The sequence below is a fragment of the Aquila chrysaetos genome, chromosome 4 (genome assembly GCF_900496995.4).
Source record: "Aquila chrysaetos chrysaetos chromosome 4, bAquChr1.4, whole genome shotgun sequence".
NCBI classification, from domain to species: Eukaryota; Metazoa; Chordata; class Aves; order Accipitriformes; family Accipitridae; genus Aquila; species Aquila chrysaetos.
The window spans coordinates 27,803,341-27,919,288 of record NC_044007.1 but is presented as its reverse complement, the minus strand read 5'-3'; the positions used below and the strand labels follow the sequence as shown (position 1 = coordinate 27,919,288).

General features: G+C 40.6%; 2 protein-coding genes across 3 annotated transcripts; one reads left to right on the top strand and one right to left on the bottom strand.

Moving 5' to 3' along the window:
- The first annotated feature begins 14,224 nt into the window (after positions 1–14,224).
- On the top strand, positions 14,225–92,687 carry NECAB1 (N-terminal EF-hand calcium binding protein 1). 2 transcript variants are annotated; one of them, XM_030012500.2, is made up of 13 exons: positions 14,225–14,312; positions 19,507–19,531; positions 31,867–31,975; positions 49,275–49,300; positions 51,687–51,784; positions 73,513–73,649; positions 76,073–76,185; positions 79,331–79,407; positions 84,307–84,360; positions 85,915–86,027; positions 88,172–88,249; positions 89,279–89,370; positions 92,312–92,687. In XM_030012500.2, the coding sequence occupies exons 1-13, from the start codon at positions 14,271–14,273 to the stop codon at positions 92,338–92,340; spliced, it is 993 nt and encodes a 330-aa protein (XP_029868360.1). In that variant the 5' UTR covers positions 14,225–14,270; the 3' UTR covers positions 92,341–92,687. The 2 variants fall into 2 exon arrangements, with proteins under 2 accessions (XP_029868360.1, XP_029868359.1); XM_030012499.1 differs by having other exon boundaries at positions 14,255–14,312; positions 88,148–88,249.
- A 2,948-nt stretch (positions 92,688–95,635) lies between these two features.
- C4H8orf88 (chromosome 4 C8orf88 homolog) lies at positions 95,636–109,235 on the bottom strand (the record flags this gene model as incomplete). Its single annotated transcript, XM_030012417.2, has 5 exons — positions 95,636–95,773; positions 100,330–100,436; positions 104,027–104,111; positions 108,252–108,322; positions 109,151–109,235. Coding segments are annotated over 5 exons (387 nt in total), but the record flags the coding sequence as incomplete, so codon positions are not given.
- Positions 109,236–115,948: the final 6,713 nt, after the last annotated feature.

Here is a 115,948-nt window from a genome sequence, read left to right as displayed (position 1 = left end):
CATAAGATCTGGTCACAGCCTCTCTGGCAAGCCCAGGGTCTGAATCTTCTGCAGATGCATCTTTGCTCTTACTTTAGATAGTCCAGAGTTAGCAGAGGAGTTATTCCCAGGCTCCCACGGACAGTGGTGATGTTCTTTCTTTTACCAAGGGCTGCTTTAGTGGCTTAAAAATGTCTTAGATATAATTTGCTTCCTTTTCAATGAGATCCATCTGCTAAGTACTTATGTTTACTGTTCAACTGCCTGTACATTCCTCATTGTTGACAACATAAAGCAAGAAGGATGGTAAATCTTTGCTGTTAATTAAGGCTATGCTGAGAGTTTAGGACTCTGCCATAAATGGACATTTTATTGCCACATGCAAGAACCAAGGAGCACAGCACAGACCATTTTAGTGTGAGCTACAAAATGTGAAAGAATAGTTTATGTCAGCCAGCTATCCTTAAATTCAGTGTAGATGTTCCTCTGGTACATGCCACCACCCTGGCAGACTCCTGTTTTCCACATACATCTGCTGAGCAGGTAGGCAGGATGGTCAGGACCAGGATGGTCATACAATGCTTTGCACGGTGTGAAGCAAGGTTTGTGGGAAGGAAGCTGGCATGGGGATAACACGACTGCAGAGGCAGCTGAAGGGAGAGACTCCTCTGGTCCAAGGCCCTGGGGCTATGAGGATCTTGTCTGTTATAGATAGAAGAGACATCAGCTGGGATCCTGTGAATGTTTAAAAAAAATAATAAAAGGGCAAAAATACAGCTGGCATACATCTCCATAAACTTTCTCATCCATGCAAGGGTTTCAGACATTAAATCCCCTCTCAGTCAAGAAACTGGAATTGTCTAAGAATATTCACATTGACAAATCAAGTGCTGAGTAAAGACAGATGGGGAAAGGATTAAATCTGGCACTTTTGTAATTTTTTGTGCATTGTATCGATCACAGACTTTCTTTTTATATTCACCAGAAGTAAAGCTCCCTCCTTGTAATCTTTTCTGATCATTCAGTCACTTTCTACCTTGAGAAACAGAATCAGGAGCCAACAGCTTTGAGTTATTAAAGATGATCCAGTTAAACACACAGTGCTACTAAGGAGAGAGGAGGATCCAACAGACTGTGCCAGCTTCTGCAAACAGTGCACATGCTTGTCTTCATACAGCCAACAAGGAGAGTGCACTCTGTGTAAGCACTTGCCCTGCTTTAATTTGTGGTTTGTAGAAATTCATAGCCCATTAGTAGGTATCTTAGGTCATCATCCTATTAACTGCTTTCATGGTTTAATCAAATACATGACAAATACTACTAACCCTTGTTAACTCCCAAATTCTTATCCGTGAGGAAGGCTTAGTGTGGGCAACGCTCTTTATGCAGATGGAGTTTGTACGTGTATGCGTTTTATTTCTGCTGCTCTCCTTTAACCTGTTTATATCCTTTCAGTTGTAGAAATTTAAATGCAAAACGGAGGAAAAGAAAAGAATATAAGATGGGAACCAGATGTGACTGGTAAACCTCTTTCCATGCACCACAGCTTTCTGAAGACTAAACAAAATTGCTGAATGTCATACAGAGGGGAATAGGAGACTAGATTTGCACAACTTTAAAGCTCGTTTTAATGACTTGGTAGGTAGGATTCAGAATTTCTAAAGTGTTCACTTTCAGAAACACACTGGGAATGACAAAGCCAACAGAACAAAGAACTAATGTTGTTCAAACCACCTTCATGCTGTTTCATCAGATTACAATTCTGATTTTTATTTAAATATAATAAGCTCCAAATGAGTTAAAATTAACATAGGCACCATGTTTATACTTCAAAATATAAATTAGAGATTTACAAACTCTGTTTTCTAAAAAGTTAACATAAATTTCCTGTTCCTTTTACAGTTTAAGGGAGAGTGATCTGAGTGTTTGTGAATGCCATTTTAATGTTTTACAACTTTTGTCAAATGCATTATTCACAAGCATGTTTGATGATTTACTTGTTTAGTTCTGAGCAAACACTTTAATGTGGAAAGTTGGAAAGGTTATTCAAATATTATTATTCTATTCAACCAATTCTGGCTGAGAGCCAGAACGTGGCATGTTTGCTGAAAAAGTGCTCTTCTAGCACTTTAATTAGGAGAGACTGGAGAAAATTCCCTAAAGCTTTTGGCTAGACAGTATTAGGCTGCAGTGTAAAAAAATAAAATCTAAATTAAAGGAGGAGCACTTCTCTCATGGCAGATTAGAGTTCAAACGGGAGACCAGAACATGCCTGCAGCCTGGGTCATTTTGCTCAAAAGGTGAAAACTTTGGGGTTTGTATGCTTTTTGCAGCAAAACTGCAACAGATGAGAAAAGAAAAATAACAGATCTCTGAGAGTTAAGGCAGGAGTAGACTATTTAAAATAAAAATCTGAGAGTCACATGCTATTCAGGGGCTCGAGAGCGGGGCCCATTCATTGGAGGCAGAGCATCTGCTTCTGTGGCTGGAGGACAGCCCGTGGCTGTGCCCAAGCAGCCCAGCTGGAGCATGGAGAGCCCTAGTTCTAGACCTTTGGCATGTTATATTTCTGTCCTGAGTTCTCCAGTGCCATCTGCGGCAGATGCGAGCGCAGCATTTCCTAAGGATGTAGGCTGTGTTATACCTGATCTGTAGGTTAATGGAATTCAGCAAGCCCAGCTGTTAATCTCCCACTTTTCAGGAACATGGTATGTATATTTATACTCACATTGATACTCATGAAGGTATAAGCAAATGTGAAGGGAACAAAAGGAAACCATTAAAGTAGAAATAAAAATGAGACTTGTGGGAACTCTGATTTCTAATTAGAAACACTGTACATCTATTAAAATTTTAGCTCACAGAGATTAATAGAAAATGAGATCAAAGGCAGCATGTGTTTACCAATGGTAGATCGTGCCAGACCAAGCTTCTTTGATGTGCTAAGAGAACTGAATAGGAAATGCAGATCTCATCTATCTGAACTTCAGGAAAACATTTAATGTGCTGCCACTTAGGACCATATCTGTTAGATGAATGATAAAGGAACTCATAAAAGAACTATAAAAGCATATGAGGTTTGGAACAGGGCAGATGACCATCTGATTCTGTTGAAAGAAAAATGACTATGCTGGAGGGAAGTTAGTAGTAGAGATCCTTGTGGATTTGTGGCGGGTTTAGTCATCTTCTGTAACAGTACTTATACTGTTCCTCCTCCCCCAACCCCATAGGTTCCTAAGGGGTTTTTTTACCAGATGTTCCAGGGCTGCTCAGCAAACGAATGCGACACTGCCCTGGACCCTGAGCTGCGTCACTCGGCTGGTGGGACCCTGTGTTGCAAGCCCCTTCCCTTCCTCCTGGGGAAATCCTCACCTGGACTGCAAGCGTTTGCTCCAGGGAGGGCTTCAGTACCCAGCAAGAACAGAGATGGTGATGCCTCCCACTCTTCTTGAGCATGGACACTTTCAGAAGAGTTCCACAGGGCCACACAAACACCACAAAACCTTCAGGACTCAAGTCCAATTGATAGCACTGCCAGGTCATCTTTCAACTGGTAAAGAAAATAGTTTCCTGTGTTGGGTGGAAGCAAATAATGAACACAGAAAGATAGCTTTCATTCATAACCTTAATATGTTATTTTTAACTGAAATTGAAGTTGTGACAAAGCAGAAGTCTGCAATATCATTCAGGAGGACCTTAGGGCATGGAGTCACAGCATTGTGATAAGCTTCCATCAATATGTTGTAAGACCATGCCCTTTGGACCTACGATGAGATTTGTGTCACAGACTGGGAGTTCATCATTTGGGGAGATGATGGACCAGGCATTTATTTTCAGAGAAGCAAACGTACCTAGAAAGTGTTGTCTGAGCTACTTCTAGCAAAGAGGAGGAAACCTATAATGACATTTGCCTTGTGAGCTCTTTCTGGAAGATGGCATAAACCCCTTGTCCCTTGCTTTGAAAAAGAGAAGCAAACATGAACCAGTGCAGAGAAGGCAGGCATGATGAGGGAACTGACAGCTTCTCTTAATGAGAGAAACACTAAGGAGTTTAACTTAGTCTAGCAAAATAAAGGCTGAATGAAGAAGCCATTATTCTCTGTAAAGATATCAAGACCAAACCTCAGGGAAGGAAAAGGACTTTTTAGCTCACACAGCAAGACATGGGAATAAAATACCCATGAATATGTTTAGGCTGGAAAATAGGAAAAAAAACCCCAAAACCTATCAGGGAGCAAGCTTGTCTCCCAGTAGAAGCAAAGAAAAGCATACGCAATTTTAGGACAGCAGCTAATCAGCATATGGAAGGGCCACCTTGAACACTGCCATCCTGCAGCAGGAAAAAGAAACCATAAGAAGCCATAAGGCATTTTTAATTTGCAGCTGGACATACAGAAGCCCAAGGAATACCAAACTGCATGGCAGTAAGTAAAACTACTTCTTCTCTTAATGGGAGAGACTGCTTTCTAAGCACAGTTTATTAACGCTGGGATTAAAAGGCCAGTCCTACATCAGAACAAGCAGTTTCTTTGCTCTGGAGTTATAAGTGAAACTGGAATCAAATCTATCTAGCCCATGTAGACCAATCTGCTGCTGCTCCTAAAAAGAAGGAACAAAAAGAATAGCGACAAGAAGAGCAACAAGCCCACCATAAGTAACTTCAACAAACGTTCAGATCCACAGCTGAAGGTGAACTCCAATAGCAGAGGGTTGGTTATAAATCCTCTGCTTTGGAAAAAAACACAGGACATTATAGAAAAGCTTACTTACACTTTTGCTATGAATTATTGAGAGTCCAGGTAGGACAGAAGAGAAGGCTCTGGGGCGACCTTATAGCAGCCTTCCAGTAGTTAAAGGGGGCCTGCAGGAAAGATGGGGAGGGACTCTTTATCAGGGGGTGTAGTGATAGGATGAAGGGTAGCAGTTTTAAACTGAAGAAGGGTAGATTTAGATTAGGTATTAGGAAGCAGTTCTTCACTGCGAGGGTGGTGAGGCACTGGAACAGGTTGCCCAGAGAGGTTGTAGCTGGCCCATCCCTGGAAGTGTTCAAGGCCAGGTTGGATGGGGCTTTGAGCAACCTGGTCTAGTGGAAGGTGTCCCTGCCCATGGCACAGGACGTGGAACTAGATGATCTTTAAGGTCCCTTCCAACCCAAACCATTCTATGATTCTATGATTCTATGACATGCGTGCATTTTGAAGGTGAAAAGACCTCTGGATATTACCACAATGACAGCCCTTGCTCTCCCTGCCCGCCAAGCCATGAGCCTGCAGACCTCAAACTTTGGTTTGGGCGTGTATCCGTCTGTGTAGCATCCTCTGCTTAACAGAGTGGTTGGACCATTGCTTAGGGGGGTGCCATTTGATTCGTGCTGCCTTGGCTGTGGCTCATGACAAGTTGTTACCCTTCTGATTAAGTTCCAAGCTACAAAACTTTACCAGCTTTGTGCAGACCACAAGATGGCACAGCTGTAGTAGCTATATGGAACTGGATAAAGCAGGCTGGCATGAACAGATTAAAAATAAAAATTAACATAGTATTTAATATCAATTAGAGATGGGGGGAGTAAAAAGTACCCTATTCTGGTGAAAAAGCTCTTACTTCTAATTGAAGGGCAGTGTTCTCTGAGCCTATAAACAACAGACAATGCCGAAATCTTATTTTCAATAATCAACTCTTTTATATTTACAAAAAAATAACATTTCAGAGCAGAAAGCACGTTTGAACAAGGAAACCAGTTTTGTCTGAAATGTAATAGAATCCTGTGACTTTAGATTCTTTTCAGTCGAATGTTACAATGATTATGGAATAGCTTTTTAGTGATCTAATTTTTTAAGCTGGAAAATTCTTTAATACCAACAAACTCTCTCTATCCTACAGACAATACCATTTGCAACCACTTTCAATTTTTGAATAGCGAAAGAGTTTGAGAACAATCCCTAATTAGATGTCAGATACCAATGACCTTTTGAAAATAGTCTTTTTATGATACAATCCACAAGGCAATGAATGCACTCTATGAGACGATAATGTTAGCAATATGGATTTATGGGATTCAGATTCACTGCTAAAAATGACCCAGAAAATAATATGGAAATTTAACCCAATCATTACGCTGACAGCATATCACAAGGACTTCAACAGTATACATTTATTGTCTGCAGGATGTTTGATTTTATTATCCCCTAACTACTGAGGAGATGATTTGAGGTAAAGAGAAGTAGACATATATTGAGGACTAAGAGGTGGAATTTCATTATGTTTATGTTGTGGGGGGGTTTAACAAAGATTATGTGATTTGTATCGTTCACCAGTGAGTTCTGCCATTTGGCCTGCAGCTGTTCAGCATCTAGCATAACAGGGTGATAATCCATGATTAAGATTTCTAGGACTGTCTGCAATAAAAATATTAACTTCTTATCCATTTATGTACTGCCATATTTGTCAATAATTGTCACAAATGCCAGGGATTTGGAGAGGTCCCATTATGGCAGAATAATCAAAATCTAAATATAAACTCATCTAAATACTGATATATGTCCATCAGGAATATCTATATCTAGTCATCTAATCTATATCCGAAGTGGAGGAAAATAATAACTTTATTAGTCATGTCCTTTTGTAGTAAATCAGAATTCCTGATTAGCATCCAAATGAAAAACTGGCCTTTCCAAATGTGCTACATTTCATCCAGGCAAACTGTTCTCTGACTTGGACAGTGAGGAGATTCACAAAAGCCTGCATTTTTTTAAATGAGATCTGAAACTTTAATTAGCAAGTTTTTCATTTGGGTTGACAGTCTTCCTTATTTTAACTGGGAAATGCCTGTGACTGTTCTTGTTATGCCTGGTATAATATTTATAAGGAATGTCCTAGTAAGTAAGAATTTAAGTCACTGACATTCACTAATAATCATGGATCTGATTTTCAAAACAACCTGAGGGATTTGAATACTTAATGTTCTTCCCCCTCTAATTCTTCCCATGCTTCTGTCGTTATCATCCACTGCAGTATTGTACCTACTTCAGGGCTCAATGCTCCAAACACAGAATGCAGTTCCAGGAAGCCCATAATGATGTGGGAGGCTGAGCCTTCAGATAAAAATCTTTCCCAGGGAAGGAATGCACACTTAGAGCTCTGCAGGAAAAGAAAAAAAAGGGAAAGGAGAAGGAAAAGGAAAAGGAGAAAAGGAGAAGGGGAAAAGGAGAGGGGGAAAAGGAAAAGGAAAAGGGAAAGGAAAAGGAAAAGGAAGAGAAAGGATAGAAGAATTCCTGATTCCTACAGCTCCCACACTAGCTGAAATGAAAGGAGTCAATGTCTTATCTCATACTGTTAGATCCTCTACTCACACCAGCAGCATTGCTTCAGGGGGCTCCTCACAGCTCAACAGACTGACACCAAAGAATACAATTATTCTTTTCTTATATTAATATAACTCAGCACAGAAACAGACCAAAAAAGTATAAACTGTCTGTTTATTTTTTAACTGAGGGTAATAAAGAGTCTTTAAAATTTCACAGAGGGGATACATATCCCATGTAGAAAACTCAGTCTTGCAATTCCCATTAATTTTAATGTGATTTGTACAATCAATCCCTGAATGCTAAAAACGCCTCTCACAGTGAAACACACACAATGTCGCTGTTGTTTTATTGCATCCTTTGAAGATTAAGTTTGTGTATTTTGGCCTTCATAGAGAATACACACCCTAAAGTCTTGTTTACAGTTCCCTGTTAGTATTGCAGTGAGTGACCACTTTTTAAGATCATATCCATATCTGCAGAATTTTGTTTTCCTGCCCCTATTTGTATAGTTATATGCACTGATGAGGTCCCCCCTGAGCCTTCTCTTCTCCAAGCTGAACAGTCCCAGCTCTCCCAGCCTCTCTAGGCCAGCTGGAGGCCAGTCACTAGTGGTGCACCACAGGGGCTGATACTGGGACCAGTACTACATAACATCTTCATTAATGACAAGGATGATGGGACAGGGTGCACTCTCAGCAAGTTTGCAGATAATTCGTGGATCCAGGGGCTCCTAGGCACACCAGTGCTACTAAATTATTTGTCTAGGACCCTACAGAAACTCTGCGATATGGCCAGGAATTTAACCTGATTGTCTTGGGGTTGTGCTAGCATCAGGGCGTTGAACCAGCCTTCACAGGCCTGGCTGCTGGATAATGACAGCATTAGTGGGATGCGTGTGTCCAAATCACTTACTGCTATTCTCAGTCTCAAATCCCATCTGTAAGTAGAACTTCTCTGGGAATATTTTATGGAGAATTTCTCCAAAGCAGCACAATATTCAGAAGCAGGCCAGAACTTTGACATTCATTACTGGAAATTATCTCAATGTCTAGTACAGAGTTGCATTCGGATAGCCATTTCTCCGAAGTTTCACTCTGTTTGGATTAAAGGGTTGGTTCTGCCATTTAGCAGAACTGATTTTTTATTTCAAGTAGACACCTATCAATTCTATTAATTATTGACCTATTAATTGTATTAATTATTGTTAAAAATCAATAACAGAGAAAATCACATCCTAATTCCCGCCCTCCTTTTTTTGCATTTTGTTGCATTATTCTCCTTAGCCTAGGACTGAACATGATAACAGCTGGGCAGCAAACAGAGTGCTTGTCACCGAATGCTCTGGCAATATAAAGCTGCTAGAGATATTTTTGAAATAAGATGGTTCCATATCTGCTTTTTCTGCAAGAATTCAGTCCCGTCCCCCCCAATCCTCTGAAAGCAAAAGAGAGTATCAGCTGCAGTTGTAACAGTATGATCACAAACATTGGTCAAAAAGACTTTGATGAGCCCTTGGCTTTCCTTCAGGTGAGGAGTACCAGGAGATGTGCCACCAGGCTGTAAGCATTGCCCATCTCAGGGAGAGGGGGTTGCCCGCAGATTCTGAGCTGTCAGCGTGGCTGTAAGTGATGAAATCACTGAACAGGAATAAGCCAGGTGGCTGTTTCTGACAGCAGAATGTCAACAACTGCCAGGGGTTTTCAAACTGAAAAGCAAAGAAAAGAGCTGGCATCGTCATATCAGGTACTACTTCATGGGAGATGTGTACCTTAGGAGCAGTGGCAGCCTCGGAAGGGTAGAGAGAAAATTCTTCATTTCACAAAATCCTTGGAATAAGACAGTTTTTCTTAAAAAAATTTCACATTTTCTCACATCCAGCTATAGAAATGAATTTGAGATATTCTTCTCAGATACACGATCTTGTTATTGGATTCATGTAATTAAATCCCTATTGCATATAAAGGATGATGGCCTGCACCTAGAAAAATATTTGGGCACCTAAAGCAGACCTTAGGCACTGAAGCTTTGCCAAAGTCCAAAACCATGACTCCATGTCATAGGTCACAGACACTCTCCCAGATTGCTGTGCTGTCTATTATATGTATATATGCGCTTACTTCTGGCCCAGTTGTGAGGCAGAACGCCTTTGGCATTTTTCTCAGTGGCAGTTCTCAAATACTTCTTAATTCAAAACATGTTACTCATAGGTTGGCATTGGTGGGAGGGTACATAGGCACAGAACAAGAAACAGTAATTATTTACACACCCCAACAAGCCTCAAGCACTTCAATAAATTAACCAGGCTCCTAAAATTACTCTGTAGTCAATGGCTTCTTCAGAGGCAAGATAGACCTGGACCCTTAAGACTGGACTTAACCCTTTGGTGGAGCTTCTCTCCCTTCTTCAGCTGTATGGAAAACTGTCCTCCCAGGTTTGACAAATAATTAGCAAGTAAAGCTTTACTATACAAATAACCTTACGATCCCCCCTTCTGAAGGGGAAAGGAGCTGGAGTGTATAGACTGTTCAGGACCATTGCTTATATCTGAGTCTGACAGGTACTGTGAACTGGACATCTTTGGGTTTGGATTAAATATGAAATTATTTTTAGCCACAGACTAACAATAGCAGTTGCCTTCTACATTTTTTCTGGGAATGTTGCAAATACAAAGAATGAAAGTGCATCTTTTTTACTGTGCTGTCATGTTGTTATGCTTCTGAGACTCTGTCATGTTTCGATCTTTTCCTTTGTTCCTTTTCTTAGACCCTATAAGTAAATATTTGACTTAGCCATCCAGCCACACAGCAGGCTTTTTCTCAACATGAGCCATAGTCTCTGCTGGATGCCCCATTACAGTCATTTTTATTACACTGGTTGCTTCCAAAATGCTCCTGCAGGGCTGGTCGTAAACAGAATGTGCATAGGAGAGTCTATGCGGTATATTAATTATCATCACACATCTTATGCATTTCACATGTCCCTAAAAAGTTGTTCTAAATTACCAAATTGTTACCAAATTGTCTGGATCTATGTGAAAGAGGATGTAAAAAAAATGTGTGTTACATCTTGCAAGGAACAACTCATATTCCATGTAGAGCGATGTGCATCTAGTTTACTTAGGCACTTCTAATGCACTGCTGTGCATTACTGACCCAGAACTGTTCCATCTTTACTATGTTTATCTTTATAATGATACTTTTCTATCCCAGGAGTATTACATGTCCGCTACAGACAGAAAGGGGGGCCAGTAAAGAGAGACTGAGGTTCATAGCTGCTGGTCTAAAGCCTGCCTTAGAAGCCAGGAGACCCAAGGCTTGGCATTTCCCACTGGCTGGGAAGAGTCTGTCAAAGGCACTGAATTATTAAGAAAAATTAGGCTTGGGAACCTACACGAAAACTGGATTGTATGAGTAGGTCTTCAGTGATTTTCCCAAACATTTATAGGAAAAGCACACAAATAAACAAAAAGAATAAAATAATGTCCTAGTGCAAGCTGTGTGGTTTCCTTCTGCAGAAGGTCTTACCAAGACAGAAGCCAGTACGTCCCTGAATTCCTCATCTATAATCATGGCTTTACATTACATTTCTTTTCCTGGTGATTTAGGTAAGAGCTCCAATACACACAGACTGCATCCAGGTTCACCTGCTGATGTACATCCCGCATCCCAGTTGTCTACACTGGATTGCCATTGGAGCGCGCTGTGGCTCCAGTCCAGCCTGTGTCTGGGTTTCCCTTCCACCAAAGAGTGGGTAGAGGGAAAGGAGGAGTGCTGGAAGGGCGTGGGAGCAGACTCAGGTCTTGCCCGAGGAGGGATCAGGATGAGGATAAAGTGAGCTCCCAAAGCTGGGGACTTTGAGGTGATTTTCATCTGATGACCCAGACGTAGCCACACACTCTCTGTGTAGGTAGTTGACCCAACATTTTTCCAGGCACACCATCACTCCTTTTGGGATCTAGTACATCTATCCTTGCTGTCACTGGCACAGATACCATATGGAAGGGGACTCCCTTTTCCATCCTTACAATCCCATTCGTGGAAACACAGAGCTGTAAAGATACTGGCTCCTCACTTGGGTCAGATCAGTCCATGTGCAAGAGACAAGGTGATGGAAAAGGTAGGTGGCCTCTGGCATCCTCTGTTACTGCTTATATAACAAGCCATGGCCACACACATACCAACTCTGAAATTTCTCTGTTTTTACAGCTTATGATCAAGAAAAGTCACGAGGGACCTCTCACAGGCGGCACCATTTGAGTAATCAAACCAGAGGCTGGTTTGGGGTTGGCCTACACAGCACCAGACCAGGTGGTCAAACCATGACAAAACAACATGAAGGGAGACATCGTATTATGCTAACTCAACTCTTTAGATAGGTACCAGTCAACTCCTGTGGTGCAAAAAGGGCGATAAAGCAGATCCATTTCCTTAGCCAAGGGCAAACAGTACTTTTCGCTACCGACCCATGGGGTACCCGGGCACGCAAGCTGTTCTTCTGCTGGAAAGGTTATATTTTGACATAAGCATTATATAGTGTTTTTCCTGTCATTTAGAGGCAATACACATAGCTAACCACCATGGAGTGATTTAGAAACTTGATTAGATGGTTAGGCAGCTTGCAAAAGGAAGCTTTGCTATCTATCTCAGCATCAATGGCTCTTGTTGCACAGCCCACTGCATGGTAAGTGTAAGGTACCTCTTGCTGCCAGTTTCATTTGTTTGTTTTTCCCAGATAAAAGGGCAAAATACCTGCTGACCACTTCATTTCACATAAGCAAAGATGTTGGTACAGTAGGCTGGTTTCTAAATAAAAGTTTAATGATTTGACACACGGCAGGAGAAAGAGCAGGCCCTTTTAGGTTTTAACTTCATCCGCGCATGAAAAAAATTATTTCTTGTAATAGATTATGAGCAGCAGGGGTCTGTGGCTGCAGAAGTGAGAGTATCACTGGGTGCTGACCTCTGCTAACCTCACCTGGGTATTTCAGGAAGCCATCGTCGCCCCATTAAGGCAGCAAGTACCATAGCTGTACTGCCACATCACAGGGAGCCAAGTCTTCTGCGCCTCACAGCCTCTTGCTCAGAGACAGAGGGAAATCATTGAATGAATAGGGAAGCTGGTACAATTCAGAGCTTTCATCCTGCTTGTGTTGTTAAAATTGAGATATTACTTCAGGTAATTTTAAAGTGGTATAAAAAAGTATCACCAGTAAGTTATGCATATACTCTACTCACAGATATGTTTGCTCACCTGAACTGGAAAACTAAAGTCTCTAAAAATGATTACTCAAACAGTACTTTCACATTTCTACATCATACAAAGGTGATTTGCAGATAAGTTTTTTAATAATGGAAATAATGCTTCCTAATATAATAAAAGGCCTATGAGTTATTTTTGCTCCTTATATTTTAATTTTTGCCCTAAAAATATCAGGATTACGCAATTTTTTTCCTACTGTCGTTAAGGAAGATTTCTGTAAACAAACTTAAAATATTCACAGTGAATGTTAAGACTAATCAAAGGGGAAAGATACGGTTCTTCAACAAAAGTCTTTTCATTCCAACACAGTCAATAAAGTTAAATATGTGTATTATTCTTCTTGTTGTTGTTATAACAGTTATCAAAAATAAGCCCCTCTACGGTCTGAAGAAGCGTTTCCTTATCTCCACTCACCCTCCTGGCTCTTGAGACAACCTTTGGACTTTTTTTCTTCTTTTCTCTCTCTGGAAAGAAATACATTCCCATACTTCCATCATACAAATCAGATTAAATAAAAGCCTTTCAGTATTATTAAAAAGCCAAAATAGCCTGAGATGATTTTTCCATCTCTTTTTCAAGCCATATTTAGGAAGTGAGATAAAAATTTCTCACTCTGTGAAATGCCTTGTCTTTTCCTTTTGGACAGTTCTCTCTCAGGTTTTCTTTTGAAACGTGGAAAGGGAGGTGGAAGCAGCAGGAAGACCCATGCACAGCAAGTCACGCCACGGCTGAGGCTTTTCATACGTGAAGGTGTTCTAAAGCAAAAACTTCACTCTAACATTTGTTATGAAGCATAACACCCTCTACAATAATATATAATAATGTAATACATAGTGTATAATATTATTGTAATATCTAACGTATAACTGCAAAGCCATCTGCTGGCGGTGCGTGGTGGGAGAGCAAAGACAAAGCCCCGTTACATGACGTCCGTGTAATAACCTCTTGGCTTGTGTCCGAAATAACACGGGGGGGGGGGGGGAGTTTCCCTCAGAACTGCTCTCCCCCTCACACCGGCATCCTCCTCCTCAGCTGCCCCCACCCCGCAGAGCCGGCTCCCGCCCCATCCCGCAGCTCCCCGCTTGCTCCCCTCCAGAAACACCAGCACGCCCAGGCCCCCACAGCCCCTGATTTTTGGCCAGGCCACTCCGAGGGGTATATTATATTTAAGGACCTTATTTTTCAGCCCGGGTGCTTTCGCAGAGCGCAGCTTATGGTGCGGTCCGCCATCAGCCGTGGGAAAGCGCTCCCGCGGCCCACCGCCCCGCCGCGCTGCTGGGGCGTCAGAGCGCGTTCAGTTCGGTCCGGGGTCTTGCGGCGTGCCAGACAGCTCTCCCCGCGGTGCCCGCGTTGAAGGGGAGAGCAGCCGAGACGATGACGAAAACTTGACCTGACGAAGACAGACTGCGAGAACCGAGTTTCTTCCGTGGAGAGAAGGCAAGCCGAGCCACGAGCACCCTCGAACGATGATGCAACAGGGCGGCTGCGGAGCGGGATGGGACAAAGCCCTCCCGCTACCCGCCGGCGTGAGGAGCACCCCGAGCAGCCCCCGCTCCGGCCGATTTGGGGCCGGTTCTCCAGCGACAGGCGAGGCGGAGCCTGCGGCTCGGCCCCCCCGGCAAGGCAACCATCGCCGGGGCCGGGGGGGAGGTCCGCTCCGGTCCGCCCCGCCCCGGCCCCCCCGGCCCCGCCGCCGCTGCGGGCGGTGTCGGCGGCTGCGGCGGGCGGATGGCGGCGGAGCTGGGAGCGGGGCTGCGCATCTTCCGCGATGTGAGTACGCCGCATCCTTGAGGCGAACCCCCTCCCTCCAGCACAGGCAGCAACTGCAAGTGGGGGGGGGGGGGGGGGGAACGAACGTCTTTTTTTTCTTTCTTGCCTTTTTCCCTTGCCTTTTTTTTGTTTTTCCCCCTCCTTTTTTATTTTTTCTTTTTTTTTTAAATTTCTTTTTTTTTTCCCTTTTATTTCTTTTTTTCTTTTTTTTCTTTTTTTTTTTCTTCTGGAGCCGTGATTTCCTCCCTGGGGTGGAAGGGGGTGAAGCCCAGCAAGGCTGTGGGTCTTTCCCTTTCCCTTTTCCTTCCCCTTCCCCTTTCCTATTTTTTAAAATGTTTTTACTGTTTAAAATGTTAATGAGGGGAATGAGTTTGCATCCAATGGCGTGCATGTGTGAGGAGAGCGGGTTAGCGGCTGGGGGTGGTTTGGAGAGGTGCTGGGTGAAAACGCTGTCACTTTTCAAAACACATTGCTTGGGTTTTTTTGTTTTTTTGGTTTTTTTCCCCTGGGCATTTCACTGAACAGTTTCTCACCCTGCAAAAGTTTTTTTTCCAGAACTGTGCAGGCTCCCTCCCATCCCATTAGACCCTGATGGATTGGAGGTGCCCAGGGTTGATGCGCAGAGCAACCCTGAGCCCCTCAGCCCCTTGAGGGGGAGCCCAGCGAGGTGCCTGCCTGGGCACCTGGCCATCCTACCCTGCAGGGGGGCTGTGCTAGACCATCCCCAAGGGCACAGCATCTCACAAGATGCAGCTGTAAAGTTTTCTGTCTAAACTTGCCCAGCACAGAGCATTTCTTTTGTCCAAGGCAAGACCGGATAAACGGCAAACTCCCACCCAAAGATCTCCAAAGTATCCCCTGCCCTTGATGAGACCTACAAATCTTCAGACCAACTCTGCTACCAACTCTGATCTACTTCAGACCAAATCTTACACCAGGGTTAGTCCACAATATCAGCTGGAAATGACACGTTCTGTATTAAAGGACCCTTTACCTAGATGTTTTCTGTAATGTGCCCACATTAACTTCCCCAAGCTTTTCCCCAAATTGTTTCAAGCAGCCCTCATCTGCTCATCTCCTGATTTCTCTAGTCTCCATGAGAAACCATTTAAATTAGACTCTTGGTGGACTTTTATTATTTCCATTCAAGTGTATAATGAAAATGCAGCTTTTTTGTCTTATAAATAGCACTTGTAAGAGAAACAAGAGAATTACAGGCATACATCACAAAGACAGAAGAGAAACCTAAGTTGCCAGGAAAGAGTTAAAAAGCATTAAATAGAGCCAACTCCCCAGTTTGACTCAGCACACTGGGTTAGGAAACTGCACATGGTCAGAATATCTGATAAACTGAAACCTTCCAATTTCACCCAAAGTAAAATATTAATTCAAATGAAAATTATTTGTTTAATTTTTAGCAATTTCTTAAACCAGTGTCAGATTCATATTTATAGAAAAGCTCATGCCTTTCACAAAACTGGTGAAGAGGAGGGAGGGGGGGGGCTGCTGCTGTACTTCTGCTCTTACATCTGGAGGAAAACCTTAAATTCAAACCTAGTCTCTGCCTGCTTCAAAGCAGGGACTGGACCCTGGGTGCCCTTCAACCTGTGAGAGTACACTCATGTCATAGATATTTGGTGGGGTGCAGCTCTGTGATTACCCCTCAGTGAAGTACCTCCACCGCTATAAACACTTAACTGCATATTAGACCAGGCAGCAAGAGACTGGCTGCAAGGCTGCACAGAAAGGGCAGGCACTGAGGTCCCGGTCCCACTGTGGGATAGGCAGAGACCTAATGATGAAAGAGACCTGACTTCTAATGCAACCTCCTCCCTGGTTTTGTGTCAAAGTCCCTATCAAGTGTCCAAAGGATTTTAACATTTCCTTAAGGTGTTTTGGTTTTTTTTAAATTAAAATTAATTAATAAAAATAATAATTAATAAATTAAATACACACAAAACAATTAATTAAAATTAATTTAAAAATAAAAAAGAAAAATTACTTATGCAGAAACTTTTGCCACCCTTGACCCATATTTATGGGGCACTTCTAGTTGATTGAAACTCCACTACTACAGCTGTCCCTATACGTCCATAAGCCAAGCCTGAGCAGCCAGCGCTCTCGCTCACATAGATGTCTTGCACAAGGTGTGGGCTGCGTCACCTGCTGCGGCTGTAATACCCGTGTGGCTCTGCATGGGCCCTTGCTACTCATGGCACAAGTTACGAGTCATCTGTCAATATTGCTTGGGTCCGTGCTGGGCATATCTGTCACCTCGCTGCGGCACACCTTGCTCCGTCCCATCAGACATGGTTGCGCACATGCCCACAGCGTGCAGCTCGGCCCAGGCACCTGCAAGGCGAGGAGCGGGGTTTCAGCGCTAGCCCCTTTGGGATGCACCTGCTTGGCGGCACCCACTGTTCCCTTTTATCGGGTGTAACTGGGCAGAAGAAAGCCATTAGATCTCAGAGCATCGTGTTTCTCCACCCTCCCCAAATTTCACAAGTCTCTCCACTTCCAGCTGAAAATCTGCAAAAGCTTTCAGCACGCTGTCTTTGCCATCTGTTAACGTATAGTTACTAACTGCAGAGCAGCACCAAGCCCTACAGGCAGCATGGAGGTGGCCACGTACCTTGACAAGCAGACTGACTTTTCCTTCAGGTGACACAAAAAGGAAACAAGGCTGCTTGTCAATGAGATAGGAGAAAGACCAACAGCAGTTCCCCCCAAAATCCAGCCAAACCTGCCGGGAATCTAGGACTGTATTTTACCTGTTAAGGATTGTAGAAAGAGTTTTTATTTTATTCTAATAATGATTATAATGATCTTTCCTTTGCTCTGCAATTAGTCTTTAGTTCTCATTAGGAGAAAATTTCCAGTTTAAGAGTAAAAATTTTAAACTCCCAAACAGTCCAATGCTCATACTGAAAATTGGGTTGCAATATATGATTTGCTTGGATATATAGGTGTCATAGTTTAACCCCAGCCAGCAACTAAGTACCATGCAGCCGCTCACTGACTTCACCCCCCACCCAGTGGGATGGAGGAGAAAATTGGGAAAAGAAGTAAAACTCATGGGTTGAGATAAGAACGGTTTAATAGAACAGAAAAGAAGAAACTAATAATAATAATGATAACACTAATAAAATTACAACAGTAATAATAAAAGGATTGGAATATACAAATGATGCACAGTGCAATTCTCACCGCCCACTGACTGACGCCCAGTTGGTCCCTGAGCAGCGATCCCCCTGCCCCCACTCCCCCCAGTTTCTATACTACATGTGGTGTCACATGGTATGGAATACCCCTTTGGCCAGTTTGGGCCAGCTGCCCTGGCTGTGTCCCCTCCCAACTTCTTGTGCCCCTCCAGCCTTCTCGCTGGCTGGGCATCAGAAGTTGAAAAATCCTTGACTTTAGACTAAACATTACTTAGCAACAACTGAAAACATCAGTGTTATCAACATTCTTCTCATACCTAGTTCAAAAACATAGCACTGTACCAGCTACTAGGAAGACAATCAACTCTATCCCAGCTGAAACCAGGACAACAAGGATGGGACATGTCATCTTACTAAGTTTATTTCATACTTTATGTGCTGTAAATTTGGTCCAATGCAAAGTTCAGCTTAGAGACCATCAGTGAAGTCCTGGATGTGGGTCACAATTCTGTTAGGTCCCCACCAACCCTACCCTACAGAATACAGTCATGAAGATGCTCCAACAGAGCTTGGCACCTGGATCCTTGGGTTTCTCATTTGGTTGCACCTCTAGGAGCAAAGCAGTTATGGCACATGCTGGAGAAGCTGTTTAAACATTACTAGCAGTTTATCAAACCGGAGAACATTTTCATTGCTGTCAGCTCTCAAAATTATACTTGCTCATTTTGAAACTCTTCCCTTTACTGATATTCATGGCAGCAATAGAAACTATATTCGGAAGATTCGCTTTCTTCCCTTGCCTAAACTTCTTACAGCGTTGCCCAGACAACTCCCCATTGCGGTTCAGGCTGAAGTAGCGATGGGGACTACATTGGGAAACGTAGCAGGGTGACAATGGATGGCAATTGCACGTATCTGAAGTGTCACATGGTGACCCATGCCATGGCAAAACCACCTTGCCTGGAGAGCAAGGAGCAAAGAAAGTGGAGGAGACCCCTTCTGTTGTGTCCACTCCCTATCCCTGATCCCTTCTCCAAAGTGTGGACTAATGTGGTGGTACCTGCGGCGGGACTCCAGCAGGGACAGGCGGGCATGCCTGCGTGTCACCGGCAGTAAGACAGGGCCAGCGCACCTGCATACAGCCCCGGGTGGGCTGGTGCTGTGTCCCCTTGATGATGGCAGGGCTGGGCCTGGAAGGGTCTGCCACCTCTCCTCATGGGATGCAGCCCCCAGGACCATCTTCTCAGACTTTGCATGAGAGGTTACAGACTCTCGCCTACATATTTAAATAGCTCCTCCAGCAGGTGCCATTTACAGCAGGGAGAAAAGGCAGACCTGCACACTGTGAGGGTAAGCTGGGGTCACATACAGTTTTCCTGCAGAAGTATTGCAGGGAAGGATCTACAGCAGGCACCCTCGTGCTGCCCTTGCCTTCCCACCTTATAAACTTCTATCCTTTCCCTCTCCCCTTTCTTCTGTATCTCGTTTCTACTTGCTATCAGAGCAATCCTCAAATTTGCTCCCACACATCTGATCTCGCTGCCTCCCACACCCACTCTGATCCCTTCATGCCACCCGGCTCCTCTCCTGACTTATCCCTTTGCTTCCTCCGCCCACACAAACCCTGAGTCTTTCTCACCATCTCAGATGCTCAGCACATCCTCCCAGCTATTATCCTTGCTCTGCTGCTTTAAACCACTTCTCTCAATCCTGAATCCAGTATCATGGTAGCCATACGGTATCAGGTTTTGCACCTGAACATTATCCTTATAAGCCATGCACAAACTAGAAAATAAAGCTGGTTCTTATTATGGTCCTGGTTTTCTGTGCACACAGCACAGGAGGAGTTAAAGAAAGCAATACTCTTGAGGGAAGGATGGAGACACACTAAGGGCTTTTCAGTTTTATGCAGCCTTGTGAAAATATGGTGTAGAGCTGAAACTATAAATGCCCACTAAATACAGCATTGTGTGCTACTAACCCATACAAAAAAAAAAAAAAAGTGATTCTGTTCTCTCTCTCTTTTTGTTTAGATATTAAGAAGAGCAGACAAGAATGGTAAGACTGGTCACATGTCTTCCCCCCTCCCTTTGGAAAAAAAAATCCATAATTGATTCAGCACTTGAAGTCATGCTTTAAACATCCTAACAGGAAAACCAGCCATCCCTCATGTCATTTTATGTTTTCTACAGGTTCAATGCAATGTATTTTTTTATGCACTGATCCTCCCTACAGGTTCTTTAAAGGGCAGATCTTGTGCTTTCACAACGTGGCATGTTTGTCTGATTTGCACTTTGGGTACACGTGGGTGTTTTCTTAGTGACACTGTGTTCACAAGCGGGTTTGAAATACTTGTTAGTAGCTCCATCTTATTACTTTTTAAAAACACCATAGGCTAAATCCAGCAGACTTGTTTCCTACATTTTGCAGTTATGTATTGGTTTGTCATATCGGTAGGCAGAATAAAGCCTTGAATTCAACTCACATATTTATAACACAAAAGTCATGAGTTTTTATTATGTTCTTGATCGAAAGTTTTGCCCTCATGCTACTGACTGATTTTCCTTCCCTTATTTAAATTCAGTAACTTGGAGCATAGTACTGTAAGGCTTCACAAACGCTCCTATTTTGGCTGCAGCAGGGAAAGGTCCTTGCTGTAAGGACCACAAGTGTAACCACTGGAATTTTTTGCTGGTATATATAGTCATGGTCTTGAACCCAACTTTAACTCCTTTTTCCATCTTCAGAATTGCTGCACAATTTTGGACAAGTTACATTGTCAGGTTTGTGCCACATACCCCAGAAGAGAACTGAAGTCTCTACTACTTCCCTGCATTACACAGAGTGTGAGATTTGGTATGCTCGAGGCTATGAAGAGCTTCTGTAGCTTTGCAGTTACCATAACAGTATTTATACTTAACTCAGATAACCAGAGTTAGATCTTGCAGGACGAGAAGGAAATACAAGCTCACAATTATTTAGCACAGTAATACCAAAGTACAGGAAGAAGGGAGATGCAACTTCTTGCAGAAGCACAAGCCAAACTTTGGTCTTTTCCTGAAAGCATTTAAGAGTGTCAAACCCACAGCTCAGACAGGTTTAACCCTGACAAGTAATTCCCACTGAATCCTCAGAAAACAGGTATTGTGCAGGTTCGATAAAGTGTACTCTCTGGTATTTAAAGGCATCATGGATACTATTGGGAAAATCAGAGAGAATCACTTTCAAGGAAGAGCTGTTGGACAGTAAGGGGCTACCATACAGTTTGATGGTATAACTGAGTCTGTCAAATAACTGTTTATTGTTGCTGAGAGGGCAATCCCACCCTGACAGCCCACCTCCGGCTACATATTCTTGCCCCAGCTCATGTGCAGCAGCCGGCACTTCCCATAAAACCAAGGCAGGCTCCTTCAGAGAGCTCAGGGACCACAAAACCCATCACTGTGAGGGTTTTTTGTTAGTGTTTTTTTTTTATCTCCCTCAGTCAGCTTGCCAGTGGCTTGGAAGGGCAGTGATGGTGCAGGCTGAATCCCAAGGTGAGGGCTACGACGAGGAGGAGAAGGACCTTCCCCTTCAGTGGCACTTTTCCAGCTTAGCTGTGTGCCAACCACAGCCAAGCTCTACTGGCATCCCCCACAGACCTCCTTGCCATGTTTGGAATAGATGTGTATGTGTCTGCTGTGAAGACTGATGAGAGTCAGAGCGCGTGGTGCAGAGCAGCGGTTGTCATCCCCCCAGTGGGTCAAAAAGAGCCCCTGCAGCTTCATGTCCCTGCCCTGGACTTTGAGCTCATGCTCTGTCCCAGCTGTGGTGGATCCACAGCACTTCGGTGGTCAGGAAGACTTCTAGTCCTTTGTGGGGTTACCCCACAGTTTATTATTGACAGTTTGCTATTAAAATTGGGGAAACAGCTCACATGATCAGTGACAAACCTGCTTGTTCCAGAACAATGTGAAGCCATGTTGGTCCTAGAGACTTTGGTCACTGAAGTTCATACTTATATATGGATCCTTTACAACATCTTATTGGGAGAAAAGTGGCTAAGGTCAGCCACGGTAGTTCTATTAATTTAGGTCCATGAGCTTGAAATGGTTTCAGCTCTTATGTGCTTAATTGTGTTTGCTCAACCAGCAATTGCCCGTGGGACTTCCACTTTGCTAATCTAGCACTGCACAAGCTCATGCCACATTAATAAGGAGGAGATTTGTTTTAGGGCTGGGATGTTAAGTACCTTCTCAGAAAGTGAGCACTCATCTAAAATGCTTACACTGTTGTCAACACAGATTATTAGCTTTTGTTAATGACTCAGATAGTTACACTTTCAGTGTCACCTTTCTGTGTTGCAGAAAACCAAGGACTGGCTTACAGTAACAAATACTACATTACTGTCCATGACACACTCCTGTTAACCCATACACTTTTAATAGGACTCTCTCAGAGCTGCCGTATTCATTCTCTGTGAGATTAAAATATCCCCCAAAAATTTATCATCAAAAACCTTACTAGGTACTTGCTTGACAGCAAGAAAAAAATACATCCAAAAAAGTGGATCAAGCTGATATATAGCAGTATTATAGGAGATAGCATTCTTGCTATGAATTTAGGGACTGTGGGACTTCAGGTTAGCCTTCCACAAGGAAAGACAGCTATTCTTGCAAGACAATATAAAATAAGAGATCAAAAGAGCCAAGAAATCCTGCTGAATTGCTGTTACTCAAAAATACTCCAAGGATTTATGACAGCTGGGTTTAATTGAAAAACTCCTCTACCAAACAGTCATTACCCTATTTGAAAGAAGCTGTACAAATGTTGTTTCTTTTTGGGGTGGTGGCTTCTTTCTTTGCTAGCCCAGGTACATATATCATTCTGTTACCCTCCTGTTTCTAGAAATATCAGCTATGCACAGCTTTCACAAGAAGATCAGCTTCATAAACTCTTATCTATAGTTCTTATTTCATGGCTGAGCAGCTCTGCTCCGTATGGAGCAGTTCCACACTCCTCCCATAACTGAAAAGGTTGTGTGATTTTCTTAGAGGGAGAACAAGGCATAGGGAAGGAATATCTCATTTCTAAGAAATATATGGTTCATAATATTGACAAAAGCAACAGAAAACCCTGAGGGCAAAAAAGCAATTTCAAAAAGGTGAGATGTTGCACATTGACCTTTTTGGAAAGGAGAAGTTTCGGGTCTGCATGTCAAAATGAAGTTTTGGTCAGGTTTGCTTTACAAAACTCCATACATTCAAAGGGAAGCTAATTTGGAAAAAATCTAGCTAAAAGGAAGGTTCTTCATTTATTTCATTCCTTTTGCTATTTAAACCAAAATCAAACTCATTAGATTCCTCTCAAAAAATAGAATCTTGTCCCTAGCCAGCAGGGACAAGTAATACGGAAAATTGGAACTGCCAAATGCAGTCTTTCCTAATCAACATCATTTTTTACCTCCTTCATCTCACAGGCAACAGTGGTTGTTCCACACACATGTGACTGCAGCACCTATATGTGTTTATCCTCCTGCTTGTCTGCATGAGGTGTTTCTCTTACCTTCTGATATGCTGAGGGACATGAGGCACCCCATTAGACTTGCAGTGATTTGCAATTGAGTGAAACAATATCAGTTGTTGGTAAAGGTCACCCTAGGGCCTCTCCTGACCATGCAGCTTTGACATGTGCCCTATTAGTATAGCCTCATGCTATAATTCCCTCCTGTTAGCACAGGATCGGAAATTCAAATACAGACCATGTTGCAGAAATCCAATCACAAACAGTCTGACTGTCAAAATGGAGAAGAAAAAAAGCAATAATCTGCTGAGAATGCAACTCTTGATCTTGCAAGAGTAACAGTCTTCTTTCAGCTGTGGCAAGGTGCTTCAACACTGATGGTTCAACACTGACCAGAATTGGGGAGTACCACCAAATAACTGGAGAGCACCGCCCTGCCTTTGCCTGCATCATGGTGGGGGGTCATTTCTCTTCCCATCCTCCTGTGGGAGAAGAGGGCTGCTCTTCCCTTTCTACTTTATCATCTCCAGCTTTTTCTTGAGGGGAGCCTGGCTGCTTCAGGTCTATTCCCTTACGAAGGTGGAAATGAATGACTCTGAGCCCAGCGGCATGCTTGCCTGGCTGTGGGCTGCTGAGCACACATCCCAGCACAATAACCACCCTTTAAGGCGTGAGCTTCCTCTCCTGCCTTGACATGGCATGCCCTAGCATTTAAAACTCCCCTTAGGGAACATGGCATGCCTTGGCATTTAAAACTCCCTTCAGCACTTTTCAGTGTGGAAATGGCCATCCAGTTAAACCTGGAGGGAAGAGAGAGTGACCCCCAGCCACGTCCTCCAGAAGGAGAACCTCTGAGCTGTCTCTCTCTCGCCTCTACAAGTTTAGAACTGGTATTTGATTATGGCCTTGTTACAAAATTACAGCTTCTGCCCCCAAACCCTCAGATGAGCTCTAAGCAGGATTTAACTAAAAAGGGCAGCTCTAATGTGACAGGTTTAGAAAAGAAAGTCTATGTATAGATGCTGTCATTGATTTGCAAATACAAGTTAGTTGTTATGAAAAAGCACTGAGTATAAGCTATATCTCAAACATTCTTAAAGCTCCTAAGAGGAAGATATTTGAAAACACTGTAGGTAATATCTGCTATAGAAGCAGAGACTTTCCAAAGAAAAAAAAGCCTTAACTGTAAGGAGCACAGTAAACAGTATGCTGCTGCAGGCAGTCAGGAATGACTGCAACCAAATAAGGGGAAATTAAAAAATTGACTAAACAAAGCAAGACTAAACCTCCAGAGGTGGCCAAACCTGAATATCAAACACCCAGAACAGACCAGCAACAAAATACTATTAACGCCAGCGCATTTGTTTGGTTTCATTTTTTTCTCTGACATTTCAAACAAGCACTCACTGAAAGCTGCTGCCCCCCCCCCAAAAAAAAAAGTGGGTTTTATAATTTCATTGAACTAGAATCTGTAAAATGACAAATACAGTCAGATGAGACTAATCTTCTGTCATATGTCTTTGTTCAGCACCCCCTGATATCCATGATACAGAGCAGGGACATCACACTTTTAAATGTAGAATGCTAAAACTGTATAGCATGATAATACTAACAGTATCTTCTGTCTTGCCTTTAACGTAAGAAATTATATAGGAAAAGTACCCCAGTGCCTTCTGTAAAACACATGGCACTCCAGCAGTAGCAAAATTGTTGTTGATTCCAGTGGCCTGGGGATTTCAGACCAGCTCTAAAACCATGCACACATTAGCCCAATAAAAAGCTGCAGGTCATAAATAAAGGACTCTTTAAAATAAGGCAACAGAGTGCAGCAGTAGCATCCTATAGCTTCCACTGGTGTCAGTGTCCAAAGAGACTGATGCACAGAGCATACACATTTACATCACCTGACAAAATTTCCACAGAATAACCAAAAAGCCACCAAGCTGCACCTGTACGATGATCAAGAGGAAAACTCACAACGCTCACTCTGGAGTCAGTTTTGTAGAGATCAGAATAGGTGTTTTCATATTCATTATGTATTGACAGTGCCACCGCAGGACAAACATTGACTTTGCAGGTGAGTCTTCTACCAGCTGTGTCTGCTCATGTGTCTCCAGGTGAGCTCTGGCAGGGCGATAGTTGCCTCACTGCAGCAGTCCTCAGACGGTGACTTCTCAGTGGCTCTAGCTTGTAGCCCAGAGTGCTAATTTAAGCCATCCCAGAGGACTGAGTGACTATGCCTGGGAGAGGCAGGGGAAGCACTGCAGGAAGGGGATCTCCTGAATCACCCTAATGTGAAGCATCAGAGTTGGCCTGGAGGCTCTCTGAAGATCACCACTTATGGGATTAAACTTTTCTCCAAGAAAAGTTTTAGAGTTACACCAAAACAAAGCATGCCAAGTCCCCAATTTCAGCATTTTTTCCTTGGCCAGTATCTCCTAATCGGAGTCCACAATGTCTTGGCATCTCATGAGGTCTTCAGCTAGTCCATAGACTTGCCCCCAGCAGTGCTGCGCAGTGGCAGCTGCAGCAGGGTGTGGGCTCTCTGCTCTGTACACATCGACTGGCCAGATATGTCACAGTGTGACAGGGTGACCCAACTCTTTCTTCCTTGAGAAAAACAGCTATGCGCAGGAATCCCTTGGGGAAGTTCTATGCGCCATGATACGCAGAAGGGCCAGGTCTTAACATCAGTGGCCACATTGGAGCTATGCATGTACGGGATGACTTTACAGAACATATATTCTGAATGGGAGCCAGAGCACAGAAATTCTCTGAACTGCAGCATTGCTGATTTGAGCTCCCAAATTATTCAATCAGTACTGGTAAAATGAATTTGTAAGGCAAAACCTTTGTAGACCAGCCCCCAGGGACTCTCGCCACGCTGCTGTTTGCTTCCTGACCATCTGGATCCATTGCAGACACCACCCTGGCTCCTGTTTCAGAGCCCAGGCTCTGTCTGTGGTGGGATTCCCCATCCGACCTCCCTGGGTCCTTCAGGTGCTGCAGGGCTGGGCTCTACGCTCCAGATTCCAAACATTATTATTTCTATAAAGACAAAATTCCTACTTTTAAGCCTAAACCCACTCCCTGCTAGCCTAGTCCCCTTGGGACCATGTGGTTACATGTGCTAAGGTTTTCCAGCATAAAAGCTGGAATAATGGTTCAAAATCATTATTTCTGGTTATATCAATGCTCAATACAGATCAGAGTCAATGAAAGCTTAGTGCATTTGCCCAGAATCTTTAAAGCTTCAGCCTATGTCTGTGCTTTTTCTTATGCAACCCCTTATGCCTGGGACCTGGTGGATATTGTCAGCATACTCTTTGGCACGCTTAAATTTATTATTTTGGCAGCTCTTCCGTGGTCTGATTCCAGCTTATGTGCCGTATGCCAATAAATCCGTTTTTTTTCAACTTTTGCATCTGGTTCAGTCCATCCGTGTCTGTTGCTATGTGTATGTCCCCACTACCTCATTTTCTCTGTGTATAGGGCAATATCTTTTAGCACTCAAGTGCTCTGATCCAAACTTTTTACAGCAGGGATGGACTATCAGTGTCTTCCAGAAAGGCAAGTCACACAGCAGGTCCCCAGGAGCAGGTGAGCTGGGAGGAGGACCACGTTCATGCTGCCTTCCCACTGTGTTTGCTTTAGCCATGCAGGGGACTGTGGCCTGAGTGAGGCACTTTAAGGTTTTAAGTTCTTCAAAGGCAGACAGATTTCAAAAAGGCATAAAGGGGTGTCACAACTCCCACAAGGGATTTAGGAAGTCAGCTCCCACTGAGAACTGTGAGGGCCTGGATGGGCCTGTGGTTTTGGCCCTTGCCTTTCCCATGGCAGAAGCGACAGCTTCATTTTGAGCACTGTCATTTCCTAGTCCCTGTTGTACTTTCCTGGAGAATAAATACTTTCTGCTGCAGGGGATTTTTCCATTTATTGGTTTCACTTGTTTTTATCTCTTCTTCTTTTGCTAATTTTTGCTCTACAAGGACAGAAGACTGTTCTTGTAGAGCCCCAGATTCTAAATAACCTGACTGCCCTGGCAGTGTGCACGTTGCCAGTCTGGAGGCAGGCTGGGCACCATCTGGTCGGGCCGGGACAGAGCCATGGGCTCTGCTTTCCAAATCCCATCCCACCAGGGTGAACCCCAGGATGAGCTTTAGCCCAGTGGGGTTTTTCCCTGCAATTGCCATAAGCTCTTCCATGTGGCTCTTCCAATCGCCATAAGCCCCAGGGCTGCCATTCAGCCGTACGAGCTCCATCTGATGTGGCTCCTGCTATGGAAAGACTGCTTTGGTGGTCCTCTGTGGCACCCACAGGCATGTTTAACTGCTAGAAAAAGCTCACAGTCCTAACAAGAAGCCCGAAATAGGTGGGAGTGGAAGCTGTTTTGTTGCCCTCCAGCATTTGCTGGCATCTCTGCGAGACATCCTGCTCCTCTACATCACCGTAACTTCCTTCACTGGCTGCGGACTCACCATTTGCAATCATCTTCGGGCACGTAGACTCCAAATATATACGTGCCCTTGTCCATTATTTGCTTGGTGTATTTTCACTCACTGAAATCATCTTTCAGCTCAAAAAGAGAGTATGTGTATGGCTTTCCTTCATCAGATATGCTGTTGTCTACTGAAGTCATAAGCTATCTGAAATGCGTCCTGGAGATTACTAGTGTTTCTGGAATGAACTGGCTGGGGGATATCACTTGGGTTTTTAGACATAAAACCATCTATTCAATAGAGAGGTGAATTTTACTGAAATAAATGTAAGAATGCAATTGTAACCTGAAGGAAGGCTCCCCTAAAGCACCATGTAAATATATTTCTAAACTTGCACGTGCAACATGAGGAGATACATTTTGTTATTTATATTTTTGTCTGCCGGTCAGGAGTGTTTTGGCTCTAAGGAGGATGGGCAACTGTGCCCATTTTTGAAGAAACCCTGCTTTTGAAAGACATCAGAGAAGACACAGAAAAGTAAGCAAGGCTTGCAAAACAGCTTCTTTGAGATAACGTTGCCAAGGCAAATGCTGCTGAAGGTTGATTTGTCTGAGGGATGCATGGCTTCAGAGAAGTTTGTCTTTCATGAATCATCCATCCTCTGTCGCTTTGCCAGTGACAAGGATAGAAGCATCTATAATAGACGTTTCTGCTCAGCTGCTCCGAAGCACTTAAACCAGACAGTATTTATCTGGGTGCAGCGAGGTGTGCCCCAGGGAGGTGGTGCTGAGGATACGTAACACAGCCTTTAAACTAAAAGCCATTCGTGACACCTGAAAAAAAAACTGGCTAGGCAAACATGTCTTCAATCAAATGGCACAAGGAGCACTTTTTAGGGGTTGGGTCTGAGCTTCACCTGAGCACTGAGGAAGCGCAGGGGTGGCCTGGGCCACCAGTGGCTGAGTCCCTGGCTGCACTAGCAAAACAGCTACACTCATACAAAATCAGAGACGTGTCCTGGAGAATCAAAGCTTTTTTCAGTAAATGTAACTGTATGATGTCTGCAAGTAACCGAACAGGTACAAACCTGCTTGGGTTTTGCCAGCAACAAGTTCAGTGATGTGTCAGTCAATGTCAATAAAGTCCAAAGTGTTACTGAGAATAAATAGCAATGAAGCAAAAGGCAATGTCTGCTCTTGGATGATAAAATGTAAAGAAAATAGCTAAAGTGCCCAATCTGGCTGTTGACAGACCATTGATTTTCTGGATTGATGTAAAGCCAATGATCCTGAAGAACAGAGATAAACAGACAGATGTTTCAGGTTTTGTGTCACACCCAGACTGTTCTTTGAGTAAACTCATAATATGTTTATCTCAGGGAAGCTGTCAAAAATCACTAGTTTCTTGAGTATGTGTATAACTTATATGCAAATCACCCTTCCCAGCAAAGGCTAAAGCTGCAAAGGCAGTTTGATTAAACAATCACTTGTATCTGTACTAGCCAAAGGAAGCATAGCTGTGAAAAGAAGCCTGTTTCAACACACTTAATATTTGATATTCCTTCTCTGTAACCAGTGCCAAATGGCAGATGTATTTAGATTCTCAATTAGGTAATCATGCCAGCTCTGTCAAAGACAATTGCCTACCTTCAACACAGTATTGTGCCATCTTGGTTTTTAGCTCTTGTAGATCTTGACATTTTATTTTGATCATAACGATGATTATCTCCAGCTACAATCTGTCTTTTCATATTAAACATTTCAAAATGTTTTTGTTGAAGCAGACATTTAATTTGTACAATTTTGAAACCTCTTGATGATTACATATTTGAAGCCATATATTCAAGTCAAAGAAATTATGAGATAATAGCAAGTAAAAGAGTAAGGAAACCTCTCAGCTCTGCTCTTCAAATCTGCATGCCATAGTACAGCATGTAGTCACAGGATTCAGATACTGCCTTTATAATAGGTTCTTCACCACTATAAAATTAGGCCACAATATGTTGTAGATTAGTCTGGTGCTTAGGACAGCTTAGTCTTATCCTCTACAGTTGTTCAGTGCCCTATGAGCAATTCAGTATGTTACTGAAGGAAGAGAAAGACACATGTGAACTTAAACTTAGTGCTACCCAAAACAGAGTTATGAAGTGTTAGGCTTTGAAAATATTCTTTATGCTTCATGCAAAGGCTCAATCAGTTTAAATAAATTATTATTTAGCTACTGTTTAACCATTCAAACTTCTTCTAAATAAAAGCAAAAGGTGGATCTTCTTTCTTTGGCTTTTTTTTGCTGATTATCAGTCTTGCATTTAAAGCTTACTACACTAGTCAAAGAGGAACAAACTGCCCTGTTTTAAGGAAGTTACCGATTTTCCTCATCCTGACCCATGCACTTCTTCTGAAGTCATGCTTGTACAGCAAAGAAAAAAGGACTGTTGTTCTTCAGGACAGAAGCAAATAGCTGTTGCTGAGGGATCCGTGATGAAATCTCATGGACTTCTGTGGGGTCAGCTTTCCATTTACAAACTTCTTTCTTTCATTTTTTTAACATCCTGCTGACAAGCATTTGTTGGTTTCTCAGATCACCTTCTATACAATGTCATTTCAAAGCCCCATCCAGGCTCTAGGTCATTTCAGCATGCAGAATTATTTTATATATCTTCCTTTAATTGGTTCCTTCTCCTCAGCTTTGAATCATATACTCAGGAAAAAATCACTTGTGCTGACTGTCATATGCTGTTTAAATAGTCATTGTGATATGATTAGAGGCCAGAGTTAAAGTCTAACGCACCTTGCACCCCAGATTCCTGCTTTCCAAAACAGACAATAGCCTAAGTCTACCACTTCTGTCACTGCAGCCACAGCCACACTGGGGTGGGACAGGCTGTCCAAATTGTGGCACATTTTATCCATTTCTGATGTCACTAATAAAAAAAAAAAAAAAAAAGGCATGCAAAATCTGCAGTATAGCAACTTCTCTGGGGTTATCAGACATGCGTAAGTGAGGTGGGATACAAGTACAATCCTTTCTTCAATGAAATGCTCTAGTAGTTATTGGAATACCCTTTAGAAAGCATTGATGGTTGTGCAGAGTTCAATCTGACAAAAGAAGGATAGAGCCTCAATCTGAAGTGGTAACATCCTGAAAATACCAGATGAATTAATCTGTTTAATACATCTCATCTCAAGGATTTTCCCTCATGTAGTCAAGGAATTGCTATAATTAAAGCTAACTTAAGAAACAGGTGAAACAGACTCCACTAAATAATGTAGTAGCGATTGTAATAAGGACTTTCTCCTCTTGAATTAATGTACATTCCATTACTGTTCTTCTAAATGTTATCATATAGTACTTCCCCTTCCTCTGAGTCCCATTAGTCCTGCAGACACTTTCTAACTACATGGACATGTTATTGGTGATGATCAGGACCCATGTGGTGATGGTTGGTTTTGTCCCAAACAATGAGAACAGTGGACACTTAGGAAAAAAAGTCAACTTCTTCGTAGTTGGGCTTCATTGTATATTAAATGGTCAATTCAAACTCCACCTGAAAATCCATCTGCAGATTTTTACTGACCTCTGATATATGTCCAAACCAGTTTTCTCATACCTATATTTTGGTGTAATCTCCAGGTGAATTACATGCTGGCAAGTAGAAATTTATTGTTTTCTATGCTGACCAAGAATATGAGCTGAAATGCTTTCCAGTGGAAGAGGACACAAAGCTGGCTTCCTATTCCATGAAAGTCAATTTTTTTATATAATTTATTTAGTTAATTAGACACCAAGCATAGAGCTTTTTGAGAAAGATATGTTTTACGAAAAAAGAGAGAATCAAAATGCTGCAGACCAGTGCAGTGTATTGGTTAGTGTCCTTAGCTAGAGAGGAGAGCCAGGGTCAGATCCCTGCTGCTATTGAATTGTGCATGTGAGTCTCAGTCTCCCATATGGGAAGCACGGAGCAGAGGAAAGAAAGAAGAGGAAAAGGAAAGGGAAATAGCTCTAGATAGCTGAAGAAATTTTCATTGAACTAACATGTCCCACTCAGTCTCAGGAGGTCACTGATCTTCCATGCAGAGGCAAGGACACAGGCAGGGAGCAAGTAGGGGAAGCATGGGGCAGGATGGGGAGAAGCCACAGTTAGTGGGATCAGGGCAAAGACAGGACTCTATTGACATGTTTGTCAGTAGAGACTTACCAAAACTAAGCTATCTTTGCTTGAAGGATAAGAAGGAGGAAGAGTAACAGAGTTACCAGGCAAACTGAGAACTCTGATAAAACAGCTGATGCATTTAGCATCATGTTCTTTAGCTGTCTTGATCAAATATGTGAAGTTTCTACATTTCATCTGAAGTGCTAGAGGTTTTTAATAGTTTCCTCTTCTACTGCATGAAGTAAACAAGAAAAACCATAAATGAAACTAAGGCACTTTCCATTTCTTCATTGTTTCAGATGATGGAAAACTGTCCTTTGATGAATTCAAAGCTTACTTTGCTGACGGAGTTCTGAGTGGAGAAGAGCTGCATGAACTTTTTCACACCATTGATACACACAATACCGAGTAAGTACCCCCTTCTTACAAATACAGTCCTACCCTTTGTACCTCAGAACAGAAAAAAGATATCAGCCTGATTTTAGAAAACAAGTCTAAGAATGCTGCTTCAGGGAAGATAGGCTGTGTCATATGGCTCTAAACCATACAAGTGAAGTGTTTCTAAACCCTGTAGAAATACCTGCATGGTCCAATAAATGTGATTTGGGTACTGAGAACACAGGTTGGAAACTGGATGCCTTCTTTGTTCCCCACCCATGATAGTAAGAAAAAGGGGCTGTGGTCTCCTTCAAGCTTAAAGATGAGTTCCTCAATTCTTGATCACACTTTGCTGATTCATTACATGAGATGAATACTTGGACCGGATGTTGAGCAGGAAAAAAAAAAAAAAGAAGAAATCATATATAGTAAAGAGCAGAAAAAGCCATCCTGTCTGCTGCTGGCATGGTAATTGTGTTGGTGCTGTCACTTAGGCTGTTTGGATATCCCTATTATGGTTGGGCTTAACAAGGCCACAGGGAAATGAGCTGGTGGGAACTTCATGAAGTTCAACAAGGAGAGGTGCAAAGTCCTGCACCTGGGGAGGAACAACCCCATGTACCAATATATGCTGGGGGCCACCCATCTGGAAAGCAGTGTGGCAGAAAAGGACCTGGCATGGACACCAAGTTGAACATGAGGTAACTATATGCCCTTGCAGCAAAGGCGGCAAATGGTATTCTGGGTTGCATTAGACAAAGTATTGCCAGCAGGTCAAGGGAGGTGACCCTTCCCCTCTGCTCAGCACTGGTGCGGCCGCACCTGGAATGCTGGGTCCAGTTCTGGGCTCCTCAGTACAAGAGAGGCATGGACATGCTGGAGACAGTCCAATGAAGGGTGGCAAAGATGATTAAGTGACTGGTGCACCTCATGTAGGAGGAAAGGCTGAGAGAGCCGGGACTGTTTAGCCTGGAGAAGAGAAGGATCACGGGGACTTCATCAATGTATATAAATACCTCAAGGGAGGGTACAAGAGGAAAGAGCCAGGCTCTTTTCAGTGGTGCCCAGTGACAGGACCAGAGGCAATGGGCACAAACCCAAACACAGGAGGTTCCCTCTGAATATCAGGAAATACTTTTTACTGTGAGGGTGACCGAGCACTTGGCACAGGTTGCCCACAGAGGTTGTGGATTCTCATCCTTGGAGATATTCAAAAGCTGTCTGGACATGGTCCTGGGCAACTGGCTCTAGGTAGCCCAGCTTGAGGAGGGGGCTTGGGCCGGATGATCTCTAGAGGTCCCTTCCAACCTCATCCATCCTATGATATTACGACTGAAGAAGAGAATGAATTTCCTTTTTATTTGCTTTCTGGCCATCTGCAGTTATTCACAGCAGGTGTCCCATTTACTGTTAATTAGGAGGGTGTTACTAAGCTAGTGGTTTTTAAATCAGACTATTCCTGTGGTAGAGAAGGTCCTGAGGAGACGCCATTTATTGCTTTTGCTAAGAGGTTATGAAGACATCGTGTAGTAATCATGGTGTGGGTTATGATTCTGGTTACAAGGAGAAAGTACACTGTAAGTCAGTATTGCTTTTCTCAGCTGCATACAGTGGAGCAACAAGTATTAAGATGGTATCACAGCCCTGCCTCCTATGCTTACTGTAAGGAAATGTAGCAGAAGTGTAACAGGACCTTATCTCATCCAATTCCAAACTCCACTGTGTCTCTGGGTTTTTTACCTTCCACAGGGAAACAAAACTAACAGGCTGTGATTTTGTGATTCATCTGCTTCGTAAACATCCAGACACTAACTCATGGTGAGATATCAGTAGCCTTGCTCCTCAGACACATGAATTTGGCAATCACCTTAATACTTTAGGACTTGCACATTACCCCAGGTAGCTCCAGACAGGCCTTCCCCCTTGGCCAGCTCTTCCTGACAGTAACTCTCGTATGCCTTTTTCTCCTTTGGATGTCTGCGTCACAGCATCATGCCCTCCTTGTTCCCCTCTTTCTCAGCTTCTGCCAGCCCTCCTCTGCAAACACCCAATTGCCATGACAGTTGTGTATCACTAGCCCCAAATGCCAACCCCAGCCCAGGCCCATCGCCCTGGTGGCCTGTCAACGACCAGGCGTGATCCTGACCGTTGACATAACTACGCTTGCGGCAGAAGGCCTCGAAATCCATTTAAATATACAGTCTATATGCAGAACCAAATTTCTTTTCTGTCTTAAGAGCTTAGTTGCTTTTTTATAAACGTGTATGAAGTACTGTTCATGAGCAATACTGTCTGTGTGATCATATGGAGATATGAAATATCTACAGTTAGGAATCCTCTTCTAGATCTGTTCTCTGCAGTCCTAAAAGCATTCACATGGGCACATAATTCATATAAACAGAGGAATATATCCCCTAGGAGTAAATTACTGTATAAGTCTGTGGATTTGTTTTTTAGCTCTGATCTCACTTATGTTTCTGTAAATCAGGCATACCCTCCCCAGAATCATTAGATTTAAGACAGCACAAAAGAAGCATGGAATTGGACTCCTAATCCCAAGTCCATCCTAAAGCATCCAGTAAACCATCCTGTGCTGAAGATTCTTGGTGCTAGGATGCAACTAAGACAGAGAAACAGGTTTCCCAGATGTATCATTCTCCATAACAAACACCACAGGAGAACCAGCAATATAAACAGGTTATCTCTTATCATAAGAAAAGAGGAGAAGGCTGTCATTATTTCCCTAATTTCCCATATTTCCCTAATTTGTCAAAAGTACTTACATGCTATAAATTCAAAGCAGAAGGTTGCAGAAATACTGCTAAATAAATAGGTACTGTGTATGGAAGAAATAAGTGTAACGTTTTAATTTCCTCAGGTTTCTTAAAATCAGTGGCAAAGACTGAGAAACAAATATGATCTTCAGCAAAATACAATGCACGCAGTCTAACTAATCTTAGCAAAATGAATCACGTGCTTCTTAGAACACCCTGGGAATTTGCTTAGCAGATTAAGGGCCTTCACAGAAATTTTTAACCCAGAGTCAAAGACTCATTTCAGAGCCAAATACTCATTCATACAGCTTTGGACTTCCTCATGTGCACCACATAACTGCATGAGAGTTGTTTTATTTTACCATTGATTCCATTTGTCTGAATTTGTCAGGGAGCATCCTGATAAAGGCAAATGTCCTTGATGACTATGTAAGATTTCTAAGAAAAAAAGATAGATGTTCTACATCTATTTTTCCTTTCTTTTTATTTGTAAGCTTTTTTTTTTAATTTGCAAAATATTTTTATTTGTAATTTTTTTATTATTTGTAAACCTTTTTCTCTTTAGCAGAGAATATCTGGATCTGAAAAATATGTAGAAAAGTCAGAATAACATTACTTTTTTCCTCCTGGGAGATAGGCATACCTGAACAATAGGTGAAACTTTGCCGAATACTACAGTTAGTAGCTGAGAACAGGTAATGAAACTGGCACAGCACCCATCTGAGGGAGGGATCATTCTCACTGTCCAAGAAAAGCCTGGCAAAAAGCAGGGCACAAAAGTCACAGAGAACCGTGAGGGATCATATTTTTATGTATTTCAGGGAACTGAACAGGTGGAAGAGTAAGAAAACCTACTAAGTTACCTTTTCCAATCAGAAGAAAGGGGGCTTTCTATTGACTGGTTAACATTTGTTATAGAGTAGAACCTAGATATAGATAATAAGAAAACATGCTTAAAGCTTTGATTTAAAACAGCAACAAGAAGCTTTTTGAGTATGTTTTTTTCATGAAGTCTTTAACTGATAAAAGGCTTAGTCCCTGACTTTGCAGCTGAAAGGTATTCTACACTGCTTGATCTTTCTGTTTGACAGAGACAAATATATTTCAAAGGCTTTCCCTCAGCACCTTTGAAAGCTTTTGAGAACCCTGTCACCAGGCAGGCAGCAAGATGGAGCATGCCAAATATCAGATGGATATAGCAAAGAGAGACAACCTGGACAGTATAATATAAATTCCTCTTTTTTATAGTTTTCCAGCAAAAATCACATGAAGCAGATATAATAAGGAGGCAAAAACTTTACTCACTGGCATTTGCTGAAAAGGGCACATTATGTAAAATGTCTCAAATTAACTAGCTGGCTAAGAAAAGTAGCAAAATGTTCATTGAACCTTGGGAAGTTTTGTAGTGTAAGCATTAGGAGAATCATGTACATATCAAACAATCCCCAAACCACCTATTTTGTGATGTTTTCACTTGCAAATTACCTGAGGGAATGAAATGAAAATCGTGGTTTGTGCCTGTAATTCCCAAGTAGTTTATGGCTGGTTTTCAGTAGGGGAGGGTGAGAAAGTCCACTCAGCTGTGTATCTAGTAGGAGATTTGCACAGATTATTCTGTCTCTCTCATCCAGTTAAAACACAGACTCTGTCAAACTCAGGGAAAATCATTTATCTTCTCTCTGCTTCACTTCACTATTTACAAAATGCAGACTGTAGTTCCCCATCCCAGAAATATTTTTGTAAGCATTGAGATTATGCAGTGATTTACACTACACATAAATGCCTAGGACAGATGGCTAGGGAAGCATGTCATGATCCGCTAGATCATTTCTTGGAGTATCTCAAGACTTCATATCCAGCGTGTCACAAGAGCAGACTTTGGGTTGTTTCCACCTGCATTAAATCTTTTAGCTCTGCCAGCATTCAAATCCTCACTGTCTGTGCATGAGTCTTTGTACTTCAGAGCCTGAGGATAAAAAAGGAGAGGTGGCCTTGGGGTGATATCCATGGGCCGCAAGCTCAGGAAATCTGAATTCCCTTCTCAGCTCTGTTGCAGCATTCTTTCAAAAAAATATTCAAAGCATAAAAGACTTACACTGGCTTAACACTTTTAAGGGAACTAAATTAACCAGGTATTAAAAACCCCTGTTACACAGATCCTAATGTCAGTCTTGTTGAAGAGAGATTTAGAAGATTATTAACTTTTTAAAAGATCAAGCCAAGCTAATGTAACATACCTGTTACAAAGCAGATGGGCTATGGAAGACTGCTAAAATGAGCAATTACCATTTTCAATGTGACAGCAGGACAAATAATAGGGGGGTTAACTTCCCAGTAATTAAGGTTGTGTCTGCCTATGATCTCTGTGCCTTGCTATTTGGTGCAGACAGGTGTTATCTTTTTACAAAGTAAAAGAAGAGTCAGTTGGTACTGCAGTGACCATAATCACCAGGCAAAAAGATGAGTAAGAGTTAGTTACCACCACATAAAGTTTCCAAGAGATAGGTTGAATAGGAATTCATTATGCCAGGATGAATTTTTATTTATTTGTCTAGACCCTAAAGTACAGGTTATTCATTCAGGGTAGATCATTGCTTTTACTGAAAATTTGCATTAGCTGAGGATCTTTCTTCAGTACATCCTTTGGACATATATTTTGCAGTTTATGAATGTACTTAAGTGTACACTGGCTATTTTTTTCTTTCTATTTCATAAAATCTACATTACCTTTTTATAACATTTTAAATATTAAATAAACACCAGTAAAGACATGCCGTACAAATTGATTGCCTGATTTTTTTAACTTCCATTCCTTTTTCCTTTCGATACAGTCAGAAAGAAATGTATAAGTTAATATATACCAGGTACGACATAGATTAATAATGATGCTATCGCTATCTAGACAACCAAATTAGGTGAAGTAGTGTGTCCGTGCAAAAAATAAGTTATTTTTTCCCATATTTTAGTACTGCTACAATGTTTTACCTTTCTTGAAGGTGTTTTAATACAAAAATTGTATTTGTAAGAACTGGCAATCAAGAAGATAAATTGTAAAGAATTAAATTTGTGGTAGGGTCTTCCATCCACTGAACCATAAGCTAATATAATAATTAATTTATGGGCCAACTACTAGATACACAGAGTTACATAGAAGTTCCCCCCATGGGCAGACTAGCTGATACCTGTTCACAAGGCCTTAAAATAAGTTGGTTTTTTTTTAAAAAGCCTCCTGTGACCACAAACAAGAGGACACTGGACCAATGGGCCACTGTGGTGACCCAGTGAATGCCAGTCTCCTGTTTGTTAATGAAGGCAGGGAGATAATACCAAGAATTAATTCATACATTAAATTAATGTTAACGTTCTTCAGTAAAACAAGCAACTTCTGATTATTCAGAGATAGTGTGCTTCAAAAGCTACAAAAAGAGACAGTAGAATGCTTTGATTAGGCCATACAACTAGCGTTCCTGATGTGTAATTAGCACAAGGTGACTGCTTTAGGGGGGTACCAGTTAACTGTTCTTCCTTAAATGCAGTTTCCAGTATTGTCATTACTTCAGATTGAAGCTGAAAGCCAATTAGGCATTTGACTTCCACTGCAAGTCACTTCTATTTGTGCTTTCCAGGATCTCATGAAACCTTTGGGCAATCCCTATGCAATCACATACCATGAAATAGTATAACGAAGCTGTTACGGAAGGTCCCCACTCATATGCCCTCACTGTCAGTATAAGAAAAGGCTTTGCATTGGTCTGGGCTGTTACAGCCAGGTCTCTAGGTTCTGGTTTCCTAGCATGCGCTTAGCACTTGCATCTACTGCAAAGCAATGTTTTGTATTTACAGACCCTTAAAAAAAAGAAAGTATAAGCAAGAAATCGAGAGCAGTGATTATTAAAGACTTAAGCTTCAACCTAGAGTTGTACAATGATCCTTCTCCCCTTATTCATAATGGTTTCAGTGTTTTGCAGATAGCCCAGAAATAAGCACACTAAGCATTTGGGCAACATCTTAAGCTCTGTTGAAGGTATCAGGAGGCCAAGGTAGTTGCCGACAGTGTGTTGAGTAGGAGCCAAGCCACCACAGTACGAGTTAGACCAATGTGGGGGCATGGCTGTGAGCAGGGACGGAGCAAGAGGAAGAGCTTATCTTTGCCTCCTGAACTGACAAATATTTGACGTGACATCTATGTTATACATTTGTAATGTCACAGTTGGGAGCTTGTCAGTGCTTGTCCTGAGACCTCAAAAAAACTCAATGCACTCTACTTGAAAGCTGAATTAACCTCCTCAGAGTTTTGTGAGGGTGAAGGAAACCCAGTGGGGTTCCTCACCCCTCTCTCCCCCCACAACCTCAGCTCCAAGCTACACAGTGCTCAGTAAGGCTCTGCAGGGCTAATGGGAGCAATGGGAAGGGTGTTGGAGGCAAATGCAGGTGCTGCAAAGGCACCAAAAGTCTTTCCCATGGCTGACAAGGAGGGTGACAACACACAGCTCATGAAGAACGTGGTCTGCAAGTCATAGCTGAAGTAATTTTGAAGACGAAGACCCACATGCTCTGCTGTCTTGGAGCATCCTGGTTATTAACTCCTCTATGAAGTGAATGTGAAACACTCATTTTGGTTGCATAGCAATTTGTGCTATCATGGCACGAATGTAAATCAATACACACAGCTCAAGGCAAAGACTATCACGGTCTAATGCTCAAAGCCACCTGAAGATAGAAGTGAGCTGGTGATGTTAACTACAAGAAGCGTTTTATGTTTTCAAAAATTGCAGACTTTTACAAAGACAATACCTGAGAAGTTTAAGGCTGAGGAGTGGTGTTGCAACCTTAAGTTTCTTAACATATTCTCCTAAGAACTATTTTTAGGAGCAGATTGGAGCACAAGAGTATTTTATGGATTAAATAGGAAGAAGAATCATGGAATGTGACTGGCTTTGCTGACTTTCCACCTGAAAAATATTGAAGAATTTTTTGGTGTTATTTCCATTGCTATTTCATTTCTTGGCCCTTTGGAATCAGTATATCATAATGTACACACCAAATCCAAATCTGAAGATCTTCCTCCCATATTTGCATCTAATCAGGAACAAAAGTGATATTTTTATTGTAAACTTGATATTTTAAATACTTTAATAATGTGTGCATCATTCCTACTACCTAGTTTGTATCTTAACCTTTCTATGAGCTCTCATCTGGTTTCTATATCCAATGCGTGTGTACATTGAGTGCAGCTGCCTGGGGGTTGTAATATTGCTGAAGAAGCTATTTAAACTCCCAATTATCCCAACACAGAAAACCCTAACTTGTGGGATTACCATGCTCTAAACAATTAATAGATTGCATTACCTGGACTTCACATTTTACTGAATGCTGCAAGACAGTATTACAGCACAGTTCAGCTTCAGAGCAGCTAGCTCTGCAGGAATATAGCTGTTTTGTTTACATGTGTTATTGCCTGAATAATTGTAGTGAAAGTAGAGAAAAGTATCAGCAGCACAGGTCTTTATATACATGGAGAGAAGTATGCAGGAAAAGTTTGAAATTTGTGGCTTATGGGGCAAATGCTTTCACAGCTCATTTCCTTGGTAAATCTGCCCCTGTTTAATTTTAAAGTCAACTGTGACGAGCCTATATTTCAGCAGAGCAAGAATCCTTGACATGGTTAATGGTTTAGTGAATAGATTTTAGCAGTCATTGCAAATGTAAACCTCCCTTTTACTCTTATCCTTCTCCCTTCCCTCCCCTGAGTCATAACTTTCAGGGAAATTGTTTTTGCATAATGGCATCCTCAGGGAAAAGGTGTCAGAAGATAAAGAGAAGATTTGGCAAAGTTACAATCTAAGAGATATGCAGAGGATCTCAAGGAGATTCAGTCTGCAGCACTGCCAGAGAGATAGTGCGGTAAATGCTTCACTGATTACTGACTCATATGAGCCAGTGGGGAATCAGACTTGTTTTTCTCACTTTTCTCATTGGTAATATGAAGTCCTCAGCCAGGGCCTTAGTTACATGGTAGGAGGGATGCTAGAACTATGGAGGCAGACCTGGGGCACAGGCAACCTCCCAAAGGTAGGGAGGTCCAATTAAGCCTTTGCATGTGGCACGAGTTAAAGATAAACTATGCACAAGCCAGAGATAGGTTTGGTGAGGACCCGAGAGCCTCAGCCACCTGCAGCGCTGAGCTTGTGCTGGGTATTTGGGAGAGTCTGTCATGCTGCATGTACTGCACATGTAGGGCTGGGACTTGGCATTATGAAGACACATCTACACATCTAGACTTGCACGTGTATGTGTCAGCAGGGTGTTTAAGGCTCCCTCATAGTCAGTGAAGTCACTGACACCTGAGTAATTCTGCTCATATAGGCTTCAGCACTGTTGCCTAGGCATAAGGCATTTAAGATGCTCACACCTGACACATCAGCCCAAGGTGGACAGGATGACACAGGAGGTGTGGTTGGGACATGGGTGGTGGGAGAAATGCTGGAGCATCTGAAACAACACTAGATACCTGTGTTATATCCAATTACTCAGGCTTCTGTTAGCTGGTGTACTGAAAAAAACCCAAATTCATTGAATACACTGGGGCTCCTTTGCCTGGCAGGGGAGGTTGGACACCCAGCACACATATCGCTATCTACATTTAGGACTCAGCCCCAAAGTGAAGCCACCTCCCTCCCTCCCTCCTGCCCAGGTCTTCATTAGCAGAGGCCTAGTTCCTCCTTTGGGTCAAAAGAGAAATGCTGAGATCATCTGCCCATCCAAAAGGATGCAAATTTGATGTCTGAGAGCAAGAAGTTGGTTAGCATTATCCTTGCAATTGTGGGAACCATCTGACTGCATCAGCCTGCAGCCCAGTACTGTGCACTGAAACCAAAATGAAATGCATGTTACATGGGACCACAGTGCTTCCTTCAAGACTCTGGTTGTAAAGATAATAATGACAAATCCTCAGTAGTTTAATAGTAGTCTAAGGATAGTAATTATCTGTGCCTTGGATGGTTTTCTTTTCTTTCAGTTGGAAGGCATATTTTAGTCTCATGCTATTGCTGATTTATCATGGTTCAATACAAGCACACAGAAAAAAATAATGAACTTCTAAGTACAATGAGAAAAAAAAAAAGATTTACTAAAACCAGCATGAGATAGAGACAGGCTCTTTAATTAGGTGAACTGCAGGTGAGTGAAAAGTGCCTTTTTCTAAAAAGGAATTACTGAATGCAAAAAAAATTACAGGAGGAAAATAATCCATTGTTTTTTTACCTTTTTCTAAAACTACAACTTTTAGATTAAGTAAGAATTTCATAGAATCATGGAAAGGTTTGGGTTGGAAGGGACCTTAAAGATCATCTAGTTCCACCCCCCCTGCCATGGGCAGGGACACCTTCCACTAGACCAGGTTGCTCAAAGCCCCATCCAACCTGGCCTTGGACCCTTCCAGGGATGGGCCAGCCACAACCTCTCTGGGCAACCTGTTCCAGTGCCTCACCACCCTCACAGTGAAGAACTGCTTCCTACTACCTAATCTAAATCTACCCTCTTTCAGTTTAAAACTATTACCCCTTGTCCTATCTCTACACACCCTTGCAAACAGTCCCTCTCTGGCTTTCTTGTAGGCCCCCTTTAGGTACAGGAAGGCTGCTATAAGGTCTCCTCAGAGCCTTCTCTTCTCCAGGCTGAACAACCCCAACTCTCTCAGCCTTTCCTCATAGGAGAGGTGCTCCAGCCCTCTGATCATTTTTGTGGCCCTCCTCTGGACTTGCTCCAACAGGTCCATGTCTTTCTTATGTTGGAGGCCCCACAGCTGAACACAGTACTCCAGGTGGGGTCTCACAAGAGCAGAGCAGAGGGGCAGAATCACCTCCCTCAACCTGCTGGTCACACTTCTCTTGATGTAGCCCAGGATACCGTTGGCTTTCTGGGCTGCAGGCACACATTGCCAGGTCATGTCCAGCTTTTCATCCACCAGTACCCCCAAGCCCTTCTCCGCAGGGCTGCTCTCAATCAACTCATCACCCAGCCTGTATTTGTGCTTGGGATTGCCCCAACCCAGGTGCAGGACCTTGCACTTGGCCTTATTGAACTTCATGAGGTTCGCACAGGCCCATCTCTCACGCCTGTCAAGGTCCCTCTGGATGGCATCCCTTCCCTCCAGCGTGTTAAGCACACCATACAGCTTGGTGTCATCTGGGAAACTTGCTGAGGCTGCACTCAATCTCACTGCCCATGTTGCCCACAAAGATGTTAAACAGCGCCGGTCCCAACACCAACCCCTGAGGAACTCTGCTTATCACTGCCCTCTGCTTGGACATCGAGCCATTGACCACAAGTCTTTGAGTGCAACCATCCAGCCAATTCCTTACCCACCGAGTGGTCCATCCATCAAATCCATGTCTCTCCAATTTAGAGACAAGGATGTCCTGAAGGACAGTGTCAAATGCCTTGCACAAGTCCAGGTAGATGACATCAGTTTCCCTTCCCTTGTCCACTAACGCTGTAACCCTGTCGTAGAAGGCCATCAAATTTGTCAGGCATGATTTGTCCTTAGTGAAGCCATGTTGGCTGTCACCGGTCACCTCCTTATTTTCCATGTGCCTGAGCATAGTTTCCAGGAGGATCTGCTCCATGATCTGGCCAGGCATAGATGTGAGACTGACTGGCCTATAATTCCCCGGGTCTTCCTTTTTCTCCCCTTTTTAAAAAAAGGAGATGTTATGTTTTCCCTTTTCCAGTCAGTGGGAACTTCCCTGGACTGCCACATCTTCTCAAATATGATGGATTTCAGGCACATGGTGCAGCACTGACATCAGAAAGGTGTGTTTGCTACTATCTAAGAGATGTAATTGCAGCTATTGGCTTTAACTCTCAGACTTTTCAAGACAATAGCTACAGAAATCAGTTTGGAAATGAAGTACAGAGAAAAAGGCAAGATACTGGTCAGAATGAGCTGATTATAGTTTAGTATTTCATGACTGAACAAAACAAGTTCCCTGAGAATGACTTACACAGTCCTGATGCTAACAGATCCTCTGGTCAGACAGACAAGCTGCAAAGAGAGTTGCTTGGAAATTTTCCATGTGAATGATTATTTACAATGGGAAATTCAGCTTTCTGCAGAAAAAAAATGAGAATTGCTCACACTGGGAAAATCAAATGGTAATGAGTAGTTTCAATTGCATTGACCTAAATGGAGCTGACCTAGAATGTTTCATTTCAGTTCAATCCTTCAGAAGATAACATTGGTTTCCTAGCAGTGAGCTCATTGCTTAATGATAGGTGTAGTTTGAGGGCCTGGTCCCTTCCAGAATCTGAGTTTCCCAGAGAACCACAGCAGCTTTGGTATCTCTATCAACATGTGCATTTCCAAGGAGTTTAATTAGCCAAGATAAACATTTTATTTTGTGTAACAATAAATAATTTAATCTCAGTTTAAAAAAAAAAAAAAATTGGGGGACAAAACCAGAAGTTGAAACATTATCATCTTCTATGGGGTGAAAACTCAGAAATTTGTTCCTTGTGGCAAGAGACCCACCATGATGTTGCCTCTCATCTCCTTGTTGAGGTTGGTATCATTCAGACTCTGTTAAAAAATCATAGCTCTGCAGCCCTTGTGCAGTTGTCTACAGATTTTAGCATGCACTTTTAATAGTATTATTAAGACCCTTTTAGCAACACAGAGACTGTTATAGCTGGGTTGACTGAGGTGGCTAGCCAGCTGTGTTGTCATTGCATCCCTGTGAATCATTGCCTAATGCAAAGGACTAGGGTGGGGTTTTTTCAGATGAGTTGTCAGTCAGCCAAAAAACTTTTATTCTCTCCTGCAGTCCTGCCACACGCAGAGCAGTAAGTGATGATTCTGAAGTTATCACTTGGCCTGGAGCTAAGCACAAGCAAACTAGGCAATTATTTAGCACAGCTAAACGTGGGACGTTAAAACAGCTGTGACCCCACTGCCCATGTCAGAGCCCAGAAAGCCAAGCTGGCTGCTGCCTTTGAAAGGCCAGAGGGTGCACAGTCCAGCTAGCCCTGGGGTTGAAGAGCAGCAGTGTCCTTGGGGCAGTGGGAAGTTTGGTTCCCCAGGGGCCAGCCCCAGGAGCTCTGTCCCACTTTTGCCCCTTCCTCCTCTCCCTTTTCTGTGGCAAGAGGCCAATGTGGTGTCCCAACACCACATCCTACTGATGGCAAAAGGCAGTTTTGCCTCCACTGATAGGAAACCTTGAACAAACCTGAACAAAAAGGTCTTTGCTGTTGCAAAGGAGCTGTGAAGCAGAATATTCTTAAAATGGAAGTGCACACATAAGACTCCTGTGCACAACACCCTCTGTAGTGTTAAAGCACTTATGTCATTTTGCTGACCTGAAGTAGGTTGGTATGCAGGCTTTCTTGTTGCAAAGAGCTTACAGCTTTTTGGCTAAGATTGTCCATGGATGACTATTCAGTTGCCCTTGCACAGTCTAAGTAACTCTTAATTTCTTTCAGTCACAAATTATATGCTTCTACTTAACAATAGGAGATACCAGCCTCAAACTTCTGTCCTAGTTTCAGCTGGGATAGAGTTAACTGTCTTCCTAGTAGCTGGTACGGTGCTATGTTTTGAGTTCAGTATGAGAAGAATGTTGATAACACTGATGTTTTCAGTTGCTGCTAGTAGTGTTTAGACTAATGTCAAGGATTTTTCAGCTTCTCATGCCCAGCCAGCGAGAAAGCTGGAGGGGCACAAGAAGTTGGCACAGGACACAGCCAGGGCACCTGACCCAAACTGGCCAACAGGGTATTCCATACCATATGACGTCCCATCTAGTATAGGAACTGGGAAGTGGGGGCGGGGAATCGCCGCTGGGGGGACTAGCTGGGTGCCGGTCGGCAGGTGGTGAGCAATTGCACTGTGCATCATTTGTACATTCCAATCCTTTCATTATTGCTGTTGTCATTTTATTAGTGTTATCATTATCATTATCCGTTTCTTCTTTTCTGTTCTATTAAACTGTTCTTATCTCAACCCGTGGGTTTTGCTTCTTTTTCCCGATTTTCTCCCCCATCCCACTGGGTGGGGGGGGGAGTGAGTGAGCGGCTGCGTGGTGCTTAGTTGCTGGCTGGGGTTAAACCACGACAACTTCCCTCCCTAAAACCAAATTTAGCAGAGAGACATGAAGATGGGACCCAAAAAAAGAGTTGGTTCAAGCCTCTGAAATAAATCCATCTCAGATATCAGAATCAAGAGAGACCTGAAGAAGGAAGTGTTATCCTTCTCCAGCTATGATAGTCATGGCAATGAATTTCCTAAATTAAGTTAGTTCATAAAGTCTTTCCTATAGTATTGGATTCTTCAATATAATAACTGCTTTAGATGCTAGAGTCTATACTTCTTATATAATTAATTCCTGTACTGAAGAGATGTCATTGCCTCTTCTTGTGGTCCAGGGAAAATATGCAGATCTTCTGCTGGTACCTCTGACTAGAGGTACCTTTTGTGCCAGAGAATGGTATGTGTCAGGTCAATGGATGGGGCTGTGGATCAGTGGATTCACACCAGTGGATGGGTGGAATAGCTTTAACCTTCCCTCCTCCCTGGCTGGCCCCAGCCCACAGCTGACTGTGGTGGGCAGAACAAGAGTGTGATCACAGCTGCTTTGCACGCCTACACTTTGGGCCACTGCCAGAAGTATCACAAATAGGCACTTTTGCCACAGTATATTGAAGTGAATTTGCTTATGTTTCTGTCACTGAGCAACAGGTGCAATCAACTTGGCAGTGATCAGGACTGCTCAGTGGAATATTTGTAATAGTCCTTTAAAAATAGCTCATGTTATTAGGTAGAGAACATTTTAGACAGAGTCAGACATGTAAAAGGACTGCATTTGGTAGTCAGAAAGCAAACTGAGGGCAGAAGTTTAAAAAACAGTCCTGCTGACATGATGTGAATGCATTTGGCTGCACCCTATGCTTCGGATGCTTATCATGAGTGGAGTGCTGGCTCCTGGACGCGAGTCATCCAGCAAATATTGCAAATAACATGTTCAGCATTGCCAGATGATAGGTCTAAGCAGAAGCATCTTTGGCATACATACCCACTGAAATCATGAAGAGGTGCCCACTATAAACCTGAGTATTGAGTTGCAGAAAGAGCCCTCTGGTGTGCACCTCACTCCTGTAGTATTAAATATATGCCAAACTTCTTTAATTGTTTCTGTAGCATACTGCAGGGAGCTCAAAACTGTTGGTATACGGAAAAAGAATTTCTAGGTTTGTTCACAACTGTGTTTGAAGCAGCATGTTATTATTTCTGAGAGACTGAAATAATCAGTGACACAAAATTATAGTTTCCCTGCCTAGAACAGCATCCCCTTAAAACAGGATGCCAAAAGCAGTGTAGCCTCAGAGGGTATTTATAATAGAGAAGGAAATACTATGAGTATGCTAGACTGAAATCCATGCTCTTTGTGTCATTTCTATGTTCTGTCACAGACTTCCTGAAAGCTGCTGCACAAATCACTTCGGACAATAATTTTCTCATTATTCAGGTGCCCAATTCTAACTGAAAATGAATTCAGCACCTAAATACTTTTCCATTTTCACTCGTAGTCCATTTGCAGCTGTGTCACTCCTGTCAATAGGACTAACAGCGATATTCTGATGACAGCGACGCTGAGAGCCCCCGAGCCACTCCCTTACTATGTCGCTACCACACTGCTGAGGATACTGCAGAAGGACAAGGACCAGAATGGATTTTAATATGAAATTTGAAAAGAGAGCATGAATTTGATGGGCTAATGATGTGAAACACTGTTTTAAACACAGTTATCAAGCTGTACATTAAGAAATGCAGACTTGTCTTCTACAAAGACAAGGCATTAAGGCAGATGATGTGAAGGGGCAGAAAATGCAGGGACGATGAACAAGGAGTAAGCATCATAACAGCAAACTCCTGTCATTCAACATCATCACATTCTGTCACTGCTTTTTGACTCAGGCAATTTTCCAGCTTTCAGGGTTTCAGTTTGCATTCAAGGAGCGAACATCTGGACTGTTCCAAAAATGACTGCTGAACTGCAGAAGTGGTTGGTCAGACACATTTGGTCATTGATGCCATAGTGATCTGTGGTGAACAGCCTTAAGGAGTCAACAGACACTTTTTCCCATCACATAGTTTGTTGACCTAAGAGTTAAGTTTCTCAGCTTCAACACCAATTCTTACAGACTATGAATTTCATTATACCTGCCACCAAGGTCATTGGAAAAATCAGATGCAAGACTCATTTGCAACCATTCAACCTGGCCTGTTCAAATGCAGATAAGCTCACCTTCAGTTAATAAAAGTTGTGGGAATATCTCATTTACATCATCAATTAAAAGTGTTCAGAAGTTTTTATAGCCCTGAGTATGCAAGTTTGTGACAACCCAGGATCCTGCAATTTCTATCTGTTTCTCTCCATCATGACATAAAAGCCAGATGTATGAAAGTTAGCATTGGTGAAAGTGACTTTAAGATAACACTGTGTCATCATTTTATTAAAAGGTCAATTAAAAAAAATCCCATTAAATTAAAAAGATTAGTGAAAAAATCCTAAGTGCAATCAGCCATTCAATATTCACCCCTCAGCAAGATTCCAAAAGGACATTCATGCTTTTAAGTTTCTTTAATAATCAGTTTCTTCTCCTCCTTGGAAGAAAGTCAATATGCTAACTTTCAGAATTGAGCTGTAGGTCAAATGTTTTTTTCTTTTGACTATTAAAGCCTCAGAGAGAAAATATTGCTTAAGAGAAAATATCACTTCAGAGTGGATCAAGATGAAATCTGTTTGAAGTGAAGAGTTTTGAATTGTATAGAATACTTGCATACAGTTATGTATTTATGTAATGTTGGCATGGGAATATGGCAATACAGCTATACTTTTCACATCACTAATTTTGCTGAAGTTAGTACTGGTGTGAAATGGTTTTGTATGGCCAGAAGATCTTAGAAATTATGTGTGCTGATGGGCTATGTCTGGTTTTATCCTCCTGCTGTACTCTCTCCCACAGAGCACTATTGCACAGTGAGGATTGCAAACAGGAGAAAGTTACTGGGTTTTCCCTCATTTAGCATGGAGGGACAAGCTCTCTTGAGCCATGCTGTCCAGCATGACAGCCACAGAAGAGGAGTACAGGCAGAAAGTTGGGGAAAAATCCAATTTCTGGTGTTTAGATGGATTTCTGCCAGCACTGGGACCAAACGTGTAAAGCCTGAGGAGCAGGGACTCTGCACCATGATGCACAAAGGCTGGGTGAGGAACTTCAGAGAGGGTTGTCAGTGAGTGGGAAGGTGATCGGACAGGGAGGCTGCACCTGCAGCCAGCTTCAGAAGGGCTGCAGCACAGCTACAGCCTTCAGCTTAGAACAACCGTTCCTAAGGCAGCAGAGCAAGGCCAGCAAGGGCCAGGCACTCACACCTCCTGCTACAGCCCAGGCAGGGAGCCTTCATATCCCAGTCAGGCTAATCTTTGAGTTCTACTATTTACCAATGCAACAAAAAATATTACTACACTCACTAACCTTCTATTCTCTTATCTTTCCAGCAATCTTGACACAGAAGAGCTCTGCGGTAAGTTTCTTTTTGGGCAAGAACATAATCTATGCCTGCAGCAGCCCTGTGCAAGTGAACATACTATGTGATATGATTTTTTTATGTTTAATCTTTGTAGCTCAAACAGAAAATAATTTTCATTGAAAGAACTCCTGAGAAAATGCAGATGGCTCAATCTTTTCAGACTCTGTCATCCATTACATGCAGAAATGACTTCAAAAATATTTTTGCCTAATCAATACTTCACATTCTCTGAGCTTCAAGATCTGTTCTGATGTAAAGATAGATAGATAACTTTTATCTTATTTCCCTTTCATGTGAGATATTTTTTCTAGTTAGTTGATCACTTTGAAGTATGAGTGCTTTGGCAATTTTGAAACAGATTATCACATTAGTACCCCACTAGAGGAAAATTCATTACTTTCCTCCAACTTGAGACAGTGAGAACAGCATTTTGACAAGTTCTATCATCCTTCATCACAAAAAATTCCCACAAGGCTTAGAATTTGGCCCAGTTACCCCTTTCTGTACCCCATCCTGGGCTGTGAGTCATTTCCCAAAACCCTGTTTGCTCTCCAGCTGATCTTACAGCACCTGATGTAGGAGTGCTGCTTACAGCAAAAACAGTTCACAGAAAATTTCTGCAAGTCCTCCTACAAAACGTCAAAAAAACAGTTATACTTGTCAAAAACAGCCTATTTCTGAGGGAAAGATGGTAGTCTGATAAATTTTCTAATGGTCAACGATGTTGAAAACCTATACAAGCTGAAAATACTGTCATGTTGCATGACAGCTCATTTACTCACCCACAAGGTAACTCTACCCATGGCCAGGAACCCACTGAGAAGCACCTCAGCCTGTGGCTTATAAATATATGACATGAGACTCAGCTGAAGTGAATTGGGCTGTGACGACTTCTGCTGGTTGAGCATCTGGCCAAAATGATATAAAAATGGCCCAGGAAGACAGGTGGTTTTGTTCTACAAGGGATTTACTGCTGGTGGTGTTGTATTGGAGGCTTATAGGTTTGCTCAGTACCTGACCCTACTAGCCACCTCAGGCTAGCAAGAGGGCTGAGGGGGGTGTCAGCCCAGCACTGGTTCTGTTTACTGTCTGTTTTGATTGAATATGGGCTGCTTTAGCTGCCTTTTAAATTTTTCATAGGTTGCCACTACAGTGTTTCTCTTCTGTGAATCTGGTACTGAGTTTACTCAACACATGTTTAAGCTAGGGATTATACACCTCTTTCTGAGTTATCTCAGTTCTCCTCAGAAATGAAGCTTCATTTCTGGGATACTAATTGACAATACGTTTTCATTCTAAATCATTTCATTCAACCTCTCAGCAATACCAGGTTATGTCATAGTGTTCCTGAAACTTTATGCTTTCATGACTCCCCTGAGAAGCTCATGCTGACCTCTTAAGAGCCTCAAAATATCGCTATTTATAATTTCAGAAAGCTTCTATCTAATCTTGTTCTTGTTGTTTGCCATTTAGACTTTGTTTTTCATGCTCTTCCAGGTGATTGGATGTCTAAATGCCTTGTCTAACACAGTCTCTAGCTTTAACATAATTTTCTTTCTTTCTTTTTCACACTTATTCCTTCCTGGGCCTCCCTTTATTGTATTTTGCTGCATTGACCAAATGGGAACTTTGGTCATGATTCCCCAGGTTTGCCTCCTTCTCTTGCTGTAATCCCTCTGAGTTATGCTCCCTGATTTCATATAAGCTCTTTCTGTTAAAATGTCCTTTGCTTTGAGCAGCTACGCAAGGGCATCCTGCAACCTATGTTATTTCCATAATTTTTGTTAAAAGTATTTTGCATGCATCATATTCATTGAAAATATATTCACAGTACCTGGGACTAGAAGCTTATCTGGCCAACTCATGGTCTCTCCGTTTCTCAGAGAGAAACAACTGGTCTCAGCTGACCCTGACTCACAACAGCCCCCATTTGATCTTATCTCCTCTAAGGGTTTTACCAGAATTATTCATTTTTGTATCAATATAATTAGATTTAGTACATACACATGTATTTCCTGCTAGTAATTGTAAAGCAGACTGTTAGACTGAAAATCCAGTTTAGAAAGAAAATGTAGATATTTTGAAAATAGGTCTGTTTCAGCTCTCAAACTGATATTTTAAATTTTTGTCAATTTGGCAATGCATTTATTGGAAGAAAATGTTTTGAAACACTGATTTTGGTACTCCAGGAATCATTTTTGAGGGGGAAATAATATAAAACTTAAAAATAAAATCATCCTTTTCACTGTAACTCTTGTTCATTTTATATATTTAGATAGTTAATAATACCATAACCGAGTTCAGACTTGATAAAATTGATATTTAATGAAATATTGATTTTTCAGGTCATTAATGGGTGACGTGGGTTTTCTTCTTTTAGAATATTTTTCGCAGCACTTAGGAGAGTATGAAAATGTTCTATCTGTCTTGGAAGACTTAAACATAACCATACTGAAGGCAATGGACAAAACAAAGAAAGTAAGTAAAAATGTGACAATTTCTTTACATTATATTTTATTTGAACATGTATCCAGTATTTTTCTTATCTAGATAGAGTTACTAATTCATATTTAAGTTCTTCCACATACACATGTTTGTAGCAGAAGTCCAGTAGGAAAAGGCATGTCAAAATGGTTGAGTATCAAAGATGTAAAGCTCTGTCTGCAAAGTATTACAGTTTGGATATAACCAAAATTGTCTTTGCGAATAATCTGAAGAACGTTCTTCATATTGTCGTACTAAGAGAGGGTTCCATGTCCTATTGTCGTGGTTTAACCCCAGCCAGCAACTAAGCACCACGCAGCTGCTCACTCACTCCCCCCCGCCCCACCCGGTGGGATGGGGGAGAGAATCGGGAAAAGAAGTAAAACTCGTGGGTTGAGATAAGAACAGTTTAATAGAACAGAAAAGAAGAAACTACTAATGATAATGATAACACTAATAAAATGACAACAGCAATAATAAAAGGATTGGAATGTACAAATGATGCACAGTGCAATTGCTCACCACCCTCTGACTGACACCCAGTTGGTCCACGAGCGGCGATCCCCTGCTCCCACTCCCCCAGTTCCTATACTAGATGGGACGTCCCATGGTATGGAATACCCCTCTGGCCAGTTTGGGTCAGCTGCCCTGGCTGTGTCCCCTCCCAACTTCTTGTGCCCCTCCAGCTTTCTTGCTGGCTGGGCATGAGAAGCTGAAAAATCCTTGACTTTAGACTAAACGTTACTTAGCAACAACTGAAAACATCAGTGTTATCAACATTTTTCGTATACTGAGCTCAAAACATAGCACCGTACCAGCTACTAGGAAGACAATTAACTCTATCCCAGCTGAAACCAGGACACCCATGCCAAATGTGGGTAAGTATTATCAGCATATCAGTATTTGGAAATAGTCTGAATTTGAAAAAAAAAAAAATCCAAATTTTTGAAGTAGAAAACATGTTAGTAAAAGATGCTAATGACTTAAACTACATTAATGACTACCATTAAATTAGGTAGGCAAGAGTCATCTGGAGACATACTAGGGAGTTGTATTTATGTTATTGTTAAATGTAGATTCCAGGATAGTTTAAAGAGATTAAAAAGGGCTGGAATATCTCTCCCCATGTTCCCTGAAGCTGAACCCCAGTACTCTCATGATTATAAAACCATCCCATAGGCAGCAGCTGTGCATCCAAACTACTTAGTCCCAAAATATAACTGGCCAGTGTAAATCACTTGAAAGTATTTCTGATAGTAACAACAGAAGACACAGAAATTTGGGTTGAGTGAAACCTCCCGACCAAGAACAAGATTTCATTTCCATTTCAGGCGTTTTAAGCAAAAACAGCGCTCAGAGTCTGCAAAGAGGAGGTGTTAGGGCTGTTGCCCACCCGTGCAGCGAGGGGATGTTCACCTGGGAGGGAGGAGACGTTTCCCAGGAGGAGAAGCTGGGTTTCTCCATCCATCTGTCTGGCGGGGGATGTAGCCGTGCTGCAGGACGTGCGAGGCGGCTGAGCCACTTGGCACTCAATTCATTATGGTCATGCCTGCTCGTTTGTTCAGACCTGCTCGTTCATACCACATCCTAGCTAGATGTCTGATCAAAAGTGCATCAAGACTTTGGGTAATAGGCTCCTTTTCCCTGGCTGAACAGTTAAATATTCTGTGCAAGGTGGAACAGCTTCAAAAGGTGAGGGAAAGCATAAACCAGGGAAGGAAGTGAACCTAGACCCTCCATACCCTGCCCCAGACCCACACCATGAGATTATTCACTGGAAGGCGAGCCATCAAGAACAGAAATTTCAGCCAAATGTACTCAGTGAGATCCCATGGAGGGAAAAACCTTTTTTTTCAGTCAATCAATGGAGAGATCAATGGGGAGAAAGCTGTGCTGCTTTAGCGAAGCTGTTATCTTTGGCATTTGGGTGTTTGCAAGAGTGCAGTACTCGTACATTTTACATGAACTGCCAAAAATAAAAACCTGAAAGTGTAGCTTATTTATTTAGTGCTTGAGCCAGTAAGCTGAATGCCTCTCCATTCATGCTGTGCATCTTCCACTCCTAATGAAGTGAATGTGCGCTGACTCACTGCCTCATTGAGCTGGACACTAAAAAGCAACAGATCAGTTCATTCTAGCTATGCACAATTTGAAGAAAAAAAAAAAATTAGCCCTGTGTTTAAACTACTGCTAAAGGGCAGGATGTCATCTGATAACTACTGGAAGTAAATAGAACACAGCATTTAAGAATTACCTCAGAAGTTAATTACAAGGAGGAGTCCCAGTAGACTAATCAGAGTTGTAAGAAGTAAGCATTGGCCTGACTAGAAAAATGGATAAGAAAATCCAGACTGTTAATAAGTGTTTCATTTTTCTGCTTGAAGGACCCATCTAAAGAATAACCAAATGACAATTTCTTTGAATTTTGTTTTCCTGACTGAAGATTCAAGCTTAATGGGTTTTCTCTCTTTCAGGAATATTCCAACTGACTATTCATTAGTGGTGGCTGAACTAGAGCAAGGCTAACACTAGGAAGAACACTTCTAATTCCAATTAGTAGAAACAGTGTGTGAACACGGTCGAACAAAAAATGTGTCCTCAAATATTCTAAAGTAGAGCTTTCTGCCAAGGATATGCCCAGGAACTACAGCTTTGTACAGAAATTAAATTCTCAATTCAAAATTGGGATTATTCACAACAGGAACTCAGTTCTCAGGAAACAGATAGGTTATGTGACTTGAGTACCTGATAAATCATTGGAGTGCAAATATTAAAATTTCCATCTTAAATAGCCCAAGTTTTTATTGAAGTTTATGGTCTAAAATCTAGAATATATCCATCTAAAACCAGAGCTGGGGGTGCAGCAAAAGCTAGTTAGGATACTGAGATAGCATGGATAAATGATGTTCACCATCGGTGACACACTAGATGTGATGTAGCTCCTAGGTCAAGTTGACTCCCCAGCTCAGAAAAGCAAGTGCTCAGAAACGTGTTATGAATGGCCATTGGCATGTATCAGAGCAAGACTTGGGTTTCCTCTCCTAGTACAAAATAAAACTTTGTCACTGCTCTGCCATTGCAGCCACATGGTCCCTTGAATAGTCACTGAGTAATAGGAGCATTTATTACTATCTTCTAAGCCATCACCTAGTTGGAAAATTCATATATAGAAAAAAAGCCCAGAATTGAAGACCTATGCTGTCAGAGCTACAAAGACATAGTGTACCTATAGTGGCTGAGTCAGTTTCCAGTGATCAGTACCAAATTTCCAAGGACCAAATTATCCTATTAAAAACCAAAAGTAAAAACTGCCGAGATTGGTCCTGAACTCTACTCTGCAGAGCATGGGGCTGGTTAGGGACCAAGTCCTCAGGGTTGCCGTGAGCTTTCCACTCCCTCTGACTTTTCGTGGATTGGAGAAGGTTCAGCACGTCTTACTATCAATCTCTGCTAAACTTTCCCAGAGTGCATGCCACTCTGGCATGAGGTGGGCAACTCATTCAGTCTTAAATATTTGGGGGAAAAAAGGAGCAACTTGGTACTTCATTTATTTTATTTATCCAGTTTAGAGTCAGATAAACAATAACCACTCCGTCCTTCCTATAGAAAATCCCTGCTTTCCTTCCAATTCAAGTTGCCCATACTCAGTAGATACTTTGCATGAGAGGCAGCTGCAAAATCAGAGCCCCAGAAAAATTGTTCAGCTTCAGTTTCCAAGGAAACCCCAGAGAAGGAAGATGTGTCAGTCTTCAGTGAAAAGCTGAACATGGATCAGCATGTCTGAAAAATCTAAAAACCTAATCTATAACCCCTCCTTATTCCAGATATAGACAGAACTAGAAATTACACACACACCCCACACCCCCACCCCCAAATGTAGAGTTTAGTAGACTTTACTTTTTGGCATATGTTAATCTAAGTTTGATAACACCAAAGTGTGTGCCATTATTTGACTCATATCCTTAAATCCAGTACCCAAGTGTGTACCAAGTAGCTTTTGCACATGTTATCTTGTTTTTTTAATTCACAATCAGTTTTGAAAATCACATGCATTAATGAATAAATACCTTGGGTTTTGTTTGCAAATATTCCCAACCTGTTCAGCCTTTAGACAGAAAGATCTCCCACCGTGACCAACTGGAGTTTGGCCTGGCTACAGACTCCTGGATTTAAATTAAGATCAACCAAATTGTCCCCATCACTCCAAATTATTTCCATGTGTAGATATTTTTAACCCAACAGATTAGCAGATAACTGACTCCTGCAAGGTAATTGCAGCATAATTTCTGTGTACTTTATTTCCCTCTGTGGTTTGAAAGAGTTGTCAGCACAGCTTTCTTGAACTGAGCTTTTCTCCAGTCTTCCAGTCCTGTGCTATCTGAAAGTGAAAATACCAAGTCATCTATGGGAGAAAACATTCCAGTGTGTTAGTAGGTTCAAGAAATTTTTAAACCAGACTTCTTTTCACTGTTCTGGGGCCAGATCCCTCCAGCCTAACCAAACTAAACAGCACCTGGGAAGACAGGAGGCCCTCGGGGCTGTAGGAGTGGTTCATGCTCCGTTGCTGGAAGGTGCTGAGCTAAAAATGCAGATAAATAGATATAGCAAAGGACATCTTTCAGCAGGGAAAAGACTGAGTTGCATTTGCAAGAAACATACTTCTAATACAAAAACCATCTTACCAGAGGATGCTAGGGGAGCTACAGTCCTTCTGTTTTGGTACTCGTCTCTTGTGTTTTATCCTTACACAAGGAAGGGAAACACATATCTGAGGATTTTTAGAGGGATTTGTGGCATTTGGTCTTTGATCATTTCTCTCATTAGGGTGGAGAGTCTGCATGAGTTGCTTATAGAGGAGTGGTGAGGACAGATTAATCATCGGTGTCAGTTGTTTTTCCTGTACCTGCCAGGTTGATATTTTCCTGATCAAAGTACAAGCTGGGATAGTTCTGTTTATCTCATTTCTTCTTCATCTTATATACAGGAAGCATTAAAAATTAAAGACTCAGCAAAACTTTACAAATGCATTGGAAGGCTTGCTGCTTTAAGCCTTTTTTTCTGACATTTTTATAACAAAACACAGAAGTATGTTTAATTAAAATATTTAATCTTAACTTTTTTATTACCCAAATAAACATACCATTTTCATCAAGCTGCATTTTTATTACATTCTGTAGCTTGCAGTCACATATAAATACAATGAAGAGAAATTTTGCAGCCCACAGCACAGATAATAAAATCTATCACTGGGTAATGATGTAGATGATAGATAAAAATAGACCAGTTTTTTTAAGGTGCTTGACATGTTGGTTCTATTGACTTGTGAGTACTGCAAATCAGAAACTTACAGACTAAAGAACATGTCTTCCTTAAGTTATTAAGCCATAAAATTATTGCTATTTGTCAGCTATTCAGTAAGAACAAGTTTTGCTCTATCATTTTTATTTCTGGTATTGCTACAGTTTATTGCAAATGCAACCTGCTGGTGGTGGTGAACTATTCTGTACTCAGTAAACTAGCAAAAGCTCATTTAATCACCCAAAATGTAATTTTCATATGAAATTAAGTTGACAATATAGAAGTATTCAGGGGCTTAAACAGGCGTCTAGTGGTATTTTAGAAAACCTGGAGTATTCAAGGGTGTCCAAGATGTCTGCACAGGCCTGACAAATAGCACACAGGACCTCTAGGAGACCGAGGGGCAGGATGAGACCCCCGGGCAGGATGAGGTCCCCTTCTGGGGCAGCAGCTGGAAACCAGGTGGGTCACTGTAGGGCACCAGACTCCAGTTTAGGTACTTGAATAGCTCTGAGGTCTCCAAAGGGTTTTTCCTGGAGGAACTGTCTCACAGAGGAAGAGCTGGTGATGGCTTACTCTGAGCCGACAGTGCCTTTTATCAAAGTCATAACACCCGTTTGAAGTTCACTTCTTTTCACCAGCTGAAGAGCAGTCCCCTCTCCTCCCACCTTCCCTTTGGCCAACAGCACAGGGTCATTTTCCAGCCCTGACGTATCCTCGTGTGTCCCCACTGGCACCGGCACCCGCACAGTGAAGGCTGGCAGCTGAGGCTTGCAGGGAAGCAGGGACCAATTCAGATGATTTTAACCCCCCTGCTCCTGAGGGCAGTTTATACTGCAGTGTTGGTGAAAGTCTAACCACAGCTGGCTGGTGGCCAAGTGACTGTGCCAGAGGGATTTCAGGATGGGCCATGCTTCCTGCTCCGTGATTTCGGTGACTGTTGGCTTGAGCCTCACCTAACCCATTAGTCTATCATGGAGCCGACAATGGTCTTAACAGAGTACCAGCTCTTAACTTGCTGGAGTAACTACTAAAATTCAGACTTTCTGCATTGGCACAACAGCGAAGTGGCGGGAATTGGAAATCACTGGGAACAACAGAGCCCGGCAGAGGTGCTTCCTCGGGAGAGTGGCACTAAGTGCCCGTGCAGTTGTTTCTTCTTCCTTGCAAATGCAGTCTGTGTAGCATTCATGGAGGCCACCCTGTGAGCTGTCTCAAAAGTAACTTAAGACCACCATACCTGTTGTAAAAGTGATCCAACCTCCATCAAAAAGAAGCTTCATATCTAAGCTCTTTCTTAGATTAAATTGGTTATATTTATTAGATCATATATTTTAATTTCAAAAGGAAATAGTGCAATAGGGGGGTTTAATTATTTTTTTTTTTAATGTAAACTGAAACTGGCTTTTATAGTTAACTGTGCTTATAAGATTAAACTTCGATCCTGTGTGTAAGAGTAGAGCTTGACCCTATATCACTTTATATCTGAAGCACAAATCCAATAACTATAATGCAACAGCAACCTCCTGGATGAACTTGGGCAGGACTTTTGTACAGCCAATAGAAAATATTTATGAACAGCAAAATGAGAAATTCAAATCTAAAGTAAAGGGAACATCAAAATAACCAAGAAGGACTGTCAGCAAATAGGAAATTGTTTAAACAAATATTGAAGATTCCCCCTTAATCTGTTCTTCTGTGTCATATTTTCATTATCCTTATTTCATTGTTTTTATTCCATTTCTCTACATCTCTCTTATTCCTCAAAAGTACAGCAAAATCTTTCTTCCATAGATGAAAGCCAGAAGGTGCTTTGGCTAGAATAGTTAATGTACACTTCTTCAAAACTGAATCAAGAGAGCGATGACCTCTGAGTGCACACTCCTCCTGTAAATACAGAGGTACAGCTCTTTTGGAGACAAAAGCACTGCAGACTTCCATGGAAGGGAATGGCAGGCAACATAGGAAATAAGGAATGGGACACTGCAATTTTTCTCCTTTTCAGACTCTGTAAAGTCTCACATTCTTTGCTTTGGAGGAACTTTCTTCCCTCCTTTGCAACTATTTTATGAAGGACACGTGTCCTGGTTTCAGCTGGGATAGAGTTAATTTTCCTCCTAGTAGCTGGTATAGTGTTATGGTTTGGGTTCAGTATGAGAAGAATGTTGGTAACACACTGACATTTTTGGTTGTTGCTAAGTAGTGTTTATATTATGTCAAGGATTTTTCAGCTTCTCATGCCCAGCCAGTGAGAAGGCTGGAGGGGCACAAGAAGCTGGGAGGGGACACAGACAGGGCAGCTGACCCAAACTGGCCGGAGGAATAATCCATACCATGTGATGTCATGCCCAGTATATAAACTGGGGGGAACGATGGCCAGGGGCTGCTGCTCAGGAATTAATTGGGCATCGGTTGGCTGGTGGTGAGCAATTGCATTGTGCATCACTTGTTTTGTATATTCTAATTCTTTTATTACTATTATTATTATTATTATTATTACCACCTTTACTATTATTTTCTTCCTTTCCTGTCCTATTCCACTGTCTTTATCTCAACCCACATGTTTTACTTTTTTTTTTTCCAATTCTCTCCCCCATCCCACTGCGTGAGGGGAGTGAGTGGGCGGCTGTGTGGTGCTTAGTTTCCAGCTGTCTGTGATAGCTGGGGACCAGACTCGGTGAACTAGCAAACACCACTTAAGCAGCAATAACCATGACTGGTTCATACCCAGCATTTAAATATGCAAAACATAAACATATTAAGTTTAGAATGGAAATGAAAGGTAATTCTTATTCAGTAGAGCAATTAAGTTCTGAAATAGAGTTCCAAGCATTTGGGGGCAAAACCCCCTAACTTCTTTCTACACGTTGCTTGCAAAAACATAGAAAGGGGAGTGCATGGTGTGCAACAGCAAGATACTGGATTCAGTGACTGACACAGCATGTCTAATTCTTTGCTCCTATGAAATCATTCATTTTTCTGCTTTGCTCAAAAAAACTCAAAGCTAAGTGAAAACAATGCAGCCTTATTATTACTGGAAAACTTCTTGAACAGTCTAAAAATAGAAGACAGTCAAAGTAAGAGAGATTATAGGAGCTGAAAGAGTAACACAGGGACATGCAATTTAGTTACTGATGGTGCATTTATAGTAATTATGTAAAGCACTGCACTCTGGAGGGTTGATACCTATTATAAACCAGAATACCTAGATTTTTTTAATTGCATATTTGAGTAATAGTAACAGTAGCAATTATGTAAATTATATCACAAAACAAAATAACTGAAAAAAAAGCTAGACAAGCATATGTCAACAATAGAGTTCCACAACTGACATTCTGTTTGAGCGAAAATGAAGTTTTAAATTGTTTTTTATTTTCTCAAAATCTGTGTTAAATTGGCTGGCATCACTTTTTGCACATGATTAGAATTTACTAACAATTACCACAGAATCTAGTCTTGTTCTCTTTGAAATTGCACTTTTTACAAATGCACCTTTTGCAGAATGAATGTAATGAATACCTGCTGCCAAAGAATAACTTAAGGCAGGTATTACTCAGTTTATCCTGGTTAATAATTTTCATGCATTGGCTTTGAATCCAGTTAATTTGTTCCTTGCATTCATCACTAACTTTTTTTCAGGTCAGCATCAGTCTAAAATACCATAGCCATCTCGCATGTTGATGTTTTAAAGTGGACAAAATATCCAGATTCCACTGAAAATTAAAAGCCAGAACAAAAATGAGTTATTCATTTTATTATTCCTTATAAAGAAATAGAAATCCTTTCAGGATTAATATTACATAAAACACTGAAGGCAGACAGATGAAGTTCAAGACATAAAGAGCAGCAGGAGTACATACTGCAGCATGCAATGATTAATACTTAATACTGTAAGCCAACTGACAAAAATACTGCAATCTAATGTATTTCTTAGCTGCACACAGTTAAGTCTTCCTGCATATTTGATTGCTTCAGGCTGTCTTTTAATGACAGTTTACTCTATTGCACTAGTTTAATTGGACATATATTGTATCTCCTTCCACTACAGTGAGTAGTGGTTTTGATTCTCATAATTATTTAGAAGACGTAAAATACCAATTAAAAGATCATAGATGAAGAAGATAGTTTCACAGAGTGAGTACTGTCTGATTGCCACATCATAAAACATCCTCTCAGAATATTTATCATCCAACTAGTCAAGTGAGGAGATTGAAGTAGACGGACGCCTGTAATCTTGAGAGCAGACAACAGACGACACTTTATTGCTAAAACACACACATACTTATAGTCACATATTCTGCAAAGTCACTGTACACGCGCACAAGCATAAAATATGATTGGTTATATCAACACTGTACACGCGCATAAACATAAGATATAATTGGTTATACTAACTCTGTACACGCGCATAAACATAGGACATAATTGGTTATACCAATTAAAACACGCGAAACTTGTCTCAGTCTAATTGGTCAAGATAAACTGCCGAATTGAGGTTCTTTGTGCCAAGTTCCCTTTATCGTGGAATGTGCACCTGTGTTCTTCTAATTGGCATCTTTCTTTTTTAGTCTTCTTGTTTATTCTGTTCAAGGTCTTCTAAAGGCCTCTGGAATGCTCTTGCGGCCGATGTTAGCTAAACATGTGTCCACAATTCCCCCTTTTTTTGTTTTTTTGTCAATTAACACAGCCTTACTTGATTCATCAATTAATTCCTAAACACATTGCAACATACAAGGCACACAAATTAAAATAAAAAAACAAAAACCAAAACCCAATACGAGATAAATCAAAACTATCTTAACTCATGATTTAAGAGCAGCTCTATTTTGCAAGGTTGTGTGTCTAATACTATATACATCTAACAGTAAATCAGATAATACTACACCAATCTGTATTCAGGGATCCCAGAATTTGTGATTCCTGGGGTGGCAATGAGGGTGAATGCCCGATCCGTGGAAACCAGGCATTCCCATCCATTGAGTCCATGACCTGCTGTACAGGGGTCTCCATCAATAAGTTCTTAAACTTTGTTGATGTCAGTGGAACCCCCTATTAAACCTGTGAAAAAGGGATTGCTTAGTGTTGCTGTACGGAGGCATAAGCAATCTTGTCTGGTCATGTCAGCCAGGGTCATCCAGATGTTTTCTTTGGCTTGCGGTGGTATCCATGACTACGTCCCTCCGAGGACTGTGAAGAAGATGGACCATCCGTACATTCTTGTGTTGTCTTGTTCCGCGAACTCAGCCCAGCAATTGGTAGGTGCCAGCTTTACGTGGGCGTCCCCACAGAGGCAACGATGGCCTTGCCGTACACCAACCTGATGCTCTTCGGAAAATTCCGGTATTTGTACATTTGTAGAGGAACGGATTTCAGCACACGTGGCCAGCGGGTGCCAAAATTCGCCTCGGTTGCAACATGGGGAGTCTATGACGCATGCGCTCGTTGGCCAGGCGCGTTGCACGAGTCATAGCCATCCTGTCTAATTGGTTCATGGGCTTTGTGATGCGGTTGTAATGCACAGAGAATCTTGACCTGTTATGTTGGCCAAGGTGACCTACAAGATCTATGAACACAATTAATTAAACACAGTAAAAGCAACATTATACCTAATAAAATACACAAGAATAAAAGAAACCCCGATTTTTAACAAAGATACAAACCAACTCCTAAGTCCCCATACCGCAGCTAAATGCTCTAAGCCGAAATGACAGCTTTCTTAATTGCGATAAAACTCTTGCAGCTCCTTCTTGCCTCTGCAGTTCTGTTACCTTGTTTATTAATTGCTCCACTGTCCAAGTTCCTCATGTCCGTTGTTTCTCTGGTGGTTCAAAGTCCATTCATACTGCAGCTGTCACGTACTCCGGTCCACTCATGTTAACTGCGGCCTACTTATGCTAACTCTAAATAATGAGGCTCAAAGAAATGTTCCCCATTTTCCATGAAATCTCCCACAATTTCCCCCTTTTTTTTTTTTTTTTTTTGCAAGCCAAGTTACAAGAAATGCTTTTGCAATCATACGTTCAACTATTTTTATGATATGTGGTACAATCATTACAACTGCTAATATTACAATTAAAATAACTAAGCCATACATAAGCAAATCTTTCAACTATCCTGTAATTCCAAAACTTGTTAGCCGTCCACTTAACCCTGTGTCAGTTATCGTGAGCCTTTTACTGTGAATCATATTGATATCGGGTGTTAGTAACGTAAGTTGTCCGAGGCTACATGGCCTCCCGTTAAGTTTCGCATCCCCAGAGGTAAAGCAGCTGGAATAGAAAAAAGAGTGTGATATTCTGGAATAGATATAGTTACACCAAGCTGTAGCATTTCTATATACAGGCAAAATAGCATTTACATTCTGACCCTTTTGAGTGGTGTTATAGGTGTAATTAAACATCACACAGGGATTCATGATGACTGATCTTAACAACTCTAACTCTTGAGGTTCTTGTAATACTTGAGGCAGGTGTGCATACAGCAGGAAAAGTAAACAAGGTATCTCCTTGCTGTAGAGCTTTTCTCGACAGCGTTGCATCAAACTATGTGTATTTTTTCTCAAATCATTAAGTGAATCGTCACGGCAGCGGTCCCGGCCGCGCAGCAGTGGCGGGACGGCCGCGGCAGGCAGCGGTGGAGGTAGTCTACCCTGCCCGATGTAAAAGAATTATTATCGGAATCAGAATCCTGCTCGTTAGCGGCCTGCTTACAGACTGCCTCCTCAAAAGCAGTATCAGGTTGTATTGATATGATTTTCTCTGCCGGCTGTAAATGCACCAGCGTAGTATAAATAAATTTCCATGTCAACAACAAGGTTTTAGCAAGCATTCGCGAGTCATGTGGAGTTAAGGTTGACCCAGAAAATGTATGGGACAAAACTGCCTGTGTAAAAGGCGATTTTAAACCATACTGAGCAATTGTAACCTTTTTTTATGATTTTCCAATCAAATGGAACCCATTGATTAGGTCCACCCCCAGCTCCAGCAATAACCAGAAATGCTGTGGGAGCTGCTATGATTTCTCCCTCAATTAAGGCATCATGAATAATTCCTCGTTATCTATTCCGGGGGTCCGTTGTTTCTGGAAAGGTGGGGATCGGTTCCCTGGGACAAGGAAGGGGCAGAGGTAGGAGGAAGGGGGGGGGGAATGGGTGCATCAAAGGATACGGCTGGCAGTTTTTCTCACTTCACAGCAGCTTCCAGTCGTGCCAGCTTTTCTATTACTGACTGCAACTGCTGCGAAGTGAGCTCCGGCCCTTCTTCTCCTTTCTGTTTTCCTTTACCTTCCTTCTTCCTGATTCTGATTCTGTAGGGTTTCCTTTAAGTGTACGGTTAGGGAGGTTTGGGAACTGTCAGATGGCTGATTAATATCAGTAGTCCCAGGGAGTGGAGCCGAAGTCAAGGGCACAGGAGCAGGCAGACAAGCTCTGGGAAAGCCAAAAGTCTCTCTCGCTGTATTATGTTTTTCTCCCTGCGTTTCCCCTTCGCATGCGGTTGGAGAGAGAGCAGCAAAAGCAGACGCAGACGCTTTACGATCTGCTTTCATTTCTTGCAGAGTTGTCTTAATTTATTTCCATAAAGTTGCAAGACCTTTAACTTCTTTAGACCCGTCACTAATTTCATCCCATAGGGAGGTTCCGATAGCTTCCCAGGTACTAAGCTCAAAAGCTGTACCCACACTAATTAAAAGGTTTCTGTCCTTGCTTCATTGTAAAAGCCGCTTTAAACAAGCTTCATCATATTTTATGCCTCTCTTAGAGAGAATATGTTGAAGGAGATTTAGGACCGCTTCTTGCTCTTTGTCCAACCCCATCTCCTTCTCCGACCGCTCACCTGATTAGGGCGAGATTCCCTTTTTCTATTCACTTGCGCGCGTTCCTTGTCTTCCCCAGCTCAGCTGGTCATCCTGCCGGGGAGCAGGAATAATTTCGGCCGGCCTCTCCGCTCCCTCTCTCCGTCGGCTCCCGTCGAAAAATTCAACACCGATCCGAGGGTCCCTTGTTAGGGCACCAATTGCGGAGGCTCAGGACATCACACACAGACCAATGTGATCAGGTGAAGCCCGTTAAAATTTGACCAGAAAATATATTCTCCAATAACGCCTGACTAAACAGAGCAGACAGTCCATTAGCCATTACTGTTTTCTGTTCTTCTTTTATTAAATCCCAATTGAAAGGTTGCCACACGTTTGGGGCATTCTGCCTGACTGTAACTGGAAAAGCCACAGGATTTAGACCTTCAGTTAACATTTTATCATTTATGTCCTTCCATCACTTTTTATAGCTTCTCCTGGGGATTATCTGCCTCATAGGGAGGTGCAGAGGGGATAGGTCTCTGCTCGAGGCAGGTTACTTAAAAGTTGATTGTTGCCTTCATTAATGACATCTCCCTCGGTGTTTAATTGCTCATCACTGTCCGAATTATTTACCACCTCGCCACACACACTTTTCTCTTTTTCCGGGGTATTTTCAATTGAAATTTTTACAGCAGCAGCCACCTCCTTTTCTGCCTTAAGGGCTTTCAACGTTTCCAGCACCAGTCTCCACGTAGCGGAGATTTTCTGAGCCTTCACGTCCCCACGCGATACAAAGTCCCAAATTACTTTTCCCATTTCTTCCCAATTTTTAATTTCAAAGACTTCTATATTCGAAGTGGGGGCACCATGGTCCTTAAGCCATTTCAGCATCATACGTAAAGTATTTGAATCATATTTAACTCCTCTCATGGAGAGGATATGCGAAAGCATTTGTACAATTGCCCCTTCTTCCACAGACATCTGGGCACCCATTTTAATCTTTCTAGCCGCTCACCTTACTTCCAAACGAGCAGGTGATTGATCTCCCGGGAGAAAGTTGTCCGCTCAGTCCAGCTGGCTAGACGACCGTTCGGCTAGAGTCTCCTCCGGACGCACTTCCAGCAATTCCAGCGTTTTTCTCGGACCCGCTATCACGTCGGGGTCACCATTTGAGGAGATTGAAGTAGACGGACGCCTGTAATCTTGAGAGCAGACAACAGACGACACTTTATTGCTAAAACACACACATACTTATAGTCACATATTCTGCAAAGTCACTGTACACGCGCACAAGCATAAAATATGATTGGTTATATCAACACTGTACACGCGCATAAACATAAGATATAATTGGTTATACTAACTCTGTACACGCGCATAAACATAGGACATAATTGGTTATACCAATTAAAACACGCGAAACTTGTCTCAGTCTAATTGGTCAAGATAAACTGCCGGAATTGAGGTTCTTTGTGCCAAGTTCCCTTTATCGTGGAATGTGCACCTGTGTTCTTCTAATTGGCATCTTTCTTTTTTAGTCTTCTTGTTTATTCTGTTCAAGGTCTTCTAAAGGCCTCTGGAATGCTCTTGCGGCCGATGTTAGCTAAACATGTGTCCACAGTCAAGCAAACCGCAGACTCAGGATTTATCTTTCTTTCATTAGTAGTGTGTTTTCACATCCTATCTGCTATCTTCAGGTACCTTCAGTGGCTAGGCACCACTTGCATGGATGTCATAAACAAATACCATGGAGGGGAATGAGGGTTGAAAGATTTGCTGTAAATTCATGCTTTTTACAAAGGGAAGGACAGAGCCAGAAAATCAATAATAGATGTGGCTGCCTAGAGATTAGGCATTACGTGCCTTTCATTGCCAGTGCCCAGCCTCAAGAATACAAAATTGAATGGAGAAAAAAGCCATCCTACCCTTCCAGGCAGATGTTGGCTACATTGCAGCAAAAAAAATGCATTAATTGTTGGGCTGAAAGAAGAACAAAAGAAGATTCTTTTAGTCAAAAACTAGTTCAGTTTTTCATTCTAAGAAAAAAATTGCAATAATTTCAAAATTTCATACATACTGTTCGTTCAAAGAAATGACGGGCATGGTGCCGCTCCCACCTCCATTTCTCACAGGTGTTTCATTCAGCTCTAATATGAGACCAAACATAGCCCTCTAAAATATTAAGTGTTCAACATTAGATCTACAAAATGAGAGAGGATTCTAAAGCAATTGTTGAAGAAAGTCCTAAAGACTGGACTTTCTTGGCTGAACTCTGAAGAATTGTCAAAGGGTTTTCACTAAAAAATAGAAAAAAAGTGGAGTAAAGCAGATGCCTTCAATGCATGTTTGTGGTGTTTAAATTTCAAAGCTAGATAAATTTTTGGTGGGAATTTTTCAACCAATCCTTTTTGAGTAATCAGAGCTCAACAAAAGGATAAAAAGTAGTAACATCAAAATATCAGAGCAATAAATTAACTTGTACTAAGCTCCATCTGCACTAGGCTTTTAAGAACTGTTCCTATTTGCAGGCATAGTTGTTTCTCGTATTCTACTTTTTCTAGCTAAAATAGCTATAAAACTGTTTAAATGCAGTCTGTAAATTCCTAAAAAGAACTATCAGGAACATTTTTTCTTTTGACCATGGATGACTTGACCTAAATTCCTTGGGGGTTTATTTTATCATTCCCTAATTTCTGATGAGACAGACTTGCCAGTGGTTAGAACTGGAGTCTGGATCCTTTTTGCATAAACGCAGGTACTCAACTGTTCATCTGTAAACTCAGTTGAAGAGAGGAATGCTGGCGACAGTGCTAAATATATCACCAGTTGCACCTTGCTACAAGGCAGAGAGGGCCCTATGAATAAACAGCTATTTTTATCTAGGGACATTATTAAATGAGGTTTTGGAATTTCATTTCATAGGATTTTTTATCTATAAAATTTACTTAAGATCGTGACTATTAGTGCAAGTCAAGTCAAACACAGATAAATTCAAAAAGCTGCAGGCAATGAATTCTGAGCAGTCGTGCAAGGATATTCCAGAGATTCACTCCTTTCCTCTGAGCTCCTTATCAGAGTAATGAAAACTCTTGGGAACTTCTTTGATCTTTTTTGTAGAAGTCTTATACCTGCTGAGTCAGAAAGAGACAACGCTCGAATTTTTGCTGGTAGCAGAGAACATGTGTTAAGTAGTCAGAACTTAACACCCCCCTCCCAAACTTAATTAAGTTAATATCCATACCTTTAAACATAAAAGTGTATAGAAATAACTTCAGAGCAGAAAAAGAAACATTTAACCTACCCATTCTCCCATCGATACCACCAACAAAACTACCAACAGCTTTGATGTTTTCCTTGTATTCTTACAACCTTCTACCAGGAGCAACGGCATTACACGTACGTATCTCTGCCACCTGCTGATATAAAACACAGCCAAAACACAGTTTCTTGTCTCTAAGCTATGTGGTACGCTTAAGAGCAGTTAAATAGGAGTTACTTTTTATCCATGCATGAATTCTTTTGTGTTGTTCTGATGGGTGCCATTACAAATGTGTCTCAATATTGTCCTATAATCACCCATGGCTGCCTATTTTATTTCATCGCTTTTAACGTCAGCACTGCAAGTGGTTAGTAGAGACTGTCATTGTTCCAGTTCTCTAGGCAGAATTTAAACATGTAATTTATTCCAAATGTAATACTTCGATAAACTCGTAAAGTTTGTGCCACATCTAAAATTGAAGTTGAACCTATTTAATACTTTGGCATGTTATGCCTTTGCTCACTCTTACAATGAGGATGCTGTAAAAGTTGCATTTGTGTGAAATCAACACAGTGAGCATCTGTGGATCTGGCTTCTGTTGAAATTATGATTTTATTCTGACTCTGTCCTGATTCCATCCTACAGTCTGAAGAATTAGATCTTAGTGATTGAAACGAAAAAGGCTTAAATTCTTTTTCATTTTAGTACAGTTATTCTGACTAATTTTATATCCTCAATTTAAAGTTGTAACCCCAGGGTGTTGTCCCACTAATGTAGGATCTGAACACACAGGGCAGGACATGGTCCATGACCAAGGGAAATTTAAATAGATTATTCCTTACTGAGTTTTATTTAATGGTAACTACTTTTTAGTTGCCCTGAGGATATTTTCTATAAAGATAAGCATAAGTAATTTTTATGAAATTATTTTGATACGACATATAAAATAGGAAACAGAAAATTGCAAAGTAATATAACAGTAATAAATAACTATTATAAGGAATGTTACAAGTACAATAAAGCACAAATAAGTTATAAAGTGTTATATAACATAAACTACTATATAGCAAAATAGCAACATAGGAAGGAAAGGCCAAGGGGACTAGGTTTGTTCAGCCTGGAGAAGAGGCTCTGGGAAGATGTAATTCTGCTATCTAAAGGAGGGTTGTAAAGAAGACAAAACAACATTGTCTTTTTCAGGGGTGCATAGCAAAGGCACAAGAGGCAACAGCTGCAGCTTGCGGAAGGGAAAATGCTGACTATACGTACTTTGCACAGAGGGAGTGGTGCAGCACTGGGCCAGGCTGCCCAGAGAGATGGTGTAATCTCCATCCTTGGAAATATTCCAAACTCAGGTGGACATGGCCCTGAGTGGCCTGAACTTGCTTTGAAGTTGGCCCTGCTCTGAACAGGGGGTTGGACTAGATGTGACAGTCAGACATCCTTTCCCACTAAGTTTGCGGAGCTCTTGCCTAAGCTCCCACCCTTTCTGAGAGATTTCAGAGTTATTTTTTGTCCCAGCCAAGTTTAGTTTGCTTGCCCCAAGTAAGTGAACACAGGAATCTCCCTCCTTCCCCATCTCAAGGAGCTGCTCTTCTGGTAGGTGGATCGGTGTATTGTGTGGCGTCAGGTCACCCAAGGGGAGAGGATCGGGGCTGGCACCAGGGCTCGAGAGGATCCAGAGAGTCGCTGAACCTGTGGTAGCCCTGAGATGTGGACTTCCTTAGGAGATACCTAAGTGCTGCCTCCTCTACCTTCAAAAAAGGAGAAAGTTTTCTGTACCTTTTAAGATAGCCGTAAGCCAGTTTTAAAGACCACAGTGACCTTTTCCACAGGGAAATAACTAATTATATGTATTTTCAGTTGCACTAATGGAAACTCAAATCTTAGCTGCTTACAAAGGTTGCAGTTGTCTCTTCATGAGGAGGATTACCCTCATTCACTCACAACCAGTAAAACTAACAAGAAGAACGGTATGTTAACACACACTTATTTCATCTGGACTGCCCAAACTGCTGTGCAGTATAATGTATATGCTAATGAATGGTAATTTACAGCTAATGAAATTCAAGAAACAGGCCATTTTTCTAGTTTATGAACAGACGCCATCAGTGGGTCCCATCAGTAATTGGTGGTGCAGTATACGGACAATACAAATGTTGGGCATGCCAGTTAAGCTGATTCTACCATAATATAGACTTAATAAATTGATACACATTTTTCTTAATTCAGAATTAACATTTTCTTTCTTCTAGTGAAATCTTGTACCAGTGTGCCTTTAGTAAAATGCAAATGAGGGCACTTTTCTGTAGGAAGTAGAGTGGTGAAGCAGTAACAAAGCATGGCTGGTAATTCCTTATTGCCAAGAAGTGGAGTTAAGGTTTAAGTTGAATTGTAACAGACAATCTTTTTCCCTCCATAACTAAAATTATAATAATGCTGACAATTTATGTTTGCTGAATACCTTCTTTTGTAACAAAGAATTTTAGAAGGACAGGTAGGAGTAGTTACTTTTCAGTGGGAGGGAGTGAAATTATCTAACGTTGCTGTGAGCTCAGAATTGCTTGACTCAGAGCCGTTATTTAAAGAAAAATATTGAGCAGCCATTTGCCCAACAGGGTGCATTAAGCAAGTTAAGTAGTTCTGCATAAGAGAGTTGTAAATACCAATACTTGGGTAAAATATACATAAGGAAAGAGTCTTTGATAATTCCAGACTCCCACAGATGATGTTAGCATCTTGTCTGCCTAGCCCATCTTTACAAAAAAGCTCTGAGTACCTGATAAGGGAACTCTAAGCCATATTCAAAGATCACAAGGACCTTTTCCATAGGGAAGCCTTTAAATACAGAACTTATGGGACAACAGAACAGGAAGAAAAAAGACTAAATCCTGGTGCAATGCACAAACCTAGAGTAGTTCTGATGAAAAAAAAAAAAAACCTTAATAACTTTCAGATGCAGGAAAGCATTTCTGAAGGAGGCAAAAAAGCAGACAGCCTCAGGCAGTGGCAAGTATTATGCAGCCAATGTTTACACCATCCTCCCGTCAGCAAGGGCCCACCTGAACAGTTGCAAAATGAAACAGTATTGATGCACGTTTTAAGTTGTAATTCAGCATCCCAGTATCAGATTTATTGTGACTATGAGCAGGAAGCTATATGGAGCTATCTGTAGTGTTTACTTTTTGGATGTCCACTTTGATTATCCTCCTCTTGTGAGATTGCTTTGGTATTTAAAAACTTACAAGAAACCATCGGTTCTGTCATGTTTTGTTCACTTATTTCCAAGTGCACTGGTGAAAGCTGAAAAATTAAAACTTAACTTGGATTTCTACTGCAGGATTTTGTTTAGCTGTCTATGCTATGCAGATTCACACATGTTGTTCTAACATGCCACAGAGAATCAAAATTGTTGGAAATTAAATGATCTCTGTCAGGTCCACCAAAGTTTTAAATCAGTTACAATGGAGACAATTTAGAAAAAGGAAAAAATCAGCTTTCCTATTGTATAATAAGATGTAGTAACCATAAAGGCTGCCATAAATGTTATTTACAGAACTGGTCTGAGTCTCAGGTATTCACTCAAAAGGTAGACAAACAATCTCTCATTAGTATCTATTTTAAAAATTTATAAATAAGAAAATATTTGTTGGAGATTGACTCACACCTGATTACTCTGAAGATGGAAGAAGTAAATACAGAAGACCACGAAGCTCCTGGCTACATAACTAACTGATGATTCACAGGTGGTTTAACATCTGAGATTTCTGTAGCAGAAGTCTTCCAACAAGAACTAACAACATTTTGTGACTAGATTGCTCTCATTTGAGAGCAAAGTGCTTTTAAAGCTATTATCTTATAATCTTTTATTTTACATCTAAATTTCAAAACATCTCATATTTGTGTTCTGATTGCAAATGCATACATGAAAAGAGAAGTCTAAACGTCAAAAAGGCATTTCAGCTGTAATTCACATTGGGAAGAACAAGAAACAGCTTTAAAAAACCTCCTATGCATTGCCAAAAATATTCAAATGGGTTCTCAGCTAGGGTAGGAGGCAACACCATTTAAATGAGAAGTTTTCTTTAAAGCTTCGAGATAACAGACCATCATCTATCTTCAGATGTGGTGACTAGAGAAATCTTTCATTCAATGTTCCTCATATTTTATGAAACCATTTTAGATGGAATTGTGCCCAAAAGCTTTCAAGATCAGCTGAATGGATTTTTTTCACAGATAAACAGACTTAGGGCATATAAAAAAAGAGTATCAGCGTACTTTCGTCAGAGTAGGAGCCAAAAAATTAATTCCGAGTTTAGGAGATGGAAGTCCATTTTCCTTCTCCGTGCCTGATGGGAGCTCTACACATTAAGCAGAGGCTCTAGGGGGCTGCTTTATCCTCTTGATTACATTTATTAAGAAGAAAACAACAAAGGGGGTGTTTATATTATTGCATAGGTCACCTCCTCACACAGCACTCACCTGCATATCACTGTTTGCAGAACTGAGTTTTGCAGATCTGGGCTTGCTGGAAACATTAAAGTTGACCCCATTCATGGAAATATGATTCATTGTGCAAGGGAGAGAGCAGGCATAAGAATTTATTTCTGAAATTACCTATGCAAAATAGGCATAAATATTTTTAATACATAAAATATATTGTAAACGTAGTTACGCAAAGAAACATTAGAGACCACTAAATATAGGTGCAAACTTTTCAAATAGCCAAGCTCCAAATCAACACTTAGCTGCATTTCATGTAATTATGAAATATATAGATATATGGTTTCAAAAATAATGAAACAAATTAAAGGAACAAAAATCAGTCAAAGACTGTTAAATTCAAAAGGTACTATCTCTGGCACAGGCAGTCCTTCAGCCAAACTGCAGGTGGAGTTTTCCAGGGCAGTGTCACTAAGCACGTGCCCTGATCAAAGACTGTTCCCATAATCGTTGTCAGAGACTGGCCAGTGGGCAAGATAAACATCTTTTCACAAGAGTGTATCTGAATAAAAACGTTAAATTCACTGCTACAGTTGTCAATCATATCTTGGCTTTTCCATACTTAAGAAGTAATTTTGTACTGCCATCAACAGGAGTTAAGAAATGCAAGGAAAAGGTTTTTTTAAGTAGAAGCTATGTTGTACAACTGTGTACCTGGACCTCTCTCAGCTTGGGTGGGATCAGTATCTATACCTGGAAATTCAGAGGTATTTTTGTCCAGAAACGTAAAGGTTGCTTACGTGGTTTGCATGTATAAGCACCAAAACACCCAAGCTGCTTCCTTTCTGAATTAAGTCTGAATCTTCCCTCACATATTTCTAACATAGTAGGCAAATCCTTTCCTCTTTTTTTTTAATGCCATTTTTAGGACTATCAGGAAGCTTCTAATTTGGAGCAGTTTGTGACTCGCTTTCTGTTGAAGGAAACACTGAACCAGCTTCAGTCCCTCCAGAGCAGCCTGGAGTGTGCCATGGAAACCACGGAGGAGCAGACCCGGCAGGAGAGGTGAGCAAACCTTCTGCCCAGCTGCACTGAAGGGGGTGAGGAGTGGGGTCACCATGAACCTCCAAGACATTTACATTTCACCCAGCAACTTGATGTAGGGAGTAACAGGAGAAAAACAGATAAACTTTTTATTCCACACAGGAACTCATTAATAGGAATTTTCCTGTAATTGAATACAAGCAGGTTCCAATCTGATCCTGTGGTGGGTTGTATGTAGGACCATTTTGTTACATACTAGGCTCTTCTCCTTCAACTTCTTTCTAAATCCACTGACTATTTAATATCAAATGCAGAAACCAGACCACTGCAGTGTGACAAGGTCTGAAATTACCAAGACCATTGACTGCCTCCTTGTTTGTTTCTTCCAGCTTTATGATTATTTTTTTTTTTTTAATTCCTGGTTGCACAACTATCCTAATGTTAAAAGGAGAAATAGCAAGGCTCTTGCTTGTTACAGCTTCTTCCTAGAATAAAGGGCCATAGAACTGGTCAACATCTAACTCTGTAAACTCTCAATCACCTGGGTGACCTATAACCATCCAAGGGGTTTAGCTGAATTTAATACCATGACCTCATATATGAGGGTTTGTAGGATCAAGGATCAAAACATTTTTTAAAAGGTACTTGGTTTTATGGATCTGTTTTCCTCAGTATGCTAGTGTTAAAGATGATAGGGAAAGCAAAATACAAGCTGTTGTGTTTCATTGACAAGATCTCAACACGTCATACATTTTAAAATGCATTGCTTTTTCATTCTTTCTTTTGGAAATGTCATTTTCTTGTTCGTTTTGCTGTTGGTTTTGAGATTTCTCAAGTACATGAATAATACACTGGGGTTTTGTGCCAGCAGCTTGACTGCAGGAATCAAGCAGGTTTTGAAAGGCTGAGGGTGTGCCAAGTATGCACAGTATATATACCCCTCCATTCATGCATACGTCTTTCCAGGTTCCTCACACAACTGATGGGAGAGAAAGAAGTCTTGAATGGCCAGTTCAGAGCTGGCACCTAACTTAAGGTGCTCTGGCATCCTCTGGAGTAATCATTGACTTCTTCTCTGACTTGCCTTTTAGGACAGCCTCTCTAGAAATACAGTCTAGAAAGACCATCTGAGTAACTCAAACTACTCACTTGGGTGGGTAGAATTGGGTGATATGACCATCCCTTTTGCTGCCAGCTTTCTCGTCTGCATTGACTGTCTGGTAGGGCATTGTGGAGACTTCTTTCTCTGGTTTTATCAGTACAGTAGTTCAGAAATATCCTCTTGGATGGTGAATTTGGTTTATAGCAAAGAAAATGAAAAAGAGGTGTGATATTGTCAAGCCAAATAACATCTTCCCCATTTGCTGAGGTAGCAATGGAAAAGCCAGGCAAACTCAGCACTTCAACTACAGCTATTTTGGAGATGCCTCAGTCCCTGTGTAAAATCATCTTCAATTATGTTTAACTTAACTCAAGGACAAACTGTCTGAATCGAAATCCCATTAAGACACTCCTAAACTAATTTAAGAGTGCTTACACTCAGGAACTGCCATAATTTGGCTTACTGTGGGGGGATTTTATGCTGCAGAAAATACCATCCTAAAACATCTCCTTAACATAGTGTGTGAGCTTTTGGTGAGCCTTCATTCTGTGCTTCAGGAGACCTTTCCAAAGGTCTTCAGAGAGCTTTCCAAAGCAGTGACCTGGGAATTATTTACTGAACTGTTTAGACTACCATCTAATACTCTTTGCAACCTCTCATCCAACTAATTGTTCAAAACTAACCATAGTCCTGGTCCTTCATTGCTCTCCGGCTGGATGATGATGAAGAACCACGTAGAGGCAGCCTTCAGTCCCCACACAAACTCTCAAGCTTCAATGACTCTGTCATTGTAGTACAAACATAAGTCATTTCTGTAACTGCTGTGTTACAATACTAGTCCCAGAAATGTGTCTGTCTTCCATGCAGTATTAGCTAATTCTCATTGGTTTTCCTTCCTTATTAACAGATACACGTTGCTGTTTATCTTTTCAATCTTTAAGCTGAAGGGGTCAATGTTTAAAGTTCATATTTCACTTTTAGCTGTTCTTGTCGCCCCAGTTCCTCTGCAGAGATGCTATGAAACTCCCGTGAATGAAGAAACAGTGTGAATGGTTCCTTAGGTCAGAACCACATCACAGACACTGACCCCGAGCTTTCTCTACCTAAAAGACAGGTTTATGCCAGCTTAACCCTCCTTTTTTTTTTTACTTCTCTAATGATTAGCAACCTAAACACAACTAATTCGTAATAGTGAAAATCTTGAAAATAATTCAGTGGTCTCAATAGGTATTTCTCCTTTTTTTAATTCAAAAGGGAACATGAAAGCACATGTTGCGAGAACAGAGAGAGGAGAGCTCTCCCACATGTTTTACCTTATGAAGTCTCCTGTGTTTCTGTGCAGACAAGGCCCAACAAAACCAGAAGTGCTCTCAATTCAATGGCCAGGAAAGCGCTCAGCTCGAAGGCTTCAGAGGAACAACAGCCTGTCGTTAAATAGCCCTCATTTTAGCACAGGTATGGTGTTTCACATTTTAAAGATATTTAAAACACATGCATACACACACACATACAGAAAAATATACATGTATATTCCTCAAAAATTTAATTTAGACATGGTAACTAACTTAGATACTTTACTGACAGAAACCAATCTTCAATTTACTATAGAATGTATTAGCTCAAACTGTAAGGAAAATAAATATGGACCCATAGATCTGAGCTGATAAAAAATAAATAGATAACTATGGGCCAAACTGTGATATTGTTTTGGGGCTGTGGGTTGATTCAACATTTCTTAGGTAATATTTGTAGCCTGCAGATAAGAATGAAAAGGTGAAGGCTACAACTTATACACAACCAAGTTCTCTATCATGACTTACATCCCAGCTGAAGGGAACAAATAAGAAATGGAAATGGAAATGGAAAATACAAAACCTGAAGGGGAAAAAAGATTTCATTTAAGATGATACAAAAAAATCTGAAGCAGCATTTCTGCTTTGGAAAACATGAGAGGGTACTTTGGTAAATGGGATTCTTTGGAAGCAGTGACATTAAGCATGAGGCTGCAGTGAAGGCATCTCCAGGCTTAGTGACGTCTCTCAGTATCAAGGCATGTAGATGACTGAAACACCACAGTATGTAATGGGTCAAGCCTGCTTCTTGACCAGTCATGCAGATCTCACTGCTTGCAGCCACGTGATTACCTCTTCCTTTTTAACCCTCTTTTGAAGACCCTTCTGCCACTCAACGAATGATGCTGTTCATTCAGCACAACAATGCAGGATGATGTTTGGTCCCTTGCTGTGAGTTGCTGGTGTTCATAACAAGGAAGGTCACGTAGCCTTGTTGCTGCACTCCTAATTCACAGAGTTCAGAACGAACCCAAACATATCCAAGCTGCACCAAATCCACTTGCTGTATTAATGTAATTTTAAAGAGCTAACATCCTTCTCCTGTTCTAATAGCTGTCTACTTTCCTAGACAAGATCTATATTTGTCTTGGCACTTGGTCTTCCTCCTTACTGCCTGCTGCCCACAAGCACAGTAACACTGTAGATGTGTCTATGCACTCAACACTCATGCCAGCATTTCTTTAGCCTTTGTACCTGTTCTGATAAAGCCACACTCTGCCTCCTCTACATATCACACCTGTGGTATGTCCCCAGCAGTAGGATCACCTGGGTTGGAACTAGATGATCTTTAAGGTCCTTCCAACCCAAACCATTCTATGATTCTATGATTCTATTTCTTTCTTTGGTCAAAACATAGTCCAAGGGCCATTAGAACTCTCAGCTGGAAAGTAAGCAGGTTAATGAATGCACACATCAAAAGCATGTGTTGAAAGATCTTCAGTTTTTGATAAACAACCTTTCTCTCTCCTTAGAGCAATCACTTATGTACACATTCACACTGCGGGTGATGCCAGGAACTGCTCTCATAATGCACATATCTGTTTCCTTGAGTATTATCCTTTTCATCTCATAGACCATTTTCTTGAGACTTTAGCAAAACAAAATTTTCCAGAGACTTTAGAGAGGCTCTGAGATGCTTGTGCCTTTGCAGAACAACACTTTCTAGCTTCACCTTTGCTATATGACATCTGGTCATTATACAGTCACAAGTATGACTGCAGAATGGAGAACTAGGAAGTCTTTTGAAAGGGGTATGTCCTATCCATATAGAAAGACAAGACACAGTTAACATCCAGTGACCCAGTGTCTTTAGTCTTTCCTCTGCTGCTGAATTCCGTGACTTGGGAGAAAAATAAACATAGGAAAGTTATTACAATGAAACATAATCAGTCTTGAGTTGGTCAAAATTTGCGGTCACCACAGGCATAAACTACACATCTGAAAACCAAAATCTCATTCTAGAAAAATCTAGTGTAGGAAGGCTCAATTGTAATAATCATATTGCTGCAATTCATCAAGCGCCTAGGAATGCTGTTTAGTTGGAAAGGTAAAGAAGGATCATTAGCTGCAAGGGACATCCAGTTAATGTTATTAAATCAGCTATAGAGTCCACTGCAAGATTATATCCGTAATTAGTGGATGAACACATGAAACCCCCCAGGACAGCATATTGCAGATGACTGCAACAAAGCTGAAAACCCCCAAGTGTGAGTACAAAAAAAGCTGTTGCAGCTAAATGAACCTTTTCTGAATGGAGAGAAAGCTCCTTATTCTCAATGCATATGAGACATTCTACAATTATGTTAGGCGGCTCCTTCAGGAATCCCTCAATATCAGGATTCCTCAACATGCCATACCAGAAATGTAGATCATTTAGCTGTACACGTATACCCAATTAATTCTTTTCTGCTGTTCATAAGAATGTATTTTTTTTATTGGGAAGGAACATATACACCCTTAACCTCAAATAATCCTGGAATACTGCTGGAAGCACTGTGTCAGGACCTTAAGAACAGCAACAGGCTGACCACAGCAATGTCCTTGCAGTCGGGGCCCTACAGCAGGTCTGCTGTCTCTCTGCAGGAGGAAGTAAGATCCTATCACCTGAGCTGTACTGGCCATGCCAGAATATTTAAGACAGTCTTGGCTGCCTTTCTTTCACCTTCATCAGTGCTCTCAGGGGGAAGAGGAACTGCAGACAAGACACAGCACATGGTCCCTCCATGGGATGTATTTGAAAGGAATCCCAAAGACAGGCTTGCTACGCAGCCAAAAAGCTGACTCTTACTCTTATAGAAACTTTCACATAAAGAAGATTAAGAAATGGCAAACTAAGTAAAATATTAACACAGAGAAAGCTTTAACACACACACACACACCCCCCACCCAAGATGATTTTGCATTCTGAGCAGGTGTTCAGGTTATGAGCTGGTTCCATTTGCAGAGGAGAGCATTCCTTTCTTCAGGTATCAGCATGGTTTCAAAAGCACTGGCATTAATCTAGAATGTAGTTTTCATTCTGTATTGGATTTATATTGTATCTTAAAAAGAAATAAAATAATTCATATAGTCAAAATCATGCTTTAGTTTAGTTACACCTAAATGAACATTGAACTAGTTGCAGCACAGTCTTCGAGAAGCAAAATAAGTTGCAAGCTAAGATAAACTTTTTTATAAAATAAATGAATACACTATGTTCCAGCATTTAGTAACATTTTATAAATGTTCCTTATTTATATTTTCCAAAGGTTGGACTGAGGAAGACAGCCAGTGGATGACCCAGATAAACAGACTCCAAAAGCTGATTGACAGGCTGGAAAAGAAGGTGTGCCTTTCTTTTCACTTGTTTGTTCTCTCTCTTTCAGTAAATCAATCCTTAAACCACAAATGCTTTCAATGTCCCAGTTGCAGTCTTTCCAATAAATAATAAGCGAAACTTCCAACATCATTAAATGCCTACATTTTCCTTCCACCTTCTTCTTTCCTATTTCACGAGAGCATGACATGGTTTTCCCACACTCCCCTTTCCCCTTCCCATCACCACCGATCCAACTTTTCATAAAGCTCTGAAAAGTCACATTACTCTATGACTGGAGGATGTTACTGCATTTAGTTATGCTTGTTTTGGGGAACATGGGATAAGCATCTCCTTTTAGGATCAGATTTTTTTCTCTTCCTCTCCAAACTTTCCCACTAAAGCTTGACAGAAAGTTCTGTTTCCTCCTTCCTCATCAGAGAATACTAATTTATAGATTAAAACACTTTCCTAATAAGTACAGTTCAACCAAAAGCCAATCCAAATTCCACCATCCCGCCAGGGAGTCACGGGAGCCGCCCCAGCTCCAGGGCTGCACCAACCCCCAGGGCCCCGAGACCGCCTGCGGTTCCCACGCCAAAGCAGAGCCCCCTGGGCGTCTGAAAAATGACCTGTCTGATCCAACGATACCAAGGCTTCCCAGGGCTTGTAAAAACCTGAGTAACATCAGTCTGCACAGAAAATGTCTATTTCTTTTGTTTTAATTCAGATTTATTGCTACCCTGGGTTTTAAAAATTGGTTTATGTCTGCGTGTGGTGACTTCTTTCTTTTTGGAGAAGAAAGAAGAGCAGAAGAAAATGTAAGGTTATAAATTCCTGTGTTGTTCTCTACGTAAAGTGTCCCTACTGAAGGACAGATGGACAATTTCTGATAGGTTCTAAGGGCGTGGCTGAATTCGGTGGATTTTGAGACCCAGGGAACTTCTCCCTCCTGGTGCACTGGAGACGAGGTTTTAGGTTGAAGTGCTCTCAGACCCATTTGTTGCTCCAGTCCCAGCAATGATGCTGATGCTGCTCCTCCCTTCAGGTCAGTGCTCACCAGTGGCGAGGCTGTGTGTGTACTCCAGAGACATGGATTCATGCACACCAGCACGGGTGCTTTCACCAGTGCCCACAGACAGGCAGCGCTTGCAGAAACATGAACATGAAACAGCCTGATCCTGCTCCTTCTTTCCAGCTGATCAGGATGGACGTTCCCCTGTAAACATCAGCATGGGCTTTAAGTCCATCTAGTATCTGTGGCTGGACCCATGCCCCTTAGCCAGGCTTTGGCTCAGACCTTGGGTCTGGCAGACAAGCGTCTCCTCCTACTTACCTGCTAGTCCAACTTGAGTTCAATAGCAAATTATACACCTAGAAAATACTTAAGTAAGGGATTTAACAAGAAGACATAATAAACAGTGGTGATCTGGCACAGGGCTCAGCAAGCATACTGACCTTTCTCTGCCATTGCTCCCTCCCAATGAACAAACTGCCCATACTTATTTCCCTTTGGTCCCAGCATGTGGTATTTCTGTTATCTCAGCCTATTACTGATGAACTGCATTACCAATACGGTCACCCCCGGCACTGCTGGCCTTGCAAGACTCTGCTCCCCAAAAGAAGCCCAGTACTCCCTTTGGTTATCCCTGAGGTCTAACAGTCTCTCGCATCGCTTCTGCTTAACCAGCTGTGAAATTCAGCCATTCCTCGTGGCGCTGTCTGTGACTTCTGTCAGCTTCTCACTCTGCTCCTTGCTATGCTCAGCAGCTCCTCATAGTCTGCTCAGTTCATTAAGCCTCTGGCCAGGGCATACTCATCTTCCTGCACACAACAGCTTCCTCCCAGAGGTCAGTTCTGCATGAGAAAAGCAATTACACAGCAGTTGCCACGTTAATGACATTTTAGTGGCAACTTTTTTCTGAATAGATATAAATTGTATTTTGAAATGTTGAAGTCTGCATGAAAGGTAACTCTCACCTTTGGTCCAGCTTTATTCCCAGCTCTGCTTTGGAAGCAGCAGCAGCTCACCGCCCTGCCACAGTAACCTCCCAACACGGACTGATGCCAAAAGGAGTTTAAGGAAACTTAACATTTAAAAGAATGTTACTGAAAAAAGAAACCTGGCATAGAGCAATAATGCAATGCAAATGTTACAGAAAACAGCCAACCATTTTGTAGTAAATAAACTTACAACAAAGATGTTATAAAATGATCAAATCTGCTACAGGTAAATGACAGAAAACCTCTGAAAAGCAGCTCAGTGCCAAAGGAAAACAGTGGCAGGGCCTAGAACTTCCATAATTATCTCCTTATCAATATAAAACTTGATTACTGCTTAATAAAACATAGCAATTAGACAAACCTACTTTTGCCAATAGACAGACTACATCCACCTTTGCCTAACTTGCATCTGCTTGACTTTGTATCTCACGGCCAGGTCTAACTGTGAGACGTGAGTTCACATTTCTGCAGCTTCTCCAGGACCACCTCCTTTGCTTGGCACTTCTTTCTGGGCTCTGTGAACCCAATTTATTAGGCATGCAACTTAGAAATCATAAAACCTCTGGTCCTGTAAAGTATCCTAAGGCATATTAAAAAGACTACGAGAATTCTTTTGCATTAATGAAATTCCCTTGTCCTCATTTTATTAGAATTTACACTTCATTACAGTACGAGGAGCTCCCTGTGATCCATGTTTAAACAGCATCTAGCAAAACAGTGCCTGGGTCATGACTGGGACAGGCATGTAATACAAAAAGGATGTTGGTGCTTCTTAGCAGTAGGACACTGTGAGCCCATCTACACTATTCCAAAGCAAAGTCAAGAAAAGGCAAAGTCAAGAAAAAGCAAAGCTGACTGCTTAAATGACCATTGACTTCAGACTGAAATGAATTAACAACACCAAATGGTTGGTCATCACTTCCCACCTGGGATGAGGCCGTTACACATGCCATCTCTCAGCAGTAACTTAATCATTTTTAGCTCAGGTATGTTCCAGGTAAACCCACCACATCCAACCAAGTGTTACATTTCAGCTGTCTGTCAGCAGGTACTAAGGCTCTTTTTTTTGTCTTTGCCCTGAAGTAGATTAGAAGGATCACACAATCACATTAAGAGGCAATTTCAGAAGCTACTACTTCTCAGCTGAGGTGAGGTAGGACTGAGGAGGCATCGTAAAGCCCCAGCTCTGAGCTGCAGTCTTGGGTCAGTTTTCATTTCCAGGCTGTGTGGTAAGTGTCTGGCAGGAGCTCTCATCTCCACATCGGGCTACTTCACCTATGCTCAGTGTCGAGTCAGCCGATGCCCAAGTGCTCTTTCCGCACAGATGAGGACTGTGCACCAGTGCTTGCATGCTCCGAGGTCACAGCAAGCTGTCTGTGTAGGCTTACCCTGTCTGTGTAGTCATGCCCTGCCTAATGACATAACGTTACTGAAGAACTGCTATAGATTATTTTCACTTCTTCGGGGGGTCAGCAAGTTATCCATCAGCGGTTCCTACTGGAAAACTACCTGGTGAATGGTTGATTTCGTATTGTCTAACTCTTCTGCTGTCTTCTGTCAAAGGTGAATTTAACCATCAATCAGTCTTCTAAGTCCTTTTCCTTCTCAAGTTCTGAAGTTATACATACTGGGAAAACAGATTATTTTTTTCTTGATACCTTAAGAGAAAGTTTGCAGTACAACTCGAGTCTTTCCTTTCCTCTCTTGTTCCAAACATTTCCCTGGAAAAATTTTGCACTGAAAATACAGAAGAACCACAGGAATATGCATTTTCCTTCAGAGTTTTTATCTGAAGTGTCTGCACTGACAAATGAGCTATTAAAGCTGGGTGTTTTCCCCCCCACACACACATTCCATGCCTTTCTATGCACATTCTGCAGGAGAGGTACGGCTACACAGCAGTTACTGTGCGACTGCTCCTTCACTCCTGCCTTGCTCTGCCCCCTGCTGCTGGTGGAAGTCCCCTGTTCATTTGAATTCTACCTGCACACCTTTTGTTGGCTTTTCAGCGAGTACAGTATTTGTGCTGGCAAAACACCTGCTACCTGAAGTTAATCAATCCTCACCCAGCTGGAAGCAGAAGAAAATTTTTTATCTTTGTTACACAAGAATTGTGTGCAATAAGAAGCGAAGCACTACTAACAAAGAGCGCATTTTCCTCTAGCTGCTTATTGCAAATTGATCTGCTTTTTTTCAAGCATATGGATATTTTTCAGAATATCCATATGGCAATGGGTTAGAAGGCACTACATGTGCCTAGCATGTAAATTATAATTTTGTGTGCATTACTAGATGGTGTTTGCATGAATCACTGATTCATCAAGTGCACAACCAGCTTGTGTGCCAAGCAAGCATACTGCTGCCTCACAGATGCATCTGTTTGCTGCTGCCCAGCCTGTCCTCAGAAGCAAGTGCAGCAGTTCAGAAACCTCACTTGGAGCATCATGCACATCTTTTTCAACACTAGAAAACAGTCCCTTACAACCATAAATGCCCCGTAGAGAAGTTTCTTCTGTGTACAGTCTCGATTGCATAATGGTAGCTGATAGTTCATTTCAAATGGCCACTCTTGCTCATCTCCATAGTCCACGTGACAATTTGAGAAGGTATCTGTCTTTTCTCAATTAAGTCCAACATACATTTGTGAACAAGTGGATTTGTTACAAATGAAAAATCACCTGCTCAGCATTACATTATAAATAAAACTTTACAGAACAGCCTGGGTTGGATTTAACCACTGAAGTGTGCAAGATTTTGGAGATATTGCTTGTGTTTGACTTACAGCTAATAAAGAAGGGATTTAATTATAACTTCTGGAAACAAAACAGAATCTAGCTATTGGAATAGTCTGTTACAAAGGTAAGAGCAGAATACAGCTGTAGTATTGCCTCTTATGTTTCTATTTTCTTTTCAACTGCCTCAAAGGACCTAAAGCTTGAGCCATTTGAAGAGGAAGTTTTGGAAGAAAATGCAAGATCTGTAAGTGCTTTTCAAGATAATGATTTTGACATTTGATTTTGAATGCCAGGTATTGAGACAACAATCTCACCTGATCTCTTTTGTTAAAAAATAATTTAAAAAAAATCACCAGCCTCACTTTTTCCAGTGATAAGAATCCATTTTAGTTAGCAGAATACATTGTGCAAGAGGCAACAAAACAAAACTTAGAATATGTGGGCAAAACTTTTATATTCATTTTTGCATTGTTTTCAAAGGATACAGTAAGCCAAAACCTCAACTCTCATAAGGAGGAAAAGATGTCATTAATAAGATTTACCAAATTTGGTAGCAGTGTTTATGGGGTGCTAGCTTCTCTGCTCCCAATCAGCTAATGCTGCATGCATGCTTTCAATCACAGTTGTACACCCTTTCTCCCTCCCTCCCAAAACTGCTATAGGAAACCTTATCAGGAAAGATGGGACAGCATCCAGTGCTAAGCAGTAATCAATATTACAACTTACAAAACCAAAATCATGACCAGAAATAAACTTACTGTTAAGGAAGTTTATGACCCAAGATTGAGCTCAATTTTTCAAATACACTAGCATTCCTAAATTCAGGGCTTTGAACCTAATAAAATGAAAATCAAGTACACATGAAAAAATAACCAAAATAGATGATCCATCAAATTCCTTATTTCATCATAGGAGTTGCGTTATATTTTTTTCTTTTTTTAAATGAGATTACACAATATTGCTAGACAGGCTGCTTATGGTGGAGGGATAATCCATGAGATAACAGTATCAATAATCAAGGCAGAAACGAGTCAAAAACCTGTAAAGAGATTAAGTTGTATTAATCAAGGAGCACATGGTGTTTCTTTAAATACTGCATTAGTAAAGTTGACAAGCTTCAATAGATGAATCAATATGTAAACAAAATAGCTAAACGATAATCATAAGAATTCAGGATAAATAGGTCTTCTGTACTACTGACTGTTTCCATAGTCCTGCTTATAAAGACTGTTCATCTTTTGCAGAAAGGTGGAAGAAAAAAACCCTCTCAATTCATGATTTAACATGGGCTACCTTAGGCATCTCATTCAGGTGTGAGTCAGAGCTCTATAATGTAAAAGAGTATGAGAGCACCTCAGTGAAGGTCACACTGCATCCAATGCAGATTGTGGCAATACGCTCTTATATCAAACCTCACACCTGCTGACATACAGATTCATCCAAGGAAACATGCTGACTTTATTACTGAACATTTCAAAGATCAACATTTGCTTTGCACTCTTCTGAAGAGACTCTCTCATCCACGATTCAGACAACTCTCGCCTTCTCCAAGGTGGACGCTTGTTTTGGGTGTTTCCATTCTGTGCCTCAGCCTGCCTAGACATAAAAGCCCACACTCGAGCATTTCTACTTCTCCACTCCAGAGCACTAAAACAGGGACTGCAAACTTCAAAGGAATTTTTGTGGGTTTTCTTTGATGATTGTGGTTTTTATTGTTTTATGACAGACTTTTCTGAGTTTAAAGTACAAGGACTTCAGAGGATGATATGGCAGTAATATTATAATGTTTTTGTATCAGCACATAATGATTGTTCAACGTCAAATGTCTGTGATAGAAGAAGAAATTGAGGAATTCCGGCTTGCTCTGAAGCAGTACGTGGAATCTGCTTCTACTCAGGGTGGCTGCTTGCAGTAAGTAATGTTATTGTCCTTGGGCTGAAGGACAGAATGTAGTCTAATTTCTTGACTTACTTTTAAGTGGAGCTGGATTATTTATTAAGGGAGAACCTGTAACATCTTCTTTCCTGGTTGGTTATGCATGTGTCTAAGACAGAGCTTTTCAAAGACAACTAAAACTAGAAAGAAATGTCAAAGTATACTTTAAGTATACTTTAAGTAGTATCACAAAATGATAATACAGGCTATCCCAAAGATGCTAAACAACCTTTTAAGGCTTCTCAGCTTTGCAGGTCATCAATTCATGGCTTCTGGAAGCTCCTAGGCTGACACTCTTTCTTGGAAAACTCATTTGCCATCCTTCATTTGTGCTTACCTGGCAAGTGAACAACTTATCAACTTGTTTGCCAGTCCTCTGCTTGGAAGGTTTCAGAACCTTCCCTTTAGGCTGTCATTTTAAAATTTTCATTCATAATAAAGAATGGGAAAAATTAAAAAGCAAAATTTTCAATGAAATAGTGTATTTCACTATTGCTCCTTTTAGAATTAAATAAAACATTAGAACTGGGTTAAGAATAAATTCTAGTGACTCACCACTGTAGTGAATTTCTTACTTTAACGTCCTGGAGAAAGCTAGAGAAAGCTACTACCGTACACACTACAGACCATTATGAAATAAATATTTTTATAGTGTGGACACAATACAGGATCTTCCTAATATATTCAAAGGCTTCAGAGGCTGCCTATCACATCCCTAATTTATGCACCTTGTTGCTATGAGATAGTCACACTTAGGATTGTATCAGCAGTGTTCACACAGACCAGAAAAAGCAAGTTAAGCTGTAAGAAGAAAAGAGTGTCCTTTTTGCAGTGGTTCACTTGTAAAGGCAGACTGATGAGGAAAATAAAATTCTCCTGTGGGCCAAGAGCTGGAAAAAACAAAGAAGAGAAGCCCCCTAGTCCCCTTCCGAAACGAACATCCAGCAAAACACTGTAGTGAATGCAAACTTGTCAGGGGAGAGAGCTTACGTGAGTTCAGAATTCAACTTAACAAATGATGGGAAAAAGCTACTTTCTTTCCCAAGTTTATAGGCGTTTGGTAACTCTGTAATGCCACCTACCGGTCGGTTTTTACTGTAGCCGTTTATAACATTGACTTGTTTTTTTCCAACAGTTCTTGATTTTTTTGCTATTTTACAATGTACTTTCACATATAGCAGGAGGAAACCAATAAATCATATAAATTATTGCTTATTACAGTACGAAATATAATCTGAGACCAGTTTTCAAGCACATCAGTAGTAAGATCAGTAATCTCACACTTGGGCACTTTGAGAAATACGTATATATACTTTTTGTGCTATACATCTAAACACCAATTTGAGTACCCAAAGGCATAAGTACCCTACATGCTGTAAAGCTTTTATACTCAGGATAGTAAGCAGGATGATTCTGTGTAGAGTATCAGCAGATATTCTGTGGGTCATTTTTCACCCATGATAAATTGTTAGCTGAATAGTGTAAGAACAACTAAATAGTACCCAAAAGTATTATTTTAAAAGTGTATCTGCAGCAGACATCAGCCTATCTGGCTGTATACTCCTTTATATATTTGCTTTCAAAGCACCTAAACTCTATGCTGCTTTGATGCATCTCTCATACAAAAGGGTGACTTCTCACAGTGTAATTTTTCAAGGAAACAGCATAAGTTATTCTGTAAACTTAACTGAACTGTTCTCTATGTGCAATATACTGTATTAGCTGCTTTTCCCTGAACCACAGTTGTCTGATTAATTTTCTGTATTAATGACTAGCATTTCTTTAGAAATTTCTTTATACTATTGGAGCAATATGAAAAATGAAAAATTAGTTTCATAAATAAGAGTACATCATAAGTGTAGTAATATTAAATATTAATAAATGAAAAGCCATGAAAATACTCCAAGAGTTATTTTTAAAAAAGCTCACATAATTTGCAGTATGTGATCACTTATTTGTTAAATTTATTTGGGTTGGTTTTTTGCTTTGGTGGGATGTTTGGGGGTTTTTTCCTCAAAAATCACTGCATTTGGTCCTACTCATAAGCAGTTTGGAATAAGATGTGTATGTCCAATAACTTTGTCATGTTTTATTAGATTATTTCTGTCCACAATTCTTAGTGTTTCTGTACAGAAGCTTGCAAGTGACTGCCGCTTCATTGTTTATGAGTTCTGGGAGAACAGCAATGCCTGGAATAGGTAAGTTTTGGGGTTTTGGTTTGGTTTTTTTTGTAATACAGAAAGTTTTGAAGGTTAGAAAGCAATTGTGTAGAAAGACTGAATACAAATTAAATACTGCAAATCGATCTCTTGCTAAATACATCACAACTAATACTTCAGAACAATAGTTCAATTGCTAAAGACTAAAATATACTGAAACATATAAATAAAAATATCAGAAAGACAAAGCTAATTTGAATAGAACATAAAAAGTCTGAAAGCGAATAGACAAAGGTATGGCATCAGATGGATGTTAGTTCATCAGAGACAAAACAACAGGGAAACAGCAATATTACCACAGTTTAATGATAATGAAAGAACCAAAAGGAGCCAATGAGTGAGACAGGAGGTGTACCATCCAGCAACACACTTAAGCATGCAAGCAGTCATGGTGAGCTCTCCCAAAGCATCCCAAATCCACATCACAAAAACCAATCCCACAGATTCCTAGAGTGTCTCTTTTGGGCCCCAGATAGAAGTTATAGTGATTAAAAGTCCCACCAGCCGAATTCTAGTCTGCGGCAGGCAGATGGCTAAGAAATTGAGTAGAGACAAAAAGATTTTCCTTAACTACATTTACTATTAAAAAACCAACTAACCAACCAACCAAACCCCATGATCCTAAATCTGTAGACAGAAACCATTCTGAAGGAAGACGGAGCAGTCTCTTGAAGCTTAGCTGCTTTCCTTTTGAACAAAACCCCAGTTCAAAGTTTACTTTCACAAAGACTCAAGAACACTAGTAATGCACGTCAACACTATACTGGGTCACAACCAAGAGATGAGCATCAGAGTAACAGTTAAATGTACAGAAGAAAACCTGTGTTTAATATAACATGCAAGCACTTCACAGCTTATCTGGTCTCCTCTCTCACTATCATCATTGCCTAAGTTTTGAAGCACAAAATCTTTGTTACAGCATTAATTGTAAAAATTTTAACGGTCGTAAAAAAAAAAAATAGCCCCTTTAAAAAATTTGATATATTCTTATTTTCTACAATTATTTAGCCACCTTCAAATGAATTACAGCAAGACATTCCAGAGAAGTAATGTGGACTTCTTGGAAACTCCAGAGCTCATCACAACAATGCTAGTCCCTGGTAAATATAAATGTTTCACATTATTTTCTTTGTTCCCTGTGAAGAGTTCTGCTATATTAGTGTGTTCCATATGCAGGACCACTGCATAATACCACATCTGGTCAGATCTTCTTTGGTAAAGTATGGAGGAGAAAGGGACTCCACATGTTTTTAAGCATAGAAATGTAAAATGCATCAGCAAGAATAAGACCCACAATGCTTTATTTTATATAGTGCAAAGTTACACTAGCATATACTATTTAAGAAAATATCTAGGATAAACAATACTATTTGTGAATAGTAAAATAGACCCCATTTAAGATTTTCAGGCAAAAAACTGCTTTCTGATGAAGACTTCAACTTAATCATACTTACATTGACTGAAAGGAGCCTTAATTACTGATAATTGATATTTACTAATCAATTTATTATACATACTTTCTGCTATGTTAAAAAAAAAAGCAAATAACTTTGAAAAAGCAAGGTGTTAAAGATTGCAAATTATTATTTCTAATACAAAACAATGAGCATGCAACATCATCTTTCTCCTAGAAACGATAGTTAATAGAGACAGTGCAGGATGAAGCAAAGCAAGCATCAGTCCCATATTTACAGAAGGAGGACAGCAAATTTTTTATCTTGGGGAACACAAATCTATTACAATGAAACCCTAATTTCCCCTATGTTTGAGTACAAACTAAATTTAAAATAGTAAACCCCCACCTAGCTGAAAAAAAATTACATAGTTCTGTACCTGGGGTGTCTCCTTAAAAGAAACCAGCCAAGACATTTTCAGACCTCATAAGCCTGATCTGGACACACAATTACAGGTCAGGGATTCCTGCAGTATCAGGAGATTGTACTTAATGAACCAAGAATCCCTTCAAATATTGTACCTTACTGGGAAATTGCTGTATTTAAGACAAACTTGCCTGTAGGAAACAATGCGGCCTTTTCCCAAACTTCTTTGTGTCCAAGAGCTAGCTTGTGTATGACCCAGGAGCATTCCGGGGGTGGTTTACTCACAGCTAAAGTGTAATTAACATAAACTAAAATGTAAACATAATTTTTAAATGCCTAAATATAGAAGTGTCTGAAATTGGATTCAAAATGCTTCTTAAAGCATCGACTCTGCCTGCTAAGAAGGATTTCAATCTGCAGCACTCTATACCAGCAGACAGTTGCCATAGAAACAGCATTTCTCACTGTGCACTCCTTGCTGGGGGGGCCAATGGGAAGCAATGCATTCACAATTATTTTTACAATTTTATAGATGATCTACAATTTAGAAATCTGTGCAGAAATTTGAAGTTTTGTTTCATGAAAAGTACTTCCCATGTTTGATCTATACAAATCATATTTGTATTTGAAAGACAGAAAACGTTCTTGAAGTAAAAAATGATGGCTTTATGAAAGAATTTTAGACACAGTAAAGGGATACCACTGTAAAATCAGCAAAAAACAAACCTGTCTGCAACTAGCACATAGATAGGCTCTATTTTAAAAACAAATTTACCCTAGCTCAGACACATCCACACTTTTTTACACATCTGGGTAACTAAGAACTGAAACAACTGAAAATTGTAATCTGAATCTGATTCAATCAAAGATTACAACCCAGGAGTCTTTACTCTGCCTATTAATTAAAATGAATAAGGATACACTTATGTGGCCAAGAAGTGATTAAGGAAGACAAGGGTTTTCAAGACTGTTAGATCCAGTATTATCCTAAAGCAAATTAATTTACCATCAGTTAACAAGATCTACAACCTATTATAATCACTTGCACACCTGTTAAGTGACCAAGTTGCTTCAGGCCAATCTACCACGGTGGTATGAACCACGCAGTTCATCTGCAGTGAATGCCTAATTTTTATATAAGATCTGGACCTGAGGACACTAGAGCGCCTTTTGGTGAAGAAAAAAGCTGGGGGAAACCCACTGAACACTTATGGCTCTATAATCCATGAAATAAACTGTTAAATTGGCATTTTTTTGGCCAAAATTCATTAATCCACTGATGTGTCAGAGACCACTAGGCTTTCATAACCCAAATTCAGGTAAGATTCTTAAGTATCTTCTCAACATTCTTCTTCAAGAATAACATTTTTCATAAAAATGGCATAAATTTAAGTATTTATGGACACATTCACAGAAACAAGTTAATGACTTTAATCCCCAAACTGTGTAGTACAAAACCTACTGAGCCTAGAACACCCCTCTGCTAAGGGACTTGGCATCTCAGATACAGTCACAATTCCCTTCCTTCCTTCCTGTCTCTCTCCATACATCTTGTGGCTCCTCTCTGCATAAGGTTCAATTTCAAAAGGCCAAAGGGTAGGGACTGTGGGGAAAAAGTGCAAATGTGTTTCACTCCAGCCCTGCCTATAATCTGGTGATTATAGATCTTCTTTTATGGGAATGACATTTTACAAGTCTATCAATTCTCTTACTTTTGGGGCAAACTGCTTTTATTTAATTCCTAGAGTTGTGTAAAAAGAACACTATGTTTGAATAATATCACGAGGAAAGAAAGTCGTTAAAGGCAGCAAAATCACCCAGGGGACACAGAGCTCAGCTTAAATACTGACACACGCAGCAGAACAGGAGTGAGGATTTACGTGGTTTGCTCTCTGGGATCTGGGTGCTTAATTCTATGCAACTGCACCTATGACATTTTAATGTTTCTTTGGATGTTATGAAAAGGAGATATAAATTCTTCTGCTAAAGCCATCCCCCCACCAGTTATACTCAGCTCTCCTAGTATTTTAAGTATTCTTCCCCTGCCCAGAGAGCTTTTGTCCTTGAAAGTATGCAGCTTTCAAATAAAGTATTATTAGCTGCATATATAAATGAACATTTCTTTATATACATTATAGCTATTTTATTTAGCATTTTTACAAGAGGTAGAAAAAGAAATACTGTTTATGTTAACAAATAAATAAATTCTCCTCTCTTTCAGCATCATGGTGGGTCCTCAATAACAACTAGAAGCTCTGGTTCCAAGTAATGTTAACATCACATTGTTTTTCATTACAATAACATTCATATAGCAGTGTACAGATGTGCTGGATTATGAAGTTATGATGTGATACTGTTTGTTATTATGGATGTGATCTCTTCCATTTTAAAATATGGAAAACTGCACATTATTACCTTCTCTTCTTGTGACCAGTTCAGTGAAATGATGCATTCTAAAAGCTGAAATAAGACAACTGTGCTAAACTGTTTATTGTGTATATTCAGTCCAAACTGTCACAGAAAAGTGCATCTTGATTGGTATGACTAAATATTTGTGAAAAGTTTTAGTCTTGCGTTAATAAACAGTTGTTACTTAATGCTGCTGTTTTCTCCTTTTACAGAAGAAACAGGTATGAACACACATTTTCAAAAATGTCGTATGCTTCAGAGAAGCTGTAAGACATTAATTAGGAGAATAAACATAGGGACAACTTTGTGTTAATACACAACTTTACTCATACAGGGTATTTTCTGCCCATGACAAGACGAGGCAGGACCATTTTCTCTTCACAGCCTCTAGCCCCTACCCTCTCAAGAGGATACACAACTGCCTGTCTGTCAAGCCACTGTGGATCCACAGTCTTAACATTTCACAACCAATTTGCTTTGAACCCTATGTCCTGACTACTCAGAAAATATTTTCATTAGATCACTGGCAGCTCACTGAAAAGTCATTAGAGAAACTGCCGTTAGAGCATAAACAGCCATAAACCTGCAAGAAGAAATAATTTATTCCCTAAGAAGTCTTGCTGTTGTCCCCTGCATCTGAGCAGTAGGTGTGTCCTCCAGTCCAAGAATGAAAGGCAAGTGACTATTGTAACCTGACACCTCCAACACAGGTTGACAAGCTCTACATGCTAAATGACCACTCTCTCCACTCATCTAGCAGTCCAAGGTTACAAACAGTACCCAAAAAGTAACTTAAAAGTCACATTCAGTAAAATATCTTCTTATCTGTTTTTACTTCAACTCAACCAACACATTACCATATGTAATCAGAAGCAGAGAATTTAGACTACATGCAAGCAATCTTCATTGTAGTAAGGTTCTGTATTCCAGAAACCATGACCAGGATTGAGCTCAAGATTAAGAAAAGTGTCTCATTTAGGTACCCGCACGTGACCAAGGCACCTTAGCTCCTATTGTATCAATGGAGTTCTGAGGCAAATTAGTTGCCTAAACAAAGGCATCTAGTACATGCAAGATGCTCTAGGGTACCCCAACTGGTCTTCAGTCCCCAGCTGAGAAGGACATGAGTTACCTATAGGTTGTGTGTCATTTATGCCAGCCCCAGGCAGCTGCTTCAGATATCCTACATGTCTCAGATCACACCAGATACCTACCATTAGGCAACTGAATCAAACCCTTTGCCAATAGAGTCAATGGAGCCTAGTTTCTCTACACAAATGTGGATGTCAGAAAGGGATACCCACACACCTAAATTTAGATGCCCACGTTAGAGACAAATTTCACCTTTAAATCTTCTTACAGTAACTCAGCAAAAGTCAATGCTTTTAATACTGAAGTCCAAAGCTTTCCCATACTGACATGATCCAACTAGAGGTATGTCCATTCTTAAAAAGGCACCCAAATAACCCTATTATACTCACAAATGATGTATCAGTGAAAGTTTAAAGGTTTCTTGTCTTTAGCAAAATAAAAGTAAAACTACTCATACTCCTGAAGATCTGGCTGGCTTTTTTCCTATGCCAAGATGTCAGTCTAGTGTACGGCATGTTTTCTTTTGTCACTACTGATCTGCCGACAAAGGAAATACAGTGACATGTCGACACTGCGGCAGGGTAAATCCTTAAGTGAAAACTGACACACTACACTGAGGTTTCTGACATTTTTCCTTTTCACTGGAAAAACTATATTAAAATTATTCTTAAAATAACCTGCTTTAGAACTTCATGTCAATCAGATGCTGGGGGGGGGGGAGGGGGGGAGGGTTCTAGTAGGCCGTATGTCCTTCTAACAGTTATTCTCCTTTGTATATTTACTAGTAAACAAACACTTTAATGAATCCTACACAAGAACAAGTTTGAGAAGTTTCACTTAAAGAGTTTTGAGAGCTACACACAGAAATCGCCTTCAACACATACTGGGGAAAAAGATCCATAGGACTCACTCTAAAAAACTCCCAGTGATTAAAAACCAACCAACCAACCAAAGATTACAGTTCTTTGTAACGTTACTTGTAAACAACATACAAATAAGAGTATACTTGCAAGCTTATTTTAATTGACTAACTGCTGCTAAATGTAAAAGAAACTGAATGCAAGCAAGTTTATTTACATAGTTCAGGGAAAGAAATCTAGTGTCTTATTAAATGCAACTTGAAAGTTTTCTCAACTATTGCGATTACCATTCAACACATTCTTATTTAGCTTCCATTATCATTTGTGACAGAGGTTAAAATATTGCTTTCAGTGCCCAAATAATGTTATTGTAGGTCTTAATACAGGTTTTGCAGGTAATTATATTCATACAAAATAACTAGTATTGATGCTTGTCAACTGAAGGATGCTTTCAGGAAATACTCAAACTACTGCTTTCCACTTCACTATTAAATACTACAGTATACTAATTTAAGAATTAACTATGCATTGGTATTTACCCATATCAGACATGATTAAAATCTGTCTTGTTCCCCAATTTAGCCCATTACTTCCACTTTTCAAAGTAAAAAACACTGGGCAATTATTTACAAAGAACTTCAAGGAATGCAATGCGTAGGCAGTTCTTTTGTTCTGATCCATGATGAGAGAAGATGTCTCATTTTAGTGAAACGGTTATTAACAAGAGACTTCGTACCATGAAAGAAGGTATGTATCCACAAAATATTAAGGAGTCTCTTGTGTCAAGACAGAGTTTTCAAATTAAGGAAGAAAGCAAGTCAAGTGGGGGGGGGGGGCGGGGACGGGGAGAAAAATAAAAAGTTAAGCTAGAGGACTACTTATCCTAAGGATCTGAGATTTGACACAGCCATATTTGTTGTTCCATTATTACTGCTAAGGAAGGGAGGTGGGAGCAAGCAAAAAGTCCCACTCAAGTATTGGTTTAGAACTTATGGTCAAACTATATGGCTATATAACACAGACAAATTCTGTCACAGCAAAATGTAAAATTATTTATTTTCACTGTAATTGTATTACCATCTCAGGCATTACAAATAAAGTTTTGACTTTTAAAGCATTCAGGCATTTAAAAATTAAAGCATTCAGGAAGAAACAGGCATTTCCGTTAGTTTCATAGGGTCCTACTTTCATCTGTAGGCACCCGAGTACCTTCAAAAATCTTTTAAGATCTACATCATACGTTGCTCCTTCACTGATGGATTTCTCATCTTCCAAACAACCTGTCACTTCTTGCATATGTCAATAGAAGGGTTGCTCTTTTCCTGCAAGACAAACAAACCCTCAAATTACTTCAGTTACAAGAGGTCATTTAAACAAAGTTTTCATGGGTCTGCTTATAACCCTTTTCTACTCCATGTACATTTAACAATCTGATATTTTTTTAATGCAAACAGTTCTACTTTCATTAATCATAGAGACTTAATCTGAAATCTTCTTGTAAGACTCTGTCAACACAGTAACATCAGTTCAGTTTCAAATGCTGAGCTATATATAGGTAGCCCTGATCCCTACATCTCAAAAAATCCCAGTGTCTTTTGGGACAAATGCAACCCACAGCCCACTGACTGTAACAGCAGCATCTCCCTTGTACCAGCCACTCTAGGAAGCTTTCTCCACCTGGAAATATAGCTTTCAGTCATAGATGGGCATATACTTCAGCAATAACTTCAAAAATTCAGAACTCAGGAAGTCTTAAGATGGTAAACAACCACCTGAATACTCAATTCAGTGGCAAACTGTTGACAACCACCTGCTCCTAAATACAAGCTCGTTGACATGTTATAGGATTGACTGTTCATCGTTAGAAATTTATTTGGAGGCCTCCTTCTGCCCCTTTTAAGCATCATTCATTTAATTTACACATGCATCTCATTAATCCCTCTGGTTTCTGTGCAGAAAAATGGGTGACATGGGATCAGTCAACACACTGGAATTTTCCCATGTAACCATAAAATCTGCTGCATGAAGGAAACTAAAGTGCAGAGGAAAGAGGATGGATAATGGAACAACTGAATACCACTTACTGTTCAGTGTAAGTAAATTAAGTGGTTTTGCACACTCCACTGAAAACAAGTCCTGAATAATGATATCACCAGGATACAGACATTCTACTATCATTTCTGGTACTGCTCTATGAAAAGAGTACTGTCTTTAGGTGACTTGTTATCAGGATGCCACAAGCAAAACTGCACAGAAATCCACCTCAGCTTACCTTACAGATCTTGGGAACAGCAACGTTAATTTCTCACTATCATGTCAGCTCTGCTACAGGATGTCCTTAAAATTAGTCTGTATCTCTCCCACTCTTCTAGAAACCACAAAGGCTATGAGGAAGATTTTTTTTTTTTTTTCTTTTTAACTAATGGGAACATCAGTAAGATCTGATGAAAGAGACACAGCTTTCACAGCCTCCCCAAACAATTTTTCTTTTTTTTTTCCACTGTGTGGGTGACCAAGCACTGCAACAGGTTGTGCAATTTCTCCACAGAGAGGTTGTGAAGTCTCTGCCTGCGAACATATTCAAAACCTGACTGGACATGATCCTGGGCAACCTGCTCTAGCTGACTCTGCTTGAGCAGAGGAGCTGGACTAGGTGATCTCAAGAGGTCCCTTCCAAACTAAATGATTCTGGGAAAATTCATTAAAAGCTACCAAAAACATGCTTAGGAAAGAAAAACAAGCAAAAAAAAAAAAAAAACAAACCCAAACCCAAACCAAGGCTGTAGAAAAAACCCAAACCCAAACCAAGGCTGTAGATTATAATTCTGTCTCATCACTAAACAGATTAGAAAGAAACAGCACCTGGAAAACACTGTTTGCATCAAAACTAAAACTGTTTGTACTTGTCCTATAGGCTTTCCACTATTAATCAACCTGTTCTCTACTGCAGTGCAGAATGCTCAAACTCTGACACCCAGTCTCAATAAGCAACGTGTCACGCAAAGCAGGCAATTTAACATGACAGACTGATGTCACCATACAGCACCAGAAGGAGCCTGAAATCACTGCTTTTTCTGGATAAATTTGTTCTGAATTTATTTTCACTTTTTCTTTGATTCCACGTGCCTTCTCAGATTACATGGTCAAGAATTATTAAATGTTTTTCCTCCAGTCTACATATTATAAGTAGTATTAAGAAAAATCCGTAACAGGCTCAATTCTTTTATGGGATATTGGGCTCGGGCTATTCTCATTTGAGATAAACCCTCTCCTGGAAAGAAAAATTGCTTACTCAGTGTCAGTGTTTTAAGAGGAGCTATACACCAAGCTCCACATTCTGAACAGACAGAGGCCTTGCCTACTTCCATGTTGACTAATCAGTCCCGTATTTCACAAAAGTCTCACTAGTAATGTCTTCCAAGAGATGCAGCTAACTCAGAAGAGGAAATAATGCAGGTCTTTGTCCCATAAAATGTTTGTAGTTATTGGGGTTTTTTTCTTCTAATTTTGAAATGTGTTTTATCACTCCTCATTCTTGAAATTCAACATGTATCTTTTCACACCAATATATGAGACCTGAAAGTAAGATCTATTAGCTGACAGGCCAAGTCAAGTCTAAGGCACTCCTGGGTAACATTCAACTTCTATTCTATTTACAGATTCTTATATTTGAATTCCTATACAGAAAAACTTAACATCTCCAAGTGCTTCAATCTTTTTATAGAAAGTGACTAGCTGGGTACAGTTCATGTGTCTCACAAAAAATTTTTATTTCAGTATATGGCAATGGGATTTCTAACAAGTTTCATATATTTTAACTGAGATCTTACAATGTTCTTGGAAACAATGGTAATTTTTAGCTTTTCCTTGCCAACAAGGAAACTGCTTAGTGAAAAACAAGCTGGTATATCCATACAGACATGCAAAATACATCTTAACACAGTCCACATCCAAAGAACTTACATGTTTAATTCATGTTAATATGCCTCCAAACAAACTCCCAAACTACTAAAAATTCAATGTCTACACTAAAATTCAACAGTAGAATACAACAACGGACAGTTTTATCCTATATTAACAGCAAAACATTCATTCTAGTCAATGCAGAAAAAAAAATACAGACTATCACTGATCAAGTTTCATGCTTATAATGTGGAACTAATTTCTGAAGTAGGACTGGCAAGCTAATAATATCACCTTTATATACTAATGAGACCGGTATACTTGCAATACCCTCTTCAACACTGTCTCCAAGATCACAAAGCAAATCACCAGCTTTTGCTTTCTTTTAATGAGAACGGGATTTTTTTCCTTTAGCTTCCTATTCAACCATCCATACTTTGTGCTTAAGACACCAATACTGATAATTAAGTGATACACTTCGTTATTCTAACCCAACATCCTGACTAATAAGAGTTTGTAATTTACCCATCCCCTTCTGCAGCTGAATAGAATCAGAAAACTCACTGCTTTTTTATCTCTATGATAAACTAGGATATGCAGGTGGGGGCTTACATATATATGACTAACACAAAGCAGAGGAAAGACTTTAAGAGCAGGACTCACAAACAGTGAGACACTCTTATTTCTAAAGACAAGACTGTATATAACTGGATACACTTATGACATCATCTTACAGACGTAAATCCTCCAAAACAATCTCTTAAAACACATGCAACCCAACATGGCTTGCACCAGTTTTTACTATCCTTCTTTCCCTCTACCCAAATTATTTGCAATTTAGACATGTCATGAGCAATTTTAGAGTTCATTCGTCCACTGATTCCATTGCTGAGGGGGTCCTCCTTTACCTATGAACATAACCATGTGAAAGTGTATATATTATCAAAATTTACCCCCCTTAGAAACTTGAGCGACAGAAGAGGAGGGAAAAGAAGTTAGGAAATTCAAGAGCTGAAACTTCCCTATCTGCAGGCAGGTTTTCAAACAAGTAAAGCTTTCATCTTGAGGACAAATATAACAGTAAGATTTAAAAAGTAAGACCAGGGAAGGCTGATTACTGTCATATGTTAGTTTAACTTTGTTTTTCCAAAGAACAGAAATTTAAAAAGTTTAAAACTGCCCTGAATTGTGGCCAACACAGTAGTCATCTGGACATACTTCTCCAGGATAGGAATACTATTTCTAGAAGAACTACACCCCAATGGCCTCAATAGCAGTCTAGTATGTAGCCTGATTTGGTATTATAAAGTTCATACCCAAGAACGTTTTCCCACACTTGGTGTGTGGAATGCCAACCACTAGATTTTTTTCTCTTAGCATACAAAGTGTTTGAGGATTATTTCATCTCAGAGGTTAAGGTGGCACTCCTGGATGTCCTTCACATTCATCATTCATTTCTATTCATTTCTCCCCAACAACACAGACCAGAGCTGACGATAACACAAACTGCATTAAGCTCATTAATAGTTTTGTAGTGGACACTGAGGGCATGGACAACTTAAACACTGGAATCAGACTTTCACAAAAGCCAGAAATGTATCAAGATTGTTCTCTTTTATTTTGAAAAGACAGAGATGGAATTCACATAGAATACCAAAGCTATGTACTGCGATTTCATAATAGAAAGCTTTAATATGATTTCATACTGACTTTACATTTGGAAACATAGCTTATCTTTTGCCTGAAAACAAAGAAAAAACCCTTTTCCTTTGTATGGTACTTGCCATGGTAAGATGCCAAATACTGACTGAGGAAGTTATGTACAAAAGTAACAGAGCTGAACTGCACAATCTGTCTTTTGAAGGTTTTATCAATTTGGCAGGGTAGTCTGAAGAAAAACGTTCCCTATCAAATGGGTTGTCAAACCCTCCATGACTGTTTTTATAACTTCACTTAATACGAAAAATGCACTTACTGGCTTTTCAAGAACAATTGGATGATCAGGAAGAAACTCTGGCTTCTTCTGAGAGAGGGAAACACTGGAAAGTTTCAGAAGGAAATCTCTGCTGTATTTGATCCTTTCTGTGAATACACAAAATCACTAAGTTCAACATTGTTGTTTAAGGCATTAAGGTTGGGAATTCAGAGAACTGGTTTGGTTTCTTATAGAAGGGTGGAAATGCTGCATGTGGAATAGAAAAATCAATATTAAAACCAGCAGTAATTTAAGTCTGACCGTGCATCAGGATAATTTGCAGTAAAATTACAGAGCATTTCACCTTAACTCTTATCAAATTGACTTAGTAAATATGGAAGACTATTCCAAGCTAATAAGGGTTTGTTGTTTTAACAGAAAAGAACAAAAAACCAGGTGAATCCAACCTTATACTACAGACAGACTCCCTATATCTTGTTCTAATTAACAGAAACACCACAAACTGGTCTTGAAACCCTAAGAAAATCTGTTTATAACTCACACAAAGTGGCAAACACTTCTACAGCACAGATAAAAAAACCGGAGTGTCTCTTTTCTTGGTGCTATTAAGTTGATGTCTTTCAACAGCTAAAAGTAATTATGAGATCTTCTGCATTTAAACTGGCAAATGGATCAATACCAGTGAAACAGTTTTGAGGGTTTTACACTGAATCAACAAGAGTCAGGAGCTTTGCTTAGAGCGTGCATGTTATCATTCGAGTTTGTACCACTATCTCTACTCTAGCATAGCCTCAGATATAATACGTCTACCCATGTCCGTATTTTAAGCTGACATTCTTAAACAAGAGCAGAAACAAGAGAAAAGGAATTAGGCAAAGAAGGGACAAACTTTATCTCTGATCCTCAGTGACAAAGTTTATTCCTTTAGGAACAATGGGCCTCCTGTAAGACTGTTCGGTGGATGAGGAATTGGCTGGATGGTCACATCCAGAGAGTAGTGGTCAACAGTTCAATGTTCAGATGGAGATCAGTGACAAGCGGTGTCCCTCAGGGGTCCATATTGGGACCAGTACTGTTTAATATCTTCATCAGTGACATAGACAGTGGGATCGAGTGCACCCTCAGCAAGTTTGCAGATGACACCAAGCTGAGTAGTACGGTTGACACACCTGAGGGACAGGATGACATCCAGAGGGGCCCAGACACCATCCAGAGAGACCTGGAAGTGAGACCATGTGAACCTCATCACGTTCAACAAGGCCAAGTGCCAAGTCCTGCACCTGGATCAGGGCAACCCCTGATATCAATACTGGCTGGGGGATGAAGGGACTAAGAGCACCCCTGCAGAGAAGGACTTGGGGGTACTGGTGGATGAAATGCTGGACACGACCCAGCAATGTGCACTTGCAGCCCAGAAAGCCAACTGTATCCTGGGCTGCATCAAAAGAAGTGTGGCCAGCAGGTCAAGGGAGGTGATTCTGCCCCTCTACTCCACTTTCATGAGACCCCACCTGGAGTACGGCATCCAGCTCTGGAGCCCTCAACACAGGAAAGACATGGACCTGTTGGAGCAGGTCCATAGGAGGGCCACAGAAATTATCAGAGGGATGGAACACCTCTCCTACGAGGAAAGGCTGAGAGAGTTGGGGTTGTTCAGCCTGAAGAAGAGAAGGCTCCAGGGAGACCTTATTGCAGACTTTCAATACTTCAAGGGGATTTATAAGAAAGGCGGGGACAGACTTTTTAGTAGGGCCTGTTGCAACAGGACAAGGGGTAATCGTTTTAAACTACAAGAAGGTAGATTCAAACTATATATAAGGAAGAAATTTTTTACAATGTGGGTGGTAAAACACAGGAACAGGTTGCCCGGAGAAGTAGTAGATGGCCCAATCCCTGGAAACATTCAAGGTCAGGTTGGATGGGGCTTTGAGTGATCTGGTCTAATTGAAGATGTCCCTGCTCATTGCAGGGGGGTTGGACTAGTTTTAAAGGTCCCTTCCAACCCAAACTATTCTATGATTCTAAGAGAAAGCAAGGAATTGACTGAGATAGCCATAAAAAGCACTTAATAACTGTAGAGACAGATAATTGAAGGCATACTACCACCTAACAGGTATCAAATGGAAATTATCTAGAACTGAAGGTACAGCTGGAAATAAGGAAATTTCACCATGCAATAGAAGGGGGGTGGGGGGAGAGACTTATTTGTAGGTAGTACCTGAACAACAGGACCTCTAAAGTTGTGTTACTCTGAAGGAAAGGATTATAACAATCAGCCAACAAACAAAAGCCCTTTGAAAATGAAGTGCTGGAAAAAGTTTGACATTATGGACAGATGTGGAGTAGACTCAGGAAGGCATCACAGAGCAATTAACCTCTAAAAAAGATCCAAAGTGATGGCTTATATAAGAGACCAGGATCTGATGAGAAGCAATTTAAGATCTTGTAGAACACAATACTCTCTACACACCACAAGCAGAATCAATGAAAGGATCTGAAAGCTACCACCAACAGACAGAACTTGATAAGCCTGACACCAAACCAGATCCAAAGAACAGAACATTATTCTATTTACCAAGATCAAGAACAGAAGAAACAAACCTGAACCTGAAAGGGGATACATGGAAGACTTATTTTCAAGTCAGTAACACACAAGAGTGTAGAATTACTGCTCAAGAACCTGGGTGATGCTAACCTCATAGAGGAAAAACAGGAAAGGCTTAATAGAATTTAACAGAATTCTTTCAATTCTTGAGTACTAACAGCAACAGAACAAACCAAGACTTCTTATATTACTTAAGGCTTGGAGATTACAGATGGAGATATGAGATGCCGGATTACAGGAAGACATTAACAGAAAAAATTGTCTCAATGAACCGATGACCTAACCTGTATTACTGTCACAGTTCCTGTGACGTGTTTAAGAATGAAGAATTAGGCAAAAAGCAATGCAGAGAAGGACTGTGAGAATACATTTGGAACCTGTCATTATCCATTAATGAAAAAAAGAGTAAAAGTTTGGCTTGTTTAAACTACTAAACCATGACAAAAACACTATTATGCTTTATGAGTACTAAGTGACAGGCAGTACAGAAAGAAAAGCATAAGGAGCAAACATTAAGGACAGTGTTGACACAAGAACAAACTGTCCAAGACTAATCATAGAAGAAATTAAGTGACTTCTAACCATCAGAAAATTAGTATTTCAGAAGCACTGTAGTAAGAGTAGGAAAGGAAGCCAAACTACTAAGTTCTTAAATTGGTTGCATCCAATAGTCTGTATGCCGTGACTGACCCCTGCAACAGGCTAAAGGATGTAACTCAAATCTGTACTTCTACACACAGAAGCCTTTTACATAAAACCAGGATTTTGTGTGAAGAAACTTTTTAATGTTTGGAGTTTGTTTTTTCTTGGTTTTGTTTTGGCTTTTTTAAAAAAAAAAAAAGAGAAAAGAAAAAATAAAAAAAGAGAGACAGGTATAACATATATGCGAGCAAGTCTACCAGTGGAGGTTTCCCACCTTAGTTATGGCCAAGTTTTAACACTTTCTCTGGAGTGGTATGTGAAAACCAGAAATGTTTCATATTGTTCTCAAATTGTGGTATGGACGGAAGACGAACTCTCAAAGCACTGGCTAATCAGAAAAAATGATACGCAGCCCACATCTCTTCAAAGTTCAACTGTCTTCCATCTAGAAAATACAACTCTGACACAGATCTCCATGCAATATTTTACCTTTTTTTGCTTCTGATTCATGCTGTTTTGGTTGACAGGACATCATAGTTTGAGTTAAGATCTTCACTTCAGTCATTTCAGATAACTAAAATAGGGAGGAAAGAGTTAAAATTTTTTTGATATATTTCACAAAATTAAGTTATGAAGCTTGTTTCCTTTAAGCATATTAGAACAAGGATGTATGTTTCTAAGTTTCTTAGTTAAAAATAACAGTTGTAGCACAGTTTCAGTAATCAATTTTGCTTTCACCAATCACCAAGATTTTGGACAATTAATACTTTCTCTGCATGAAGAAAACTGGATTCTGTTAATTTTTTCTACTCCTTGCAATTGAATCACCATCTTCTTTTCAGTATAAGAACAGTCTGAAAAGAAACAGTCTTGCACAAATTACACTGTAGACAGAACTGTATCTATTTATAATGGTTGATGCATCTCTGACTTGAAGGATGAAGGTCCTGCAAAATAACTGCAGAAAACTGTAAATAGGAATACTGGTAATGTAAAATGCCCGAGAAGTTTAATTTGAACCTGTATAATGTTTGTTACTCTTGATAACATACAATAAAGGAATAGTTCAATCACTGACAAAGCAGTATAGGTAAGCACATTTGAGACAGCAATCTTTTAGAGAGAATTTTACAGTGCTATTGCTAGTTTTTAAAAAGAACACAATTATCTCCTCCTTTTCTCTTATCTCACCCAGAACACAGCCAGAAGCTACTACACTGGGGAATAATAAAAGCAGGAAGTACTTTCCTTAAGACCAAAAGAGAGACTTGGATTCTCTCACTTTGCGAAAGGTTTCATAAGCATCAAGACTCAACATCTACAGTATAACACTGAGTTCCTTCCAGATCCCAAAACCTTGAAGTGAGTGGTTTGGAAAGCAGTTTACCCTCAACAGTTTGTCCTGGCTCCCAAAAGGCTCCACAGGTTTGGCTGAGGAGTTTTCATCTCATTCCGAGACAGATTTTGGGAGGAGGGTGAGGGCAGGCAGAACTGAAATTTTGGGAAGCATTTGTCAAAAGTGAAGGAGATCCTACTTTCTGGACAGAGACGGCAGTTAACACTTTGTACCATAACTGCACCACCAGCTTTCATTGTGTAACAAAATTACAAACTGTGAAATGGCAAAATATTTCTAGTATATTATCCACCCTGCTTGCACTTCCATTTTCTGTGGTTGAAATTTAGTTATCTTTTCCTGATTTTTCTAAAACTTCTCGGGAAAAAAATATGAAAAATCTACAGATTTCAGAGAATGAAATTAACAAGAGAACGATCCGGCAAATTCTAACTGCTTTGTGATTTTCAACTAGTCTTTGCAAATCTTAGCTATTCAAAGGCTCTAAGTACAAACAAGGATTTAACACATTCTCAAATCCACAAGAAAAAAGACATGCATGATAAAGCAAAATTTACAGCAATGTGCCACACAATGTCACCACAATATTTTTATATTTTTTCTTGCACCATCTCCCATCACATCATCCTGTCAATTGCTTTATAATGAGGAGTTCTATTATGATTGGTTTTCAGTCCAAAACTTAGCATTTGATTTGAGTATCACCACTCACAACAATAGTCTTATACATGTTCCTATCTGAAATTCATCTACAAAGAACGGAATCCATCTATAAAGAATATCCCTAGAGCAGGGCATGTATTTCTGAAGCTAAACGTAATTTTTAAATGGTAGTGAAGAAGTAGTAAATTAAAACTGATACTGGCTGATAGAGACTTTTCAACTCTCGCTACTTCAAGTAGATCTGAGGTAGTGGACTCGACACTCTCCAGATCTTCTGAAAATTCTTTGCATACCATGAAGTAATAAAAATTATTCTTTGCTTTAAATTAGCCAGTTAGGGCAGAGTGAGTATTCAGGCACTTTCACTCTGAACACCAGTTTGGTGGAAATTCCCTAGAATCAAGGCTAACATCTTAGATACAAGGACTATCACTGTGCTCATTATTAACAGTAGTTCTTCTCCACTTCCTCTAAGGCTTAAGACTAAAAGTTTCAGACTAGAGGTTCCTCAGATAGCAGTTTTAATTCTGTAATTCATGGTTCTTTATACTGAGCTGAATCTAACATCGAACAGCACTCGTGATGTGCCATAATGATGATTCTTTTTTCCTGGCAGAAGTCTAAGCAGCTTTAAGTGTGCATACTAAATATCCCAGAGTAAAGCAGTTTGGAGAACTCAGTCGCCAGATTCTTCTTCAGTTCTTTCACTGCTTTAAGAACCTGGTTTGTCAGAGTTGGGGTTTTTTTTGTTTCTAATACCTCTTATTTTTTAAAATCTATTTATAAGTTAGTGGCAAATACAACCTGCTTTACTTTTTCAAATCTTCACCATTCATCATGCTTTCCAAAAAGTAACTTGCATTTCCTGTATCCTAACCTATAGCAATTTCTCTCCAATAGATGGTCTCTACATAAGTCTATGACTGGTATAAAAAGTTGTAACAAGTTGATTTCCTTTAGCAATACTAAGTGTTATGTCAACAGTTGTTCTTGGTTTTCACCTCACAGTGTGTTTAGTGTTGTGTTCATTTATCTTCTGTAAAAGGAAATATATTGGAGGAAGAAGGAAAGGCGATGAGGATAATTAAAGTGTTATGATTGTAGATACAGAGCACTACTACTGTCTTACCAAAAAGGCAGTAAGATTTAAAGTACCTGAAATACAATTACAATTTTGAAGAACAAGTTCTTGAAGTATATATACAAGTTCTGAAACACATATATATATTATTCTAGGAATGGGGACATAATTTCACCATATCTGGAGCCAAAGAGCAAATGGACAACAACGTACAGCTTTCTCATATCATCACTGACGCTTTTTGAAGCATAGAGAATGTTCAGCAAGATTCATTAAAGACTGGTAATACACAAGTCTGTATCATCAGATTCAGGTCCAGATATCTTCAGAACTAGATACTGAATGTTCCTACATAGAAAAATACTCTGTGAAGTTGCTAAGCCAGCCTTCAGGCCAATGCTGCCCATCAAGTAGGGATTCACAGGGTACGAATCAGGTGGTATTTGGAGGTACCCATGCAACAGCTGACAGTCAAAACCATTAAAAACTTTTTCAATATCCTATGCCAAAGAAAAAGTTTAAAAAAGAAATAATACAGCTATACTAACATCAAAGAAATGCAGCACATAGCTACACGTAGCCAAATACTAATGAAACTGAGTATTACAACATTGCTGACCACAAGCCTATTCTAAAAGGTAATAGTTTGCTCTCCTCAATACATATTGATCAAAAGACAAGCATTAACTGTTCATGTCCCTATGTGTGATCAAGGATAGGATGCCAACACCTTGACTTTTTTATTCCTTTTTTAATGTCAAAGGCAGCTTCCAGAAGCTTCATACAATAAAGGAAGGACTACAGGATTATTAGACCTCTTCTAAAATAAAAAATGAAGGCACAGACACTTGGCCTAACAACAACAAAAAATTTAAAAACTTTCAATACACTTTGAAGAACATTCAAATCAGTATCAACAGAAAATCAAATTCACACTATGAAACATTAAGCATTTCAGTTGGAACACGACAAACTTCATTTTGCAGCAAACAGCTACAACCAATTTCAAGTTTGAAGGACACATTGTACCATGTCTAAAAACAAGTATTTCTGGCAATAAAGCATTAGAGTGAGTTTCGGTTTTTTTGAATGCTAAGGCCCGTTTATTGCCCAGTCCAGCAGAGCCAATGAAACAGAACTACTGAATGCACTGGAACTGTTTAATTATCTAGTTTTGTGAAGTTTGCTGCCTCAAATGAATTTGTGCATGTGCTAACAAAACAAAGCAAAAATTATGTCGAACGTTATTCTTTACACATAATAAGCAAAAACTGAGTATGTGTACTTTAAGTTTAAAATAGCTGTCTTAAATTCAATGAAGACTAAAGAAACGCCACACAGACTTTCATAAGACTCTTAAATAAGTAACTCAGAAGATGTATTTTTCAGCTACTAGTGCATGCAAATATCAGGGAAAGGCATTCCTGAAACTCATACTTCTTTTTAACACTTCTGACACTGCTGGTTTATACCATACAGATTCAAGGACACTCCTAGCTGCAAATAGAGTTTACTTTTAATTTGGTAACATAAGGGATCAGCTAACCTTCAATTTATAGCACTCCAGAACAGACTCCATCAACTTCGTCATCTACTATTTACTCAATACTCACCCAGTCAACCTTACGCTGCAAACATACTTCAGTGTTGCTGGGTAATTCAGTCTGAAAGTTTAACGCACTGGCTCATGCCAGTGAAGACAAGAGAAAACATTAAGAAAACGTATTTTAAATAGACTCCACATTTTTATTTTGTGATGCTTGCTACAAGAACTTCACTGAAATCCAACTGCAAAGAGATTATACAGGCATTTATTCACAACTTAAAAGCTCTAAATCACCACAGGACCATTTTTCCATTTCTTCCATGAATTTTAAACAAAGTAAGAATTTATCATGTCACTTCACTTCTGTCCACATTAGCACAACTGTCACTGTTTCTCTGGCCACCAAAAATTTCTAACGTAACAATAATAAGAGCTGTAATACTGCAATATCTAGAAGGCATACAGAGATTTAAAAACAAAAACAAAATAAACACACCTGACATAAACACTGCATGATTTTTTTCTTAGGCTTTTTTGTTTGTTTTAAACTTGTATGAAGGCTAGATATGAACAGTACAGTGCAGTATATTGTAACTGCAATAAAACCTAAAGAATAATCTATTCCTTAGATTATGTGTATTTTATGTTTTCAGTAGCAGGAGTCAACTAACCCAAGAAATCCAAATTTAATAGAGAATCCTGATCCAGCTTTCTGAAGCCAGAACTTCAGATGCCAAGCTAGAAGAACACCACCAAAGAGAGTTCTGAATAAACGTAATGCAGTTTAAATTCAGATTTTCTCACAGAGATGATGTAGTAAGATCAACACAGAGAAAGATATTTATACAGCACTGTAGTTTGAACAAAGTAATTAAAAAAAAATCCAAGTCATCTTACAAGTCGTTATTTCCTTAAAAGCAACTGAAGCTTTGGCAAAGTGAACTGTATCTTAGCCATGCTACTCACCTTGTTTAGAAGACAGATGATGCACAGGTCGTGCTGGCTGAAGGGATTTACCAATAAACTTTTTAGTTTCCTTTAACATTTTGAAGCATCACACTTTAAAAAAGCAGCAGAAGTCAATACAGAGCATTCAGTTTCACATATGGATGTTAAGTAAGAAGAACAGTCTATCTACCACTCGTTAGTTGCATTTGACAAGAGGATACACTGTATTTTAGTATCTGGGCAGGAAAAAGAAGAAAGGCCTAACACAGAAATTTTCTTAGATGAGCAAATATGCCGGATAAAATTTGCATAAAGACAGAATCAGACATCTTTCTCATTTCTCCTTCCAATTGAGCTACCCTAGCTGCTTCTCAAAAAGATTTTTTTTTCCTGTACGTATGCCTGTACACTTGGAGAAAGAAGATGGGGACACATGATGGAAATGAAGGTATTTTCTAACAATTTAATTCAATGGGGTTTTAATTAATTAACATCAGTGTACCCTTTACAGTCTACTGGCTGCACAGGAGTTCCTTTTATATATATCTCTCTCTACATAAAATTGCATAATTTTTTCTTAATATCTACTTTAGTTGAATTAATACAGTTTTGCATCTTCCCACTCAGTTTACCTGCTACAGAAGCACAAAAAACTGCTAAGGTGATGCTGGGCTGACAAATCGCCCACTATAAGCAAACCATCAGTCGTAAAATCTTAATTTGTAATATCTATATCGTAATTCTTCTCCTTATCATCCCCACCTCATTTGTCAACTGGGAGATTTCATGATTTGAAGGAACTTCAGCTTCTTTTAGAGAAAAAGAATAGCAGAAACAACTGTCAACACAATAATAATGGTACTGAAATTCTGTTTTCTCTAAGAGACTTTACAAGACAGAGGAATAATTGTTATAACAAAAATGATTTACAGGAAACTACCACGACTTCAGGAGTTAAAACTACAGAGATTATTATCCAATTCCAGTATAGAACAGGAAAAGAAAAATAAGAAAAGTTAGGCTATTTCAAATAAGATCCAGTACCACTCCCCACTTAAACTGGTCTTTGCATTATGGAAAGAAAAAAAAAAAAAAACTGACAATTTACTACATTATAATCTTTCAAACTTGAACACTGAACTTTTAATATATTCAAGTAAGAGTTTTCCAACATAGCCAGTTTGAACCCATTCGGGTCTAGAAACCAACTGTTAAATGGTTGCTGTTGAGCTAAAGCTAGGAAAAAAGTTCTGGTTTGATTCCCTGGTTTTCCCATCTTCTCATCTTAAAAAGAAAGACTTGAAAGCTGTAGTCAAAAGCAACAATAACAATTCCTACAGATGAATGAACTGAGACTACTGATGTGGAAGATATATTTCATTTTATCCATATTAGGAATGCTTGTTTAAATCATATTTATACTAGATACTAAATTTCTGCATAAAGCAATGCAGTAATAGTATTTGCATCAGAAGATAAAAAAAGCAAGTTTTCTCCCATACCCCGACTGCAAATGATATGCACACTTTTTAAAAATAGGAAAAACAGTTAAGCAGCTGGGTAGCTTCTAGAATGTAGCACACCTGTATTTTTTAAAGCATTCCCCTGACGATGAAAATAAGATGACTTTTGGTGACAGCAAAACAATACATTCTGCCCCTCCGCCCTCCACACCCTCCCCCATTTCCATGAGGAGGATGTCTAAGAAACCACATACTCCCAAAGCAAGCAAAAGAGAAAAGAGTATGAGGAAGAGGGGGGCATTTGGGCAGAGGTGAAATCAAGTACAGTGTTTTAACAGCTCTATTTCCTCCTTTAAGTAGAAGGAGAAGGCTAGAAAAGATCTCAACAAGTTATCTAGCCCACCTTCTGGATTAATACAGTGTTCTATCTGACTAGTATCAAGAAAAGTGGAGAAAGATTAGTTTTAATAGCCAAGAAATAAACTGCTTCCATGAGAGACTATTGCTGCAGGGGCACCTCCTGCCCCCTCACAGAGCGTATTTCTTCTCAGGAGTTATTCCAACTGGCGGCCTGCCCACTAGAAAGGGAGCCTTCTGCAGTAGCAAACAGGCCCAGCAGGATTTCTGTATGATCCTTTTTTTTTTTTTTTGAGCACCTCAACAGTTGGACATTCACAGCACACAGCTTATGAGGGCCCACCAGAGATGTTCTTTGGAAGACTCCTTCCTGAACACATGAAAGAGAATCAACACAATCTTTGTGAAAAATCCCCCGAGCCCAGCAGGCCCACGAGTAACCAGAAACTGACCATCTCCCCTTGCCCAAAGGGGCACACCACTGTTTCACTGGGAGAAATGTTTCACTACCACATCCCACGGGAAAACAAAACCGCTCTCCGCCAGCCAGGCGGACAGCAGCCGCCTCCCTGCTGCGCGGCGCTCCCCGGCCGCTCACCTCGCCGCTCGCCAGCCCCTCCCGCCCTCCTTTGGGCCGAGGGATCCCAAGGCCTGCCCCAGCCCACAGCCCACCTCTAACCGCCTCGCCGGGCAGCTTCCCCAGCCGCAGGCCGCGCCTCTGCCCCACCGCCCCGCAGAGGCTGCGAGGCGCCGCTCTCCCTCAGCGGCGGGCGGGGCCGGCCTTCGCGCGGCGGCGCTCGCCACAGCCGCGTGCTGGGTGGGGTCGGGCGCCGGCGGCCGTTGGACGGTCGCGCCGCCGGCGGGTGGCGGTCGTAGGCTAGCGGCGGCCTCCGGCGTCCCTTAGCGGGGCTGCCGAGGCTTCTTCCCGCTACCTGTTGTGTTTTAGGGAGGGGGCGCAGGCTTGAGGGGGCCTCGTGAGGCGCGGCGGTTTTTGTCGGCCCCGCCAAGGAGCAGGAAAGGCAAGATTTGGTGCTGCCGCCAGCTCCCTCTTCTGTCGGGACTGAGAGACACTGGAAGCGAAGGTGGTGACTTTCGTAGTCGTTAGAACTGCTCCTCCGTCCCACAGAGCGTAGTCATGTTTCGTGAGGGCCTTACAGTGAAAATTAGGAGAAAATAAAGTGACTTTTGAACACAACTGTGAGGCCTCCACAACTAGACTCGTCCGGAAAGAAAAGGAAAATCCACAGGCTTGGGAAAGCTGTCAGGTGTGGTTTGTGAATCAGAGAACGGCGCTTGCCAGCCTGCGCAATTGCACCAACCAGTTACACGGGTATGAGGGACCAGAGAATGCCACCAGCTTTTCATTTATGTAAGTGATGGCATCCTGCATGTTTTGGAAATCAAAATATATTTTTGCTTGCAACGTGCAACCAACAATAACAATGGATATGCCCTGCTAACTCCCAAAGGGGCACACTAAAATTCCCTGATGTTAATTTGCTAGATTCCAGGTAGTCACCTTACTTAAATTACGTCAGTACACAATGTTAATGAAAAGTCCTTAACTTTTTTGTTAAACCTTTTGTTCTTTTTTTAGTATTTCATAGCACCTACTAATTCTGACTCCAGAGGTTCAGAATAGGTAGGTAACATCAAGTATGTAACTTAGATAAATAGCAAGTACTTAAATAATAGGTATTTAATTATTAATATCCAATGTTAAGATTTACAGCCCTGGTTTGTTACATATAAAGATGTTTTTGTTCCACCAAGCATCTTGGTTCTTCTTTGCTGCAATCTCTGAATTTTGTTTTTCTTCGAGTCAGGTATGGACAGTTGAATACTGTTCCTGAAATAGAGGCTAATATATAGATGTCATGCTCCCATAGTCTTATCTTTTAACACATCATCTTCCAGTTAGTTTCCTGAACTGTTTGTGCATGGTGCACCATCACATTCTTTTTGCAGACACTGATGCAGTACAGCTGCATACTCACTAACCCACTTGCTGCCACTTAAAGTCTGGTTTGAAGTAATTTCTCCCAAGTGAATTAGTTTATACTCAGACATATCATATTCCTTCTGACCCATCATCTAGTCTCACAAGATTATCATGTAAAACAGTTACTCCCCTATTCATGTCAACCATTTCCCTTAGCTAAATTAGAACTAATTATCAATTATTAACATGTAAGTGCACATAAATATTAAATGTCTGCTGCTACTCCAGAACAGTTACTGACGGGAAAGTCAGTGGGGTAACCAAGATAAAGGTATGGTTTTTCATGGGCGCTGTTGTGGTTTTTGAAAGAAGCACGTCAGGTGCTGCAAACCAGATTTGCGCAACTCTTTTTGTGGTTGACCTATCAAAATGGTATCGTGTACAGTGATGTAGAATTACATATCCTTCTGGTATTTTTGCAAATTTAAATATGCTAAGGATGAATTAAACAGTAAAAAAACCTCACTTGTGTATTTCATAGGGGCTGTAGACTGGGCTGCTGCTTTTAATATATAGGGAAGGAGAAGGGGCAGGAGCAGAAATAGGGCAAGAGGAAAGAAAAGGAGCGTGCCAGGTATTTTGAAAGCTTGTTGCTCCTGGGCCTGCTGGGAAGATGGGAATATTAGAGCTGGTAATGGCTGTTTTTTGAGGTGCCGACTGTCCCAGCAGGAATAGTTATCACCTCACAGACTGCTGCCCATGAGTTGGCAATACCAGCAGTAGCAATGAGGCCAGCCTTCCAGCAGTCTGCGTAGGCAGAGGGAGCACTGGACTGCAGCCATTTCGCAGATCCCAGCAACCTGCTGTCTTAAGCAACTTTGCCTGTGCCTAGAGAGAATCCTGCTTATGATCGTGGGAAATGAAAATATAAGCTAATGTTTTTTCCACTTTATCAATTGTCTCCCAGTGTGCCTGGTGCTGGTAGTTGCCCTACTGGAAATTTCTACTTCATTTGGTTTTGTTTATGTTCTTACATTACATGATGATAATCTAGTGTTCTCTCAAATACCTGATATATACAATAATTAATTTAAAGAGCCAATGACAGGTCTAGACAAGAGCCATTTATTATATATATAGCAAAACATAAATATTAAAGGTTTTATTGCCGTGTGAACAAAACGCATATGTGTAGAAAAAGCCCACCCCCAAACCAACTGGCTTTTTCTACTTGGTGAACTAATCAGAGAGATTATTTCCTTTTTTTTTAACATATTGCTTGTGCTCCTAAAGGCTGTAGATTGCAGAAAGCCACACAGTCACATTTACTCCCTTTACTAGATACGGTTCAGGACAGCATAAAACATTTATGAAAGACAATATCAATATTGCACGTGTGTCCTGGTTTCCGCTGGGATAGAGTTAATTTTCTTTCTAGTAGCTGGTGTAGTGTTATGTTTTGGATTTAGTGTGAGAATAATGTTGATAACACACTGATGTTTTCAGTTGTTGGCAAGTAGTGTTTATACCCAGTCAAGGATTCTTCAGCTTCTCATGCCCAGCCAGCAAGAAGACTGGAGGGGCACAAGAAGTTGGGAGGGGACACAGCCAGGACAGATGACCCAAACTGGCCCAAGAAATATTCCATACCATGTGATGTCATGTCCAGTATATAAACTGGGGGGAGTTGGCTGGGGGGGGGGCAGGTCGCTGCTTGGGACCTGGGCATCAGTCGGCAGGTGGTGAGCAATTGCATTGTGCACCCCTTGTTTTGTATATTCCAATTCTTTTATTATTATTATTGTAATTTTATTTTTGTAATTATTATCATTGTTATTTTCTTCCTCTCTGTCCTATTAAACTGTTTTTATCTTAACCCACAAGTTTTACTTTTTTTTTCCCTGATTCTGTCCCCCATCCCACTGGGTGGGGAGCAGTGAGCAAGCAGCTGCACGGTGTTTAGTTGCTGGCTGGGGTTAAACCACAACAACATGTAAAAATGAGCAATTGCGCATCTAAATGAGCATGTAATTGTAATTGCACATGATTTTAGTTTTGGAATGGATGGCACTTAATAGCAAAGTAATGGCTTTGTGCTGAAAGGAAAGGACTCTTGGGTCAGCCTGGGGGCAGACTTGTAGTTGCAAGTTTAAAAAGCCATCTTCAGTGTAATTTGTCCTTGAGTTTTGCAGCCAAATGTAATCAGCCTGCTTGCATATGTAATTGTAATTTATTTAGCAGTACTTTTGGGGGAGACTTCTTTTTTTTTTCCAAAGCCACTTTCAAAGTAATTTCATCACAACTTGTATGCTTTATTAGTCAGTCAATAGAACAAACACTGAGAGACAAGAATGTACATGTACATGTATATGTGTGCACGCAGAGTATTTTAGTTGTATGTTTGTGAAGTGGCTACTTCAGCTAAACTAGTGACTTGTCCTGTGACGGCAGCACAGGGAAAGAATGCAAAAGCTTTTTTACCCCCTGCCTGTTACTGAAGTTGAACTATTTAATATACTGATGCTGTTCTTTCAATTGATTTGAGAATTCAGAATGTTAATCATGAGCATTAATCTTGTTCTTTTTGACTAGAGAAACTGTTGAACTAAAAGTGGGAAGCTGTTGCTGTACTTAGTGCTTACCACATGTAACTAAAAAGAGGTTTGAATGTTTATGATTAGCATATAATACTATGTACATTAATATATGCAAATATATTTTCTTCACATACAAAATTTCTTTCACTTCTGTCAACTGTCATGCTTCTCTTGGATTAGGATTTTGTATTTTTCTTTAAAATTCATTTTCTGGGATCATTAATTATAACAGATTCTCAACGTTTTTCTTCAAAATTTCTGATTTCAGTGAATGTGGAGAAAAATCTTGACAACAGGGATCAAAGGCACCATACAGGTACCAAAAAAATCCCCAAATGGCAAATAAAACTAATTTTATAAATAAATATATAAAAGACATATCAAAATCAAATGTTCATTATTTTGGGGGAGGACTGCCTTGCTTATCTCTCATCACTGAGAGATGGCAGTACTGAAT

Coding starts and splice junctions, on each gene's coding strand:
- NECAB1 (XM_030012499.1), top strand. CDS start 14,271: ATGGCGGCGGAGCTGGGAGCGGGGCTGCGCATCTTCCGCGAT. Junction 31,976..49,274: donor ATTGATACACACAATACCGA/GTAAGTACCCCC, acceptor TTATCTTTCCAG/CAATCTTGACACAGAAGAGC. Junction 86,028..88,147: donor ACTCAGGGTGGCTGCTTGCA/GTAAGTAATGTT, acceptor ATGTTTTATTAG/ATTATTTCTGTCCACAATTC.